This window comes from Talpa europaea, assembly GCF_964194135.1.
Source record: "Talpa europaea genome assembly, chromosome: 11".
Lineage (NCBI taxonomy): Eukaryota > Metazoa > Chordata > Mammalia > Eulipotyphla > Talpidae > Talpa > Talpa europaea.
The window spans coordinates 75397909-75519804 of record NC_140078.1 but is presented as its reverse complement, the minus strand read 5'-3'; the positions used below and the strand labels follow the sequence as shown (position 1 = coordinate 75519804).

General features: G+C 47.4%; 1 protein-coding gene across 6 annotated transcripts; it reads left to right on the top strand.

Moving 5' to 3' along the window:
* Positions 1 to 8753: 8753 nt before the first annotated feature.
* On the top strand, positions 8754 to 113752 carry TRAK1 (trafficking kinesin protein 1; the record flags this gene model as incomplete). 6 transcript variants are annotated; one of them, XM_084248392.1, is made up of 16 exons in its annotated part: positions 8754 to 8844; positions 35929 to 36123; positions 76675 to 76751; positions 81687 to 81803; positions 83929 to 84029; positions 84814 to 84922; positions 86597 to 86675; positions 87888 to 88018; positions 88775 to 88849; positions 89427 to 89564; positions 93227 to 93303; positions 93686 to 93922; positions 95978 to 96291; positions 103098 to 103253; positions 109971 to 110073; positions 112954 to 113752. In XM_084248392.1, the coding sequence occupies 16 exons, from the start codon at positions 8754 to 8756 to the stop codon at positions 113750 to 113752; spliced, it is 2799 nt and encodes a 932-aa protein (XP_084104518.1). The 6 variants fall into 6 exon arrangements, with proteins under 6 accessions (XP_084104518.1, XP_084104517.1, XP_084104516.1 ...); XM_084248391.1 differs by having other exon boundaries at positions 103098 to 103316; XM_084248390.1 differs by having other exon boundaries at positions 103098 to 103445.
* Positions 113753 to 121896: the final 8144 nt, after the last annotated feature.

The following is a 121896-nucleotide window of genomic DNA, read 5'->3' as shown; positions in this document are numbered from 1 at the left end:
GAGAGATTCCAAGGGTGAAAATTTAACATGCTGTTGCTGGGTTTGTGATATGGGAGCCACGGGCTATGACCAGAGAGAAATTCTAGGAGCTCATGGAAAGAATAAACAGGGGCCACCTTTAGAACAAAGACCTCCTTCCAATCACAGCCATCAGGAAAATGGAGCTCTCAATCCAATAACCATTAGGAACTGAATTGGACCAACAACCTGAAAAGCTTGGCTACAGGTGCTCGTCCCCAGAGCCTGGGACACCCCATCGCATTGTTAACCCTGGGACTGTGAATTGAGTTATTTCAAGCCACTAAATTCATGACACATTCAGCCTCGCAGCAGTAGAGCACGGATAGAATCCTGGTGGACAATTTGTTCCTTCTTGAGAACTTCTGCTGTACTTAAACCTGTTGTTTAGAATTACTCAACTGTGACAAGTCACAAATCCCAGATACGTTGGACGCCTCTGGTCAGAAAAGGAAATCTCGAAAGCTTAGGTGCCTGGCTGGCCAGGGAGGGCTTCACCCAGGTCTGTCTTCTTCTTATCACCTGTCTGACCTCAAACCTGGAGCTCTGTTCTGGCTTCTGCCTGACCACCTCTGTGAGCCCCTAGGAGAGAGTTACATGTGTTCTCAAAGGGCAGCTCTGCCAGTTCTCCTGCCAGTAGTCACCCACAGGTGGGAGGGAAAGGTTCATGCTAATATTCTGGGGGCGTCAAGGAGGGACTGATGAGGACCCAGAAGCCCACCTGCCTGATTTTGCCCTTTCTGGTGCAACCTCACTGAAAGGTGACTTGTTGATGCTCACTCAGTCCCTTCTTTGTTCAGAGGAGACGGCTGAGACTCCGAGGTCTCCGAGGTACCAAGCCACAAAAACCACCTGCTAGTCTGGGAGAAAGGCTTAGGAATAGGACACATGTGCTTTGTCAGCAAAGTTGAATTCAGCAACAAACTGGAGTAAGGGGGAGCCGCCTGTCACACAGTCTTTTGACAACTTGGGGGCTGGAGTGGGTGACCACAGGGCTGAGAAGAGAGAGGCAGGGGATCTGGGCCAAGTGCCTCAGGCACCAGCAGAAGTAATAATCTCTCAGCTCAAATGCAAAGCCCGCCCCCGTGTGTACTTTCTCCCTCTTCTTTTCCTGGCAACTCTTTCACTGAAAATTTGACCAGGTTGCAGAATTTCTCACTCCTCTGCTAAGAAAAATCCCTCCGTCTTCCTGCAGGCTCCCCAAGCAGAATCCAGTAAAGGAAACAGAGGCGCTTTCATCTCTCGGGCCATCCGCTCTCACTTTGCTTAGGCCTCATTTCTTTCTTCTGCCTGAAAGAAGCCTTTTGCTTGGTGTGCCCGGGTTTGCTGGAGCCAGAGAGCATCCAGGCTACAGTGGCTTTGCTCCTGAACCCCGTGTGAAGCTTCCCCAATGCCTGTGTACATGAGAGTGAAGGGCAGACAAGACACAGGGCAAGCAACCAGGGGCCAAGAACTGTTCTTGCTGCCACTTCACCTCTCAGTTCGCTCTTTTGTTACCTCTGTGACCTTTGGAAAGTTACCCAGCCTCTCTGAACCTCCTGTCCTCAACTGTTTTATGGGATTTGTAATATTACCCAGTTTAGAGGGAAGTCGTGGCAGCGGGTGGTATTAAGTGGAATTTCCAAAGTGCTGGGCACAGTGTTTGAACACGCACAGTTCCCAAAGGTAGTAGTATGGTTAGGGTTGTGCGTTACACAGTAGTGTTCACATTATGCAAACTTAAGGACATTTAGGGGTTACTTCTCCTAGCTTAATGAACAAAGCCAGAAACTTGAGAAATAGTCTTTAGTACTACAGTTCTCACAGTTTGGTCTGAGGACCCCTGGGGTTCCCTGAGACTGGTTTAAAGGGTCCACGAGGTCAAAACTATTGATATTTTCAAAGACACTTTTGCTCTCTTTCTCCAATGGGTGATGATGCTCTTGCTCTAAGGCTGGTTAATGGAATGCATGCTGCTGTATCCTTGTGGTTTATTTTTTTCTGTTTTGATTCCTAATATAATATATATGAATAAATATAAGTCATAAGAACAAAAGCTCCTTGTGGTCCTCAGTAACTTAAATGGGTTCTGGGAACCAGAAAGTTTGAGAACTACTGCTCTAGAAAATGATACTTTACAGTTCATTAAAAAAAAAAAAAAAAAAAGAAAGAAAGATAGAAAACCAAAGCAAGGAAAATTTAACAGACATTTTCCCTAACATGGGACAAATAGTTGATTCTGAAAGAAAACTTTAGCTGGGAGTCTATGACATTTTTCTCAACAAGAGTTCATTCGCATTATGAATAAACTCAGCCTGGGTGATAAAATTTCTGCTCTCATTAAAACAGACAAATAAATATATACTGGCTATGGGGAAGGGGAACCTATCTATGCCTGGTGAAATGAAAGGTACCCAGAGATTAAACTGGATGTAACATCTAGTCAGTGATTCAAATACAGACGAATGAATATGGCCTAACAAGAACAAGCCTGGAACCCTCAGGCAGAATTCCCAAAACACACTGAATAGCAGGGACCTGAGGGGTTGAAGACCTCCAGAGGTGACCCAGTTAAGCTACTCTTATGCAAAGACGTTGTCAGGTATTTAAAAATTTAAAGACCCCCATTGCCTAGAACACCCCTCAGGCACCACTGATGAACAGCCGTATAAAGAACTCAAAGGTGAGGAAGACAAGCCGAAGCAAAAATGGCAATGAAATCAATAATGTCTCAACAGTGCACATGATTTCCAAACCTAAAGTAATCAGTTCAAAAGAAAAATGGAAAGGATATAAAAACTTCCTTCCCTTCCCAAAAAAGAATTCTATAAACACACACCAAAATTTTCAAGGAACCTTAATAGTGAGCCAAACATTTTCTTACCAGAGAAAGACTTAAAAATTCTCACCGTGCTCAATTTGGCAAGAGTTCTAGGAAACAGGATCTTATGCATTACATGGGTGGGAGATAAGGAGGATCAATTATCTTCAGGACAGCCTGACCAGATGTGTGTGCCCTGTGGCCAGAGGTTACAAGGGCCAGGGAGGTTTATCACAGTGAAATGCTAAGAACAGTCTAACTGCAACAGTTAAGGTGAGGTCATCAGTGCAGCTGTGAGAAGGAAGTTGCAGAGCAGGTATGAAGATGTCAACATGGAGAGATTCCCTAGACAGATAGTAGGTGACACATATTGATGGTAAAAGGTCTTAACATCCAAGACCAGGTTGAGCCCTCACTCAGACCTCCTTTAATGTGTATAGGTGCATTCTATTTGATCCTCTCACAGAAATTTGCAATGATTTCCCCCCTCTCACATTGTCATTGTTGTTCTAAACGCGTAAGAAAATTCCATTCAAGTCAATATGTCAAACAAAAGGCCTGAAACAAGCGATTCTCAGGGAGGACTTTGAGCTTGCATCACACGGCTTCTGCTTCAGTGCCCATAAAATGAGGGAGTTGCCTAAATCACTGCTTCTGTCTCTCCTTTGCTCCAGTCTAGAGTGCCCATGCACTCGGTCCAGAAATATACTGCTATAAAACAGACAATTCAAGCAAGCATGAGATCTTTTCTAAAAAACCACATTTTGGAGACGATCACAAAGGCTCTCACAAGCCTCAACAGGACACACGCTCAGCAGCTTTTTGAAGTCCACAGTACACTTTTTACATGCAGCAACTGGCAAAGTTTTCCTAAGCAGAGCAGAACTACTCCAACTTATTCTCTCATCTCCAACCCCAGTTCAAACAACGACGTAGAGCCGTGTGCATTCATACCCATAATCCTCATGTCTCATGATGTGTGAAGTCTAATTCTCATTACATGACTTTTTTTTTTTTTTTTTTTTGGTCACAGTAGTAATTTTTTTTTTTTTTTCAAATTGGGAAGAAAAACACAACACGAAAATTGACCATCTTAACCATTTTTAAGTGTCTACCTCATCATGTTAAATACACTCACTCGGTTGCACCGGCCCCTTTGCAGCTACAGGACTGGGAGGAAACAACTCCCATCCCATCAGCCCCTGGCAACCACCCTTCTGCTTTCTGTCTCTCTGCATTCACTGTCCTAACTGCTTCATATAAGTAGCATCATAAAGCATTCGCCTTTCGGTTGACTGGCTCACTCCATTTAGCATACTGGGCTTGACCTGCTGCCTGAGGATGGGCAGAGTCTCCTGATACTGGGCATATGACTTTTAGAATGAGGTCTGTAGTTTCCACCCTATTCTTCAAGGAGTCCCCTAACTTCTTCCTGCTGTCTTAGGTAGGGGCATGTCTTAAAATTTCCAAAGAGTTAAGAATGTGACCACATGTTGAAGGGGTTTAATAGAAAACATCACATCTTGCATAATTTGGTATACAAATGAAATGCATGTAAATCCCGTAGAAGTGCTCGGCCGGGGGTCTTCCGCAGCCTGCACAAGTAGCTCTTCTTGCACGTGGTGTGGCAGGTAGGGGCCCAGATAGCCCTGTGTCAGGTCAGGTGTCATCATTTCACAATACTGTGGTCCAGTTTCTTCATGTGCTTCTGGCTGCAGTAAGCAGATAGAACCACACACTCCATATTGGTCTGTGTTGATACCTGATGATTGAATGAACCTCACTGCCTCTCTTTTATTGAGGAGTTTGGAAAGACTGTGGCCTGAAGGAAACACTTGGCAGACTTGCAGTCTGAATTCACATCCTCTTCGCACCCTTGTTTTCTCAGGATTTCGTCCACTTGATTCACACACTCTGAGTAACTGCTCCTCTCTCTGGATTGCCCTGTAGATTCCCTCTAAGGAGCCCCTGCTGGTGTGCCAGACCTAACGGGGACCGTCTGCCCGACTGCCCCAAACTCCGGCAGCGGGGCCCCCGATGGCAGTGGGCACCTCCCCGTGAAACCTGCCAAGCTGGACGCCACAGCTCTGCACGACGACACTTCGGCCAACTCCGTGCCCCCTTCGGAGGCGAGCAACCATGCAGTCCTAGCCTGCAGCCGGGGCCTCCCTGAGGAGCTCTACATAAGCGAGGCTGTGGAAGATGCTCCCAGCTACAGAGGGTACCGGGATGCCTGCACCATCACCGGTACGTGGACCTTCCGCTGCCAGGGACGGGAATGGTGGGAGGGAAGGGACCTAAGTCAGAAGGACTGGAGACTGGTGTGGCCACAGGAGTGGGCCTCAGAGAGCAGCTCTCCAGGGGTGGCCTGGGAGTTTAACAGCAAAATGCCAAGAGTCTGAGCTTTGGGATAGTGAGACCTGCCACCCAGAAATGGCTCTGCCAGTGAAAAATTCTGTGACATGTGTCACTCACTGACCTGTCTGAGATGAAGACAGCACCTCAAAGAACTGTGGAGGTTGAAGAGGTTGAACCCCCGGGCAGCACGCCTGACCCGTAGCAGTGGCGACGCTCCGTGTGGTTTAGCCCCCTGCCCCTCTACTGAGGCTTTCTTCACGCGTCAGGCAGGTATAATGACAGTAACACACAGTGGCGCTGTGGGAAGCTGCATGTAGGCCCCCCACCCTCCGAGCTGTCACAGTTTGCAGACATCACTTCTTACAGATGCCTGAGTCAGACGTACCTTCCCAATGTCCCAGGGCGATGGCCTCCGGTCCTCCCAAGATACCCACTGCTCAGGAACGCCTGCTCCGGCTCCTGTTGTTTCCCAAGGGAACACTGAGACAAGGGCTTGGAGGGCTCTGAGTGGAGGTGGTGTCAGGTGGTGTGTGTAATAGCAACGAAGAGCATAATTATAGTTAAATCCAGCTCATTCGGGCCGAAGTTTGCCCTAGTTCTCACTTAGTCTGCATTGTTTGCCTCTTTGAAATAATGCCCAGTGACATTTTAAAATATGCAAATTTGCATCCAGTAGCTTTTCATCATTCTGTCTCCCATGGAAGCATTCAGGACCTCTGGTGTGTTAGAGGTTTCCTGAGTACGATGGGGCACAGAGGGGCCTGTCCCCAGTGTGGGTGTCCAGGCCCTAGGCTGAGCCCCCAGCTACCGGCCCCCACCCCCCAGCCCAGTGACCGTCTCTCCTCTTGTGCAATATCCACCCTGCTTGTGTGCTCCTGGAGGACACACTTCCCACATCCTTCCTCCCTGCTACATTGTCTGTCCCTCCTTTGCTCCTGGATCTTTCCTGTCAGCACAAAAGCATGCTACAGTCTCTCCCTTCTTAAAAGGAACCCTTCTGGGCTCTGCTTTCTGCACAGGCAGTGCCCTGTGTCTCTGCTCCATGGTTTGCTGACTTTACTTTCCCTTCTCCTGCACCCAACAGGTGTGGGCTTTGACCCCCATGTCCCCCAGTGCTGAAGGCCCTGTTCAATCCAGGGGTGCGGCCTCAGCCTTGGTCTGGCTTGCCTTTTCAGCAGGCATTGACCCTGCTGTCCTCCCTTCCCCTGGAGGTTCTCTGCCCCTTGGCTTTGGTGCTGGCTCTCCTGGTGCTCCTGCCTTGCTGGCTGCTCCTCCGTGCCTCCCAGGTCTGGGGGTATTGAGGGACCCTGGGGCTCAGCCCTTTGCTCTTCATGCACACTCACATCCTAAGTGACCTCAACCCAGCCCTGGGATTTAAAATCTGCTTCAGTGCTGACCACTGTCCACCTCCTGTCTGCAGACTTGCTTCCCCTAAGGCAGGCTGTGTCAGCCTAGCTCCACATACGTTTGCACTTGGTGCCTCCCAGGCACCTCAGACTCAGGTGGCCAAAAACGAGCTCCTGTCTTCCAACTGCACTGCATCCCTGTGGTCCTCCCAATCTTTGTAAATAGAACTTCTGAACTTCCCATTGCCCAGATCAAAAGCCTAGCAGCCTCCCTGACCTCTATGTTTCTTTCACACCCTAGTTTGCTTAGAAGTCTGGTGGCTTTCTCTTCAGAGTTTGTCCAGAACTCAGCTGCAACTCAGCTCTGCAGCCCTCCCCCTCGCCCCCATCCTAGAGCCTTCATGTCAGGTCTGGAATGTTGCAGCGGCCCTCGCATCAGGCCTCCTGCTTCCACACTTAGCCCTGTGCAGTCCAGCCCTCAGCCAGCCATGAGAGCGGATTTTAAATACCAAGTCAGTGGTTTCACTACTGCTCCAACCCTCTGGTGGGCTCCCATCCAGCTGACCTATGAAGGGCCTAAGTGGCTTCCTATACCTGCCTTCAACCTGTCCCCTCTCCATCCACACTGCTGCAGGCAACCTGGCCTCCCCGCTAATCCTGGACAGAACAGGAACATCTCTCCTCACGGCGTTCTGCTGCCTCCATCGTGGCTCGCCTTAACCCCAGATGTTCTCCTGATTCTCTCCTCACTTTCTCCAAGTAGCATTTCATTAGAGTCCTCTGTGGCCGCCCTACATAAGAGTGACCCATCTCCCCACCTATCTTTGCCATCTCGCTTTCCTGCTTTATCTCTCTCCCCAGACAGAACTCCTCCCCAGCCATGAATTACTATGCATTTGTATTTTGTCTGCCAATCTCGGGATAGAAGATATACTCCCCCGGAATGAGGACTTAGCACACCCAGTGACTGAAATGGCACCTGCATGTGGCCAGTGTTCAGCAGACATTAGCTGGGAGAATAAATTGTGTTGTTTAGTTATTACTGCACCCCATGAAGTGGGTGTTGCTTATCACCTTTTACAAGTAAAGAAACTAAATCACAAAAGCTTCAGCATCCTACCTAGGGTCCTTAGCTCTGATTGGCAGGACTTGCATCTAATCCTGACCCCAGGGCACATGTTCTCTGTCACCCAGGAATGCAATCCAGTTGGGAGATGGATGAGCAAGTAGAAATTGGCTGTGCACGGTAGTTAATCAGGGGCATGCGGGGGCACACCAGGGAGAGTGCCTTGCTGAGCCTTGGAGGGGAAAAGACAGGGAGGACCAGGAGGCTTTCATGGAAGAGGCATCATCCCAGATGCCTCTTCACTTGTCCATACATGTGAATTAGCTCCTGGGATATAGTGTGGTGTCTGTGCCAGCAAGTCCAGGAAACATCCAGCTCGTTAAAATAGTTCCACTTTCTCTGAACGTGACAACCAGGGGCAAAGAAATGGCAGAATGCAGTGCTGAATCATCAAACCCTATAGGACGGGGTGACTGGAGGTTCTTTGCCAGGATATCTGTAGCAGACACTGATGCAGCAGACAGCTGAGAAGCAGAGCTTGGTACTGTCCTTGGCAGTGACTTGGTAAACAGGGCTGTAAAGATAGGCTCTGTTACATGTGTAAGGTGCTGGGCCACCAAGTCATTCAGAGCACCAACTGGTGAACGTCACATCAGGTGGTCACTGAGAGGAAGGCATTGAATGAAAACATTCTTGCAGAGATCCGGAGTATCCCCAAGATTGTGTGTGTGTGGGTCCCAAGGGCTTAGCCAGTTGCAGTCCTGGGAGACCACCTGTCCTCCAGCTTCTGATCAGTTCTCCATCCCCAGCTCCCCTTGAGCCCAAGATGAACAGACTTCTTGTTCCTCTTTAATTTTATGGCCAAGCCAAGTGCCCATCACAAAGGCCTGCTCCCCCAGTCTAGGGATATCACATTTTTGGGAGTGTCATTTTCTGTTTGGGGCAGTTTAACACGATGAGCTGATAGGGTGCCCGGGCTGCCTGGAGTTACGTAACCCATTGTGCTCCCAGGGCAGCTCGCAGCCTTAGGATTTGCCCCAACAAGCAAGCTCAGAAAACTGCTGAGGAGGGCGCGGGCGGGCGGCGGAGCCTAGCTGCTTCCTGGGCTGCGCTCCATGGACAATCCCTTTTCTCTCTGAACTGCCTTTGGAGTTGGTTTCTGCATATGGCAGTGGCATTTCAGTTCGGGCAGCCTGTGAGGGCCCAGCCTCTGCCAGGACTCTGCCGAGACAAACTCATGGGAACAGACTCCTGCGGTGAGTGTCTCGCTGTGCATCTCCGTTCGTTTCCTTCGTGGTACAGCCAGAAAGGAGAAAAGACCCAGGAGAAGGGGGTTCTCTCTGGCTGGGCTCCGCTTTGCGTGGCTGGAGGTCCTTGGTCATGTGGTGGGGACGAGGCAGAGACCTCAGAGGCTGCTTGCGCTTGTCCCGTCCCCACATCCAGGCTCAGGAGGCAGCTGGGGGGCCGGGAGCAGCAGCTCTGCGCTGGGACCAGGCCTGCCGGCGCCCACCTCTCCCGTGACCATTCCTTGCCACAGCTGACCAGGCCCTCTCGGTTCTCCTTGGCCTCTCCAGGGCTGCGATTTTCCTCACACTGACTTTATCCTGGTTTCTTAGAACTTTGGCTGGTGTCTCGGGTCAGCAATGAATTTCTGAAAAGGTGAAGAACAGACACAATGTCTCCCTCCCCCATCCCACTTTTGCTGTCCTTCCTTCCTTCTTTTTCTTGACTAAATGTTAGTGGCCCTGTCCCTTCCCTCCACACCCCGGTGATGGAGAGCTTGCTAATCAGCCCTGCTCCAGCTCATCTCCGTTGCTGTGGGCAGACGTCCCTCCTCAGTGCTCCTCACTTCCTCCCAGCTGATCAGACTCTGACACTCGGTGACCCGTCTGGTTTCTGGCCTGCTGTTTTCCAAGGGCCGTCTGGGCCACAGACCATTAAATTCCTAAGAGATGTGAGCTTCTCTTGTCCCCTTCAAGTCAGTTTTAGGTTTCAAGACTCTGGAGGTGAGAGGTGATGGAGCTGCGTGCATACGTGCGTTTGTGTGTGTGGCTCAGGCATCTTCAGGCTTTTTCCATATTTGTTTTGAACCAGCATCTATTGGAGGACAGCATTTTGGGGGGTCTTTGAGGAGAGCTTGCCCTAGAGCCCTGGAGGTGTGAATGACTGCTTAAAGGAACAGTCCTGCCTGTGGGCTCACCTGTGGGGCTGCCACTTGGGATTCATTCCTTTTTCTATCCCTCATTTCAGTCATCAAACTCAATGATTTATCCTCTGAAATCTTGCTGAGTTAAACCCCTATGAACTTCTTTTATTAAATAAATTTAAGGTCTCGCTGATTAATAGCTATCCAGTATAAAAATTTGTAATCTACTTCCCATCAAAATTGATCATCTAAATTATTCTTAGTTGGCTAAATGAAACAGAAAAGAATGGACAGCCCCCATTTTTACAGGGTGAGAAAGCATGAATTAGAACCTAGAGCATTGGTTTTTTGTTTGTTTGTTTGTTTTTAAAGATTTATTTATTTATTCATACAAGCACTGGGTACGGTCAGAAGCGCGGGAGGGTGAGAGAATTCACCAGAGCCAGAGCAGGGAACAGAATACGCAGAGTGACGCAATACACTGTTGAGGGGAGCAGCGGGCGCGGCAGGAGAAGTCCGTCGCGCAGCGCCGTGTGGGACCCTCACCTGCGGCCGGGGATCGAACCCCCGCTGCAGAGGCTGCAGGCAGCCCCGCAACCCAGCGCTCAACCGCTGCGCCACCAGGTGAGGCCTTGTTTGTTTGTTTGTTTGTTTGTTTAATCTAAGCTTGGAATTTGGAAATGTTTCCTTCTCCTTCTCTGAGTGGGGCCTCCTAGGTTTAGCAGTTGACTTCTTTTTGCAATGGGGCTGCCTATTATACTGATTCTAGAGCTAGCATTTAGTGTTTAGCAAAAACACAAAATCATTCACCTTGGTCTTTTAAACATGAATGATTTGGGGGCCTTGCCAATTGATCTTTTCTTCCTCTCAGTTCCTCCTCATTAGGTAAGTGGGTAGGATATTTATCACACAAGGTTTTTGACATAAATCATTTTAACTAAAATGAATTAGTAAGATTCTTAACATGCAAGCTGGGATGTAGAGTTCCAGGTGCTGGATATATTTTTATCTTCCACCTAATTAGATTTTGTTCTGAATTAGAAACAAATGTTTGATGGATCTAATGTATCACATGTTCTTCTTTGCCACTTAGCACCATGTTAGGATGCTGGCAAATAATAAATCATAATCAGAAAAAAATTAAAGAGTAATCTAATTAAGGAGTGACTCAGAGGTGCTTTGGAGGGACTTGAAAACATTGATCCTCATCGTGGAGAGCATTCCCCATGTCCTTCCTTCAGCTGCTCGGTTTTCACAGTGGATTTACATTAATCTGACCTGCAGGTGTGGGGGTGAGTGGGTGAGCATCACTTCAGTTCTCATTTCACTGTGTCCAGACCAGGGGACCAGGGTTTGGGGCAGTTGCTGACCAAGGGGCCAGGCATGGGCCTCTGCCCTAGGCCCAGGTGTGCTGTGGGGGCCCATCCTGGGATTCACTGAGGGAGGTGCCAGGATCGGGCCTGGAAGGCGGGCCTGGGTGTCCCCTGGCCGCACAGCTCACTGGCAACTCAGACTCACGCCCCAGGAGAAATGCTGAGCCAGAAACCTGTCTGTGTCCTTTCACTGCCGCTCTCATTGACAAATGTGAGCAAATCAAGCTGAAATTATCAGGAATGGAAACTTTATAACTGTGAATAGGCCTGGAATAAATCAGCTTTCATACATCCTGATTAGCCAGGCCTGTCCAGAGAAACAGAAACAATAGGATAGAGAGAAGGGTAGATAGAGATTCTGTTTCTGTCTATCTATCTATGCTGATTTCTAGAGCTAACATTTAATTTTAAGCAAAAAAGCACAGAAACATTCATCTCTGCCTTTTGATCATGCTATAAGTGATTTTAGGGGCCACTAGCTCATTTTGCTTCCCCTCAGTCCGTATGCATATGATGTGAGTGTATATGTATATATATATGAATTCAGTGGTTTATTATAAGAATTGGCTTAGATGATTATGGAGGCTGACAGGTCCCAGGATCTGCAGCCAGCTAGCTGGAAACCCAGGAGAATCAGTGCTCTATTTCCAGTCCAAAGACCAGCAAGTTTGCAACCAAGGAAGAGCCTGTGCTTCAGTTCAAGTCCAAAGGCAGGGAAAAGCTGCTATCAGCTGAGGGCAGTCAGGCAGGGGGAATCCTTTCTTTTTCATGGGAGAATCTGCCTTTTTCTTCTCCTCAGACTCAACACAGATTGGATAAGACCCCTCACTTTAGGGAGGACAGTCTGCTTTACTCTCTCTACCAATTTAAATATTAATCTCATCCAAAAACACCCTCACTGAAACACTCAGAATAATGTTGGCCCAAACGTGTACCCCATGGCCTAGGAAGCAGACACCTAAAATTAACAGCCACAAAACCTCACAAGGCTGAGCAGTTGCCCTGTCTGGCAGGCTTCCAGGCCCTGCTCCGGGAACTCAGCACAGCCCTGCCAGGCCTGGGCACCTTCGTGGGGGCGCAGAGTCCAGCGACTTGTCCTCTCTCGTAACACGGGTCCGTGGGCTTAAACCCAGCAGTGTTGTTTTCTGACCTGATTGCAGTTTAATGCCTTCATTGTGGATTTTCCTCTTTTAAGTAATTTCAACGAGGGTATTCAATTTGTGAAAATAATATGTGTAAGTGGTAAAACTTGAAATTGTACCAAAACAAACCAATGCAGAGTAACACTGTTCATTTTGCATAGTTCTCTAAAAATTAATCAAGAAATAAAAAAGAAGCCACCAATGGGGACATACTATGTACTCTGATCCTGATTTAAAAAAGAATGTTACTTAGGAATATTTCTTCATAGTACATATAATATTGCCTTATTCGTTAGCTATGTAGTCTCTCCTTGGTTTAATGGCATCATTATCATCATTCATTTAAGCCAGAAGGTCTCAGATGAATCTTCTTTCTTTAAAAATATATTTTTTTTAATTAAGGTGATGTTGGTTTGCAAGACTGTATGTGATTCAGAAATGCAGGCTCCCATTTCTTTGGGTGTAGTTAGCACCCTCCCCCACAGCAAGGCACCCAGAGTCCTCTTCCATAATCCATTGTGCCTTTTTCTCTCTAACCTTCCCCTGCCTCTCTGGTAGCCTCAGTTTTAGGCAGATTTCTAAGGTTTGTTTTTGGTTTGGTGTTGTCTAGATTCTTTGTTTTATTTCTCTATATTCTACATATGAGCAAAACCATCTGGTATTTGTCCTCCTTCTGGCTTATTTTTTTCAGCATAATCCCCTTAAGTTCCATTCATCTTGTTGAAAATGGCACAAGAGTTCATCTTTTTTATAGCTGAGTGGTAGTTCATTGTTTATGTATATTTCACATCTTCTCAATCTTCTCAATCCACTTCTCTGCCCTTGGACACTTAGCTTGCTTCCCTGACTGTGGCCATTGTAAGTGCTGCTGCAGTGAACGTAGGAGTGCATATATCCTTTCAAATTTGTGTTTTTACATTCTTCAGGTCGATACTGGAGACTGGAATTGCAGGGTCCTGTGGCAGATCTATTTTTAATATTTTGAGAAGCCTTCATACTGTTATGACAGAACCTGGACCAGTGTATAGTCCCACCAAGAAAGTGAGAAGTTTCCTTTTTCTCCACAAATCCTCTCCAGCATTTGTTTCTGGATCTTTTAATATGGGAGTGAGGTGGTATCTCTTTGTGGCTTTGATTTGCATTTCTCTGATAATAAGTGAGCATTTTTTCATGTGCCTATTGGCCATTTATATGTCTTCTTTGGACAGTGTCTAGCTCTTCTGCCCATTTCTTGATTGAGTTCTTTGTTTTCTTTCTGTTGAGTTGAGTTCTTTATTGATCTTGGATATCAGCCCCTTGTCTAATGTATGATATGCAAGTATTTTCTTCCATTCAGCAGGGCACACAGGGCACACAGTTTAAAATCTCAGCCTGGAGGTTTTCCATGTTTATCAGATTTCCAGACCTGTACTTTTCCCATGCAAGGAGGCACTGTTTCTTGTGTGTCTTACTGAAAATGACCTGTGTCTGATTGTATGTATGTCCCTTTCCCCCTTAACATTTTTTTCTGTAAATGAGAACACACATTAAACATTGTATTCTGTGCCTCTTTCTACTCAGTTGTATGTATTGGAGACCTTTTTTTAGTGGTCATGCATCTATCACATTCTTTTTCTTGGTTGCGTAATATTCATTGTATATAAGACTCACAATTTATTAAATTAATTTCCTTTTAATAGACATGTAGGTTTTCAGTAGTTTGCAAATACAACATGGCCTTAGGATGTACCTGTGCTCCCATGTATTTTACCAAATAGGTGGCGAATGTACTTGTGAGAGTTCCTAGAAAGAAAAGAGACTTAATTTTTTAAAAAAGATTTATTTATTTATGCATACAAGAACTGGGATGTAGGCCAAAGGTGTGGAGGGTAAGAGGATTCACTAGAGACAGAGTGGGGAGCAGAACAGGCAGACTGACTGAAATACACTGCTGAGGGGAGCAGAGGGTGAGTCAGGAGAGGTCTGCTGCGCCATGTGGGTCTCCTCCCTGGCCGGGGATCAAACTCCTGCTGCAGTGACTGCGGATAGCTTCACAGGTTGTGTCTTAACCCCTTGCGCCACCAGGGAGGGCTGAGACTTCACTTTTGATGTTGCCAAGAGGTTCGATTTTTTGGATTGTTCAGATCATGTGGGTGCACACCTCTGCACCCAGGCACTAGGAAACATTTTGCTCTTTGCCAGCTGAGGTGTAGAAAGCAGCAGTGCATGTGGTCTGGGTCTTTGCTCCTCTCTGTGGAGTTTGAGCATCTTTTGGTATTTGTTAAAGGCATTGTAATTTAATTTATTTTTTTTAAATATTTATTTATGCATACAAGAAGTGGGGTGTAGGCCAGAGGTCCGGGGGGTGAGAGGATTCACCAGAGAGAGAGTGGGGAGCAGAACAGGTGGATTGACTGAAATACATTGCTGAGGGGAGCAGCAAGTGAGTCAGGAGAGGTCTGCTGCACCATGTGGGTCATCTCCCTGGCCAGGGATCGAACTCCTGCTGCAGTGGCTGCAGTTAGCTTTGTAGAGCTGCTTCTTAACCCCTTGCATACCCAGGGATGCACTTGGTTGAGGGCTACAAAGGCCTTTATTGTCCTCCTTGATCAGAGGTTGGCTGCTCTCTGCTTCCTCCCCTGGAGGCAGACCTGCTGAGGATTCTGCTCCCTGTCCACTGGGAGGCAATGGGTATCTAATGGGAATAATGGAGTTAGTGTGAAATGTTTGTGAGGATGATAGTGTGTGCATTGAGGGAGGGATACGGACCACTGTAAGCACACAGATGAAGACTCACACTCGGGTCACCCCATTTTCCCTTAGGCTGCCCTGTAACAAAAATACTTAGAAAACACTGAAGCTCTTTAGGAAGTTTGGTGGAACTTGCTGCATCCATCAAAAGGTCTCAATTAGAAAAAAAAAATGAGGAAGAAAAATAATAAAATGTCTTTTCAGACTTTCAGCATAGTGACCTCTGCTTAAAAAAAAAAAAAAAAAAAACAGGGCCTCCCCGGTGGTGCAGCGGTTGAGCGCTGGCTTGCGAAGCTGCCCGCGGCCTCTGCGGCGCCGGTTCGATCCCCAGCTGCTCCCCGGCCACCAGAGGAGGGTCCCACATGGTGCGCAGACCTCTCCTGCCGCCCGCTGCTCCCCTCAGCAGTGTACTTCGGTCCTTCTGCCTGCTCTGCTCCCCGCTCTGGCTCTGGTGAATTCTCTCACCCTCCCGCGCTTCTGACTGTATCCAGTACTTGTATAAATAAATAAATAAATATTTAAAAAAAAAAAAAAAAACAGCTACTAATTGATTATAGAAGTAACTGACTCTTGGACCTCCCTGGTGGTGCAAGGGGTTAAGCACCGCACTATGGGCCAGTCCACAGCCTCTGCAGCACGAGTTCGATCCCCGGCCGGCCAGGGAGCAACCCACATGGCACAGCAGACCTCGCCTGTGTCGCCCGCTGCTCCCCTCAGCAGTGTATTTCAGTCAGTCTGCCTGTTCTGTTCCCACTCTATCTCTGGCGAATCCTCTCACCCCCCACATCTCTGGCCTGTACCGAAGCTCTTGTATGCATAAATAAATCAATCTTTAAAAGGAAAAAAAAAGAAGTAACTGACTCTTCTGTGTCATTCACAAAAAATGAGTTTAAAGACATTTTCCATTCAGTATTTGTCTCAAGTATTTGTCTCAATTTCTTGATGGTTGTTGAGTTTCATGCTATAACTGGTTTTTTCTTCTTTTTTGGGCATATATATATATATATATATATACTGCTTTTCCTTAGATAATGAGGATTTTTGTAGCGTGGGTGTGGTTTTGCCTCGGCGTCCAGGAATCTGTTGCCTTGGGTCTTCATTGAGTAGCTATTCTGGTAAAACTGTTCTTTGCCCACCCCTTCCCTCCCTCCCTCCCTTTAATAAAGTATGGTTTGCTTGTCTCTTAGGCTCATCCTAGTGCCTGTTGAAATCTTATTGGACAGTCGTGGGATTTAAGAGGAAATAAGTGAACATTGGCTCATTGCACTGTCTCAAGGTGCCGGGGGTGGCCCACCCCAGCCCGGCCTTGAGTGGTCTGTCAGTATTGCCAAGGGAGAGGACGCAGCTTCCCGGGGCTGGGCCAGAAGCACTTGGCTTGAGCCGAGAGGTTTGGGCGTGACCTCCAGGAAGCCCTGTAGTCCCAGAACTGGTTTCTTTATCCCTAAATGGGCATGACCAGGAGAACCTCAGGCTTGTCGTAAGTCCCCTGTGTGGTCTTTTCTGCTCGGTGCCTCTGGCGGTGGTGCCTGGATGGTGGTCAATAAGCAGTGATTCCTTTTACTTATGGCTCAGCTGAATTCGGGATTTTGTAAAACTGCCTCCAGCTGCCCGCCTCACCCTGCCTTGGAGAGGCCGCAGCCGTCTGCCTGTGTATGGTCTCGGGGGCCAGCAGACATTCTGGGTGCAGAGGACTATCTCAGAGCACTTTCGTTTTCAGCTTCCTGTCCCTCCTTTCCTTCCTTCCTGTCTTCCGATTTCCTCTCCTCACTTGGTCCCTCCTTCCACCTCTTCTCCTCCTCCCTCTTCCAGTCTCTTTATCTCCCCTGTGTCCCTTCTTTCACCCTCTTCCTTGCCCCTGTACACCCACTTTCCTCCCCCCCCATTCTGCCTCTTCTTTCTTATTCCTCCCCCTACCCCATAAAAACAATGAGAAAAGATTTACAACCAAGTTAGGCCTAGGCTGGTGTGGACAGTAAAGCTTTGCGACATTTCTTTGGAACTTCTTAGGTAAAGACAAGAGGTTACAGCTCTCAGGGCACAAAGGAAACTGTCCTGTACCCCTCTTGGTTCTTCTAGGCTGACGAATAACCAAACAAACATCAGACAGATTGATAACAGAAAACAGCCAAGATGTTTAATAGTAACATGTCTACCTCCTGTATACATGGGAGAGACCCAGAAGACGTTATTTTTTTTTTTATAATTTTTAGTGATTTTTAAAAAAGATTTATTTATTTATGCATACAAGAGCTGGGGCACAGGCCAGAGGTGTGGGGTGTGAGAGGATTCACCAGAGACAGAGTGGGGAGCAGAGCAGGCGGATCCACTGAAATCCACTGCTGAGGGGAGAGCGGGGAGACAGGAGAGGTCTGCCGCGCCGGATGGGTAGCTCCCTAGCCAGCTGGGGATCGAACTCATGCTGCAGAGGCTGGGGATTGCTTCACAGTGTGGTGCTTAACCCCTTGCACCACCAGGGAGGCCCCAAGAGACCCAGCAAGACTTTAGATGTCCTCTTAAATGGCTTAGCTGAGACCAAGGGGGTTGGGGGAAAAAGGGTATGCAGGTGGGGAGCTTATTGGCAAAGTCTGCGGACTTAAGTTCTGCCTTCTCCCATTGGAAAGATATAAAAAGATAAGGTCTTAGTGGGAGAGATCCCAACACAGACAGTTTCTAGATAAATATGAAAAGCAACATTTGGTGAGCTTCAGCATCCCTCCTGGGGGAAAAAACCTTTTGCCAAAAAGAAATTTAGAGGTGCAGAATTTTGTTTCCCATGGTTTCTGGGTTACCAGCCCCTCTTAAGTTGCCTGGTGTATATCTTGTGATCAGGAAGGGGCTTCCTGGTGCTCGCCAGGATACTCTGGGTGTAGCAGGAGGGTCAGTAGAGGTGAACCTGTGGGTGCACGAACGCGAGGGGCGTAGCTGTGGCCGGCTCTCACTGTGTGCAGTGCGATGGGTGAGTCTTCCAAAGTTTTAGGTTGAGTTAGATGGGAAGGGATGAGGCCTGGGGCAAAGCGAAGGCTGTGAGTCCTGTACATCTTCAGGCAGTAACCTGACCGCTGGGGAGAGAGGGAGCAAAGGAGGGACAACACACAGGACCTGTCTCCTCCCCTAGCAGGCAGTTCAGATTGTCTTCACTGCCGGTTTGCACTCCATTGCTTCACTTTATTTCTGCTCGGTTTCACCTTACTTCCCCCCCCCCCCCCCGCCCCGGGCTTGGTAAAAGTGACTAGAAATGGACAAGATCTGCAAGTCTGTGCTGCCTGCTCCTCTGCCTTTGCGGGCGCGGAGGGAGTGAGCCCATCCAGGTGCGGATGCAGCACCCCCTAGTGGGCCAGGGAAGCACTTGCCACTGGCGTGGCCTCTGCCCTAGATTAGAGTTCATTCATGTCTAGAGAGCTTGGCAGGTAAGGCAGCCATGGTAGTCGTGCCCAACAGTAGAAATCTCCCCCATCCCTTCTCCTGCCTCGACCCATCCAGCTTTATTTTGTTCTGTCCTCATCTGCTCCTTGCTGGCGCTCATGCCACAACCTGTCTTTGTAAGGGAGGGTGTTACAGCAGCCGTGTGCCGCTTGCTTAGACAGTAGGGGATCGTGGCAGTGTTGCAATTTCATTCCCACATAGTGAGTTTTATTCCCCTATCAGTGGTTGTACTTTACGTGGTTTTAAATTGGGTGTGTATGAGGTTTTGCCGTAGAAAGGCAGGGCAAGCCACAGTGGCTCCTTGAACATTTATTCCTCACTGGTGGGGAGAGGTCACCTAGGATCGCCTGGCTTCAGTTCAGCTCGGCTCCACCTGTCTCTCATTTGGGAATTTGAACCGAAGGAGCAGAGACTATCTAGGGCCTCTTGGCAGAGGGTGGGAGCTCAAGAGGACAGACACAGCCACACAGGCGTGCTCTGCTTGGACATGCGATAAGTTATGGCCACTCACCTGCCACTGACCGAAGCAAGTTCCAGGGTGTTGGCAGAATGTCAGGATGCAAAATGATAGATTGTGAAGCACAGGGAGGGCTGGGAGAGAAGGAAGGATTGTGAGCAAAATGAACATCCTGGATTTAAGAAGATTCTCGGGTGCCCGGTGCGCCTTACATGGCTGAGGCTTATGGTGACCTCTGCTGATTCTCGAAGCCTCCCTGGGGGTGGGGGAGGCTTCTGGCTCTTACAGCCCAGGACTGGCATTGGCGCACTTTCCCTCTAAGGGCTGGAGAGAAAGTACTTTAGGTTTGCCTAAACCACCCAACTCTGCTGTTGTAGCCAAAAGCAGTCGTGGGCAGTACCTAAGGGAATGGGTGTGGCTGTGTTCCAATAAAATGCTTACTTATTAAAAAAACAAAACAAAATGGGGGTGAGGGGCTAGACTTCCCTGTGGACTGTAGTTGACCTAGAGTGTCAAGGCCTGATCTGTATCAGGACATCAAATTAACAATAAGAGAGAAATAACCCTTTTTAGTTGGGAAACCAAAAACAATTCAAAGGGTGATTGGTGAGCCCAGTAATACCGCACCCTGTCAGCATTGTTCAACCATAAATAGTTGCTTCATGTCTTTGAATTCTTACGACAGACAAAGCTTATTGTTTCTAGACAGGGAAGGTCATTTTGCTGAACACACTTTCAGTAGAAATGTTTGTAAAGGGTGTTAGAAACTCCTGGAGCTTCCCAAAGTTGATATGGAAAGCAATTTACCCTTTCTTATAGGTTCAGGTTTATTGTCCATAAAGTGTTTCTCTTATCCAGAGATTTCGCAATGTACCTAGGAGCAGAAGGTACACTCAGTGACCCTGCTTGCACCTGGCCATGTTGTTTTTCTTTTCTTTTTTTTTTTTTTTTACTTATAACTAGGGCGTAGGTCAGAGGTGCAGGGATGAGAGGATCCACCAGTGGGGAGCAGAACAGGCAGATCCACTGAAATATACTGCTGAGGGGAGGTGGGCGAGACAGGAGAGGTCTGCTGCGCCATATGGGTCAGCAACCTGGCCGGGGATTGAACTCAGGCTGAGGCTTGTCACCTCACCACCTAGGCCACCAGGGAGGCCTCACATGGCCATGTTTTGTGCGGGTGGGTGTGACTGCTTCCTCCAGATATAGATCATACATCATATAGTTCATGCATAGAAGCTGTATAATCTGATAGGGTTTTTTTTTTTTGTACTTTCATAGGGTTGTGCAGTCATCACCATAATCAATTTTAGAACACTTGTCACCCCCCAAGAAAACTCTATTCTCTTTATCTGTGATCCCCTACCTCCTGCAGTCTGCTCCCATCTCCCTATTAGGGCTGAAATAAGCTTCCAGAGTGACTGCTTGGTTTCTGCTGCCTCTGACAGCTCCAACCCCAGCATGGAGAGCAGAGCCAGGGGTCTTCTTGAGTGGTCAGGGCACTGTTGAAGTGCATGCCTCACACGCACTTCAGGTTTGTGTGTTGTGACGGTGTCACCTGATGAGATATTTTCACATTTTCCCTTTGTGTTAGCTTTATGTAGCTTCATTTATGTTGTTTTGTTAGGAGGTTGTCCTCTGTAATTTTCTGCATTTCAGATTGAGATCTGTGTTGGTTTGAAGCCGGGCACAAGCATGAAGTCATTTCATTCTCAGGCTTTGTCTCGTCTCTGTTGTTTAACTGTCTATTGTAGACCATGGCAATATTTTTAGGATGAGTATGGAATCTTTTAATATACAGATGACCTCATTTGATGTTTTGAAAAAGTAACCATTGTTCGTTTATAGACAGAATTTCCTGTTCAGGAAATAATGTAGATTAACAATAAAACAGTTGGGAACTCTGAATGGTAGAGGTGCAGGCGTAATGGTTTTCACAACATTTTTGTTCTAATAATAAAGTTTTCCTGATTTGGTACTTAACTTTATGTCAGGTTTACGCTTTAATGCTGGTGGATGTCTACTGTTCACTAGGGAGAGCTGACTACTGGGAGGGCAGGTGCAAGGACATGGGATTGAACCCTGCCAGCTGCTCAGGCTGCCCCAAAAGCAGCAGAGAGTCTAACTATAAATATTGGGTAGAAATGTTTCTGGAAAATAGAAAGTGCATATAAAGTGTATAGAGTTAATGATATGAAAATGGAAACTGCACCCCCCGTTTCAAATAATGAACCCAAGAACTGGGAACAAATAGAATACATGTTACCCTGTTGTTTTTTGGGTTTTTTTTTTTTTGCTATAGATAATTACAGAAGTATATAGACTTACTTCCTCTTACTTTAAAGGTAACTACACTTGTCAGTAAGGATTAGGCTTAGCTGCATGGAACAATGCCTTTACAAGATAGGATGTATTTTTTTTCTCTTGCGTAAGGGAAATTCAGAGAGAGACTCTGCAGTGCTGGTGCAGCCCTACTGTCTTTGGCAGCTGAGACTCCACCTGTCCTTTAGTTCCATCGTACTAGTTGTGGTTTCCATCCTTAAGGTTACCTCATCAAGGTTGCTGAAGCTTCAGCCATTATGTCCACACTCCAGACTGTAGAAAGGCAGCCCTTGGGAATTCCTCTTATATCTCATTATCTAGAACTTACCTGGTTGGTCACACCTTGCTGCAGGGGAGGCTGAGAAATGTGGTCTTCCCAAGGGACTCAGGGTTTTGATACTACAAAAAATAGGAGAGTGTGGATAGTGGGAAGCCACCAGAGGTGCATACTGTGCCTTCTGGAGCAGAATTGAAATTGTGACATGAACCTTTAAAAGCAGTGTTCCTTCACCTTTCACATCATGAACCACACAGGGAATTGGTGTTTTCGTAGTGCGAGGGGTGAATGGTGATGGTCACTCACAGCTGGAGCCACCCTCCACACCGCCTAACATCCTTCATTCCCAGCTCCGTTGGAGGAAGCGGTCCTAATGTCTAAATTCTGGAGTCTGGTGGTACATATTCTACAAAACAAAAGACAGTCAAGTCACAAAACCTCAAGAAAGTGGAACCAGAAGGAGGCAGCACAGCATAAGATCAGTCACATCTCATACGGTGTCATGATGACAGAGTCTCAGAAATGGCTCGAAAAGTCAAGCTTTGACCATGCACATATAGAGTCTCAAAGTGCTCAAGAGAGTGGAAGCTGGGAAGAGGAGGAAAATGCAGAGGAAGCAGAGTTAGGAGGAGGAGTTATTTAATCGGTCAGATGAGGATTTTTAGGGCACCTTGGGTGGTGGCCAGGGCTTTGGCCTCTGCAGCCATGTCTGTGCTTGGCCAGCTCTGTGCTATGAGTCCAGTTCCTCGACCGCTCCCTGCCTTGTCTTCTCCTTCTGTGTAGCAGTAATGGCCATTGTCTACTCTGAGGGCTGTGGGGAGGATTAAGTGAGTTAGGGTGTTTAATTGCTGATGGTAGTACTCTGTAAGTGCTAGCATGGCTGCTGTTGTCTTTATAAGAAGTACAGCTGCATCCCTGCATAACTCCTGCAAGCTCCATAGAACCCAGTGGTTCAGATATAAATTTAAGAACAAGCCACTAAAGTGCTGGAGGTAAGCATTATTCTAGTACTTTCCAGGTAGGGAAGGTCATCCAAAGCATGACAAGAAGGCCAAGCTATAGAGAGGATGATGGACCCATTTGACTTGACAGTGCAAAATTAAACTTCATCCAGGCATTCTTGCTGTAACATGATATATTTGCTCTTGAGAAATTTTGTGTGTTCTGCCTGATAGCAGGTTATGTGACTTTGTAACCAGCACAGTAGCAAAAAGTGGACATGGGGCCTGGGCCCTTGGTGGGACTTGGAGGCAACTCTGCAGAGGAAAGGGACCCTGAGGCCCTGAGGCTCTAGGAGGGTGGACACAGGAGGATGTGCAGCACCCTATGAGCTGAGAGCCATGCCAGGCTGGGTGTGTTGCCTACATGGGGAGGCCTGGTGTAGTTTCTCCTGAATTCCTTTTCACAAGGGCTGAGAGGGCTCCCGCCTGTGCAGCACCGAGCTCAGGGCTTTCCGCCCCCCGGTGATGGTTGTACTCATTCTCACCGTTGGGCTCCCCTTGCCCAGGAAAATCCATATGTGAATTATCAGTGCCCCTGCCCCATGGGCACAGCCTCCCCTCTTAACCAGGCGTATGAACTCCTGATAGGAGCATGAGTGGGTTATGAGTGAGGCGGGAGAAATATGAAAAATGAGCAAGGGTGCAAGGTAAGTGACAAGCTGTGGAAAATAATCACAACATATTTGACAAAGAATCACTATAAAGTTTCTCTCTACGACAGTAATAAACTCCCTCAGGGAATAAAAATAAAGAAGGACATGTATGAGCAACCAGTCATAGCACTACAAATGGCCACTATGTGTGTGAAAAGATGTTGAATATATCAAGAAATAAATACAGATAGCACAATACAAATGTTATTGGTAATAAAAATAAACCTATACCAGACACCAATGACTATCAGATTTGTGACAACCAGTGTCCCCAGATGTAGTCAGATGCCCCCTAGAGGGCACTGTGAGAATTATCGCTTTATGACAAAAAACATCTCCGTCAAGAGCCAGTCCAGGCCAGACCATGTGATGCTGTCTTTTGTTGTCCTGGCTCAGCCCCTTGCCTGAGGGGCTGCAGGCGCTTTTGAATGTCCTTATCACTGCTGGCATGGTTCTGTGACTCAGCTTACTTTATATGCTTACCCAACACTAAAAAGTAACCCAAACAAATCACACCGGCTAGTCACATTTAATTTTTTTTTAAAAAGTATTTGACCTCAAATGGCCCTGGATTTTAAAGCCCCTTTTTATGCCACTGTATCCCCAATGGTACCAACTCCCCTCCCTATGGGGTGTGCCAAAACTCCAGAAAAGTTTGGGGAGACAAATTTGTAGGAGGCCAGACTCACTTCCTCCTCCCAGCCCTGACTTTGAAGGATACATTTTTTTGAATGAGGAAGCTCGAGTGTATTTATTTCTCTTATCATCATTCAAGCAAATAATGATGGAGTTTTAAGAAAAGTGTTATATAGTGTTGTAATGCTCCCCCAAAGCTCTTCTTAGCAATACATAATTTGAAAAAGTTTCATGATTGGAAAAATGATACAGTTGTTAAAAGCCTACCTAACACCATCACGTGGAGCAATTTTAATAGATTGATGTAATAGTTTGGATTCCACAGAATGGATCCTACTTACAAAAGACACAATGCATGCATACTTTTTGCATAATTGTAGTCAATCCAAAATTTCTCTCCCCCACTAACTTTATAAGTGTTTATCCCTCCACTATGTTTAATTCCATCCAGTGTATCTGTAAGTACTATTGTTTCTTTTGTCCAGTATTTCCTGAATCCAACCTCTTCTCCCACCGCCTTCACTCTACTGAACCATCTCACCACCCCCCACCCTAGCCCTTACAGCCTGACCACATGCTAGTGGGACTAGCCTGTATAGTCCCTGGGTCAGATGTGGTGTTCTAGTGGAGGAGTGGTTTTCCACTGCAGATACCTAAGTGAGTTCAGAACCCGCCTGCCATGGTCCCTATGTCTGGGTGCTGTGGCATCTCTTCCTTCATCTCTATTTCTTTCCCCCTCACCATAGCCTCACCTGCTGCCTCAGATCTGTCTTTGCATTTACTGTTCCCTCAGCTTGGAACACTGTTCCATCAGACCCTCATTCTAGTTTTCTGCAAAAATAACCCTTACCCAGAAATGAACAAATAATTGATTTGTCTGGCTTTATACTCCTTATTTAAGTTGATGAGTTACTTAGAAACTGCCTTTTTGCTAAAGGTAAAGATTGTGTTTGGTGATGCAATGAACATCTTTGAAAAAAATTCTCGAAGATAGAGCTGTTACCATATGGAAATGTACAGAAAGAATTTATAGCTATTTATGTACTCCCATTTATATTTAATTACCTTTGTTGTTTTGATTTCAGATCGCCCAAATAATTGAGCATGGGTGTGATCATTGTTCAAGCAAGGACACTTAAACAAAATCTTTACGGAGGTATAATTTACATACCATGAAATCCACCTATTGTATGTGAGCCATTCAGTGATTGTTTTAGCATATTTCCAGAATTGTGCTGCTGTCAGCGTGTCTGTGCCATTTTTCATTCCCATCAGCAGTGTATAGTGGTCCTGGTTTCTTCACGTCCTCTCTGACCCATGGTGTTGTCTCTTTTTATTATAGCCATTCTAGTGAGTGTAGTGCTATCTCATTGCGGGCTTCAGCAGGGAGGCTTGTTTTTTTAGATTTCAAAAAATTCTGTTAAGATCCATTCTTCATCTACCATTTAAAATGTATGATTTTTAAAAAAATGTATAATTTTTAAAATGTATGATTCAGTGGCATTTAGTATATTCACATGTACAAGCATCACCATTATATAGTTCCAGAACATTTTCATATTCCCCAAAATAAAATCCAGTACAATAAACAATCACTCCTCATCTGCTACCACCAACCTGCTTTTCATCTCTATGGATTTGCCAGTTCTGGACATTTCATGTAAATGAATATAACGTGGTTTTTTGCAACTGGTTTCTTTCACTTTGCGTACTATTTCCAATGTTCCTCCATGTCATAGCATGTATCAGTACTTTATTGCCTTTTATGGGTGTGTAATATTCCACTGTGTAGAATATTATAGTTTCACCCTGTGAAACCCCAGGGACCCCAAACTGTTAAGGGAAATAACCTATTTTGTCTGTCTTAAAAGATTTAGGCCATTTGTGGGCACAAAGGCAAAGAAAGCAGACTCCTAGTATGCTCAAAGATATCTTTAATTGGTGTGAAAATTTAAAGGACAAAGAAAGAGAAAAGAATGGATTTTAAATTACAAATCCCCCCCCCCCAATCAATCTCTGAAAATTACCCATTCCCTCATAGGGAAATGCCAAGCTAAATAGGTTCAACCTAAAATGGGATGGCTGAGGCCTGAAGCACCAGAACAAGTTCAAGGCATATATCAGCAGGAACCACAAGAAAGGGGCTAGGCAGAGGTCCCAGAGATCTGGGACAGAAGGAGAAACCCAAAATTCAAAATGTGCCATGTAATCCATTCTTAGGTCAAGATAACAGTTGCCATTATTTCTGTCAAAAGCACTAAAGCGCCCAGGACCAAGGACCAGGAGCAGCATTCCCAAGCGTGTCTCACCCGTGTGTCTCTCTTCCACATGTCTCTCCTTACTCCTTGGTTCAATGTCAGTGTGTATATCCACCTCATACTTCCTTCTTCCCAGATGGTCCCCCATTCAGAAAGTCCAGTTCACCGCATGCTGGGAATGGTAGTCCAAGGCAACTGATATAAGTGTGGGCAGGGTAAGTGGTGCCCTGTCACCGTGCTGCATCTCCGCAGAGATGCATTCTGTGTTGGATAGATGGATGGAAATTTGTTTATTCATTAATCAGTTCTTGGACATTGGGTTGTTTCCAGCCTTGGCTACTGTGCATGGGTGACCTTGCTCAGCCTCCATGTCCTCTCACTTTCCTCCTGGTGATAGCCACTGTCCTTACTATCCTTATAGTGAGTTCTTTGAATATTCTTAAACTTTCACTCCATATATTTTTCCTTTTCTTGTCCCAGAGATGCCCAATTTCCCCAGTCTGAGAGATGAAAGAAATACCAAACACAGCGACTCTCTCCCTATCTATTTATATAAAATAATGGTAAACTATACATAATATAAAGACAACCATTTTAGCCATTTTTAGGTATGCAAGTTCTGTGGCATTAATACATTCATGTTGTTGTGTATATGTCACCTCCATCCATTTCCAGAACTTTTTCATCTTCCCCAGTTGAAACTCTGTACATCTTAAACACCAACTTTCCATCCCCGCAAGTGGTGCTAGTCTTGAGGAATTGGACTATTCTAGGATCTTCACAGGAGAGGAATCATACAGTGTGTGTCCTTTTGTATTTGGCTTAGTTCCTTAGCATAATGTGTTCAGATTCATCCATGTTATACCATATGTCAGAAGTTCCTTTCTTTTCAAGACTAGTATTCCACTGCTGGTAATGTATACATGTTATTTGTTGATAGACACTTGGGTTGCTTCTACTTTTATGTGTTGTGAATTTTACTATGAACATGGGTGTACAAATGCTATGCTGAAGTCCCTGCTTTTACTTCCTTTGGATATATACTCAGAAGTGGAATTGCTGGATCATATGATAATTCTATTTTTAAGTATATGAGGAATCTGATTATGCATGTTTTTAACTTTACTAGACCCACTATAAACATTTTATGTATTTTGCACTTTAAATTTTTTGGATTCCTTTCTTCAATTTAATCTCACACGGAAGATTACTGCTTTGAAGGTTGTGACAAATTTTTGGTTCTCTAAACATGCTGTCAAACTGTTTTCTGCAAGTGTTGTTCCAATTTACACCAGCTCCATCTGTCCAAACACTAATTCAGCTGTGAGCACTTTAATTACAATCATACTGACACTGGTTGTTTTCATGTAAAAAAAATCCCGCTGGTAATTTAATAATTATAAGATACAGCATACACACTTTTAAGAGAAATTATCAACAAAACTGAAAACCATAGCATTTTTTCCTGTTTATCCCCTGGTAACATCAAGTCAAATAAGCAGTGACACTCCCCATTTCTAGAACATTTTCCTGGAGGTTTAACTCTGGACTAGACTTTCACACACTAGTTTTTCTGTTACTTATGAAAGAGATTTCTGTATAGTTCTAGCTTCTGTGTTAGTATTAGAATCAGTCTAGTCTGTAATATAGTATCATCTGCACCTGCAGATTTCTATACAAGGTCCCCGGGAGTTATGCTGAATTTGTTTGTGACATTTTGGTGCTTCTGTGGCTGGATTCTTCCTTCTTTGCTTTGTCCTGCCTCTTTTTGCCCTTTTATTGCACAACACACTGGTGTGTCCGGATGGACTTGCCTCGTTCAGTTGCGTAAGATTGCACTTTGGCCTCAGTCAGAGACCCTGCTTCTGGACAGACAGGTGGATCAGCGTTCCCACCACGGTGCTCCAGTTGGGGTATGTATTTTTGGGGCTGATCTTCATGTGCAGTTAAGTGATGGCTGCATACCTGACACCCAGTCTTTGTGAGATTGAACCAGTGCAGTTTGTCTTTTTTCTTAGAGTTGCTTCTGGTGGAATAGGGCACAGGCAGTCCGGAGAACTCCCTGGTGCCACATTTGTTTCTCTCCCAACAGTAATGTGATTGGCCTTTTCTGTCTGTCTTCCTTCTGGTGCAGAAACCGCTTTCTGCTCATAGCAAGTGCTCTGCCCCTCAGTGGGGTGTGGCAGAAAAGGAAGAGAAAGGGAGAGTTGTACCTGTTCCTTTGGGGTGGGATGTCACCTGGGTGGTGATCCAGGAAGAGGGGAAGTGGGACTATCAGTAGTAAGAACAGGTTCTCGTGACCAGTCCCACCCTACTTAGCCCAGATCTCACTCAAATCCTTGAACCTCACAGGGCCTCAGTTTCCCCTTCTGTAAGAAGAAGGGTGAAAGAAGACTGGTTCAAGGAACTCCCACCAGCTCTTGGAAGGAGTCTGAGAAGTCTATTGTGGAAGTGGTGGGAGGACAGAGCTGGCCGGGAGATGTCCTGTCCTTACTTACTGTTTGAATGTTGAGTCACAGGCCTTATTGATTGATTGATTGATTTTTTTTGAGATAGCAAATTTAGTTAATTAAAAATCACAAGGGACTATTGTTAACTCCCGAATGTGTAAGAACCCCTCAGAGGACTTGATATAAAAATCTGTCCCTGGACCCTACCCACATAGATCTTGGCTCGGTTGGAGCATCTGGTGATGTAAAGACCCCTCTTGGAGAAGCTGAAGGTCTTCAGTGAGCGGGTGCCTGCCCTGCTCCCTGAGCCCCAAGTGCAGGTCTCGGGAGGGTCCCTCAGCTCTGCCAAAATGCCCACAAGTCAGTGAAGGCAAGAGAAAGGCTACCTCTCAGGCTGTTCCCTGGAGGATCCTCGCAAGGGGTCTCTGAGAATGAATCACGTCTGAAATAGGGTCAGAAGTCCTGGGCTGTGGGGTCTGGCTCAGCCACTTCCTAGTGAGGTGACTTGGGCTTCCCACACCATCTTTGGGACCTGAGTCTCCTGGATTGTATAGTGTGCTCCTAATGCTCACCCTGCACTGCCTGCTGGTCTATGCGAGTAAGTGAAATGCCGGCACGGCACTTGACATCAGTCTGCGGATGCTTTTTGTGCACTGACAGGCTGCCAGTAGGCAGAGGGCTGCGTGAGCAGCGGGGCTGTGTCAGGGCCGGGGGACTCTGCCATTTCCCGGGCCCCCAGTAAATGATGTGGTGGAGGCCTTATTTTTTTGCTCTCATGATCCCCTTGTAGTTTGTGATCCCAGCTTCTGTGGTGTAGAGAGTAACTGCTGATACTGAGTTGTCTGAAGCTGCTTTCCCGAGGCACTTAATTATATGGCCCTATGATGGAGAGGACTTTTCTAGAATGGTGTCTGTTAGATACCAATAACAAAGTGTCATATGTCTCTGGTACCACTATGGCATGTGTATGAGTCTTTGCCCTTTAAGCCTAGTAATTAAAAAAGAAAGAAAGAAATTATTTCCAAATGTGTAGAGAATGAGTTGCACGTGGCCGAGTAGGTGAGGCGTCCTGTCTTGTGAAGCTTGAGGCCATTGCTGGGGGTGCAGTCACTGCCAGAGGTAATGGGCGGTGAGAGGATTTTGCTGCCCCCAGCCAGAAATTCCCCAGGCACAGACTGGACACACTCCTTGCCCATGGCTGGTGGCCAAGGAGAAGCTTGGTGGGTAAAGAAATGGAGTGGGGTTGGCATAAGGAGGGAAAAAGTTACAGAAGAGATGAATTTTCGTAATTTGACCAGTTTTGACGAGCTTTCCTTTTGTCATTCTTTGATAAATTCTACCTTAAGTGTAGACTTACCTACATTTAAATGTTCTACCTTAAATGTAGCCTGGAACTCCTCCCAAGGCCCAGAGGGAGACACCAGGCTGCAAACTCCCCAGGTGCAAACTGGAGGCATGAGTTTAATTTGGCCCCTGGGTGTTTACAAAATTTTAAGTTAGTAGACAGTATTTATAAAAAAATAATAATCAGGGAATCTCATGTAAAAAAGCAGGTTGCTGGCCTCTTGGAAGAAGTGAGCATAGGAGGGCAGCATAGCTGCCAGTGAGCCCACTTGGGCTCTGCCCTAGGTGTCTCCGCTATGCGATATGTAGGGCAGGACAAGAGCTTTCCTGCAACCTGATGCCTTTGTTCTACAGATGAAGAAACAGAGTCCCAGACACAGGATGACCTGACTTGCTGAGGTGACTGGGCAATGCTGGAGGCAGGGCCTAGGCCGGCCGGGTTCCCTTGCTCCAAGAGCCTGGAGCCAAGCTCTTGCTCACCCAGGGCCTCTTGTACCTTCCAGCAGGTGGCAGTGGTGGCGCTGACAAGTCTCACGGTTGCGCTACTCACTGTGCCTTTCTGTTTCACCCTTCTGATTTTGCCAATTTTCTCTTGCTAAGCTTTCCTTTTTGTCCAGCTCTGTACTCTCTTGCCTCTTATCCCCCCACTTCTCTACCCTGTTTCCCCAGCATCTCCTGGAACCTGAGTAAATATTTGCAATACTTTGCTCCAAGACATCTCTGCTTCCCTCTTCTTCCCTGCAGCTTCACATATCTCTGTTCTCCTGTTCCAATATGTGGACAGGAAGAGGACCAGAAACCCCCATAGAACTACCCTTACCCTATCTGCAGGTGGCCCACATGCAGGGCATGTAACTGCATGACCCTAGATAAGCCGGCTTCTTCGAAGAGTCCAGGGATCTATATTTTACTTGAAGTTCTCTGGTTTTCTAAATGGTGGACACTTAATTTAGAGCTGTCGTTTCTGCTGTGAAATGTTAACATGGTCTTGGGAGCCTGGCAGGTTCCATGAAATGGCCATGTCACCTGTGCATCCTTGCAGAGCTGTAGATGGAGCGGCCTCCTCCTAGCCTACATGGGGAGGATTTGGCCACATGCGGCATAGAGTGGCTGTCGCTCACCAACAGCCCCAGACCTTCCCAGGCAGCCCAGATGAAGCCCTCATCCTTAGGCAGGAGAGTCCATTCTAAAACTTATGCCTTGGAGAAAACCTAGAACTTTGAAGAAGTGAGAGACCATTTTTGTTCCCTGGCCAAAGTGATACCTGGGACATTCGTCCTTGAAGACCCAGTCTTGATACTGATAGGGGCCTGAAGAGACCTCAACATACTCAATGGCTCCTTCTCCCTGATGCTGAAGGCTTGGACCTTTGTCCACCTAGGGAGGCAGAGGACCCACATATTAGAGCTGCCACCCATTGCTGGCTCTTCCTTCCCTTGGCTCTGCTGTTCATTCAGCACTTACTGAGCACTTGTTTGTCTGACATGGTGCTGAGGGATGGTTCAGGTGTAAAGGAGAGTGATTCAGAGCTCCTTCTCCTTAAAGATCTTACAAGCTGTAGAGAGGAGACTGTGAAACACTTAGAACACTTCAGTGAAAGAATCTGTGCACCAAATACATAGCCAGAGGGGAGAGGTCAAGGGAAGCTTAAGATACAGGGTGACATTTGAGTGATATTTTGAGATGGAGTTTGCTGGGCAGTGAAGAACATTCTAGGCAGTTAGACAGCTGGTGTAAAAACCAAGATTTGTGCAAAAAATGGGTTCAGAGAATGGTGAGAAGTTGGACTGCCTTAACTGAAAGGGTATTGGAGAAAATAGCAGCATCTCAGCTTGTTTAGAAGGGCTGTCTGGCTATTCATTTGACTGTTTTAACAGAAACCAAGATAACAGTTGCTTCAGTAAGGTAGACAGACATTTCTTTCTTCTTAAAAGTGCAAGTGGAAGGTGGCCCAGGCATGTTGTGCTCCACCAGGTTGTCTGGGCACTTGAGGTTGCTCTGGTAGTGCCCTCGGCATCACCTTGTCTATTCGGAAGAGCACCCCAGGACCAGCCCCATCTCTGCAGTTTAGCAGGTGGCAAGGGCCGGACTTGGAAGTTCTGTACATTCTGTTAGCCAGGCAAGTGGACATACCTTAGTGCAAGGAGAACTGGGAGAGGTAGTTTTTAGTAGGGTGGCTGTGTGTCCAGAAACATCTGGGGCTTTGCCACAAAAGGGAAGCAACAGAAATTGGATGTTGGGAAAGACCAGTAACCTCTGTTTCTGGAAGGTGTGTGTGACTGATGAAGCACTTTATAGGGAGCTGGGAAGTTTATAAATGAGGCCAATACTGTGATTTAAAAGGCATCTCTTCATAGACAGGGGTACAGAGCAACTGCCCTGGGCCTGTGCAGTAATCACAGGACGGGGAGATGCTGAGGGGCAAGTCCACCCTGACTGTCTGGCTTGACATACCGGGGTTTTGTGGGGGGTTCTTGGTTGTTGCTTGTAGATATGCCAGAAACCATTGACTTGGTGGGTTCAATACTGAGGTTGATTTGAGACTCATCTGAGCACATATTTTCATAGCTTGTTACTGATAGAAGCTGGCACTGTGGAGAAGTGACGGCCATGGAGAATGTAAAAGCGCTTGCCTCCAGGCTGACATCTGTTTTACAACAGGAGCTTGAACAAGCTCCAAGAGGGCAATGGGCCTGTCCTCAGGCTACTGACCCTTCATGGTTCTGCAGACACGTTACTTCAGTTCTCGGCTCTACTTCCTGTGCTCCAGAAGGAAAGTCACCCTCACACCACCCTGATCTGTCAGTGTGGTTGGTTAACTGAACATCCCGTCACATTTACAAAGGCTTCCACTGCTTTAGAACAAATACTTCCTTCCTGAGGCTGTCCTGGGGACTCCCCTATATTTCTAGCGTGCCCACCTGGGAGGTGGGCGCAGCCTTCAGCAGGGCAGCTGAGTCTTGTCACACTGGCTCTGCCACGTATTTTGCCATGAACCTGGACCAACAGGCTCTTCCATCGCCTCTGAATCTCACCTTCCTTGTCTATAAAACAAAAACAAATATCACCTATGCTCCAGGTGCTGGGAAGGTTGGAGAATGGTCTGAATGTTTGCCAATCTGTGCTTGGCAGGCTGAAAACATTCCGGCAATTCTCAAAGACTTCGTGTCTACTAGTCTCAGACCTGGGATGTGTGTTGTCTGTGAGATAAATACGGTGTCCCCTCTCCATGGGAGGTCCCCTGCAGAGTCCATGGGCCCTGTAGCCAAGGTCAGGGAGAGTTCCCTGAACAGTTTCCATGATCTTCTCTTAGGCCTTCATTCCAGACATCTGACAACTCGCTGATGTTCGATGTTTGGTCATGTTATGGAAAAATTAAACACAAAGTTTTTAGCAAAACATTTTGCCACAGTCTCAGCTTTTGGTATTTTATCTCAGTAGTCATCAGAGCTATTAAGGAAAACGGTATCTCTTGGCCACAAGGACCTGCACTGTAAATAGTTTGACCTTCGCCCTGGAAATGTGTAAGGACAGGTCACTCAGCATTTGAGCAGCTGCCGGCATGCTCCCCAGTGACACATTATCCTTAGAAGGGATTTTTTGGGTGTCTCTGTGTTCTCTTCCACCAAGTAGCAGTGACACCAGAAGAGTCTAACCTGCTGTGTGGTGTGTCATGCAGGAATGTGTTGGTCCCCTATTGTTTTGGGGACAGGTTGGCACTGCCTTTTGTGGAGCAGATGTGTTTTAGCCAAAGATGCTGCCAGTTGGGCATTAGTTCTCCTGTCCCCGTGTGTGGCTCAGTCAGATGGAGGCTATCCTATAGCTGAGAGGAACTGTGTGGGAACTTACTTTCCTCTTGATTGTGAGAGGGGAAGATACTGTCTTCGCTGAGCCCATCTTGATGTTGTTTTCCTACTAGTGGGAGATGAGAAATGTGTGGCATCTCCTGTCTGAGGCTGGGCTGTTGGCTCTGGTAAGGGAAGGACACAACTCGTGTTCACCACAGACCTTTGCAAAGTGGCGGAGCAGCTCTGCTCTGGTTTTCTGGTGGCTGAAATGCCAGGCACACGTGCTGAGACATTTCCCACAATTAGGTGGAGAATCCCAGGCTTTCAGGTGTTGTCCTGCCTCTGGTCCCCAAAGCTACCAGTGAACACCTTCAGTTTCTACTGATAATTTTCCTTAGGGCTCAAAAAATCACGCTGACTTCCCGAATGAAAATGCTCTACATCTTGAATCCAGTGAGAAGTACTGTGTGGTGGTGGTGGCCACAGGTGCTTTCACTGGGCTCCAGCTGGTCACTGAATGCTCTCTTTACCTATTAGATACTTTTGGGGGGCCTGTTCTGAGGTCTTCTTATTAATTAGAAAGGAGACAGGATTTTGGTAAATCTTTAGCATAGCTCTACAGGCACAGGGGTCTCCTGTGTGAATGGCTCTGTGGTTTCTCTTGGTTCAGGCAGAGAGAGCAAAGGGACTGGTCCTTCCTGCCGTGCCTGTTCTGGTTCTCCAAGGAATCCCTGCCCCGGGCTCTTCCTGGTCTCTCCTCAGCTAGCTTCCAGCTTCAGGGGTCTGTCTCCTCCCAACATTTGTACCCCTCATTTCCTCCTTGTTGTAGAAAGGAACCAGTTGCTCAAATTTATGCTGGGCCTTCCTCCTTCAAATCGAGGCCACCTTCCACATTTTAGGACTGCCTCATAATTTAGACCTCTTCCTTATTTCCCCTGCTATTGTGTGGTTTTATTTATCCCCTGTGTTTTTTACCTTGCCCTTTCTTAGACTTTGAAGAGGAGCAGGTGAATCACACACAGAATCACAAGGAAGCATGAATCACACTCTGTGTTCTCCACCTTGATCCAGGCTCGCCACCTTTGCTTCCTACCTTTAGGCAGGAACTGGTGCAACAACCTTCTTAGAAATTGACCCCATTGCGTCCTCATCTAGCTAATAGTTTTTCTTCATTGAAGGCTCGTTCCTAGAATGAAAACTGAGTTAGCTCTCTTCTCTTTCGGCGGTGGGCATCATGGACACCTCAGCTTATTGTAGGGTTGACAAAGACCACTTCTACTCATACCACAGTCTATTGTCATCGTTTGGAATACTTTCTGTGAATTGGGTGGATATCATGACCAATGTCAGAATTAGTCAATGATTGATCTATGCTTACCCATTAATATTTATTTCTTCTCCCTTGGGTAGAGGAATGTAAGACTGGGCCTCATCTTGGGTACGTACATTTTCCCTATAGTCATGTTTACAATCTAAGTAAAAGGCCTGCTTTGATGTGCTTTGTATGGATTGCTTTACATTCATTGGCATTTTGTATACCCCTGGCCACTGCCTGGGCCAGAAACTGTGGAGGGGTGTGGGTGGAGGATCAAGGATGACACCTGGGGAGATGACCCAGAACCTAAAATACCCAGAATATAGAACATACTAAGTAGTAATAGAAGCTCAGACACAGTGCTCTGTGAGTGTAGAAGTGAGAAGGCAGATCGATTCTGTTTGGAGTGTTCAGAATATCAGTCTGTCAGGGGAGAGGTGGTATTCAAGTCTTGCAGTGGTTAGAAGCCCCATAAGAATACAAGGGTTGCAAGGTCAGGACCATGACGTCTGTGTTTACCATGTCTCTGGTGCTCAGGACCTGTTTGTGTGGATGGATAGAAGGAATTGTAGATGAATGAACAGATGAATCAATTAAATGAAGGCAAAATCCTGTGTGGAGGAGACACTTGAGTGACAGAGTGGCAGGAAGAAGCTAAGCATATCGGTGCGGTTATCACTGGTTTGGCTCAAGTATAGAGTGGTTGACAAAGAATGGCCGGAGAAAGGGCTGAACAGAGAATTAGCCCAGAAGGTAAAGGAGAATTTTGGCTTTACTTCTCAGAAAGTGGGCAGCTAAACAGCAGGGACTATTTCAGGCAGACCTTGGCAGTAAGCATGCCTAATTCTAAGATTCCAGACTAGAATTGAAATAGGTTAGAAAGATCCTTGATGGGGCCGCGCTGGCCTTGCCACACTGTGGTAAGTAATTACGTCACCTACTCCCATAGCCCACGAGGCCAGTTAACAGCAGCAACAAGGACATAACCAGTTCCGGGCTCTGATTTCTCTGTCTCCTCTCCCCAGACGTGTGCAACAGCACCGACCTGCCGGAAGTCGAGATCATTAGCCTGCTGGAGGAGCAGCTGCCCCATTACAAGTTAAGAGCTGATACCATCTACGGTTATGACCACGATGACTGGCTCCACACACCCCTCATTTCTCCAGATGCCAACATTGACCTCACCACCGAGCAAATTGAAGAAACACTGAAATACTTCCGTAAGTCGTGCCCCCTTCTCCCGGTGACAGCGCGGAGCTGCCTGTCACGGCCTCAGCTGAGATCTGGCACGTGGCCTATTTTCCATGCATGAAAAGGCGGTCAAAGAGATGTGGCTGTAGGGGTACGCCACAAAAACACCTCGGTCTTAAGTGCTCTGAATAGAAAATATAGAATTCTGGGGATAAGCATGCCTTTTGTTTGGACTGCCTTTCTCTTACTCAGACGGAGGAACTGGAAAATACTCCCACTTTGCCTCTTACCCAAAGTGGATGCAAGGCCTTAGAAACCCGTACTGAGAAGAGTTGTCATCACTTAAGACAAAGTTGTAGGTTATCTGGGCCCGGGTCTGTGTGCACGGCGAGGCACGTGGACAGGGCTGATGGTGTCTGTGGGAAAGCCTGGCCTGGCCGTGTGTGGGAGAGTTGGGATGTTGCCGAGCAGCCCCAGCCCTCGAGGCCCGCAGAGGTGAGCAGCTTACGAGACAGCTTCTGCCCGGTGCATGCTGACGACAAGGCACGAAACCTGGTTTTGCAGACTCAGAAAGATGTGATAATTAAAACAATTCCTAGTAATGATGTTTTTGGTGTTCATTCCAGAGGTGCCTTTTTAGGAGTAATTTTTCTCTCTAGAAATTCTTGCTGGTCTGATGAGATGGGTAGGACAGACCAGTTCTCCTTTGTTTTGACACCTCTGACTTAAAATTCAAGTTTACTTGACCCTAATCTAAATTAGTTATGCCACTTTCAAAGTGACATCGTTTATGTATCAGTGTGTCATTGTCACCTTTAGAAACAAGTGTGACTTCTGCTTGGAGATAGCTTGGTGCAAAACTGGCTTCTAAAACATTTATAAAATTTTCTGTAATTATTTTCACTTGAACTTGTGAAATCATTTACAATAAACAATAGGAATGAAAAGCTTCTTCTTTGGAGTTTAAAGTTTCTTCTGGCTGTTTTCAGGGTTTCTCTATTAAGTATTAATAAGAAAGGAATTTTGCTTGAATTGACCTATATTTTTATGCCTGATACTAACTCTGCAGTCTTTATGAACATCGCAGATAATCAGTTTTGTTGGGAGTAAAAATAGAATAACCTACACGAGGATAGATATGAAGCATGTTGGACTTGCACTGATGTTCGGGTTGAAGCTTCAGAACTCCTGCTGTGTTCTTGTCACGTATAGGAAAGTCTTTGCAAGTCATTTTCGTTTGTTTTCAGTCTCTGTACAAGCAGAGAGGTGGTCTTGGGTGGAGCACGGTGCAGTATGTGTGAAATAACCTCCTTAGTGGCGGCTTCACAGAATTCACAGATGAATTACTTTCTGGGGACCCCTGTGTGTGACTTATTCATCCTTGAGCAAAGCCCCTGCCATTATTCTACTGATTGCCTCATAGTCTTTTCTGCCACAGGAGGCTCCTGGACCCCTTCTCATAGACACTCATGTTGGCTTTCACAGTGTGCTTGGAACCCCATCCATGGACAAGACTTGGCTATTTTCAGACAACTTAATATGTGTTGTCTCATTTCATCCCTGTAAAATGTCTGCAGCTGGGGAGGGCTGGTTTTATTTTTGATGAAATGGGAGTGTGGAGGACTCACAATGTTTATTCCATAACACCCATCTACAGTCTCTAAAATCCAAACAGTAAGACTTGAGCAGACATGGTGGCTTGCTTTTGTTCATTTGCTTTGCTTTTACTTAGATATTTAAGAGGGGATTTGGCATAGATAACACAAACTCTAATAAAATTGGAAGAACCAATATAAGCAGTGAACAGAGACTGTGAAAGTTCTTAGAGTGTGGCTATATCCAAGGCTGGCCTTAGTTCTGTGGTACCTGTGCTTAGAGCAAACTGATGTTTGCTGGCTGTGGATTAAATGATTGATCAGGTGTTAACTCTTACATACAGTACCTCCTAGAACAGGGCTCTCACACTGAGGTGCTGGGTCCCCTAAAGGACCCACAAAGAGAAATTTAGGGTCCTGTAACCTTACAAAGGGATAAAAGACGACATCTTTCTTGTCACAAACTTCTCCCTGAATTCCAGTATTTCTTTCAGTGCAATCATACAACACAAAGCAAGTGGTGTCAGCAGATCCTGTGACTTTGTCACCAGAAGAAATCATAAATATTTTCATGTCATGCTTCACTGTAAACAGATAGTTTGAAATACCACCTTTACATATCACTGCTTTGAAATCATACTCATTAGATGTGCTGGTACTTCATGTTATTTATGCATTAATAAGGAAGCACTTATATCATGGTCTATTTCTTGTTCTAATAACCTCATTATTAAGATAGTCGGTCTTCTTTGTAGTGCTCAGGGAAGTTATGAGGTTTGCCCAGAGTCACATAACTAGGAAGCGGGGAGGGTGCCGAGTTTCAGATGTAGGCTGTCTGGTCTCCTTCTTTTCACCAGTCTCTTAAAACAGGTAAATAAGAAAACAATTCTAGTTTAAGAATAAAACTGGTTTGGTAAATGTGAAAAAAGGAAAACACCCTTGATTACAGAATTGTCAGTAACAATAGCTTACTTATTTATAAAGTGTATGTCCAACATTTTCAAAACGTCCTTTTTTTCTCACATGCATGCTTAGCCTGATTTAGATTCATTTCACCATGGGATTGCCTTCTTTCCCATGAGTTTTGCCTCTGTCCTATTGTTGGTGTGTGACTGAAGGGTATCCAGGGACCACAAACTACTAAGGGGTGCCTACTATAAAAAGGGATTCAGCCATCCACAAACACAAAGGCAGAGAAAGCAGACTCTTAGTGTGAAATATTTTAATAGAATAGGTGTGTGGGGGAGAGAGAGAGAGGATTTCAAAGAATAGTTTGTCCCATGGGCCTCCCCGGTGGCGCAGCGGTTGAGCGCTGGGTTGCGAAACTGCGCGCGGCCTCTGCGGCGCCGGTTCGATCCCCGGCTGCTCCCCGGCCACCAGAGGAGGGTCCCACATGGCGCGCAGACCTCTCCTGCCGCCCGCTGCTCCCCTCAGCAGTGTACTTCGGTCCTTCTGCCTGCTCTGCTCCCCGCTCTGGCTCTGGTGAATTCTCTCACCCTCCCTCCCGCACTTCTGACTGTACCCAGTGCATGTATAAACAAAAAACAAACAAACAAACCAGCAAACAAATAAAAAAAATAAAGCATGCCTCTATAAAAAAAAAAAAAAAAAAAAAAAAAAAAAAGAATAGTTTGTCCCAATAAAACTCCAAAAAACTACCCATCTCCTCATGGGCAAATGCCCAACCAAACAAATTTGTTCCAAAGTGGGGCCACTGAGGCCTGAAAACGTGCCACAAACCTAAAGTACCTTCTGGTAGGGAACTACAAGAAAAGGGTTATGCGGGTCCCAGAGAGCTGTTGGTGCCTATAGCCTCCAACTTCAAAATATACCTCATCACGATAAAGACTGCCATTGTCCCTGGCAAGGACCAGGAGCAGCTTCCCCATGGGTCTTTTCCAAATATCTCTTCCAAGAAGTGTCTCTACATGTCTCTCCTCATGTGTCTCCTTCCAGCAGTTCCAGGGTGCAAGTGGAAGCCAGAAAAGCCAGAGAGTTGATTCAGTTACATGGCCGCTTAGCTCCACCCCTGGCTCCCAGTGATACCCTGTGCAGGAAGCCAGGTTCATGACATGTTGGGAGTTGTAGTCCTTGGCTCCTGAGACCTCATCAACATGGAGATGGAGTGTGTGTGTGTGTGTGTGTGTGTGTGTGTGTGTGTGTGTAGTTTGCAGCATCATCAGGGGAGGAATTCATTCACTGGCCCAGAGTTTACTCTTCTTACTGTTCCTCTACCACGCTGTTCTCTAGTTTTCTCTTCCCTGTGTGCTGCAGACATTCATCATCACTTAACATTCAGCCATGAAGCTTGCTGTGTTGGTGCCTATAGCTCCTTCTGATTCCTCATTTCCAGGAATTGCTCTGTGTAATCTTTTAGGGAGGAACATTGGTTGAGAAAAATAACTCAACCAATGTCTCAACTGCATGTGATCCACTGACTACTTTCTGTCTGAGTTTACCTGGAACAGTCTTTTTCCTAAGGAGAAGAGATTATGAAGCCAGTAAGAGTTTCAAGTCATCATGGCATTGTTTGCTTTTACTGAACAATTAATATTAATGAATCAGCCAGTGCATATCTATAGAGGGCCTGGCATTCACCTGTGACCTTTCATGAGTATGACTTCTTTGAGTTCTCACTGGGGCTTTCTGCCTAAGGAAGTGAAAACATCTCCTGAGCTATTGATTTTCTTCATGACCCAACCAGTGACTTTGCCCTGGGCTGGGCTGGGGTAGGAGGCTTTCGAGCCTTTGCTGGCATCCCGTACAGACTTGCCAGCCTTGCATGTGTGGGAGGAGCAAGTGGGGCCTGGGACCCTGCATGTGTAGCCATCTCCCTGTGCCATTTTAATTTTTTTTTTGAAATTTAATATAAATGAGAAAAAAAAATTAAAGACCATTCATCTAGTCCAACCATAATCACATGCCTGGGATCCCTGAGGCCTGAAGGGAAGTGACTCACCAAGCTCGTAAGGCTGGCATGGACAAGGGTTAGGGCTAGATCCTCAGTAGTTGTGCCCATGAAGTGGAACCTAGATGCCACACCCCACTTCTGTCTTTGTTCTTTTACTTACACCCACACAGTCACAGGCTGAGCGTGCATCGTACAGGCCGATGTGTCACAGTTTACTCAGGTGGAACTTGCGCCAGGAAAGTAGGAATCTGCAGAGCAAACTTGGGGACCCAGAGCATCTGGCCTGGGGTCTGACTGGTGGGAGTGGGCTCCACCCTGCACAGCACACCTGGAGGTTCCTTCTTGTTCTCCATGTGCTCTGGAGCACACTGACCCAGTGGCCACACTCCCTTCTGGACACTCACTTCACTTCACTGCCTCTCTCTCTGGCCAGTCCTTCTGATCACTTTCATCAGAGTTCCCTCTTCTTCTGAACTTATAAATCAGTGCCTCTCAGCCCTGATGTTCCTATAAAAACAGTCCCATCCTCAGAAATAGTCATCTAAAGCCTGTAATTCCCTGTCCCCAGGGTACCCTAATGTGCCACTCTGAAGATTGGAAGGTCCAGCCTGCTTCTCTAGGTAGACTATCAGCCACCTGCTGGTGACTCCTAAATTTATCTGCCCCTGGTCTCTCCTTCCTCCTGCCTCTCCTGCTCCAGGCTCAGCATCCAGTCATTAGCTTAACATGCCCACCCCCCAAAGTGGAGACTTTCCCTCCACATATGTCTTGCTAAATGTGCCATGGTTTATTCCATTCCCATGACCTCCTGGCCACTAGCCAGCCCTGCAATGCTTCCTCCGAGTATATCTCACACTCGCCCCTCACCCTGCTGCCATCACCCTGGGCAGAGCCACTGCCACCTTGTCCTGGGCTGCCATACTGCTCTCCACTTTTGCTTCTCTGCTAAACTCTTTTGATTCACTAACCTGGCTGATCTTTTGATCTTTTTTTGAGATCCGGTTGGGTTATGCTGCTCTTAGGCTTCCCATTGCTCTTTGGATAAAATGCAGGGTCTTTAAAGACCCTGCTCTCGGCTCTCTCTGTGTTCACTCTCATTCTACCCCATACCTCTCCACTTTCTTTCCTAGTCCTGATTCTTAATACAAATGTCCCCTCCTCAACAAAGGCTTTCTAGACCACCTGATCTGCAGCAGCCCATGCCCATTACCCGCCCCCCACCCCCCGCTTTTTTTTTTTTTGGCGTCATAGCTCTCATCCCTCTTATTTGCGAAGAGGGCTTATTGGTGGTTGTCCAAAATATTAATAAAGATTCACCTCTGATGAGGGCTTCCTGTTTGCCAGGGTTATACTGAGTGCTTCCCCTTCATGCACAGACCCTAGATTTGAAGGACGTGACCATCTTTTTGTTAAATGGATTTTTAAATATATTCATCCACATCTCATTGACCACTGAATACTTGATTGCATCTGTCAAGGTATTAGACTTAACTGTCATCGAAACAGTTTTTTCTTTTTGTACTGTTCATAATTGTATAATTCATTAACAAGGAAAGCAGACACGAGCAGATTCGGGAACAGACACTGGTGGTAGGGAAAGAGCTCAGTTCCTAGGAGCCCATGTGCCCATGCACACATGACAGTGGTCTGCTGGCCGGAGTGTCAGCAGGCGGTGGGCACTGGGCAGTGGCCTATCCAGGACTGTGGCCTTTTGGTTAGCGGTCACCTAGGAGTATCTGGAGATAGAGATGACAGTAGCACGTACCTTCATTCCAACCCCAACGAGGAGCCTCCTTATCAACAAATGTGATCCTCTGAGATCTCTTACTGGAGGTAAGAGGGTGATGATTCAACATGAAAACTCTTTTTCAAAGTTTTTCCCACTGGCATTTTTACTTAATGAATACAAGTGAATCGTGTAAAGCACTGTCCTTGTTCTCCTCCTCTGACCAGTCAGTCTTCTGTCTGGGGGTCTCCATGCTCTCAAACCTCCATTGTTGCCAGAATTTCATACAAGCTGAACACGTGCTTGTCCTCTGCCTCTCGGGTTTACTTAGCGCCCACCCAGCCTCCACGGAGCCCCAGGTCCGCTGCGAGGGCCAAACCCCCGTCCCATCCCCTCCTTCCTCAGCGCCATCCTCTCCCCCTTCGTAAGCCCACCACACTCCCCTGGCATCACAGGTGCCCGGTGAGAAACCCATCACCATGAGGAGGGCATGGAACCTCTCTGTACTCAGTTTTATTTTTAGTGGATTTAAAAAAAAGTCTGTGATGATGTGACCCTGGGATGTGGCATGGATCTCTGATTCTGAGTGGGAAAAGCATGGATGTTTCTTGCTATTTTACAGATTAGTGGAGCCTCCCCCATTTGTTAGCGCAGCACCCAGTCTTTTAATGAACATAAATTATCTTTTAAAGGAGATCTTAAAAATAATATTCCGTCTGGTCTTGAAAGCATGCTGATTTTAGATAACTTGGAAAATAAACAAAGTCAAAAAATGACTAACTTAGCAACCACTAGTCATTTTTGGTGAGATATTTCTAGTTTTTTCCGCCAACAAATGTTTTACATATTTGGGGACATAATGCTTTTTTAATTTAATGGTATATCTGGACTACTTCCCCATAGCATTAAAATTCTTGAAAAACAATAGTTTTCACCATTGCTTAAAATGCCATCCTTTGTCTCTTACCACTGATCTATGATTAGAAATTTACGGTATTTCTAATTTGTCCTCAGGAGGTTGGCCGCCTCCTACAGAAGAATTTGTCCACCCAACTCTTGATTTTCTTAAAGTGTATTTCTAGATACTGATTTACTGACCTTAAAGATGTGATTTTTTTTAAAAAAATTTATTTATACAAGAACTGGGGTACAGGCCAGATGCATGGGAGGGTGAGAGGATTCACCAGGGACAGAGTGGGGAGCAGAACAGGCAGGTAGATGAAACACACTGCTGAGGGAAGCAGCAGGCGAGACAAGAGAGGTCTGTCGCGCCATGTGTGATTCTTGCCTGCTGGCTGGGATCGAACCTGTGCTGCAGAGGCTGCAGACAGCTTCACAGCACAGTGCCAACCACCTGCGCCACCAGGGAGGCCCAGATGTGATTTTTTTAAAAGTCTCTTTGAACTATGTTTTTCTTAGATTATGCATTTCTTTAAATTAGTGCAGTAAAGATGGCTTGCTTTTGGTCAGTTTATATTGTGTCATGGGATTAATAGGGAACCTGATATTGAGTGAATGAATCAATAGGGCATCATTCCATGATGTGGTAGGAGGTAATAAACTCTGTGGTGTTTTCCTCCCCCAAGAATGTTCAGTGGATATTAGCAGATTGTTGGGTACCTCCTCCTTTGGACTCAGAATTATTTTTGGGTTTCATCTCTAATTTCTGCTGGGTGGTTTATAGGTAATGATGGTGACTAAGGAAAGGAAAGGACTTCCAATGAGTGTGTATTACATTCAGGCACTTTTATTCTTCCCAGCAGTCCTGGGAGCTGTAGACCGTTCTTTCCCACATTTTAAAAATGAGGAGGCAGGGAGTCCTGGGACACTGGGACTCTCCACTGCCTGCCCAGGGTCTCACAGGAAGGTGTGCAGCAGCAGAGTGTGAGCCCTGCTGGGCTCTTCTCAGCTCCTTCTCTTCCTCAGTAGGATGTTCTCAACACCGCGGGCCTTTCTTTCTGATCTAGTGGTTTGAAAAGTCCCCATCTTGGGGGACTGAGATGGACAGAATTTCACCTCTCCTGACCTCTGAGTGTGATCTTCTCAGCTCTAACCAAATCCTGTTACTCCCAAGACAGCAGACTGAGCAGTGCTTAGCAGCAGTTTGCCTTGAAAACACCAAATTTGGTCTGTAAGACGTCTGAATACATCCTAGATGCTTTCTTACAAGATAACGAAGGAGAAGAGTGCGTTACCTTTTTCTTTATCATGTAAGTTGTTATCCAGTAGTGAATGTTTGGAAAATGATAACAATAAGTAATGGTCATGAAGGAGAGGACTAAAGTTTATGTATCATAAATCTATCTATCTATCTATCTATCTATCTATCTATCTATCTATCTATCTATCTATCTATCTGGGCCTCCCACACTATGAAGCAATCCGCAACCTCTGCAGCACGAATTGGATCCCCAGCCAGCCAGGGAACAACCCACATGGCGCAGCAGACCTCTCCTGTCTCGCCCGCTGCTCCCCTCAGCAGTGTATTTTGGTCAGTCTGCCTGTTCTGTTCCCCACTCTGTCTCTGCTGAATCCTCTCTCCCCCCTGCATCTCTGGCCTGTACCCCAGCTCTTGTATGCAAAAATAAATAAATCTTTTTAAAAAAGGAACATCTATCTATGTACTTACACACACACACACATTCTTTACATTCAAAATGTTATTAAAGGATCAGTTTGAACTAAGAACGGGCCCCCCCTAGGAGAGAACAGTAATGCATGTTACCTGTAGAAGTTTCCCTGGAATTGAGAGGTACAGCTAATCCATGTCTGCTTGAGGTTGAGGTAGCATCTCTCTGTAGTGAAGGTTCTTAGTTAGGGAAGGTAAGTAGACCCGGCCACCACAGGCAGTCCTGCGTTAGAGACTCAGTGTCGCCTCCTACGGGCTAACTGTGTGATCTCGGGCAAATCACACAACCGCTTCCGGGCAGTTTTATTATCTGGATATTAGCATTAAACATTCTGTGATGCTCTGAACTATGCCTGATAGCTTTTCACTCTCGTCAAAAAAATGAAGTTTTTTGTTTTTGTTCTTGTTTTTAAACGGCAGTTTCCTTTTTATTTTTTTCTGTCTTGTTTATTTAAGAGACTTGGAGCTTTGTTGGTGTTAAAAATTTATAGTGTTTGCTTTTTCACATGAAAGTACTGTCCAATTGCTTTCAGGTGTTTAGGGAAAATTTTAAAAAGCTCTCAAAGGGAACACTGGAAATAATCACCTAGCATAGAACTTTTCTCATTAAGATTTAGATAGGTATAAACCTTATCTTCTAAAGGATTACAAGTTGTTAAAAATAATTTCCATATTCACATGAGGGTGGGAAGCTCATGTCTGCCTCATGTTCAGATGAAGTGAAATCTCAGCCCAGTGCCTTGCATTAATAGGTGCTTAATAAATGCTTCTTAAATAAAGGAAAATTTAAAGACTTTGTTTTTAAATCAAAAGACAAATTTTCTCCTTTCATATCTTCTTTTTTGTAAAAAAAAAAATCCAAAATTAAAAACCCACATATAGAATACAGAGATCACTTTGTCAGCACCTGCAGAGACTACCTTCATCTAATTATCATCCAATGCACCCTCCATCCAGGGTGCATCCACTGAAAACAAAAACAGAGGCCCCCAGTAGTGCTGAGCCTGTGCCAGTTAAACGGATAAATACCACAGGACCGGCCTTCTGAAGAGGAGGAGGTCAGTAGTTTATGAGATGGTGACCTCAGAAAGCATAGGATTTGTGTGTGTGTGTGTACAGGAGGGGTGCCATGTGGAGTACTGAGGCATCTGTTCTCACCCAGGCGTTGTGTGTGGTGGGTGGGATTGAATGAAGGAAGGAATAAAAAATGATGGGAATGGGGTGGAGGTGCCAGGATAGAAAAGGGGTCCAGTGGCGAGGGGAAATGTTTCATTATCATTTTATAATAATAATCCTGAAATGTGTGCATTATCAGATAAATAACTGCCATGAGTTTCTCTCATGTAAACATCCATGTTCCTGCTATGTCCTTTTGCCATTCCCAAGACCCAGGGCCATTTTGTTGTCAGGTGAGGACCCCAGTGAGCCCCGGAACTGTGCCCTCTCTAGCTTCCTCCTCAGTGAAAAGACTCTTCCGTGAGCCAAGTTTCACTGCTTTTAGACACACAAATACCTGTGGGGTCAAAGGTGGAAGCAGAGACACCCTGATTTCAGGGTTACTCACACCTGTTGGCCACTGGAGGTTGTGGGGCCTCCATCCGGGTGCAGGCCTGGGTGCCAGGAGCTGGGGGGATTGAAGGGGCCTGTCTCTAGAAGGTGGTTAAAAGCAGCCACATGCAAGAGCTGACAGCTCCTCAAGCTCTGGGTGCAGTGTCTGGTGAGTAGGACAGCCAGGTGCTCATTCCAGATCTACTCACAGAGCCCCTGGAGTTACTCTGTCACCACTCACCTTTTATTCTTGCTCATCAAACCAGACTCCAGCATTGAATCGTCTTTCCTTTTCTTTTAAGAATGAAAATGCCTGGCAAGCAATTCTGTACAAATTGACCATTTTGCTTTTCATGTTAATCCAGCATGTCTAAGACAAAGCTGGAATGGACACAGGTGGGAAATTGATGTGATTGCTCAGCTTGCACCCCATCCACTCCTCCTGGGTGGATGGACTTAGGCCACAGTGGTCCAGAGTGATGGCAGGAGCGGAATCGGAGCCTGTTTGAGCTTCTGGTTTGTATTTTGAAGACTGACATCTGTAGGAGACCAGTGGTCCCAGGGGTGAAACGTGCCATGCAACCCTCCCCGGCTGCACACTGGGCACTGTGCAAGCTGTGTGTGGATGAACTCTGTTTCTTCTCTGTATCCTTCTCATGTGTACCAGTGATTTCAGCTGGGACACTGGGGTACATTTCCCTCTGCCACGCTCTACTGACTGCCTCTCCCTGCTTTGGGATGTTTCTCTAAAATCCAGGCTTTGCTCTGCCCCCTCCTTCCCCCTGGAGGTGGGATGGGTGCCTGCTTTTCCTGTGCCTGAAATGAGGTGGAGATGGTTTGGAAGGGGGTAGTTGACAGCAAGCTGTTCGTTAGCAGCCTGCCTTCTGCCACGAGAGCTCAGTGACTGGCAGTGGCAATGTTTTTTAAAATAATATAGATCAGAAAGAGAACTCTGCAGAAGCATCTAGCTAGTTAATTTTCTGTAGCAAGCAGCAGAAGGAGATTTTTTTTTGCAATCCCCATGGGACTCCTCAAGTGTTCCTAACCCTCAAGGGGTTAGGAAGCCCCTTTTGGGCCTCCCCCTCTTCTGTCGTAAGCTCCTGGCTACATTGGGGTGCAGGTTGCAGGCCAGCAGTACTGCCTGAAGAGAGAAAAGCTGGAGACTGCTAGCATGTTCCAGAGGGGCCTTGGAACCACTGAGTGGTTCTGCTTCCAAGCAGGAGGGAGGAACGCAGGGAATCTTCCTTAATACCAACCAGATTGTGCTGATGCCTGGGGGTTGGGGGGCACAAGGAAGCCGATATATGACAACACCTGTTAATGCCTGAGACACTCTGGGGCAAATGTATAACTTCATCATTAATAATTTAATCCAGAGTTGTTAGTGTTTGTGCATCTTTTAAATGCATTCGTTAATCATTTAAAATTGTCATATATCCATATAAATATATACCAGTACAGGTATAGAATTTTATATATATATATATATATATATATATATATCAGTACTTAGTTCATTTGCTCACACAACTAATACTTAGAAACTCAAAAGTGTTATTAAATTCTTTTAAACATTTACCTTTGATTACTAATGTATTTAATTAGATTCTCCTTAACATTGCAGAACAGATCTATTAGATCCTCTTAAATGCTTAATGAAAGAGAACAGGGATCTGACCTCGAGGACCAGGCTCCACCCCTCTGGTGCCTGGGTGTGGCCAGTGAGCACGCCCCCCCCCTCCCCCGCAGGCCACTGCTGGTGGCCGGTTTCCTCATCTGCCTCCTCGCTCCTCACACCAGCAACCTGATCCTCCCCACTACACTTAGAGAAATGTTCATATGATGATTTTTAAGAGCTACAAGTGGCAGAAACAGAAGAGTCATACACACCCACCCTCCCCTACTTCTTAAAGTGGGTTAAAAATACCTTCCCATTATATCCTCTCTTCCTTTATGTATCAGTTGCCTTGTTCACTTGATTGCCTTTCCCATTTTCATAGTCATTGATATTCATGGCTTTCCAGGCTGCGGCCTGTTCCTTTTATCTGTTATTAACTGGAGTTTCTTTCTCAGTGTTCAGATTGTCAGGGCTTAACCCTGACAGTGCTTTTGAGCTGACTCCTCTGCCTTATTCTACCCCAGGCTTTTTGGAGCGCCCTTTGCTTTCTTGCAGCCCCTTGTTGCAGCCCATCTTGATTTTTCCTGCCCCAAGGCAGGCAACAAGGACCCCTCGCAAGGGCTTTGTTAGTGGAACCCAGATCTGGGCACCAGAGGGTTGACGAGCTGGTGATGGGTGACGTGGTGTCCTTATTGCGCCACTTTCCTGACAGACTTGGAAAATAGCGTTTCTTTTGAGTATCACGGTCACATCGATATTTTCAATTTTGCCCTTACTTTCCTGATTTTATTTTGCTCTTAAAAATTATTTTCAGTTTTTCTCTGCAAAATGCAACCTGAGTTTTGAGCTTCTTCACTTCTTTACCTCTTTCTTTCCCTGTCATTTCCTTTGATCCTCAGATGTTTTCTCAATTATTGATGCAATAGAAATGGTTTCAAGGGGGGGGCCTTGCCTCGTTTACCCAGATGCTCTGGGGTTTTGCTGAGTGATTCTGGCCAAGGGTCTTAAACCTGCGGAGCCCCTGTCCTCACCTGCATGGTGTGCGTGGAGGTAATTGGGTCGGGAAGTCTGAGGAGTAAGTGAGCTGTGCCGCCCTGAACGCCTGACGCGCAGCCAGCACTTCCTGACTGGTGAAAGGTAGCTGACCGCGGCAGGGAGACTTCTCTGAGACTTCTCTGTTCCTGGGGCCTGTCCCCATTCCTGCCCCTCCTGGGGTAGAGCAGTGGGAGCCAGGACCATGGGGGGAGGTTGCTTTTTCAGCTGCAGTGAGCCCGAGTGGAAAGGGGACTGTCATCCTCAGGAGTGGTGGACTTTTGGAGGAAACTATGAATTTGAAGGTAGATCAATCTAGATCTTAATCTCAGGACCATCTCTGTGGAGCTATGCATGGATTACTGTGTCCATTATAAGCCTCTAAAATGGGAGTTTTGGTGCAGATGTTCCTTGAAACTGCTTGACGTATAAAGTTCACTCACAAATGCTGCTATTCCTCTGTGCTTTTTGATATACTCTGTTGTCTTTCCCATTTTCTTAAAAGTAAATTGGATATGTTCAGTTCTTGAAGTGAATGTCAGTTGTGTTCAGTGATGCATCACTGCTTAAAAATGGGTCTCCCTGCCCTGACTTCACACCTGCCCATTACCATGAACTCACCGCCTCTGAATGAATGATGCTGGGGAAAAGCTAGTAAGTGACCTTTCTACTTCATTTCCCTAATTATAACTTCAAAAAATGAACTCTTTTTAATTGCTTGTACTAGTTTATTGCCTTGTTTTAAAGAATTAGATGATGAAAGTGGTCACAACTAACCTTTATTGCTAAGTCACTGTCAGGCACTGTATTAGGTGCTCTACCATGCACTGATTAATTACAGCTCCCTCCATCTATGTGACAGGTATTGTAATCACCCCACTTAACAGGTAAGACTCAGGTTTTGAAGGTCACAGAAATGGCGAATGAGGAGCCTGGACCAAAGGCCTGTCGAAACGATTCTAAGAGCCCGTGCTCTTAATTGGGAAGTGAAACTGCCTCTGTCTGTTGTGTGTCTGTCTTCTTTCCATCTACCCTATTTTTCTGCTGTTATGGTGATGTGGTATGAGTAAAATATTTAAATAAATATATGGTACTGTAGGGTGCATGTGCCAAGCCTTTATTTGAGGGGCTTCTGACCTCATCTGACATTCTGACTTTGCAGTTTGCATTTCTTGTTCTTTTATTACGTCTTCATCTTGCAAATTCATTTTGGACCCTCAGACATATTGGATTGAACCTGCTGTTTCAACATGCATGTTGAACATGCTGGTTTGTGAGGAGTCTGTTAACTGTTGATTGGCCAATTTATGAGACCCATGATTATCTTTTTTAGAAACACCTTAAGGAACTTTAAACAAGCTAACCCTTGAAAACCTGGGGACTCCAGCCTCGGCTGTCGGGAGGAATGACATCTGAGAGTGGTTTGCTGTGGGGCTGTTGAGAGCTGCATCCTTACCCGAGAGATGATCACTGGCCACGGGGAAAGATGAAAGGTGTTCAGATAACAGGATGGTCATAGCCAGAATGAGAGTATTTTGTCTGCTGACTTTAAATAGGCAAATATCCTAGGAAATTTACAATGTCTATCTGAGTTGGCCAGGGCCAGGGAGAGAGACGAACAAGGACTAAAGTAAGTGAGCAGGCACTGGGGTCTGATTTTTTCTTTGACACCGAAGACTTTGGAGTTGGGTTGGGAAAAGAAAGGAGGCCAGAGGGACAAGGTAGGTGACAAGCAGGGACAGTGGGGCCAAGGGCGCTGCCATTCCCATGCCCCACACATTTTCTCAACTTTCCCAAAAGCCTGCTTACCACTTGAGCCAAAATTCATCACAGGCTGTTTTTAACTTGAGCCAAAATTCATCACCAACTGCCATTAACTTTCTTCTTCTGTGACGTGAGGAGGTTCTGCTGTTTGGTGATGTTAAAGGGGCAGGAACTCGACATTCCACAAGGGCACAGGACCTGCTCTCGAAGCATGAAATCAGTGGGTCCAGTCAGCCACCTGGCAAGTGGAATGGTCTGCTTGTCATACCCTGTAACTGGCGTGCAGGCCCGGCCTGGTGAAGAGAGCCACACCAGGGCCCTAACGTGAACAGGAGAGGCTTCTGGAACACAGGTGGGGATAGGAAACCAGCTTTGGGGGTCTCACAACACAGCCTTAATGACGCTTTGGCTTCCAGTGATTTAGGAGGGTTGAGATAGAGTTCTCAGAGAATAGATTCTGCCCAAGAGTCAGCAGCTATGGTGTGGGCACACATATATAGTTCTCTTAATTTTCTGCTACTCATCCTCGCAGAGACAGATGAACACAGCACACACACACACACACACACACACAGTGTATAATATATACATATATGTGTGTGTGTGTGTACATCTCTATACATAAATACAGTCCTGTCTCTCTTCCCCTCCATCTCTCTATCCATCCAGATGAAGAACTTTGCCATAGGACGTGTGCTCTGGGGACCAGCGGTATTGCCAGGATGTGGGAGCTTGTTAGAAATGCAGAGTCTTGGGCCTCCACTGGTGGCGCAGCGGTTGAGCGCTGGGTTGCGAAGCTGCCCGCAGCCACTGTGGCGCCGGTTCGATCCCCGGCTGCTCCCCGGCCACCGGAGGAGGGTCCGACATGGCGCGCAGACCTCTCCTGCCGCCCGCCGCCCCCCCCAGCAGTGTACTTCGGTCCCTCTGCCTGCTCTGCTCCCCGCTCTGGCTCTGGTGAATTCTCTCACCCTCCCGCACTTCTGACTGTACCCAGTGCTTGTATAAATAAATAAATAAATCTTAAAAAAAAAAAAAAAAAAAGAAATGCAGAGTCTTGGGCCCAGCCTCAGACCTGCTGCATCAGAATCTGCATTTTAGCAAGGGCTCCAGATGACTCACGTGCACAGTCAAGCCTGGGAAGCCTTACTCTAGAGGCCTCTTAACAGAGGCATCTCGTGCCATTGGGAGGACAAAGAGAGTGTCCCTGTGTGGTCACCCTGGAAGGAAAAAAACTTGTTGTCCCAGTAGCCATGGAGAGACTCTGCACTGTTAGTCATTTGCAAATTATACAATCCTGAGGAGAAAATGAAGGGGAAATCAGAACCAAGTCCACACTGCTGCTGTTGACACAACAGACTGTTCCAGGCCCTGCCCAGCAGGCCAGTGAGGTCCCACAAGTAGTTTTGATTTAGGGCAGCAGTTTTAAACTCGGGTTTTACCTCATGTATGTGTCTGATTTTTAGTTATTACTTCTTTGGGGAGTGAGGACGGTGCTTCTGGCATCTAAGTAGAGGAAGCCAGGATAAATATCCAGCTAAAGATCCTGCAGTGGTCCAGGACAGCTCACACCACAGAACTGTCTGACCCTAAAAGTAAATTGTACTGAAGTTGAGAAACCTGGCTTTAGGGGATGAAGTTTAACCTATAGTGACTCTAAAATCTTTCTATCCAGGACCTCATTTTAATGAAATATTTCAAATGTGGGAAACCCTTAGAATGAATAAATTTTTTTTTTAAAGATTTATTTATGCACACAAGAGCTGGGGTCCAGGCCAGAGTTGTGTTGGTGGGGGGGGGGCAGGGGGGAATGAGAGGATCCATCAGAGACAGAGTGGGGAGCAGAACTGGCAGATCTACTGAAATACACTGCTGAGGGGAGCAGGGACTCCACAGGAGACATCTGCTGTGCCATGTGGGTAGCTCCCTGGCTGGGGCTCGAACTCGTGCTGCAGTGGCTGCAGATAGCTTCATAGTGCTGCATCTCAACCCTTTCGCCACCAGGGAGGCCCTAGAATGAATAAAGGTTAACTCCATTTTTAAAAAAGGAAATAAACATTTTATATATATCTATATCTATATCTATATCTATCTATCTATCTATCTATATATATATATACACATATATACACACATATTGTCTCTGTAAGGGCAGTTTCAAAGCCCCATTCAGAGCCCCATTTACTTCCACCCCAGCGATACCAACCTTTGCTTCGAAGGTGGGCAGTTTGCTCCTGGTGTGTGTTTTGTTCTTTGGGCACACAGGGAAGTACATGGAAGTACAGGGAGCAGCATATGGGGCACATGAGTCCTTGGGAAGGGTGTTCTGCATTTGCACATTGCAGCCTGCTTTTCCAGAAGTCGAAGCAAAGACAGGGAGAAAGGACAGTACTGTGTCTAAATGAAAATACTTTCGTTTTCCAAGCAATTTACATTTCTTTTAACTGGTGTCCAAAATTTTAAGAAGAGATGTTTAATATTTCGTATCAGGTCGGGGAAAGAAAACCACAGGTAACGGCTGCAGATCTTAAAATTGACAATTTTCAAAGTGCAGACTCCGTGGGGACCCGGAATACAACAAATAAACCTGACCTGACATTTGTTGGAGGTGCAGGGAGTGACAAGGCCCCCCTGGTCCCCTGCACCTCCTCTCTCCCTGTGTGGCACCTCTTAGCCCCACATCTCCTCCATCTCCGCATCATTTTTCAGAGCCAGCCAGTTTCTATGGCAACTGTTAGATTGAAAGATGAGCGGGGAGCGGGAGGCGAGGCTCCAGCGAGACCTCCGGGTGGTGGTGTGTGTCCCTGACGTCAGCCTCCTCGCTTCTGGATAGGAGGATTCTGGCTACTCCCATTCGGGGCTGCTGTCCGGAGCCGCTTTATTAGCAGGGCTGCCAGGGTCCCTGATCTCTCTGCCAGTTGCCTCCCCTTTCACGCCTCTCTTACCCCCCTTAGACTTCTGTTTTCCCCTTTGCTCCCCCTTTCCTCTTTTTTCTTGGGACTGCCTTCAAGGATGCACCGCTTAATTCGGGTGTGCCTCGGGATGCTCTCCTGCCTGGCGGTGTGGAAGGGCAGGGAGGCATGGCAGCGTTTTACTTGATGTCGATGGCGCCGTGAAGTCGTTCGCTCCTCTGCAAGAATCCTGACTATGCAGAAATTTATTGAAGCGGATTATTACGAGCTGGACTGGTATTATGAGGAATGCTCGGATGGTAATTATGGCCCCTGCAAAATAGAGTGAGGATGGGTGGGGACATTGTCTCCCCGAGGGAGGGAGGGTGTCCTGAAACCTTCCCAGGAGAAGGGCGGGAGGAGGGGGCACTGGAAGCAGCGCTGCCCGCAGCCCCGCCTGGCCCTGCAGGTTCGGAAGGCGCAGACAGAGATGGCAAGTGGGCAGGGCTCCTGCCCGGGGCAGACTCCTTTGAGGTCTGTCCTGCTGTGTGCGCGTAAGAGGAGATAGTGTTAGCTGCCCAGCTGGCAGGCATCACACTTCCTTGGGGTTGACTTCTCTCTGGGGTGAGGCGTGAGTGTGGTGCTGATGCGATGCGTGTGTGAGTGTGTGTGCAAGCGAGACGTGTTCACCGACCTCTGTGCGGTCACCGTGGATTCGGGAGGTGGCTCTCTGGGCGGTCAGCTGCAGGCCCGAGAGAATCCGCCCTTTTCCTGAGCCCAGACCTTGTGCCATCGGGGAGGATGGAGAATGTGCCGAAGCAGCTTCCCACCTCCCAGGCAGTTCAAATGAATCCTGCTTGTGGGATCCCACAGAGGGTGGGGGTGGGGAGGTGTTGGGAAAGGCTGGGAGACCAACCGTTCTGTCACCTGCTCAGTTTGTGCAGGGAGGGTGTGGCACATTCCAGGGGACACTGGTGGCGCGCGTGTGGCTGGACAGGTCTCGGGAGGTTGGGGCACATGGGAAATAGCAGCGGGAGGTGCTTTCTCACTGGGGAGGGCCTCAGGCTGCTGAGTGTTGGGCTTCAAAATCGTGTTTGACAGTCTGTTTTCTTTCATCTTTAATTTCTTCTTTAAAATAACCCTCTACTCACAATCTCTCTCTCTCTCTCTCTCTCTCTCTCTCTCTCTCTCTCTCTCTCTCTCTCACACACACACACACACACACACACACAAACACACACCACACAATGGATACACAATAAATACACTTTGAGGGTCTGTTCCCTGGTGATAACGTTCCCAGCCCCACATGAGCCGTTTATAGGTATGAGAACTGCTTTTTAATTGAATTTGGAGTTTTGGGTTGCTCTCACCATGACTACATTTGATTAACCTGAGGGATGAAACAGGCTGGAGCTGTCCTCATTAGTAAACCGAAGAACTACTTCATTATCTCTGATCTGTTGATTTCTGCTTTGACCTGGACTACAGGAGAGGGGCCAGGAGGCTTTCTTGGTCGGGTGATGGTGGTAATTAAATGCGCTGAGAAACTTCCTCAGTTGAGCCCCACTTTCCCTAGCGTTAGGTAAGATGGTGTCAGTTAGAGGCCCTGAGTAGTGATGATGGCAGGCAGTTCCCAGGGTCTTGAAGGAAAAATGTCACTGAATTGTTCTTGTCTTTTGAATACATTATTTTTGAAGCTAATTCACATCCTGTTACCTGGTTCCAAGAGGCAATTATAGGGAGCCTTCTAGTTTCCTTGGTGATTTGTGACTCACTGAACACTCTATAACTCCTAATTGATACGTAACATTATATTAGTTTCAGGTGTACAACATAATGATTGGCTATTTGTAGCCTCCATAACTTTTTTTTTTAAATATAGTGTCTTTTTTTTTTAAAAGATTTATTTATTTATACAAGCACTGGGTACAGTCAGAGGCACGGGAGGATGAGAGAATTCACCAGAGCCAGAGCGGAGAGTAGAACAGGCAGAGTGATGAGGTACACTGCTGAGGGGAGCAGTGGGCGTGGCAGGAGAGGTCTGCACGCCATGTGCGGTGCAGAGGCTGCAGGCAGCTTCGCAACCCAACATTCAACCGCTGTGCCACCGGGGAGGCCCTCCATAACTTTTTGAAGTAATCCTTAAGTCCATCCTCCATGGACCTCTGGGTTGGGGAGCATGGCTGCAGCAACCTCCCTGTTACAAGACTGAGGATGAGCTGGGTGTGGCTGTGGTTCCCAGGGAGCTAACCTAGGGCTGGAGGAGGAAGGTTCCCCATGTCTTGCCCAGTGAGCAACCAGCTCTTTTTATACCCTTGTGCTCAGAAGTAAAGCCAGTCATTCCAAGTGGCCAAGTCGAAGGGCTCTAAACTGGGTATCTCTCCAAGGGATTTTCTTACTCAAACATTTCTCAGTTGAATCTTTCGGCCCTTGATGTCTCTTCCCATAGAAAAGGAAAAGGCAGGAAGTCATAACTCCTTTCTCTGCCCAAAGGTAAATAAATAATGGCTTGTGATTACCATCTGAAGGCATGTTGAGCAGAGATCTTTTCTTTGCGCTCCATTCCCATTTGAAGAAGGAGAGAAGGTCATTGGGACAACTGGCATTTTCATAATCTTATTTTAAAGGTAGTTAGGTATCCCAAGACTTGGGATAAAAGGACCACAAACCCAGAAATAATCTGGTTTAGGAAATCAACAAAGGGAAAGCCGGGTATCCAGAAATGCTAATGTGTCCTTAACTTATTTACACATTTCCAGCTTGTTGGGGTTCTTTCCTAGCCTCAGGCTGAAATGCAATTTGCCTCTGTTAATATGCATCTTTAAGATCACAAATCAGTCTGTAAATAGTCATTTCTTCTGGTCCTGTCCTGACCTTCCTTCTTTGGTTGGCCAAGTAGGAATAACCTGGTTATGCGTTGTCTCTCTCTCTCTCTCTTTTTTTTTAGATTTTATTTATTTATTTATACAAGCACTGGGTACAGTCAGAAGCGCGGGAGGGTGAGAGAATTCACCAGAGTCAGAGCAGGGAGCAGAACAGGCGGAAGGACTGAAGTACACTGCTGAGGGGAGCAGTGGGTGCAGCAGGAGAGGTCTGCACGCCATGTGGGACCCTCACCCGGTGGCCGGGGATTGAACCGGCACTGCAGAGGCTGCCAGCAGCTTCACAGCCCAGCGCTCAACCGCTGGGCCACCAGGGGAGGCCCTGCTTTGTCTCTCTTATTTGAATCTTTAATGAGGGAAACTTCTAGGGAACTTTCCAGACTAATAAAAAAGATGTCAAATATTTTGAAAAAGATGCAATATCATTATTTATGTCAGGGTTATTGACTTGCACCTACATTGCAGGGTTATTAGTGCTGGATTATATACATGGGTGAGAATGTAGATTTCAGGACCATTAAGACTCCTCTTTTAGAGTTGGAGTAAAGAAAGGGCTTCTGTTCTTTACTACCTTTGAGGTTCAGGAGAGTTTTATTCAATCTTGAGTACCTGTCTTGCTCCCTCCTTGCCCCTTTACCAGTTTTAGTCATAGAACCTTAAACTCCATTCCCCACCCCCACCCCAAACACACACAGTAAAGACTGTCCCAGAAGGTACAGGGAGAGACTTGGGGCAGGGACTTAGAATAATAAGAAATTGGAGGGGTTGATTGCCCAATACCTGAACATAATTTTTAGAGATTTGAAATAGCCAGTGATCAACACAGCGAAGCAATAGCCTTTGTAGAATTTGCACAATTCTCAGTAAATATACTCAGAGTTTACAGTTTAAACTTCTGTGTCAAACAGGGCCATGGTCACCCACCTCGGATGTGTCCCAGCTCTAATTGCTAAACCTCTAAAACGTGGCACCTCTTGAAAACCAGCCACTTGTCAAAAAATTGAGTCCTTAGACTCACTCCAACTGTGAGAGGCCCTGGGAAATGCTTTCGGCGAGTGTTTCCATCAGGTGTGTTTGGAAAACCCAGGCAGTCGTCAGTGGAGAACCGCCTAGACACACGGGGCTGGAAGGCGAGCCCTTCGATCTGTTGTGGAAACCCTGTGTTGTTTCTTGGCTGCTTAGGTGGCTAAGTGGTCACTTAAAAAAGAAAGAAAAGTGTGCTTTACGAAGAGTGGGAGGCCTTTTTTAGGTCTGGGTTCGAGTATATATCCTTAAGTTAAAGAAACAGAGCACATGCTCTAGTCATGTAGTCCTTCTAGAACTAGGACGGCAGGAAGCACGCGGGATGGGCCTCGGCCTCCCAGGCTGGTCTTCCACTGGCTTCTCTGTGGTCCGGGCACCTCCAGGGACCCCTGTGAGCCTCTGCTGGTCCAAGTCCCCATCTGGAAAATGGGAATGCCCACACCGGCCAGAGCTGTGGTGGGGAGCGTAAGGAGTACACGGGAAGTAAAAGTTGTTGCAAGTGATGAGGTACCGAGTCAGTGTTTAATTTCATTTTCACGGAATTAGTACTCATTATTAGATTCTTTTTCAAAATCACTTTGAACAGGGGAGTGGTCTTTTGAGCCAGGCATAGTATCTCGAGCTGTTTCTTGCTGCCGCTTCTTTGGTAATTACTCACCCTCATCTCCCCCTTGGACGAGGCAGGAGGTCTGAGTCATGTGATCCTGTGCTGGGGAAACCTGGCAGCTCTCCTGCCCACCTGTGGCCATGCACGTGCCTCTTTCTCTTACTGCTTTTCCCAATAAGCCTTTCCTTAAAAAAAAAAAGAAAGAAAAAAAAAGTGGGGGATGCCTAGGTGGGTTCCGTGGAAGTTGTCCTTTGGGTTCCTTTCCCCCTAGTGAAACTCAGATAGTAGCCAGCCCCAGCATGTGTGCTCTGTTACGCTCTCCATTGCCACCACTTCCAGCCACCACCCCCGGGTCACCCCAAGGTGGGGGCAGCCATTTGTGAGTGGAGGTTTGGTAGAGGTGTTTTAAACATGAATTGAAAAGCTTTTACTACTTTTCTGAGATGTTTTCCCCCCACTTTGCTTCCCTAAGTGTCAATGTAAACAGCCCTTCACTTTTTCATCTTGTGCTTATTTGTGGGGTGCACCTGAGGAGGTTGAGATTGACTTCACCACCCCCTGCACAGCACTCCTCTGAATGAATAAAGTGATTAAGAAAAAGGAAATGGGGCTTCCCCTGGTGGCGCAGCGGTTGAGCGCTGGGCTGCGAAACTGACTGCAGCCTCTGCAGCACCGGTTCAATCCCCCACCGCCTGCGAGGGTCCCACATGGCGCGCAGACCTCTCCTGCCGCCTGCTGCTCCCCTCAGCAGTGTACTTCGGTCCTTCTGCCTGCTCTGCTCCCCGCTCTGGCTCTGGTGAATTCTCTCACCCTCCCATGCTTCTGACTGTACCCAATGCTTGTATAAATAAATAAATAAATCTTTTTAAAAAAATAGTTAAAAAAAGAAAAAGGAAATGAAATGTATATGTCTGACTTGCCCTTTTGACAAGGACTGTTGGTCCTGAACAACACAGGTTTGAGCCACTTCAGTCCATTTATACTTAGTTCTTGCTGGGTACCTGCGGGTGGTCCTCCGCGCCTACAGGTTCACATTCATCAGCTCAGCCCACTTCCTGCATTGGTTGGTTGAGTTTGTGGATGTGGAACCCAAGGATACCGGGAGGCAAACTATAAGGGACTTGAGCAGTCAGATTTTTCATAGGTATCCACGGGGTGCCTGAAATCAGTCCCCCTCAGATACCAAGGGATGACTACAGTTAAGTTTTTGGGGAGTTGAAAATTACAGGAGGATTTTTAATTGTGGGGGGGATCAGCACCCCCTATCCCTCCCCCATCTACCCCAGGTTGTTCGAGGGTCAAATGTTTTTATTAACAGTGCTGGTAACGTAGATACCAAGTCCTCCTTCAGATGCAGAGGAAGAGAACTGTAGAGCTGACAAGAACAGAGCAAGCCCCGAGCCCAGGCTCTTGGAATTTTTGTTTCTCTGATTTATTATTTTACTGTCATGAAACAAGGGAGTCCTTGAGGGAAGCGACCCTCAGTACTGGGCCTGCTGTGCTGTTTGAGCAGAGAAGTGATATTCAAAGGAGGCGTGTAGGCCAGTGGTGAGAGAGGGGCACAACGGAGGCGGGGGTAAAGCGGAGAAGGAGACGCTCTTGGCAGAAGCTGTGGTGGGAGGTGAAGCAGGGGACAGGCTGCAGGGGAGACCCCCCACCCCCAGCGCCAGTGGAGACCACAAGGGCAAAAGCTGGCATCTGGTAAAGAAGGAGGGGCCTGCCTGGTGGCGCAAGGGGTTAAGCACTGCACTATGAAGGTGTCTGCAGCCTCTGCAGCACGTGTTCAATCCCCAGCCGGCCAGGCAGCAACCCACATGGCGAGCCAGACTTTTCTTGTCTCTCCTGCTGCTCCCCTCAGCAGTGTATTTCTGTTGTCTGCCTGTTCTGCTCCCTACTCTGTCTCTAGTGAATCCTCTCACCCCCCGCACCTCTGGCCTGTACCCCAGTTCTTGTATGCATAAATAAATCAATCTGAAAAAAAAAAAAGAAGGGGCACCTGTAGAGTGGGGCTGTCCTGTGGAACTTGTCATGGAAATGTTTTGTTCTCTGATGTGTAATTTGGTGGCCATTAATCACGATGTCTGTGGCACATTTGAAATGTGGATATTGGATTATATTTCATTTCAATCAGTTTAAATGTAAATGTAACTGGCCCCAATGACTGTGACCACATGGACCGGGCAGGGTGGATTCCGGGAAGATGACTTGTAGATCTGGAGAGGACATTCCCCTGCCCCGTAGGAGACCCATGACACCTTTTTCTTTTGTCCCCCAGTCCATTGTTCCCAGGGGCGGGCACTCCCTGCCTCCCTTGCTTTGGGCCCACCTCAGGGCCAGCACCCACCCAGCTACTTGACTCTTTCCCGGACTGAGCAGCTTCTCAAGGGCAGAGCAGGGAAGCCCCAGATCCGGGCTCCTGTCCAGGTGGGTGGTCTTGAGTCAGCCTCTCCATCTTGCGCCTGGCCCAGGAATTCCTGGGCTTTCTTGCTGGACTTTGGGGGTCATGTTTTGCTTTGGCTTTTGGAAAAACTGCTCCATCAGAGAAGAGGCACTTTGGCCCATTTCTGCCTTTAACCTTGAAGAGAATGCGGGTGCAGATGCGGATCAGCTTTGAGAATTGCCTCATCTGCTCGCAGGGGGAGGGAGAGGGGGAGGAGAGATGTGCGGAATATTCTGAAGCATGACTAACCCCAGAGAAAATGGGGTGACAGGAGCTTCAGCATAAACTATGTACTCAGTGTTTATTATTTAATATATTTAGGCTTGGACATCATTTGCCTAGATTAAAAGATGAGTGTAACTAACTCGGTTATGAGTAAAATCACTTGAGAGTATTCTCGAATATATGAAATTGACTTCTGTTTTCATTTATATACACTGTGGCCTGGCCTCGTATCCTATAGTCTGATCACCAATCTGATAACTTGCTGAATGAATAATCCACAAGGTGGAGAGTCTCCCTCCCTCGCTTTCCCCCTTCCAGGACTTCAGACTCACTGTCATTTGAAATGAACTAACAAGTCCAACCTGATAACATTTGAGATTAAGGAAAGATAATTTTTTCCAAGTGTGTCATGAACGTTGTATTCAAACCTTGTGCATATGTTTCAAATGCGATTTTGAACTGGCCACAATTTCTACTAAACCTTATTTTTAACAGAGAGCACATCTTTAGCATGATAAAAAATAGCAATCATTTTCAGGTTCCAAAAAATTAAGCAGGCCATGCACATGTTCCTAGGTTTTAATTTTTAAATAAAATCTTTATGATGCTCTGTTTTTCTTTTTACAGACACTCACATTTGGTCATATATTAGATTTTACATAGCAATACAGTTCAGCAGACATTTTTTAACTACCTAAGTAGGATCCTCAGCCCTAAGGATTCAAAGATGAATGAGAACTGGCCTCTGGATTTGTATAGCCAACTCTTTATGATGGTCTTGCCTCTGCCAAAAGCCTCCTTCTTGTTACCTAAGGGCTGTGAACAGCAGATTCAGATGTCCTGGTGCAGGGACACCTGCCACTGTGTAGCTGTGAAGCACAGAGACGACAAAATATACTGTGACTCCCTGGGACGCCGGTGCTCAGGGCCACCCCATAAGTGGGTTTGATGGAAGAACCTGCCATTTTCACCCTTACAGGCAAAAATCAAGTAGTACAGAGGAATTGGTATTGAGAGATGCAATTAAAATGGATTCTTTTGCCAGGCAACATGGCAAGCTGTTAGGTTAGAGTTTTGTTCCCCCCTTATCCTAGCAATTGGACATCTTTATACATTTGGCTGTGAATATACAGATTGAGGGTGAGAGTAGGATTTAAAAAACAGTAAATGCAAGGTATTATTAACAAAGAAAGCTTAACGTGGGTAACGGTTACCACATTTTTTTTCCCTTTTGCTAGAAATCACAGTGATCACTTCCTTTCCCATTTAACACTCTGCCAGGCTGTTGTCACAGTCGGACTTGTCTTGGCATCTGAAGCCCGCCCACAGGAAATCTCTCATCCGAAGGTGTTGGGCAATCATTCACCAGGGCAGTTCCTCCTCCAGAGCCCCACCTTTAGACAGGTGTACTGCTTAAGGCTTGGTTGGTTTTGCTCTGTGCAGTTGCTATGAAACTTCCAGGAAGCTACCATTCCTCATTGCTTCTGGGGGGAGGAAAAGCAGGGAGAAGAATCTGGAAGCGGAGAGCTCGCCTGAGTTCCTACACCAGTCTGCCCGCCTCCCCTCTGAATCCACTGCACCTGGCAGGGTTGCCCTGGTGCCCGGCAGGGCATTCCCATTCTGACAGGTGTTTCTCCCTGCCTCACCCCTCCTCCCGGGTCTGGAGAGGGAGCCACCCCTTTCCGGGTCCACCCTGAGTAATGCTGGGCCAATGGCCCCGTGCACACTGTCCACTCTGGCTGAGCCAGGGCAGGTCCACAGCCCTGGCCAGGGCCCAGTGTCTGCCCCAGGGGCCCGGGCCCCAATGGCTCCACCAGGCAGGCAGCCAGCAGTTCCCCCAAGGACAGGCCCTTAGGGTCATGTTTTGGCTTTGGGGTGACTTCAGCAATGTCCCTGAGCGCTGTGGAAGGGAATGAAGAATGTTATGAATATGACTGCCAGGATGAAGAGCAGAAGCCTGCCCGTAGGCATCGTGAATCCCTGGACCTCTTGGAAGAGGGTAAATTCTATACTTTGCTCCTAACGAATCCTTTTCCTATTAGTGTCTAACTAGGCTTGGCTGTTTTGCTGAATTCACAGCACTCTCTTATTTTCTTCTTGAGTTATAACTCGAGCCCTCAGATCTTCTGTGGTGAATGGCTTAATGGCACTGGGGCAAAACCACCACCAGTGCTTCCAGCACCTTCGGAAGTCCCCTACGCACTTTCTAATTCACTCCTCCCTTCTGGGAAACCATTTACCTGACTTCCATCACTTTGGGTTTGTTTTGCCCTATCTTGAGCTGCATAAATGGAGTCAAACAGTGTGTATTACTTTGTGTCTGGTTTCTGTTGCTTAAATTTGGTCTTTGAAACTCAGGCGTGTAGCACGTATGAGTAGTTGTCATCTTTGGTTTCTGCTGCTGCTTTGTGGAATTCCGCCTCTCTGTTTTAAAGTTTCCTTGTTTCCTTGTCACTGAAAGGGTTTTGCTAAGTTAATGGACAAGAGAGAGTGAGTCATTATTAAATATGTTTCTAATTTAGTATTGTTTATTAAAAAGATATTGACCACTGATTTGAAATTAGGATTGTTTTTAACCTAGAAATAGTTCTGATAGAAAAGCACATTGAATTGCCTGGAGCCCACCACCACACTTTCTCAGAGGGATGAGGCTTTGATGAGAGAGGATATTAAAAAAATGATAAAGCCCAAATGCTGGGGCTGAATTTCCTCTTCAGGGGTCGGTGGGGAGGGGATCTTTGGGGTGAAGAAGGCTGTTAAAACAGTGACTACTGCATGGTTGGTCTTGGTCTCAGCACTAACACTCAGAATGTCTTTTCAACATTCTGCTCTGTGATGGTCTATTTTCATGTCTCAATCTAACTTTCATTTTCAGAATTATTTATCATCAAACAGAAATAGGGAAAAAAACAAAAAGAACAGAATTATATATAATCAGTCATTTGCCAAAAGTGGTTTTCTTCGAAATCTTGTTATTTCGAATATTGTTCCAATTTTCTTGGAAATATTGTTAACCCTTCATCGACAGGGCCATTCACTTGGAGAAAGCGGGGAAACAGTGGGAACAGCCAAATGAGAGCAGGGGCTCCCTGCCCAGGCCTGGAGCAGGGCCTGGCCCTTCATGAGGAACCATGGCGCTGCAGGGAGACCCGTGGAGGGGGTGGGGGGTTCCTGGAGGCCATCTCGAGAAAGGCATCTGACTGCTCTTGTAGAACCAGGCCAGACCTGATCTCACTGGATCAGCGGGGCCCCTTAAAGCCAGGCTGTTGCATGTGCTGCCTGGGAGCTAGGTCGGAATGCAGACTCTCAGGCCCCACCTCCGACCCATTGAGTCAGAGGCTGCATTTGAGTAAGAGCTCAGGGGATCCCTATGCACATGGAGTCTAACATGAGCTGCTGCCTTAAAGCACGGTAAGATGACTTGCAACAGTCTGGTCTAAATTCAGGGCCGTACAGGGTTCTGGAGCAGCGTCATGCATCCTAGTCATGAGAAGAAAGACATTTGTGTTGTGTGTATTTTCTGTGTCTACCTATCTATTCTGCCTTAAAGCATTTCTAAAAGCTGAGGGCCAAATGATGATGATGATAGCTAGTATTTATCGTGTTCTTAGCATCATCCTGAGTACTTTGTGTGGATTCTTGTGTTTAATTCTTAAAACAACGATGTGTGGTTAGATAATGTTATAATTGCATCTTTAAGATTTATAAGAGAAAACTTAAATAACTCGTCTTTTTCTACACATCGAGGAAGAGGTCTCAGCTCATGGCTGGCTGGTCCTCCACTCTTCACCACTCACAGTGGGGTCCCACTGCAGCAGCAGCAGCATCACCCCATAGGGTAACATGTGAGAAATGCACAGTCCCGGACCCTGCCCCATATTGCTGAGTCAGGCACTCTGGGGTGGGACCCCAAAACCTGGGTTTTAACATGGCTTCTGGCTGCTTCCAGTGCTGGTGCATGTCTCATAGATACCAGGGTCTTGAGTTTGTGGTCACATTCCATGGGGGTAAGGGAGGAACCCCGAGCTCTATTCGCTGTCTCAGGATAGGCTTACAATTTCTTCCTTCACTCTTGTTTCTTACCATCCAATTTACCTCTTTTCTCCCATAAAATATTTTTTTGCTGTCCTGTAGGTAAAATGTTAAAATCTTTTCAGGACAGTAATCTCAAAAGAAAGGCACCTTAATGCCAATGATCTTAGTTCTCTTTGTAAAGTGAAATTCACAGATTTTTGCACCTAGCCTGAGGAAGTCTGTGAGTAGGAAGCTGGAGATTTGGTCTAGAAGATTTTGTTCCTGTGGCCTGGAAACCTGTCCTGTGCCCCGGAGCAGGCTGTTCCCTGGCCTGACAGCACCCTTGTCTTGAGTTCTTGCGAAGTGAGTCCCGTGGGTAGAAAGCAGTGCTTTGTGACTCGTGAAAATATGTGCAGGGTGTGGGCGTAACCCAGGAGTCTGAGGTTGTTTTAGGTGCTTTTTGTTGTTGCTTTTACTGTAAATTTACCTACAAGAAGTGCTTTTGGTCAGAAACTGAAGGTGAGAATTACTTTGGGGATTGCTCTGGTAGCTACGGATAGAGGAGATATTTGTTCTCTCCTGGTCACCTTGTTGACTTTCTAAGGTCACCCACTTTATCTTTAGGACAATCTTTGAAATATACACTATTCTCAGATTTGATGTCAAAACAACATAACCTTGGAGATTGTCCATGTCCTGAGTCCCACAGCTGTAAGTGTAGAGCAGGTCCTGCCCCAGTCTTGGCAGCTGCCTTCTACCACCCCTGGGCCGTGTAGACCCTCCTGGCATTGCCTCATTGAGTCCTTAGAGCCCACAAGGTGGGTGCTTGTGGGGAGACCAGGCACCCAGGAGAAGCCACTGGCTCAGGACTCACATCTGGAAAAGGCAGTTTTGCTCTTGCTGGCTTTGGGGAGAGAAGATCGCAGGCCCTGTGCCTTCTGGTTCCAGGGGGTGTGCTGTGCGGTGCAAGCAAAAGCGACCTCAAGTGCGTTCATGCTGCATGGCACTGGGGAGAAGGGCTTTGCTGGTTCTCCCCAGTCCCTTCTCCTCAGGGGGAGTGGTTGTGGCCAGAGAACAGTAGGACCTGCTGGTAAGAGTGCTTGCTGGAGAGTGGAGTTCTGCCTCCCCTTCCTATGGTGTTGCGAGGCCAACTCCCTCCCACTGCTTTCCCCGGATGCCTAAAGAAGCCTGTCTGGGTCATTTCTCCTTTCCCAGGCACTTCTGAGGCTGTTGCCCAGTTGTGATTTAGTCCCTGAGTTCCGGCAAGAGCATTCTCAGGCGGCAGGATTGAAAAGACAGGGCGGGAGGGTCTGGAGTCTACTGAGTGCACTTCCTGCGGGTTTAGGTTCTCTGAGCCCATCCTCAGAGATGGCCGTTGATTTCCCTGTGGGCTTCAGTATGTGGGTGGCGACATCAGTCTTGCACAAACGGCAGTTTTCAAGTGTTGAGTGCTAACAAAAACTTATCTGAAGATGCAGAGATTAAAAAAAAGCCAGTGGGCAGTGGGAACCTGGAGCCCGACAGAGTCCCTCAGGCCAGTGTGAGGTCTGTCTGCAGCTCGGCCCTGCTGGGCCAGCCAGATTCTCCTTGGGGTCCAAGGAGAAGCCGAGTTGCATAGAGAGAGCACAGGAGGGAAACCCTAGGCGGCTGGAAGAGGGCTAAGCTGGTGGAGAATGACTGGATCCAGATATGCTGAACCCTGAAGGTGGTAGCCAAGCCTCAGGCCACTGTGGGGTGGACCGGCAGCCTCGGAGGAGGAGCCATCGCCCTGGGCCTAACGTTGGTGTTGACACAGTGTGGCCAGCAGTATGGAACCTTGCTATGCAGGACTCTCCTTCAGGGTTATAGACAAGGGAGGAGCAGACATGCTTATCAGTACCAACCTCAGCACTGTTACAAAGGTCCCTTTGCTCATGGTTTTCAAATAACCTTGGTCTCCTGCTTGGGGTTTGGTGTCAACATTCATGGCTACCCCATACAGACCTTGGCGAAGTCAGCTGCTCACGGCAGTTCTACCGGGGTAGGGTGCCAGAGAACCCCCAGAGCCTGCCATAGGCAAAACTCACTCACACTGTATTTTGGGGTCCCCTTGCTGCCCTGCCCACACGGGGGCTTATTCCCTGACCCTGGGCCACTCCCAGCCTTCTAGCATCTGAACTCCCCAGAAGCATCTTCACCTGGAACTTCCTGCTTGCTCCTGGGTATCATGCTAATTTATGCCAGTGTCTTACCTTCTCCATTAGACCAAGGAATTCCTGGAGAGTAAGATTCACTAATTTACTCCCCAGCAGCCTGCGGTTTAGAGCACCAAGTTGTGAGTCAAGTAGACCAGGCTCTCCCATAAACACTCTGTGATCCTGGGCAGTTTCTTCACATCTGAAATGTGGACAGTCGTAATTCTTTCCTCCCAGGGTGAGTGTCAGCACGAGAGGTGACAACAGACACGCAGCCCTCAGCAGTGTGCCGGGGCCGCTGAGCAGCCATCAGCCATATGATTCACGACCCTCATTCTATGCCCCGGTGGTAAATGGCCACCATAAATCAGCACTGGGTGTTTCAGTCCCGTCCCGGGCGGGGTGGGTGGTGACAGGTGACAGCACCAACAGACCAGGTTCAAGTTCATGTTATGACCTATCTGACCTTGGAATAGCCACTTGGCCTTTCTCTTTGTCTGCTGTATTAAATGGGAATCACATCTATGTTGTGGGGGTGGTCTGGGTTTATATGAAATAATTCCTGTAAAATGGGCCACGCTAGCAGTTGGCACAGTGTCGATACCCAGCCATCACTTCATTTCTCCTTCCTCTCACTTGCTTCGGTGCCCTTCTTTCAGCCACCTGGCAAGGGAAAGTGAGCCAGTAAAATGGTCACGCTATTTTAGTTTCAGTTAATAGTGCTGATGAGCAGGGGATAGAACCAGAGCTGTGCTGTCAGGTCTCTGCTCTTGGCGTGCGATGCTGCGCTCTCACCACCAGCACAGACCTGGCACCTGGCAGACGCCCTTTGTCGAGGGCTGGGCTCTGGGCTGGGCTCTGCCCCCGCTGCTGTGCCAGAGGCCATTGGCGTGGCTTTACTTGAAACCCTGGCTGCCAGAGGCTGCGTGATAAGCCAGCACCTTTCACCCGAGAGAGCGCGGAGGTGGCCGGCAGCCTGCCCACTGGCTTCTGGCTGCACACCACAGTTGTTCACCTTCAGTTTGATCGCCCTGATCAAACTGATGGCTCCCCACTCCAGCCCCAGGGTGGGGTGTGATATGCGGTCATCTTGGAACATTGAGATACCCACCAGGGTTTATGTTTTCCCTTCTCTCTAGGGTACTGGTTACAAATAAGTCTATCTTTGAAATGACTGGTTTGGGCGTAAAACACAGTCGGCCAGGGTTTGTTTGTTTTGGTTTGTTTTGTTTTGTTTTGAGGATCAACTGTGTATTGACCCAAAATGGTGACTCAGCTGCTTTCGTGTGGCTTACACAGCCTAGGTGGGAAGGGACGTGCAGCATTTGTGAGAAATAGGATCGCTGTGACTATAGCACATTGTGACTAGAATAAAGAGAATCTGTTGTGCTGTGATTTATTTTGTTTTAATTACTGTAAAATGAGTGTGTGTTTTTATTACCAAGTATGGTGTGAGCCCTCACCCCATCAAGGGCTGCATCAAAATCATCATTTTTTGTTTTTGTTTTTTTAAAAACCAATTGTGGGCCTCCCCTGGTGGCGCAGCGGTTGGTTGAGTGCTGGGCTGCGAGGCTGCCCGCAGTCTCTGTAGCGCTTGTTTGTTCCCCGGCTGCCGGCGGCGAGGGTCCCACAAAAAAAACAACAAAAAAAACCCCAAATAATTGTCTCTTACCAGTCATATTAGTTAAAACACTCGGAGTATTGGACCAAATCTAAATGTTTTGAAGACAGAGGCAACAGTCGAGCAAGGGACTTCGTTTTTGTTTGTTTGTTTTTGGTTAGAAGAACTGGGGTATAGGCCAGAGATGCAGGGGGTGAGAGGGTTCACCAGAGACAGAGTGGGGAGCAGAACAGGCAGATTGACTGAGATACACTGCTGAGGGGAGCAGCCAGCGAGACAGGAGAGGTCTGCCGCGCCATGTGGGTAGCTCCGTGGCCGGGAATTGAGCTCAGGTCATCTTGGTAGTAGCGCTGAGACTTAACCCCTAGGCCACCAGAAAAGCCCCTACATCGTCCCATTTTAAATGGACAATTTTGATTTTTAGTATATTTACAGAGTTGTGCAGTTTTAGCACATTTGCACCCCCCAAAGTAAGACCCCTCATGCCTTAATAATCCCCATTTCCACCCCCAATCCCAGGCAACCACTGATCTGTTTCTGTCTCTATAATTAGCCTGTGTGGGATGCTTTACAGGACTAGAATTATACAATATACTCTGTCTTTTATGTCTCCCTGCTGCTGCTACCGAGTATAAGGTTTTTGAGGTTCATCTGTGTTGTAGACTTTTTCGATACTTCATCCCTTTTTATGGTTGACTATCACTCCCTTGTATGGCTACATGCCACATTTTGTTTATTCATTCACCAACCAAATTATTCGGGTTGTTTGCCCTCCTTACCCTGTGATCACCTTACCCTATGAACACCTTACCCTGTGAACAGGACAAGTATTTGTTAGGTGTACTTCCTGGAGGATCGTGACCAAGTGCAGGCATGCTTTTTCAACTGAAAACTGCCACTACTGACTGACTGTTCTTTTCTCCGACACCTAAGCACCAGCTACCCTCTCATCCGGGCACATCAGAATTTCCAGAAGGGTACATATCTATTTTGAGAGTTTATTTGACATGCCCATAGTTCTTATAATCAAAATTACAGAAAATAAAATTTACTTTTAAAAAGCTAAGACTGGGCTTCCCCGGTGGCGCAGCGGTTGAGCGCTGGTTTGCGAAGCTGCCTCCGGCCTCTGCCGCGCCGGTTCGATCCCCGGCTGCTCCCCGGCCACCGGAGGAGGGTCCCACATGGAGCGCAGACCTCTCCTGCCGCCCGCTGCTCCCCTCAGCAGTGTACTTCGGTCCTTCTGCCTGCTCTGCTCCCCGCTCTGGCTCTGGTGGATTCTCTCACCCTCCCGCGCTTCTGACTGTACCCAGTGCATGTATAAACAAACAAACAAACAAACAAATAAATAAATAAAACATGCCTCTGTTTAAAAAAAAAAAAATTAAAAAAAAAATTTAAAAAGCTAAGACTGAGCTACAGGTGATAGGAGAAGAAATTATTGGGGTATAGGGACAGAATTTGATTCTAAAAAAGGTTGAAAATCAGTGTTCTAAATAAGTAAATTAATTAAAGACCTTTAACTTAGAACAAAAACCAAGCAACCCAGAACACAGATCTGATGGGCTCACTGTCCGTGGGCATTGCCTGCTTGGTCTTTGAGTTCTAAGGAAACAGTGTCTTCTGAAGAGTTATACACACACACACACACACACACACACAGAGGCACATTTACATATACAACTTGTACATGTATACATATATGTGTGCATTAGATATCCATTTATTTTCATGCCAGAGAAACATAAAACTTGCATTGATGGGAGGAATGATATCAAAATTAGGTTAGGAAGTGATGAGAGGTAATTGTTCTAATAGCTGCATGAGAATTTTTCTTCTAAAATGCAGAACATGAATGAGAAATGTAGTCTGCTCACCGTGGTTACTCAGAGAAGGCAGAGAAGGCTAGAATGTTTGGGGGCCTTCTCAGGCCTCTTAGTAGGAGGAGAAACCTGAATTCCTTAGGGGGAGCAGGTAGCAGGCTGGCACCTCCTTGCTGCCCTCCCCATCCAGTCTGGCCTCCTGGGTCCTCCTCAGATTTTCCTGCTCCAGGTAGGCAGTGTCCCGACCTCTGCAGCAGCCCCTGCGAGGTCTGACAGACATGCCCACCTGCCCCAGACCTCTTTTGGATGCCCATATCTGACCTGACCCTCTCAAATCCCCTGTACCTTCCTCCCCATTGTTTTCTTCCCTTTGGGGATTTCTCCCATACCTCAATTCCAGTTGCCCTTGAGCTTTCCACTGATTTGATCTCCTTGGCAATAGGTAGGGACTCCTTTCTATTTGGGGCCTCTCTGGGATGTCTTGGCTGGCATCTAATGTCCATGACTAGGAGATACAGATGGGTGCCAGCCAGCGTTTATTCTCCAGATTGTTTTGAGCAGTTTAACTCCCACCAAAATGCATTACTGATTTACAGACACCAGCCCCCCACTGAATCCAAATTCTGTCCCTATACCCACATAGCTCCCCCTACGCTGTCACCCCACTAAGCTGTGAAAGTTCAGTCACACATGGCCTCTCTGGTATGCTAGCCTGGGACTACTTACTCAAGTTTGGCTTCACGATTCTACCTACCTCAAGAATAAGCACTCGATTCTCTTCTCATCTCAAAGAGGGTGGTCTCCACCGCGATCTAGCGCCTCCCGCCTCAGGGAGGGTGTCCCTGGCGCTGTGGATTGGAGGTATCTTCCCTGGGCACCTTCGTCCACCGCCACTGCAGTGGCTGTCCTGATGGCAGCCCCGTGCTGGGGCACCCCTCTTGCACCCAGCCTTCTGTCCCCCTGAATGGCATGCTCTTGTCCTTTGGTCCCAGTGAGAAGCCCAGGCCCTGTATTTGTTGATTCCTCTCCCACCCAGTCTTTTCTCTTAAACCTCTCAGGAAAAGAGACCACTTCTCTTTATCTCCCCTGCCATTTGGGTTAATGACCCGCCTTGGCACAGATCACTCTAAATGGCCTTGCCGGGCCCCTCACCCCCCTCCCACCCCCTTTTCTCTGAACTGTAGCCAGAATGTCTTCTGAACTACAACTCTCATGTGGACATTCTCCCTTTGAAACCCTCCAGTGGCTTCCCACTGTCCCATGGTAAAGTTCAGTCTCCTTCAAGGAGCCCGCACACCCTGACCCGCTGCCCAGGGTTCCCCCGCCCCCCACCAGGGTGTTTCCTGTGGTCTCCTAGTGCCTGATAACAAATGCTGCTTCGTGTCAGCCTGCGCTCGGCAAGGGGCAGAGTGGCCTGTGGACCAGCTTTGTAAGAGCAGCAGCTGTGCTGCCTTTGCTGGGGCTTGGAGCAGAGTTCTCTCGCATTAAGCTTAATTATAGAGGCTTATGGCAGCTCATTCACGTTTTATTTTTTCTTAATGCATTTTTGGGTGGAAGTGGATTTATTTGGTAGCGCTCCCTGGGTCAGAACTGGGCCCCCCTTTGGGGCGCTGTTCTCATGGACAGAGAAACCTGACCCCAGTTACTATAGATTGAGTGTCTAGAGTGTTGATGCTTCCAAAGTGCAGCCTGTACTTGTGTTACTGTTTAAAGGCATGGTTTGTGATTTTCCCACCCTCATTGGTATCACCCTTACCCCCTCATTTCTTGGAAGTGGAAACCCAAGACACAGCAATTATGGGGTTTGCCCAGGGCCTCCAGGCCTTGGTCGAGTCTCCTCTGCAAACCTGTCTCTCAGCCTGGGGTAAGGATCGCTCTTTCCCCAATGTGCAGATACTTCCTGCTGGGTTTATGCTTCCTCACCATAGTCGATTTGGGCCAGCCCAGCCCTGCCCTGCCTCCTTTCTGACCCTAGTCTAGTAGAGGGGCCAGACTGGTCTACGTCCAGTCCCTGCCACCAGCCTCAGTTGGGTCCTTAGCTTCTGGGAACCTCAGTTTTCTCTTCTTTCAAGGAGAGTAGTCATCCCAACAGAGCCTCACCTGCAGGGCTGTGAGGAGGATTAAAGGAGAAAGCACATTAAATCCCCCGACACAGCAGGGACACTGTATATGTTAACTGCTGCCCCTGCTGGGAGTCTCTTCTTATTCTGAAATTCAGCTGCTCCCTGTGTGACTTTGGGCCAGTTGGTTGGAGACTGAGCCTCAGTTTCCCATTTGTAAAGTGGGGTGTGCTTACTGGCAGTGTTGCTCTGGGGAGTGACATATCCACGTGCAGGTGTGGCACTGCCTGGCCACAGCTCCTGGGAAAGGGCTGCTGCTGTTACTCATTTCCCCTAAAAGTCACCTTGCGGGAGGGTCCTGGGGCTCTGTATTGTAGACAGCTGTCTATTTTCTATTTTCTAGAAAGATATTTTAAGTAATATTTTCTTTTCAGTGTATGGTTACTACCAAAAAAAATTTTATAAAGCGTGGAAATAATTGTAATACCATCCAACTGTCAATATTTTTGCAGCCTTCCTGATTTTTTCATTGTAAATCTGTAAATTTTGTAATTTATAATTTTATTATCAATACGTGCCTTTCTCCAGTTCCTCCTCCCCATTTGGGATTACATGTACTTTGAAAACATAACTGGAATAATAATTCACAGAAGTCGTGTCAACAGTAGTCTTTTATTTTTGCCTGTGATGTCTGCAGTCAGGCTCTAAGCCCTGGGACTTTTGAGAGGTTCTCTGCACCCCTAACTGAAGGTGAAAGGTATAAGGGCACACCTAGCCTCTTGTCCCTGTGAGAGTGGTGACATTATGTGCCTGATAGGTGTTAATGCTGGAGAAACCACGGGTGTCCATTTTATTGGGTTCAATTTTAAAGCATTTAAAAATAACTTACAACAGGGGCCTCTCTGGTGGCGCAGCCGTTGAGCACTGGGCTGCAAAGCTGTCCGCAGCCTCTGCAGCACCGGTTCGATCCCCGGCCACTGGCTAGGGTCCCACATGGCGCACAAACCTCTCCTGCCACACCCGCTGCTCCCCTCAGCAGTGTACTTCTCAGTCTGCCTATTCTGCAGACTTCCCACTCTGACTCTGGTGAAATCTCTCACCCTCCCGTGCTTCTGATTGTACCCAGTGCTTGTATCAATAAATAAATAAACCTTAAAAAAAATAACTTACAACAGGAGGGATCCTTCTGGTACAGAATCACGGTGCAGTTGTGTAGACCTTAATATGTGCATGTACACACACACACACACACAAACACACATGAGTGCAGATATATTGGGGCAAGTCTTAGTAAGATCCATCGATTGTGTCAATGATGGTACCCTGGTTGTGACATAATTTTACAAAATGTTACCAATGGGGGAAATTGGGCAACACTTGTAAACTGGGATCTCTCTGTTATTCTTATATTTGCAAGGATTATCTGCACATGATTAACCAACCACACTGATTGCAATTTAAAAAAGTGATTTAAAAGCTGTAAGTGTAATTTCTGATTATTAATACAAATCCTAGTGGAAAAGCAACTCCAGATTTTGTTCTTGTAGGTTTTAGGGTGACAGACTTAGATAGAGCCAGATCAGTTTAAAATGTGACCAGGTTTTCTTTTTGCTCCAACACAGCAGAGGACTTGGTCCTCCGGGGAGCAAGCAGGGGAGCATGAGCTGGCCCCACCCCATCCTCTTGAGGTTTCTACACAGAGGCCATTTGTAACTGCAGTGGGCCATTTCTGGTTGATGGAATGGACATGTCAGTGCCTCCAATGTCAGCCTGGCTGCAGGGCTCCTCTGTCTGTGTCTGTAGGACAGGGTACAGCTTTAAGACTAACCCCTGACCTCAATGTGTATCTTAAGTTTGTCTCCTGACCTAGAGCTGATGAACTATTTAGAGCAATTTTAACTGGACTCCATTTACATTCAATTAAATTCTGGTATAAAGCAACCCTTATAAATCTTTTTTGCCTTTCCCTGGCCTGGCAGCTCTATGGGAGGGGCAGGGAAGGAAGGTGCAGGGTAGCATGCACTCTCCTCCAGCAGGCAGGGTTCCTGCAGTGAAGTGTTGGGTGGAGGAAGGGGAAGAGGAACCCCCTCTCTCCTGGTTCTTTTTTTTTTTTTAAGATTTTTTTATTTATGCATGCAAGATCTGGGGTGTAGGCCAGAGGTGCAAGGGGTGAGAGAATTCATCAAAGACAGAGTGGAGGGCAGAACAGGCAGATCTACTGAAATGCACTGCTGAGGGGAGCAGCGGGCGAGACAGGAGAGGTCTGCTGTTCCCTGTGGGTAACTCCTTGGCCGGGATCGAACTCATGCTGCAGTGGCTGCAGATAGCTTCATAGCGCTGCAACTTAACCCCTTGCACCACCAGGGAGGCCCCCTCCTGGTTCTTGAGAGCTCTGTGTTCTTTGGGTTTCCAATTTGGAACCAGATTTCAGGTCTTCTCCTTAAGTGAGAAAATCATTCTAACAGATCAGATTTCTCTGAGCTCATTCCCTAGGATGATCTCTACTTGCATTTAATAAAATATTTAGAGACCTATTGCATTCCAGTTGCAGTGTGTCTTTAGTAATGCTACCGAGCTGGCTTAGTAATACACTTCAGTTCCCAAATGCCTTGCATGGGCTGTTACTAAATATGGGTCAGTGCGAAGCTGAACCAAGTCTGCAACTCTTAAAGAATTATTCTTGAGAGTCTAGGTTAAGAAGAATTACTGAGAAGTTAAAATTTAGCCAACAGTGGCAGGTCTCAAAAAATTGTACATTTTGACCTTAAATCTATTTGCAGTCACTCCTTCCTCCATGGAATTAAGCCCCTGCCACCACCTTCTTGGTGTTTGTTGAACTGCAAATCTATTCCTTGCCGCTGATTTAGAATAAAACCACCCTGAGATTTTTCAGCAGACTAAAGCCTTCTTTCACCGCACAACTGGAGATAGTGGAAGGAGAACAAAGGCGTACAGTCCTAAAGTGGCTGCACGCAGCCTTTCATGACCACAGTCATTTATCTAGTAATGAAATATCTGTGTGTGTGTGTGTGTGTGTGTGTGTGTAGAGCAGTATTAATAATAGTGTTTTTGGCATGGATTTAAAAAAATCAAATGGAAGGAGAACAAAGATGCTCAGTTTTCATGATAGGAAACTGGTTGCACAGCGTTGGATTTGAGACCATTTGGGGAGTTGGGGGCTGTGCCTTTAGAAATTAGACAGTTCCACGGATCATGCTCAGCGAAATAAGCCAGAAAGAAAAAGAAAAATACCGGATGGTCTCACTCATAGCAGGAATCTAGAAAACTTAAATAAGGGACCAGGAAAATGAATAACTATAAGAAAGTGAAAATCAAAATCAACAAACAACTATGAACCAGAGACACTCTATGGGGGGTGGGGGGCGGGAAAGGGAGGGATTGGGGTCAAAATAAGGGGGTTGCAATTGTATGGGGAATATAAAAATAAAATGTATTACAAAAGTAAAAAAAAAAAAAAAAAAAGAAATTAGCCAGTTCCAGCACCTTGCCTCAACACCACCTCTAAATATGCATATGCGCGCACACACACACACACACACACACACACCCTGTCAAGGCTTTGTAGACATTAGAAATCAACTCCTTCTCCCCTTGCCCCTGTAAAGCTTGGGGCTCTTCTCTGAAACCCTGCCAGTGAGTTGAACTTGGCAAAGCCAACGACTCTTTGTTCCTAATAGATAGACACAACTTTCGGCCCCCACCCCCTTTCAGTGGTGCTATAGTGAACATGTAACATTAGGTTAGTTTCAGGTGTGCAGCGTGAGTGGGATTTGCATAGACTGGGAAAGGATTGCCACTCTGTTTGTGAGCATGTCACCACACAGAACCACAAATTTCCTTATGACAAGAACTTTCAAAGTCCTTTCTTAGCAACTTTCAAATATACAACAGTGTTACTAGAGCCTCTACTTTCTATGAGTCATTTGTTTGGCAGGTTGTTGTCATCAGTGATTTCATTGTCATTTTTTGTTTCTTGCAGTTTTATGTGCCGAAAGAGTTGGCCAGATGACTAAGACATATAATGACATAGACGCTGTCACTCGGCTTCTTGAGGAGGTAAGAGTTTTGGGGAAGGCAACGAATCATTTGTAATTGACTTATATTAGTTAAATATAACTTGTAAATATGACTTATTTTGTAATATAACTTATACCCCCTCTGGGGGTGTAACTTAGCGGCTCAGTAACTGTAACTTTGTAAAAGGTATTTTAAGAAGGACTGCATTAATCACACAAAAGAGGCAGCATTTAAATACCTTAAGGTTTAGGGCCTCCCCAGTGGCGGTGGCGCAGCAAGTTGAGCACCGCGCTATGAAGCTGCCCACAGCCTCTGCAGCACGGGTTCGATTCCCGGCCGGCCAGGGAGATTCCTACATGGTGCAGCAGACCTCTCCTGTCTGCTTCGCCCGCTGCTCCCCTTAGTAGTGTCTAGGGTCCATCTGCCCGTTCTGCTCTGTGCTCTCTCTCTGGTGAATTCTCTCACCCTCCCGTGCCTCTGACTGTACCCCAGTTCCTGTATAAATAAATAAATCTAAATAAATAAATACCTTAAGGTTTAAACGAAATCCTTAAAACATGTACTGCAATATATTTTTAAGTGTATCCACAAAAATGTCTGAAAAAAATGCTTCATTATCTATACCTTTATAATGTGGTTTGTTTATTTGTTTTTTTAATTTACGTCGGGTTAAGGGAATGTTATGCAGTGTCAACATGGAAATGACCAAAATAAGCCAGGCAAGAAAAACTTAGGGAACTTGCTCAGGATTAGTTGAGCAGCTGGTATTTTAGAGGCTGTAATTTTCTGAATTTCTTCTCAGCAGCGTGTTGGCAGTTGAGAATTAAGGTGCAATAAAGTACTGTAGAAATGGGGGTTTTGGGGCCTCCCCGGTGGCGTAGTGGTTGAGTGCTGGGTTGCGAAGCTGCCCGCAGCCTCTGCAGCGCTTGTTCCATCCCCGGCTGCTCCCCGGCCACTGGAGGAGGGTCCCTCATGGCGCATAGACCTCTTCTGCTGCCCGCTGCTCCCCTCAGCAGTGTATTTCGTCAGTCTGCCTGTTCTGTTCCCCGCTCTGGCTCTGGTGAATTCTCTCACCCTCCCGCGCTTGTGACTTTACCCAGTGCTTGTATAAATAAATAAATAAATCTTAAAAAAAAAAAAAAATAGAAATAGGGGTTTCATGTGTGTGTCCCGTGCCTGGAACAGACCAGGGTATGTAGGTTCTTAATAAGTATGGATCGAATTCTTTAGACTGACGCCACCCCTGATCCCCACCAACCCTTCAATGCACAGATGCAAACTGTTAGCCTCTTGTCTGTACTCCAGAATAGAGACTATTCATTAGCCCTTCCAGGAAGAAAGGGGAATAAGGAGGGAGCCAGAAACCATTGTTAGCATTTTCAGGCAGTGGTAGGACAAGGTTGAAACATAGACAGAGGGCCAAGCAGGGGTGGGGAGACACAGGTTTAAGGAGGACATCTTTCACCTTGTTTCCTTGTCTCCTTCCCTGTTTTTCTCCCTTCTGCTTGTCCTACATTCTCACACCAGCTTTCAGTTCCCTCTGAGATCCTGAGGACTCACCTGCCCACCCCCCACCCCCCACGCCCCAAGGCCAGCCACTCCCCAGTAGGCCCAGCTGAGTGGAGTGGGGTCAGGAGCTGAGACCCTTGACCACCCACACATCAGATACATCACAAACTCCTCAGCCCCAGATAAAGTGGTCCTGGTTTCTGGCTGTGCCGGGAGGCATTGGCTCGGCCTAGTAGGCCAGGCCTTGGGGGGCTCTCCAGCTGCAGCCATCTGGACGGCTGGCATTCACCATGTGGGAGGTTGGCTTGGTTGGCACCACTCACTTGAAATGGTTCACCACTGCCCTCTCTCCAGATCTTCCAGAGTTCCCAGCATCCGCTCCTCACTCCATAGCCAATCAGTCATCCACGCTCCTGAGAGGGGACCCACGTCTGTACCTTTATTTTTGTCCCAGGGCCACCCCTCAATCTCCAGGAGCCTCAGCAGTGAGACTGGAGTTTCTCTCTTTTCTGTTCATTCTCGCAGCGTCCATGTTCCAAGCCCTCTGTATCACCGTCCCCGAAACACACACCCAGTCCCCTTCCTGAGCTGCTGGACACTTGTGGGGCGTTTCTCCAGGTGGCTCTTATTGTGCCTTCTTGGTTTTATTTTCAGCAGCTCATCCTGGCAGGGTGCGTGCCTGTCTTTGTTTCGATTGTAACACCATTCTTGTCCTGAGAAGAATCACGTCTGCCTTAAGGCCCTTCTTTGGAACCAGGCGGGCTTCCTGGTTCAAGTCTGGTGCCCAGCCGTGGGATGGTTGTGTCGTGCTTCTCTTGGCCTCCCTGCCATCCGTCCCATCGTGGCTTGGGCTTGCACGCCTGTCCCACCCGGGCTGGGCGCTCAGGCCGGGGACCTGCACACGATAACCAAAACCCGGCCCTTGGCCAGGGAGGAGAGTTTGTGTCTGGATTTAAGAGGAAGAGGATTCCGAGGCTTGCCCTGACTCACTGCTGCTGGGAATTTACCTTTGGGCAAAGCATGCCTCCTCCCCCGTTTTCTTGGAGAGGGTTATTCCAGGGCCCCTTAGTCATGCTTTTAGCCTGAATTGGTGAATGAGATGAGTCAGCTGCTGAGTGTGGGAGGCAGGCTGCTCTCCATCTCCAGGGGCGTGTCGGGCAGCACAGCGTTTGCTGGCAGAGGGGCTGACGTGCCTGTACAGTCTCTGTAAGCAAAGCCACGTTGGGGGGGACAGAGCAGAGCTCTCCGAGCTACCACAAGCTCCACCTGGCCATGTTTTCTGGGGAGTAAAAAAGCCAATTCTTCAAATAGCTTATCTCCATTGGCCTAAATTATTGCTTGGCAGTCTCTCAGTCTCACTGTAGTTGAGTCTGTCATTTCCTCGCCTTTTTCTTGTTTTTGGAAGTAAACATTGGTCATAAATTAGCTGATTATGAGAAGTGGGGAGTTCTTTTCGTTCCTGTTCTCAAGGAGAAACACCACCAGCCTGTGCCCTTAGGTAAAAGTAGGGAGAAAAAACAGAGACTCTGCAATAGAAAGATTTCTTTCTATTGAAGATTGAATTTTCCATGGTGATAGGGGAGAGCTCCCCTGGGGGGCAAGGAGCTGAGGAGGCCCTGGGACCTGAGATATTGGGGTGTAATGGGAAGGGATGAGGACCGTGGGTGTTGTGCTCAGTGCCAAGCGTGTTCTGCCCACCTGGCGCCCATCCCTCTTAGGACCTGGCTGTGGGTGCCAACAAGAGCCCCGAACATCCTTCAAGTATTAGCAAGGCCTGACCCAGCTGGTCTTCACTATTACTGTTTTTACTTGATTTGTTTGCAGTGGAATCGGCCTACAGAGTGTCTGAGCTTGTTGGAACTCAGCAGCTTGAATACCTGATGGCAACACAGACGAGCGAGGCTGCAGCCTGATGAGCAGGAAGCCCCGCTGGGTACTGGTCTGAGAACTTTAAAGATCTGAGTTAGGGTCACACTGCTGTCAAGTGGGACAGCAGTTACGGGTTTTGGGACTGTGGAGACTTCGGGGGAGAGTCAGGTCATCGTGGAATCCAGAGTCTTCCTGAACTCTGCATGGGCCTCAAGTGCTCTGCTCATAATTCACTAAAACTCCTGTGATAAGAAGGGTCTGCTGTAACTGCATTGAATAATTTGGTGGATGTGTAAGAAATTAGAAATAAAAGCTGCCTTTTTTTTTTTTAATTATGCAACTCAATCAAAAAGCTGGAATGCTCTTTCATTCTAAGAGTGTCTCAGCTAGCCTGTTCCTCCACCCTCCCCCATCCAACAGATGAGGGAACTGGGTCCCCCGGGGTGTTCAGTTAGAACCCCACCTTTCACCATTTCTGAGAAGAATGTCAGTTGCTATTACTCAACTAATTCTCAACCTATCAATAAGTTCTAACCTGTGTTTTGAGAAACTAGAATGTACCTAGTCCTTGTTAAGCTGAAGCTAACAAGGTTAGTGGATAGCTGATCAGGTAGGCCTTCTCCCCAGCTTCTCTTCTGCTCTAAACTACCTGTTCCCATTCAGCCACGCTTTATACCAAGTGAGAGAATAATTAGTATAAGCTTCTGAAATAATTTACTTGTCCATAGTCCTTCTCCTCTAGCCATCGTGAGGTAGTCGAACTGACCACAGTGGCTAATATTCCCTCCAGCAGGGTGGGTCAGTCTGCTTCGGTGATGATGTCTACCCACCGCCCCCACTGTTGAGGACGTCTCGTGAAGCAGCTGTGTCTTCATGTGCCCCTGAAGATTTTCTTCCATTGTGCTTTGCCATCAGCTGAGCCAACAGAAAATTCTAATGGGGGCACCTTAACACAGTCTGTCTCTGAAGTCTGCCAGCTTTGTGCAGTGCCTCTCTATTTTGAAAGCTTTTTTTTTTTTTTTTAATATAAGCCTGTGTAACCTCCATTAGGAAAAGAAACCTGTGGTTATAGTTCAGAGCCAACAAGCATTTTTGTTCCTGCAAGGCAAATAGAAGGAACTCAGTAAATTCCAGCTTCACGTGTGCTGAAGAGGCTGCGTGTCGGGGTCAGCACTTGACTTTATTGTGAGAGCGCTGTGGAATGTGTGTGTTCATTCCTCCAGCACATAGTTACGTTTCCTGGTGCTGGGTCCCCTGATGCAATAGCCAGGCCCCAGGTGGAGAGGTGGCACCACGCCATGACCCAGGACTCAGCAGTGGCAGAAAACTGTGTTCAGAGGCATGTTTTTCCTGCCGAAAGCTATTGTTCCATTAGCTTTGCAGGTTCCCTCTCCTGCTTGAGGTGCGTGTCATTCCCGGCCATTCCGCTGGCTTCGCGTCTTTCTCTTTATCAGGGTATTGAATGCTGACACGGATGATGAATTATTAATTCCTTTGTTATTTCTAAACACCCTTGTCCTCATCGGTGAACACTGAGCACCGCTGGCTCCTTCAAGACACACAGGGTTTTTGAATCTCTGCTCTCGCCTTTTATAGAAAGAGCGGGATTTAGAATTGGCTGCTCGGATTGGCCAGTCGTTGTTGAAGAAGAACAAGACACTAACCGAGAGAAACGAGCTGCTGGAAGAGCAAGTGGAACACATCAGAGAGGAGGTAAGGTGTGGCGGGGCTGGGGAGCTGCAGGGCTAGGGAGCCACAGGTGCACTGGGAGGAAGCGATGGGTGGGGACCCAGTCAGAAGGACCCTCACGAGGCCCGGAGCCCAGTGCTAAGAGCAGCCTTCCACCACTGCCCTGCTCACTGTGTCTCCCTTCGACAGTGTGGGCCGATGGTGGGGCTGGGAACAGCCCCACGCAGTCAGGAGGCCCATAGTGCCCAGTCCCAGGCAGGGCCTGCCCTCCAAGAGTCCAGACTGTCGCATAGGCTTGGAGACACACAGCACTTGGCAAATGCTCATGCAGACTGATACAATGAGCAGGGAATCCCGCATGGGGTGCGTGTGGGCGGGCCAGAAAAGGAGCCTGTCAGGAGGCAGCCTAGGCTGCAGAGTAAAGCAGCGACTGCACATTCATCCTTACAATATAATTTTGTGTCTGTAAAACAAAACAAAAAGTAGTGTATTGTTTTCATGATAGAAACCCTATTATTTCCATGCGACAGATCTTGGCTGATGGGCATCAGTGGTGAGAGGGGTGGGGATGTGAAAGCTTTAGGCTTATTTAAGGGATCGGGTTTTGGAGGAGCAGCACGGGTTTTCTGGAAGGGGTGTGGTGTGGGCAGGAGGAGGATGCCTGCAGGGCCAGACGGGGCTGGGAGGGCAGGGGTTACATGCTCAGCGCCAGCCCCCGCTTTTTAGCTTCTTCCTTATCATCCTAGCTGCTCTTTCAAAGTGGATTTTAACTGTGAGGATCTTGCTTTCCTCCTGCTTGTTTCTCCTCCCTTATTTTCTTCCAGAAACTCTTGGGAGGGATGCCTCAGCATGTCCTGAGATGTATTCAAATGTTTTCCTTGCGAAGGCTATCACCAGCTCTTTTTCTCTGAGTTTAATTATAGTTTTAATGTGATGCAATAGAGTTGCCACTCTATAAGAAAGGCTTTAATCCCGGACTTTCTGTAAAAGATGATCAGGAGGAACGAAGTTGACCGTACCTTCCCTGCCCCCAGCTTCGTGACCTGAATCCCCTTCTCTCAGGTCAGCCTGGCCGCTTTCTTGGCCCCTTCTGAGCAGAGGGACTTGCCACCCCAGAGCCAGTAAGTCGTCATCCTTGTCCCCTGTGCTGCTGCCCTTACTTGGCGTTTCCTCCATTCACACCAATTGCATCCTATAATTTTGGGAGTGGAGATACTTTTTTTTTTTCCCATTGGAAAAGCATCGAATCTGAAATATGTTCCCTTTGGCACATCATTCAATTATCAGTCTAGGTGTTGAAGCAAAAGCCATCTATCTCTCTGGAAGACATAATATGTTCACTATGTTGTGTAGAAAAGTTGGGATAAAGCAGACACCTCCCCAACTCAAATTAGAGATAAGAACATGAAAATAGCTGCAGTTCTCACCTCCAGTATTGGTTCCTGTTCATCGGGGCTGACTGGTGATAAGGCAAGGGCTAATGTTTATGACATGGGTTTATTTATTTCAGTGTGATTTGCACAGCCGACCTAGCTGGGGCTGGTATGGCCCATGTCTGGTGGCCGCCTCTTTTCTTCCAGTATCTGAAATTCCTATCTCATGACCCTTGATTGCAGAGCAAGGTCTGCTCAGTCTGGCCACGGGGACGGGAAATAGGGTAGCCTAGGAGGGTGCAGCAGTCACAGGGTGGGGCCGAGAGCTTCTCCAAGTGTTGAAGCCAGGAGGGTTGACAAGCTGCTTGTCGCTACCCACCCAGGGCTGGCAGTGCCAGGGTGCTGGTCCCAGGGGGCATTTGGTTTCTTCTTTCATTTGTTAACATGATCTGTTTCTCTGGTTGGTCATCTGGTTACTTACAAAACCCATAAACTGCCTGTTCCCCAATCATCATTCCAGAGCCTTGTCATCTTAGCTCTGTACCCAAGGAAAAATTATAAATTTTGACAGGGTTTTCTTCCAAGCAGTAATTGATAGTATTTTTCTTAAACAGGCTCAAACTGAACCCTTAGTTTTCTTTGAAAAGCACAATTAAATGCTTCACTTTTAATGATGAATTTTTAAGATCTTGGCATTAAGCGGCAAGTGTTTGAGCAGGAGTTGGGGCATGGTCATGTTTGGGAAGCGAGTAAGGCACCCCTCTGTCTGTGTGCAGGTGTCTCAGCTCCAGCATGAGCTGTCCATGAAGGATGAGCTGCTTCAGTTCTACACCAGAGCCGCGGAGGAGAGCGAGCCCGAGTCCGTTTGCTCCACACCGTAAGTCCCAGGGAGCCAGCACTGTGGGCAGTGGCCTTGGGTTGCCTGGGCAAGGTCACCTTTGCCAGCAGTGCAGGTCAGCTCCTCCCAGCCTTCTCCAAGCCAGGCATCTCCAAGTGCCTGAACAGATTGATTATAATATTTTAGTGGGCCTTGGAAAGACAGGGTTTACTTTTCCTCTTACTGGGTCTTCGCTTTTATTTGCCAGTTTAGGTTGATTTGGCCTGGCATGTTCATGGGTGGCAGGGTGGGCGGTGCTGTTGGAGGATAATACGAGATTCTTTAGTCAGAGGAGCTGACGGACTATGAGAAGATAAGCTTCTGAGAGAGTCGGGCAAGCCCCCTGTAAGGAATATAGACCCTAGAAGCCCAGTGATCTGCGCTTGGAGGAGAGTGGCTCACTAGCTGTGTGCTCTTGGCTGAGTTGCTTAACCTCTCTGTGCTTGTGTCCTCACTTGTAAAGTGGGAATAATAATAATACTTTCAGTTCCTAGGGTCATGAGCATTAATTGAGTTATATGCAAAGTGCTTAAAACAGTTCTTTGCATGTGGGAGTGTTAAATGTCAAACTCCCAGGCTCTCCTGAGTTATGCAGGCTTCAGATAAGTTGATTCACCTGAATCTGAAGGTTATGCAGCAACTGCAAATTGTACAAAAGGTCTGATGTGGTGGCACCGGTGCGTCAGTGGGCGCTGGCTTCCCTGGAGCGGGGCAGTCCCCATGACCTCTGGGGGGGTGGGAGGAAATGTTTCCCCCTGGAAAGTGAAGGCACTTTCTCCCCCAGATTAAAGAGAAATGAGTCCTCATCCTCAGTCCAGAATTACTTTCACTTGGATTCACTTCAAAAGAAGCTTAAGGACCTTGAGGAGGAGAACGTTGTACTTCGGTCTGAGGTGAAGTATACTCCCTGCTCTTGCCCCTTCTAGAAGGGTAGTGGCCCGTCTGCCTTATTTGGCCAGAAGAACCATGGTTACAAAGCCCACAGTCCTTGGAACAGCCGCCTCACCTTAGCTCACAGCTACACCCAGTGCCCAGCAGGGGAACCTCAAGTACCCAGAGGTCTGGCTTCTCAAGTCAGCACACACTGGCCAGGCTGGAGCAGAGCGCCCGTGAATTATGCAGCTTGTGATGGCTGCATAATTGTGGCCAGAGTGGCAAACCCTCCCCCCTCACAATCAGCACCCAAGCTCCCGCAGTCAGGTCTATCCATGAGTTCTCAGCGCCGCAGACATGACTTGCAGGCTCTTGTGTGGAAGCCTCATTTTCTTGTTGCTGCGTCAAGTTCTAAGGGAATAGTACATGGGATCTTGAAGACAACACTCCTTAGACAGTCAAGAAGGCTAAGCTGGCACAGCTTGCAGACTCATGCTTTGGAGTGTCTGTCTCATGGGCTGGTCACTGGTAGGCACTTTGCCTGCATCCTTTTTTGAAAATCTTTGCAAGGCTGAAAGCTGGTGACTCTGATTCTCATTTACAATGAGGAAACTAGGACCCAGCTGCTTGGTATTTTCATTTCCTTAGGTTGTGCCAGATAGTGAAGGAAGCCAAGATTGGCAAGTCACTGAGACTCCAGGCCCCATGTTACTTCCCTCACTGTCCCTCTCTGGAAACGCAGGCTCGTGCCAATTGAGTGCTTGTTGACTTATAATCAGTGAGCTTATGCTCTCTAGCCAGCGTTTAAATTTGGGCTGCCCACATATTGGAAAAACCCTCACATCTAGGCCTAACAGGATGCTCTTATGTTCTAATGGGGGGCAGGACTACAGCCCATGGCTTCCCATTCCACTTTGGGGCTTCCCCTCCCAGCGTCTGCCGCAGGCAGGTATTCTAGCTCTGCACAGGGCAATGAGCCCCTCTGTCAGTCTTCATCTACAGCAGGTGGAGGGAGCCTGCCCCAGCCACAGATTCCGGCCACCGCAGCTAGCCTTCGGAGTGCAGTATCACTGTGGGGCCAGGGTCTAACTGGGTCGTTTTCTTCAGGCCTCAGATCTCTATCTTCCTGCCTTTTCAGCTGGGACAAATTATCCAGAGTCATGTGATAGCTCTTGGGTCTTTGAATATTAATGCTTTCATACTGTACCTAGTTTTTATTCAGCTGAATACAGTGGGTTTAACGCCACCCAGAGCCTTATAGGACAAAGCCTGGCACAAAGTAGGTTCATGGGAAGCATTGCCCATTGTTGTCATCTCCAGAACGCCTGTGGCAGGCAGAGCTGCACCCGAGGTGCTGTTAAGATTGCATGTCCCCAGGGTCCTAGAGCTCCATGTCTAGGAGCTGGGACCCACACAAATGAATAGACAGACCCATGCAGGTCTGTGGTTTCCCAGAGCAGAGAGCACGTTGCTTTCTGTGGCGCCCTCTAGTGGTGCACCTTTCCCAGCTTTGAAAAGCCCAGATTCATTCATTTAAGCAGGGAAGGAATTCCGGTTGGTTTTCTGTATTTGAGGGTACCGCAGGTAACTGGTGAGGAGATGACAAAGGACGACCTCCTAGACCTTGCTCTATGGCCCAGCCTTGCCTGCCCCACCAATCCATGCCGGGCCCCTGACCTGAGTCTCATCCACAGGCTTGCCAGCTGAAGACAGAGACCATCACCTACGAAGAGAAAGAGCAGCAGCTGGTGAACGACTGTGTAAAGGAGCTGAGTATGTCCATGGCTCTCTGCCCACTACTGCCTCCTTTTACTCTGTCCATCTGCTGTCTTTGTCACTAGGCAGATTTGCACCGCTGTTGATGAAGAGTAGTCTTTCCGCCAGCCTGGGGATCAGTCACATTTCTCTTAAAACCAGAACCTTCCTGTTCTTGTGTGGCCACCCTCACCCTGATTTATGACAAATTTTGTGCTTAGGCTGTCAGAATCACGTTGTCTTAATTTCTCATGAGATGGATATTTCATTTTAATTTTCGCTTTCTAATGGAATGTTGGAATTATTGAATGACCATGTTAGGCCCAGCTACAGTCTCAGCTTTGCAAATACAGTTGAACCTTGAACAACACAGATTGGGGCACCGCCCCTCCTGCAGGGCACAGACCCTTGTATAACTTTTGACTTCCCCAAAACTTAGCCTTACTGATAACAGAAACAGTTAACACATATTTTGTGTTATATACTGTATTCTTACAGTAAAGTAAGCTAGAGAAAAGAAAATGTTAAGAAAATACATTTATAGTGCTGTACTGGATGTATCGCTATCAGTCTGTTTATAAGAAAAACCATGTTAAGTGGACCTACCCAGTTCACACCCAGGCTGTTCAAACCCTGCAAGTACTTCCCCCACCCTCTCTGTTATATGTTTGCGATTTAAGACCAAAGGACAGGTTATTTTGAGTTCAGCAAGATACTAAATAAATAAATCACACCCTGTGTTGAAATCTAATAGAATGAGCTCTGGGTCTGCATATGGGTTGAAGACACCTAAGAGCACTGGGCGCGGCAGTAGTTCCTTTCTAGAACAGGGTGCAGCAGGGCTTCCTGTTAATAACACGAGCTGCTTATGTGTGGAACATGGTGATTTGGCTAGGGACACCTTTGTTGGGGAACCACCTCCCGCTGACTCCTGAAGCCTGCCTGATCTCTTCTGGGGACACCACCTGGGTCAGTGGGGTCAGACACTGGGCCTGGGGGCTATCGCGGGGAGGTTGGGTTCTTTCTCATGACAGATTGAGCCAGAGGAACAAGGGTATTCTCGTAAGGTCCCTTCCATAGTTACCCTCTCCACTCTGCCCCTCGAGGACCCCCCCCCACCCCATATTGTCATAAGGAGGTTCTTTCTTGTACAAACGACAGAGAAACCATTCCCTCTGATTCTGCAGATGGGGTTTTCTGACTAACTCTTGTGGTATTTCTTGGTCAAAGGGGATGCCAACGTGCAGATTGCCAACATCTCGGAAGAATTGGCCAAGAAAACTGAAGATGCCGCCCGCCAGCAAGAGGAGATCACACACCTGCTGTCACAAATAGTTGATTTGCAGAAGAAGGCAAAAGCTGTAAGGTTCCCATTTCTCTGGTGGATACCCGAAAGGGGCACTTACCCCAGTGACAGGCCCCTTTAGCTCTATATTTAGGTGTTTGTGCTGCCCCTGTGGGGAAAAACCTTGGTGAATTCAAGAGTATAAAACTGGTTGTCCTCTATAAGGAGATCATATTTTCACCACTTATAATCTGAGAATAATCTGTAGGTGAATATAATTCACTAAGAAAAATGCTGTAGAGACCGAGTTTCACAAATTAACTGATAAAAAAGCTAGCCAAGTATTTGCTCTTATGCAGGGCACCCGGCATGTTCTGGTGGGAAGACTTTGCCTTCAAAGTAAAATAAAAATATAAAAGACAAAATTCTCATTGTAGATGTGATAAGATCACAATGAATCTTGTAATAAGAGGATAAAAGTTGGATTCTTCTAAGTCTCTTTAAAGAGGTACTGATTCGGGCCTCCCCGGTGGCGCAGCGGTTGAGCGCTGGGTTGCGAAGCTGCCCGCAGCCTCTGCAACACCGGTTCGATCCCCGGCCGCAGGCGAGGGTCCCACATGGCGCACAGACCTCTCCTTCCGCACCCGCTGCTCCCCTCAGCAGTGTATTTCTCCATTAGCCTGCCTGTTCTGTTCCCTGCTCTGACTCTGGTGAATTCTCTCACCCTCCCACGCTTCTGACTGTACCCAGTGCTTGTATAAATAAATAAATAAATCCTTAAAAAATAAATAAATAAATAAGAGGTACTGATTCGCCTCTGCAATGTTTTCAGTGTGCCGTGGAAAATGAAGAACTCGTCCAGCACCTGGGGGCTGCCAAGGATGCCCAGCGGCAGCTCACGGCCGAGGTAGGAGTCTCCCCTCATTTCATCAGGCCCCAGTCCCTATGAGGGCACACCAGCCTCCCTCTCACAGGTCATGTCCACCTTAACATCTGTTTTCACTTTGAATTAAATGTCATCCTCAATCCTCAGGCAGTTCCCAGCTCCCTCTATTATCATTACCAGTTGTGGCGCCTGGGAGGCTGGGCTGTACCCCAGCCCGGATCCCGGAGTGTCCAGGTTCCCAATGAACACGCCAATAGTTGTGAAGTGACCCCGCACACCACATAAATGAAGCTTTGTTCAAAGATGTGACTTGAAAGGATGACAGAGTTGACTGTCCCATCTCCCATTACTTTAGGTTGTTTTTTTTAAATCTCACTTACCCATTTGTTAGTATTTTTGGAGATGGCTAATCTGCCAGCTTTTCCCAAGTGAAATACCAACTGAATCTTGGGGACTCCTTGGTGTTTGGCCCCAGTCCCACCCCAGGCCAGGGCTTTTGTTAGCTGTCTGTGACTTTCTGCCCTGGGGGGGGGGGGGGGCTGCTGGCACCCGGTGCTCCGGGGATCCTGACGCCCTGCACTGTCTTGGTCTTCTGCAGCTTCGGGAGCTGGAGGACAAGTACGCAGAGTGCATGGAGATGCTTCACGAGGCGCAGGAGGAGCTCAAAAATCTCCGGAACAAGACCATGCCCAATGCCACCTCGCGGCGCTACCACTCGCTAGGCCTGTTCCCCATGGTGAGCTGCCTGCCCTCTTCCATATTCCCCGTCCCACCAGGGGCGCTCGCAGTAGGAAGGCAGGTCTGGAGATGAGTTCTGTAGGCCATTTTGCACCTTGGATCTGGAGCTGAGGACTTGTGTGCTCAGGGCACTTGATGCTACTTGCCTCTGTTTTCCATGGCTTTGAATCTGTCATCTTTATCACTCTTGTCCTTAAAAGATACATTTAGTAGGGGCTAGATTTAGGAGGAACCTCCGATATTTGGGAGATGCTATTTAAACATAGTGGTTGCACCTCACAGGTACAAGTCAGTGGTTCTGCTGGTTCTTTGTTGGCTTATTACAGTTTCTCTGGATATTTCAGTATCCACATTCTGAAAAAAAAATAGTTGTCTCTACCACTGGGTGTGGCATTTTTACATTTTTATGTTATTTCCCCACCATCTTCTTTGGTTATCCCAGGCCTGCTTTGTTTCATGTTTGGGCTTTAGGGGAGCATGGCTGAGGAGGGGCCTCTCTCTCTCTGCGGGACTCGGGCTACTCAGGACTGTCCCCTTTGCCTGTCATTTCCCTGTGACATGTGGTGAACTTACTCAGACTCAAGCCCCTGGGGGCTGGGACCATGTCTTCTTTGCTCTTTCCTCTCTCCCCACGCTTTACTACCCTGTCCCCAGCACAGCGCCTGGTATGTCATGGAATTGGCATACGCTTAATAGACTTAGATGCCCCGACAGACTGGCTGAAGAACAAGCTACCCAGAACTTTTATACTCAGGCTCTATTTCCTTGAAAAACCAAATTGTCTCTGAGGAAGAACTTTTTGAGAGAAACTCCCCCAAATGATGACTGTATAAACATTTGTGCAACTCTGTTCCTTCCAAATCTGGCCTTTCCCGGGGCGCTTTTCCTTCAGTCACCCACCCCTGCCTCCGTCTTCAGATTTACTTTTCCTCATGATCTCTTTGTTATTTGCTTTCATACATCAACATCAGGCTAGCTCTGTCTCTATTCTGTCTCTCCACCATCGCTGATTGGAATCTAAAGGGAACCAAACCCAAACACATGGTCCTTAAGCAGCTCTCTGGGGGGCAGATTGGTGAACCGGTGATTCCAGGACTCCCAGTAAGGGAGCAAAGAACATTCTGTCCCTGAGCAAACACTCCCACCCCTACGCCCTGCTCTGGAGCTGATAACTCAGCTCCAGGCTGACCCTGTGGTTTGCACCCCCAGCCTTGGTTTCCCTTAGCCCAGGGTCATCACGGAACAGAGGTCTCCCAGCCGTCTTGTTGCCTGGGCACTGAGACTCCTGTTCTCACAGGCAGCCTGTACCCTAAAACTCAACCATTACACAAGAAGAACTAAATATCTGCATTGGGATTTCTTCTAGAAAGCCTCTGCTTTCATATTTGCTCAGGTGAAGCCTTTTTGTTTGCCTTTTCTGTAGCTGTTGGCACAGCTCAGTCTTGGAAGATGGCTATTTTTTTAATTTTTTTTTTACCAATTAAATATTTATTCACGTTAATTTTATGGTTTTGGTACCTTGGAACCAATTTTTTTTAATTTAAATTTTATTTTTATATTCCCCATACAATTACAACCCCCTTATTTTGACCCCAAGCCCTCCTTTCCCTGCCCCTTTACCCCCCATAGAGTATCTCTGGTTCATAGTTGTTTGTTGATTTTGATATTTTCTTTCTTATAGTTATTCTTTTTCCTGGTCCCTTCTTTAAGTTTTCTAGATTCCTGCTATGAGTGAGACCATCCGGTATTTTTCTTTTTCTTTCTGGCTTATTTCGCTGAGCATGATCCCTTCCAGCTCCATCCGAAGATGGCTATTTTTAAAGTGCATTCTGCATGAAAGGCATTTCAAGCAACCTGAAGCTTATACTGTGCCCATGTTTGGGGAGCAGAGCACCCAGATCTGCTTCCCCTTTTGCTCCTGGTCTTTCTGATTGCTGAATAAAGCAGTGTGTAGCAACTTGGCCCAGAATCGCCCTCAGTGCCCTTGCCTTGTGGTAGGAGTCCTTAATCTGGGATCACAGGGGATTCAGAGGGACCATGAATTTAGTGAAGGCTGGCAATACACCACAGTGATGTCAGCACCCCTGTGACATCACTATTCAAAGTCACAGCCAGCTCCATAGAGCATTTCAATTGTGCGTTGCTCAAAATACCTTTTATGCTAATCTTCCCTTCAAGGTGACAGTGATCACCAGTCCCGGGGCCTGATCCAGCGTGTTACTTTATCATAAATGTCATTAATACTCCAGTACCTGGTTCAACACATCCGTCTTCCTTTTTAGTCCTGATTATTTTATTCATTTTAAAATACTGTTCTGCAAAATGGGTCCTTAGGCTTCCCCAGACTGCCAGAGGAGGTCATGGCCAAAGCAAGTGTCAGGTTCTGCTTTGGTTCTGTCTCTGCATGACTTTGTAATTAGGAGTTTAATTTCTTGTTTCTCTTAAGTTGTATCAGGTCCCTTCCTCATGCAAAACTCTCAGTGTAGCTTATATGCTGAATAGCAGTATTATGAAAAATAAAACACCTTACCAAAATGTCAAGCAGACCTAGGGAAGCCCTTACCATGGGATTGTATTTAAGGGCAATCTGTGGGCTATAATTGCTAAATAAAATTGCATATTCATAACCAGAAGTTAAAAGGAAGGTCATTAACCCTTTATTGATCACGCTTCCCACTGACTGCTGTCAAGTCTCCCCACTTGGTTCCAGCTTCCAGACTGGCATAACCCCTGGTGGCCTGTGGCAATGGATGCTCTGGACAGTCCCCCTGCACTATCTGCTAGGCCTCCAGGGGTTATGCACATTTAAATCAGTTGTGATTGGTACAATAAGAATTCAGTTCCTGGGTCTCACCAGCCACATTTTCAGTTCTCAGTAGCCACCTGTGACCAGTGGCCCCCACACTAGACAGGCAGAAACAGAACATTACCGCCATCTCTGGGCTTTTCATGGATCTAGGCCTTCACTTCCAGTTGTCCTGCATGGGTGTCACCCTCTGAGGCCTCAGTGTGCACTTTCCTGCATGCACCTGGTCTGCTGGCATCTCCCTGCGCTAGTGCGAGGGGTCACTTGCCAGGCTCTCTCAGCCATGAGGAGTGGCTGGCAGTGCAGGCAGCAGTTGTTGAGTTTTAGTTCTGGGCCTGGCCCGTCAGGGTGATGAGAAGGCTATAGTAACTGGCTTCCCTGACCCACAAAATGTAGTCTTGCTAGAGAAAGACATAAATCAGGGTGCTAACTGTTCAGAGATGTCACAAGAACTTAACGTACTGGATGTCCCCTTGGGGAGGAGTGGAGGCTTACTGGTGATGAAGTGTGAGCTGATTAGTAAAGGTGAATGAGCCATGCATGGATTACTGGTAGGGAGAGGAGTTTCTTTTGCAGGGGAGGCACGATTAGAGTGGGGGGACAGGGTGGGGAGTGCACAGGAGCAGAGTGCCCTCCATAAGACCTTGTCTGGTAGCCATAGTGACAGCTCTGTGCTATGGCTAAGGAGACGTAGGGTCTGTTTTCAGACTCTTGAGCTAAATGGGCGCAAAGGGCCTTACGTAGGGGCTGCAGTTTATACAGGGACATCCTGCCCCTGTAACTGGCCTGGCCATGAGCCTGTTTAGAGACCCCGCCTGAACTGTGACTCATTTGTGTCTTCTGGCCTTTCCCAGGACTCCTTGGCAGCAGAGATCGAGGGAACGATGCGCAAGGAGCTGCAGTTGGAAGAACCCGAGTCTCCAGACATTGCGTAAGGCCTTAGGTTTTAGCTTCCCAGAGCCCTGTGACCCACGGTGATCCAGACAGGTGATGGTTGGGCTTTGGCACCACCTGTGACCACAGCAGTCCTTCCACAGCTTAAGGTCCACATGCAGGGAAATATATCACTCCTGCTAACTTCACCTTCAGGACACAACCACAGTCCTGAATTCAGTGGGTGCTAAGTCTGTCTACTTCTACCCTATACCTTAAGATCCACGTGAAAGGTACAGGAGGGCAGGATGTTGAGGGCTCACTGTGGGTCAGCTGTTTTTTGGCTCCTTAGTTGATAGTTTCCTTTGAGGGAGTAAGAGGGTTAAACTCAAGGTCATTCCTGCATTTGCTTATTTATGGATGACATGCGTTCTCTCTAGTCACCAGAAGCGAGTCTTTGAAACGGTGAGAAACATCAACCAGGTCGTCAAGCAGAGGTCTCTGACACCCTCCCCCATGAACATCCCTGGCTCCAACCAGTCCTCAGCCATGAACTCCCTCCTGTCCAGCTGCGTCAGCACCCCCCGGTCCAGCTTCTACGGCAGTGACGTTGGCAATGTCATCCTGGACAACAAGACCAACAGCATTATCCTGGAAGCAGAGTCAACTGACCAGGGGTGAGCCCGCAGGGATTTTTAATTCTTCTATCTTGGGGGGAGAGGTAGTGTAGACTGAATGCAGATTCCAGTAATTAGAAGAGGGAGGCTGATGTGCATCACCTGGAAAATAAACACCTCTCAGTTCTCACATCTGTTCTACCAACCCCACAGGCTTGCATTTATCTTTGATAGTTGATATGTTAACCCATGTAAAGAGATAGGACAAGATGCAGCCAGGGTATCTTGCTTGTTAAATCCTAACTGTTGGGCTGCAGGACAGGCATTGTTTCATGACCTCATCTGTAACCTGGATATCTGGAAGGCTGAGGAGGTTGAATACTCATTCTTGTGACCACAATCTGATGGGGTACAGGGTACCCTGCCAGTGCCAGGCACATAGGGTGTCCCTGGGGTGGGCCTTTCTGGGTAGTGGTCGTCCCCCTTCATCCTGAAGCCCTACATTATCTACCCCGTGTCCCCCCCATGACAACATTGGCCATCCAATGTTGTGTGCACCCTTTTTCTCTGACTTAAATTGATTCTCAGGAGCAGTTGGGTCAGCTGGGAAACTGCTTCACCAGAACTGTTTGTGAACTCGCAGCTCTTTTAATTCAAGAGGAAAGAAAGGCACCCCTTGAACCAGCTACCCTTCTGGTTACCAGGAACTTTGTGAGGCTTAAGGAGTTCTTCCTCAGGGTTCATAAAGGTGTTTATAGGACTAAGGTTTCCTAGTATGTGCACATTTTCATTAAACCTTAGTGTTCCACGCCATCCCCTCCTTCCCACCTAAGTGAAACCTTCGGAGGCGATTCATCCCTCTGGGCAGGCAGTTTCTCTCGATTTCAACTTCTTTTTTTTTTTTTTTAGGGCATGAACTATTTATTAGTATAAATATAAACTCCATGCAACATCATATTGGAAAGTGGAGTTAGTAGAATAAAAAATATATTAGTGTTTAATATTGATAAGACTGAATTGTAGTGCGACTTCAAAAAATAACTGAAAACAAAACCACGGTGCTTTTGAAGTCATAATATTCAATGGTAGCTACCATTCTGGACTCCATGATAATAACTCCCACCTATTTTACCTATGCTTGCATTTTATATTAATAATCTCTAAGATTAAAAAAAGAGAAGAGGAATTTGAAGGTGAGAGGCTTAAAATAAGAACATTTTGCATTTAGTTCCAAGCGATTTCAACTTTTTTTTTGTTGTTGTTTCTGCAGTTTTTATTACATATGAGGCACTGTGCTGAACATCGCACACGGGAACTTTCTAGGAAATAATTATGCAGTCATTTCTAAACTACCAGAAAATAGTAAAGTGGTATTAGTTTATTAATGTGTGTTACAGTCAGTGACATTCAGTCCCCCGTTGCCTGGGGCTTTGAAGTTAGGTTTCGTATACTTGCTCTTAAGCGAAGTTCTTATCTATGGCAGCCCTTCCTTGGTGGCAGTATCTTCTGTATAACAAAATCTCTAAGATTCATATACCTTCAATGTATTATAACTTAGATATTCTTTTTTATATTCTTTTTTTTAAAGATTTATTTATTTATGCATATAAGAACTGGGGTACAGGCCAGAGGTGGGGGGGTCGTGTGAGAGGATTCATTAGCGACAGAGTGGGGAACAGAACAGCCAGATTGACCGAAGCACACTGCTGAGGGGAGCAGCGGGCAACTTAGGAGAGGTCTGCCGTGCCATGTGGGTAGCTCCCTGGCCAGCCAGGAATCGAACTCAAACTGCAGTGGCTGTGGATTGCTTCATAGGTTGCGTCTTACCCCTTGTGCCACCAGGGAGGCCCCTTTTTTTAAAAAATTTTTTACATCATTGCTCATTTTTAAACATTGGTGAAGGAAACTCTATGGGACTACACCTGAGGGGGTGGGGAGAAGCAAATATTGTTTAAAAATGAACAAGGATTTCAACTTCTTGCCTTGGTGTCCTCAGAAAATCCTGCCGCCTCTGGCAAATGTCCCCAGAGCACGCCTGGCGGCAAGGCCTTCCTTGCACACAGCACAGCACCCCCGGCTGGGTGTTCCTCACTCACCCTGTTTCCCGCCTTCTAGAAACGACGACCGCAAGAAGCCAGGGACACCGGGCACCCCGGGCTCCCACGACCTGGAGACAGCGCTGAGGCGACTGTCCCTCCGCCGCGAGAATTACCTCTCCGAGAGGAGGTTCTTCGAGGAGGAGCAGGAGAGGAAGCTCAGGGAGCTGGCGGAGAAGGGCGAGCTGCTCAGCGGCTCCCTGACGCCCACGGAGAGCATCATGTCCCTGGGCACGCACTCGCGCTTCTCGGAGTTCACCGGCTTCTCCGGCATGTCCTTCAGCAGCCGCTCCTACCTGCCCGAGAAGCTCCAGATCGTGAAGCCGCTGGAAGGTGATCACAAGGGGCCTCGGCCTCTCTCTGTCCTCCTCAGCGACTCCCTGTGGGCCCTGATCCACCACCGCAAGGCGGGAAACCTGTGTAACACCTACTCCTTTTTCTTCAGAGATAGCCACCCGCGCTGCTGGTTTGAGTTCCTCTAGGGCGCTCGCCCCCGGCCTGCTGGCCCGGGCAGCGTGGCCAGCACACACGCGGGCAGCCGGCCTCGCCTCGTCCAGCCAAGCCAAAGAGAACGTGGTTCTTCCCTTTGCCTTTAGAACCTTAGGAGTGCACATCTTTCCAAGGGGCAAAGGCACTGCCAACTACTCAGAAATTATTTAGATCATGCCAGGGGGGGGCCTTGATTCCTCAGACGTGTTGGGGTGGAGGGCAGGACAAAGTTTTTTTTTTTTTTTTTTCCCCAATGCCCATGAAAAAGCAGTTTGCCATTTGTGGGGTCATGTGTTTTGTTTGATCATAAAAGAAAGAGGGGGTGACTGCTGATGCAGAAAAGGGGTGACTGTGGAGATCAGTTTTATTCCTCCTTAAGCCTGTCTTTTCCAAAGGCAGTTGCCTTTTTGGTACCACAGACATCCCCATATGATTTTGCTCTTTTTCGTTCTTTTCGTTTACTTTAGGCTTATGAAACTTCTCCCCCTTGCCTACTGCTACCCTGCCAAAAGCCACCAAGTTTTGTATCTTTCATTTTTTTATTCCTTTAATTTAGAAACCCATGTGAGCTTGAGAACGTATTTTAAAATTCTGTATTATGCTTCTGATGCAAAGGTAAAGCAGAATTTCTGTAAGGCTGTACTTCTCAACATTTTGGGGGTGGCCAGCTTTTAGGAGCATTTGATCTTACTTCTTCCCCTCCCCCCTGAACACTTAATACCATAGATACACTGTCTATGTGCTGTGTATACAGCAGGTCCTCAGATAACATTGTTTTCTTCGATGTCATTTTGTTAAATCATTGATGAGGGGGAAAAATGGATTCCCACTCAGGGCCACTGTATGTGGAGTTTGCATGTTTTCTCCATGTCTCTGTGGGTTTTCTCTGGCTCCTTGGGTTACCCCCTACATCCCAAAGATGTGCATGTTAGATTAATCACCCTAGTCAGAGTGAATATAGGGGTGTGTAGGAAATGTGCCCAATGATGGAAGGGTATCCTGCCTGGTTCCCACCTTGAGCCCTGAGCTGCCAGGGTAGGCTCTGGCCCCTGGTGACTGTGAACTGGAATAATTGGGTTGGGGAATGAATGAGTTGAAAGAATACAAATTATTGTTTCATGTTAGAAGTTGCTTCAGGTCTTATTTAGAAGTATGGTGGTATTTTTTATGACCAGAAATATGACATAGGAACTTAACACTTGTTTATGTCAATTAGCCTATGATAAAATTGGTTTCACTATATGCTGTTTCAATTTAAGTTGCAGTTACCAAGAATCTATTCACAATGTAAAGTGAGGACTTATTGTATCTCTGTACTCTGTACCTAAAAAGAGTACAATTCTCATCCCTCAAGAATGCATTTTCAACTCTTTGGGGATAATTATCATCCTTGCTGAGAATGTATTAAAGATCTAAGACATAGCAAGTCCCAAATTCTCCAAAGGAAGGAAGGGGGTGGGGGCTAATGTTTTCTTTTCATGATTATTTTTTAATTGTATAATTTAGGTCCTCCTATGATTTCAGGAAAGGGATGACTCATTCTTTTTTTAAATTGTTTATTCAGTTGTAAGCTTGGTGATTGTTTTCTGATCCACAATTATGTCTATTTTTCTTTCAATAAAATCTTCCATTTCTGCAATTTTACTTTCTGCCTTTTTTTTTCTTTTTTTTTCTTCTTTGTCTAAGATCATCGAAATTTATCATCTCTATCTTGTCTGTTTTCTATATTTGATTTTGTGTTCCATTAGATCATCTAAGAATGTTTTTGATTTATTTTCTAAGCTTATCACAGGAAGAGATTTTTATAAAGTTTATTCTGACCAATTCAACTTTTTTAACCTTGTCACTTAGATGACAGTATTTTTATGATAAGTTTATAGAGTAAGCGGAAAACCCATTAGACGTGCAAGGTAAACTTAATCTGTAGGACCCTCACCACCAGAGAGGTAATCACTTCCACTAAGTCACATCTAATCACTATGGCTAGTAACACGTCCTCATGGTAGAGATCCCTCTAGCTCCATTTTGTAATCCACTGACTTCTTAGCTATTTAAAATACAACCATATTTTCTTCCTCCCCTCCACATTATTTTCTGTTATGTAAGTTAGTAAGGTGATGTGCCAAAAGGGAAGCCTAGTGATGAGTGGTTACTGCAGCTCTACTGTGGATTTGCTTAAGTTACTTACCTCACGTTTTGAGCCGCATCTCCCTTGTTTGTGAACTAGAGCTCATGTCTGCCACACAAGGTTGTGGTGAGGAGTAAATGTGGTGTGTTTTGTGTACTATGGCTGGCACCTAACAGGTACTTAATGAAACTTACACTCCCTGAACTTACCCCTATTCCAGCAGCTCGGGTCTAAATACTGGCCTTACCAATTTTGAGACCTGGAGAGGCCTAGTGCTGGGGCCATGTTCTTAGATCACCCTTTTCCATTGGCCCACTAGGAAGCTGATAAGATTCCTGTGCTCTCCAGTGGCCCAGGTAAATGGACCAGGAGTGAGTCCTCTGGAGAGTGTTGGCTGGGATCAGAACAGATAGCCAATCTGTGTCTTCATCTTTGTCTCCCTTACCTATTTAATTAATCTTGCTATCTGCTTATTAGTGTGAGCCAGAATAGAGGGCTAGGTGTTTAAGTATGCTAGCACCCTTGTCTCTTGATCTTACCTTACTTGTTTTAAGCAGCTGAAGAACAAACAGTATCTAAGAGGAAAGAGATATATCTCTTTTGAAAAGCTGAGCCTGGCAGTAACTTTTACCCTGTATTTTGCTCCTGCTTTCTGATTAATTGTAACCAAGTTTTCCATATAAACAAGTTAATGTATAATTAAGCAAAAGCATACATTTCTAAGCTGTACGTTATCTACCAGGTTTAGTTCTGACTTTTAAGCCTTGGGTGTTCTCTCATATAAATGAATTGGCTTTCCTTTGATGACATGAAAACTTTTTAGTTAGAACAGTGGGGTGTAGAAGGAAAGCAAACAGAGGGAGAGGAGCAGGGACTGTAATTACATTTTCCCCACTGTCCACACCCTTGTTCCAGAAAACTTTACTTTGGTGCCAGTTAAGAACACGATGGTTGTTCTTTACCTGCCCAATTGCCTGACCCCAACCTCATTCTCATGGGGAAAGGAGGAGGTAATGGGAGGTAACTAATAGTATAGTGATTCTTCTGCTCTGCGCTTAACAAATAAAAGAAGCCAGACAGGAATGTGCTGAGAAAGAGTAGGCAAGAGGCAACACAGGCTCCGAACAAGATGTGATCATATTTGCTTTTAAATGTGTGCCTTCTTGTGTCAAAGGAAGGACTCAGGCAGTCGTAGATCAGAAGAATTCCTACATGGTGGTCCAGGCGCTGGCCATGGAAAGGAGGTGGGGTGTGAGGTGTTCCACCCAGCTGCTGGGCTCAGCAAACCCCCTTGCAGTGGAGATGGTCCATGAGCCCCACAGAACAACATAGCTCATATGACGTCAAGGTCAAGGTGAGGTGGCTTTCACCAGTATTCACCTTTGCAAAATAGAAAACACTTGTATGAGGGTTAGGGAAGCCCCATTAGCAAGACCAGTGTTCTGAAACTCAATTCTATGAGGCCTCCTCACTGCTGGTGGAGAGGCATTCTCTATGGTTAGGAGGAGGGACACTGGAGCCAGGCTGGATTTAGCCACTTGCCAACTGTGCAACCTCCCATGCCACCCTGTTCCCAGTTTCCTCATCTGTAAAATTGGGACGGCAGGGTTATCATGAAGATGAAGGAAGTTAGTACATGTAGACATCTTAGAAATGCTCAATAAAAGTTGGCTTCTTACGTGAGTATGGGGTGCCCAAGGCCTGCGGTATGATGCGCCTTTCAGCATAACCTTTTTGTTGTAATCTCACTAAATTTCCCTAGCTATGCATTTTCAGGGAATGCAAATAATAACCCCATGCAGGTTATTGAGGCTTTTAAACTCTAGACGGTACAACTTTGTAGTCTCATTTCTCACTGGTGCCTGTGCATGATGGGTGGGGGGTGGGGTGGGGAGAAAAGGGGTGGTCTGCTGAACAGTAGAGGATTGAAGTCCAGCCCCCCCAACTCCGCTGAGTTCTTTCCCAGTACCTCATAAACATCTTAAGCCCCCTTCAGAAGCACGAGGAGATTTGATACTTCCTTGGCACAGTTCTTTACTTTCCAGTGTTCCCCTTCTGAAAGTAGAGGTGCCGTGGCCATGTGATACCAGAGATTTCTCATCATCTTTCTGAGACCCTTAAGTGCCTTCCAAGCTGGGTGCCATATACCATTTTTAAGATCCTCCCTCCCCCCCTGCAGTTTTCTTGCTAGGAATGTGCCAGTACTTCCAGTGAACACATGAACTGGGGGGTATTCGCTATTATGAGAGTGGTTCTCCAGGGGTGGCATGAGACATCCCATCAACCCGAGTGTGCATCTCTGGTGACCTTGGGGACACAATGCAAGGTTTACTACCCACTATTTATGGGGCTAAGTAGCCACTGCTTTGCACTTAGCTGGGTTCCGGAGCTGGAACGCAGATGTCATATTTTCAGACCTGCGAATGTTGGGGGCATGCACTGTGAAATTACTGAAAGCATCTGGGCTTTAGCAGTGAGCCCTGGCTGTACCATCACTATTACAGTGACTTTGAAAAGTTACCTAACCTCTCATCACATGGTTTTGAGGAGTGAGTAGATGTAATATGTGTAAAACACGCTGCCATCTCGGCATGTCTCAATAGAGGGGAGCTTTAAAGAAAAGATGCTGCTATGGCCCCTGGGACCCGGGTCCCGTGACCGACTTCACATTGTCTGCAGAGCCTGCTTACCTGCCACATACTTCCATGTGCTGTCCCTTTGGCAAGAGAGTCCACAGTGTTCTACAAATTCTCCATGGATCTGAGAAAGAAGCACCACAGCTCCAGCTAGGGTTTCTCATCCCTTTGCTATAGGGGGTTGGCCTGGGCATTGTAGGATGTTCAGGAGCACCCCTGGTACTCCCCAGTGTCAGTAGCAACCCCCTCTCCTTCTACAGTGGTGGGAACCAAAAATGTCTCTAGACAACCCCAAATATCCCCTGGGGGACAAAATCGCTCTCACGACCTATGAGAGAACAGGTGTGTGTACCTCTTCGCCAGCTCATTTTTCTGTTTTGCATTTAGAATATTTTCTGTTGATAGTAGATTCAGATTAAGAAGGCTGCATTTGTTCTTGTGCACACTTGAATCTGGGATCAACTGAAAGTGGGTATCCAAGAGCTCTTGAAAACAAGCATTGGCAGCATGTACAAGTCTTTACCTTTTAGGTGGATTTACCATTTTCCAAATCCAAAATCCCTTCAAGACTGGTGGGTGGAGATTGTCCCCTAAGAAGTTACTCTGTGGTGAGGTTTCGGGGGGTGGTGTCTGCACTTGGTGCGCCCGAGGGCCGGGAGCTCCTGAGGAGATCTGCGTTTGCTCCACTACCCTGGACCACCCCCTGGCCCCACCTCTGGCTGTCCTTCCCCTTGTGTTTTGTCCTGACACCTACGCCCCTGGGTTCGCTCTCATGTTCCTGGTAGCCTGGAGGGATTCTTGCCCACCCAACAGAGGGCCCCATTGCTCTGCCAGCAGTGCTGACTGTGCGGGAAGGTTCTTGCTCTCCCGTGCTGACAGTCTCTCCCAAAGCCTCTCTCCTGAGTGCAGAGTATTTGCCTGAGTAACTCCTCCAATGTATAAGGGGGCTAGAGGACCTAACCTCATGCGGCTCACACCTGGTACAATCTGCCCCGAGGAGCAGAGGCATCTCTGTAGCATCTGGGGGGCTAGAACTCCAGCCCTGAAGGCTCTGAGATGTCCCCCAGCACACACTCATGTTAGTCCAGCTCCCCAAAGCACAATGGCCTTGGAACACTTCTCTTTGCAGAGCCCCAAGCACCCACGAGGTCCTCAGGGACATGTTGCGGTGTTATTACAGACCTTGCACGGTGTCATCTGAGTGCTGGGGTCTGGTGTCACCAGGGAGATCGGCTCTTCTGCTTCAGACATCTGTGTGCTTAGCCATCTTCTTCAGTCACGTCCCTTTCGGCCAACTCCCTCACGCCGAACCTGCAGCCTCAGTTGCTGGCAGAATACAGCCCAAGCCAAGGAGGCAGTGGTCATGCCCATGCTCTATGTGCTACTTTAACTTCTTTCTGCTTTTCTCGTTTTGGGCACTGGGTTCATTTGACATTGTCTTATTCTGCCTGCATCTCCCCTGAAGTGTGTACTTGACATAGAATTGGTACACACAGTCCCCTCCCCTGCCCTTTGTGCTTACCTCATTTTTATCTCTTCAGTTTTTAAAGTGATTCTGTAATGGATTTGTGGGTTGACTTCAACTGATTAAAATAGTCTGTCACCAAACATCCATGGTACACAGTATGACATTAATTTTACTCTTAATTTTTTTTTGAAAAACTGAAATTGGTGCTCCTTCTGGACATGGTAGGGTACTCACTCCTGTTTCACAGTGGGAAGAGCAAAGGCAGCTGCCCCGGTGTCCCCTTACCAGAGTCCACTGTGGAGCCCAGGGTCATGGGGCTCATGTTCTACACTTTGAGGGTGGTGGCGGTGTCAGCTTCAACTGCCATCCCAGCCCTCTGCCCTGCCTCACCACCCTTCTCTGCTCTTTCTCCTGCAAGGTTCTGCCACCCTTCACCACTGGCAGCAGCTGGCCCAGCCTCACCTCGGGGGCATCCTGGACCCTCGGCCCGGTGTGGTCACCAAGGGCTTCCGGACACTGGACGTTGACCTGGACGAAGTGTACTGCCTTAACGACTTTGAAGAAGACGACACAGGTGACCACATTTCCCTCCCGGGCCTAGCTACCTCCACACCAGTTCAGCACCCAGAGACCTCAGGTGAGAGGTCCCGAGCACGCGTGACTGTCTCAGGCAGCAGAAGTTACCCCAGCCGGCCTCAGGCTTGCCCAGAGGAGATGCAGGAGCCGCCAGCGGCCACGGAGGAGGAGGAGGAGGAGGAGGGGTCTGGTGAGGGCACCGCGATAAGTCCTGTAAACCTGGCACCTTTACCAGAGGCAGAGTTCTGGGCCATTCTCACCTCTGTTCCGAGCGCCATCCGTAGTGCCTCTCTGTCTGTAGCTTCTGCTCGTCTGTGTGGGTGACAATCAAAGCATTCCATTGTGCGGTTCTGTTTTTTAATAGAGTCTGATGCCTCCTTTTTGTAACAAATGGGTGCCACTCCCTGCCCACCTTGGAGGTGCATGGCCCAGTGGGCTCTTGAAGCGGGAGCAGAGAAGGCTGCTAAAAAGAAGTGAATCGCCCCACATGTCCTCCCCCAACACCAGCTCCCGCTTCCTCTTGTGGGTCTTTCCCATGTCTGAAGGGCAAACTCTTTTTGAGTGCCTTGGTGATTTCCAAGCTGAGCTGAGCAGAGTTGGGCAGTTGTAGGAGAAATTATGAGTGCTAGGACTGGTCAGACAGTGAGCGTGAGAATCTGTTATATTGAAATAGAAAGAAGCCTAGAAAATATTCAGACAACACTGGATAAATCAGCCTTTTCACCCTTTTAACTCGATGAAAGTACATATTTTATCTCCAGCTTACACATGTGTTCAGAGTGGATTTTTAAAGAGTTAGTTTTTAGCAATCTCCTTAAACAAACCCTAAGAGAATGTCAGTAATGTCTCTTCCGCTAGATGCATCTGGAAAGATCTTTGATCTCCTACCCGCTGCCCCCTAGAAGCATTAAAGATGTGACTGTGAGTTTGTAGAAGTAGCCACCTCCTAGGTATCGATGGCATGAAAAACTGGGGTCTCAGGTTGTTTGGTTCTGATTTGCCCCAAATTTCTTGGCTCTCTTGCTGTTTGTGCTGAGAACAAGGAAGCTCTTCTGGGCTAAGGGGGGAGACCCAGGAAAGGAGGAGCCTTTTGGTGACAACCCAGTGTTGTCATCCTCGTGACATTCCCAAGGTGCCAGATTTGAGGAAGACATTCATCTTTGTGATCACTTTCTTTCGGCAACAGCCCCCATAAAACATGAGACAGCAGCTGAGCCAAGTGTCTGGGTGGCGTCGTCTGTGACTCAGACACCTGTGGCCAAGGGACTTTATTTGGGAGCAACTTTACTTAAGCTTCAGAAGTGTTATCAAGTAAAATGGATCTGTCTAGCACCTAGGTTTATTTATGGTTTAATGTATTTTGTAAGCAATTACATTGAATGAAAATGTTTATTATTTGTAGCTTCACACACAGGCAAGGGACCCCAGTGTTGCCTCCTTCTGTTACCAGCACCAGTGCCCATCTTGGGGGGCAGACATATCTTACCTGCTCTCCTGACACTGTGTCTGCAGAATTTGGGGTAGGGGGTGAGAGGTATCACATTGAGTATGACAGCCCCTCTCCGAAGCCCTGCAGGAGCAATAGAAGGAGAATCCTGTAAATTTAGAGAACCATTACATGAATCTTTGAGAAGTTGTACAGAAGGAATAAAGCACATCAAGCCAGCTAAAATTCCCTTAGACAGCAAAGGGAGAGCAGTGACCTATGTCCAGCCCACTTGCCTTGCAGTGAGCAAAGTTGTTTATTGCTTCTCCCCTCCTTATTCAAAGCTGCAGCAGGTTCACCCCAGTGGCAACTATGTTTGAGGAGAAACCCATGCATTCTCAGCTGAAACTGCAGAGGGGTCAGGTTGAAAGCATATGATCAAGAAGAATTAGGAAAGGTCTGATCACTTAGATGAGTGTCTTTTTGAACTTATTTTTTGGGTAAGACTCATCTTTAAAAGCTTGATGCAGAAGAGAAAGTTGCCAACACTTACTAGGCTTTGTTCTCTATTGGGAAGGACAGGACCATTTTTGATTCTTGGGGTGTAAGAAACGCATCTCTAAATAAATTATCCTGGAGGTCCCAAGCAGAGTCACAGGTGGACAGATCAGTTACAGGAAGACAGCTGAGACAGACAGGGCAGCTGGGTACATCCTCTGTCTTGGGGTTTGTATCCAGGCTGTCCTGGGCTCTGCCTTGTTCCAGACTTGCGCTCGCCCAGTGCTTGAATTTTTTTGTTGCCAAACAGCACAATCCGAGACAGGCTTCGTAGGAGAAAACGTTGAAGAGAGAAGGTGATTAACTTTTTTTCTTACTAGCATTCTGCTAGGAGGAAATTGGGAACACTGCCATAATGGGTATTTGGTCTAAAGACTGTTGTCGCATGGAGAAAGGGTTTTGCATACTGAAATAATATGATTACTATGTTTTGATGTATTATTGTATCATCATTTGCTGATTGATTTTTATAATCCCATGTCTTATAAAGGATGATTCCATGTTAATATATTGTAAATAACCTAGGTGATTAAAATGGACTGTTTAAAAAAATTTTTAGATTATAGTTCTACCTTATTCCAGTGACATACTTTGTGTTACTTTATGTAGAAAGCTCACTCTGTCAGAACTAGTCATTACCTTGTCCTGTCTATGTTCTGAATTTTAGCTCTCTAAGGAAGAGTCTGTTTGTGTAAAAGATGACGAGCAGAGTTCTAAAGTCACAGTTAGGTCAGTAGATGATTGGTTGGATGGACAACACAATTGAATTATCCTGGATCCTTAAAGGGGAGAAATTGATGGGTTTAAAGCACTGTAGGCAAAAGTGAGGCCAGTCTATTTTAATATTCATACACATAGAAACCATTTCAAGTGGGGAAAATGCCCTAAAATAGGCCCGTATAAGTCATGGCATCCTGCCTGGCTGTGGCCCTGCAGTGGATCTGTGTCATCACAGGAACTGAGATCCTAAAGGAATTACAGGAGGCAACATCACATTTGGCTAAAACAGCCCCTGAAAATCCCCTAAAGCTGCACCTGAGCCCCCAAGGGTAAAAGGCTGAACTTGTTTCTTTGGTGAGTTCCCTGTTGTCCAGGCTCTGTTCAGGAGCTGGGGAGCAAGGCAAGGAGGGAAGGGCATGGCTCTTGGGCGAAGTGGGAAGAGGGTGAGTTAATGCATTTATGGAACCTGCAAGCTGATCCAGGTCCACATGTTCAGTTAAGGGAAGAAAAGGAAGGTCAGGGCATTTTATTTTACACAAGTAACCACTTTTCATGAAGAGTGGGAAAAGACTATGGAAGCCTTTCAGTGCTTTGTGAAAATGGAGTTCCCATCTCCAAGATTTTCAGATGCATTGTAATTTTGAAAAAAAATATATTTTAAGAAGATATTGATATGAGCAAAAATAAAAAGCTTCGGGTGTGGAATGGCCAGCATTTCTCCGACATCAGAGGTCCCCTCTGAAGCATCCTTTATGTCTGTATGTTGCAGCTCACCATAGAACTTGTTGGGGGCATGTGCTTGGGCATCTGTGTGAGCTCAGGTTTCTCTTCAGTACTGGGTTCTGCAATGACATTTAGAGAGTAAAGCATCTGTTCTCCCCAGCGAGTAGACAGCCTGCCTTTCCCTGTGGATAGGAGAAGAGAACACAGTTCAGGTTGAATGAAATGCGTGAGCTGTGTAGACCGAGCAACCCTCACCCTGGTCCATGAAGCACACAGATAATCCCCAGTGCAGACGGCAGGGGTGCCCAGGGAGGAAGCTCCCACTTGGGACTGGGGGGCTGAGCCAGGGCAACCCCATGACTGGCTGCAGCAGCAGAATCTCAAATATCCCAGTTTCCAGACAATACCAGGCCCCATGGACCTCAGAGAAACACAGCTGTTCAGAACTATTTACCAAGTCTGTCCTCCCCAGCCTGAAAACCAGCAGGGTCTGCGAGCCAGTGAGCAGGGCAACTCTTATCCATATAAAACCCTCAGACACCCCCACGCGTGTGCTTGCATGTGGTGTGTTTCAGTATAGAGTCCACATGCCAGCACCCAGGATTGTAGTTTACCAATATAAAGGATCTTGATTAATCAAGGATAGTGAAACTTAAAAGCTATCTTTTGGATTTTGACCAGTATCAGAATCTGGGGGAAAAAGAGCATTTAAAAACAATAAAGGTTTAGGGTTTTGTTCCCCTATAAATTCAATCCTAAATAAAACACTTGATAAAAGCACTTGTGTCCATACCCAACTACCCTTCTCACAACACGCTGAGGCCTCCAGTTAGACTGAGACAAAGAGTTAGAATGAAGTAGAGGGGTGGAGTATTAAATCCAAGAAACCCTGCTCTTGGAGGCCTCAAAGTGAGCAACCTGAGGGGATGCTCAATTCCCAAGATGGAGCTTCTGGGATGTGGTGGGGCTGGGAACTTCCAGGGTGAGCCCTCAGCCCCAGCACCCACTTCCTGTGAGAGGAATGTGTTACCTGGGGCTCTTTCTTTGAGAAATCCCCTCCCTGCAGCAGAGACTATACAGTCCTCTGGCTCTGCTCTGAGAGTGTCAGGAGCCTGAGGCAGGCGCTCACTGTCTCTGTTGTGTCCCAAGGAAGGGAAGTGTTGCAGCGGCCTGGCAGTCAGTGGTGACCGAGGAGAGCTGGCGGGTCCAGGCGTCGCAGTGGTATTTTGGAGGGGACCAACCTCTGGCTTTGGCACTCTTGACACTTGTTGATTTTCTTTGGTCTTCTTAAAGCTATCTATTTCTTCTGGGGAATGATGACTTCTGAATTTTTAGCAGCCTTTTCCTATCCCCAAAACCCATTTCTATAAAATGGGTTTTGCTTCTGCTAATGTAACTGTCTCTAAAATGTGCATCTTATAATACCCGTTGCAATCGAAGACCTAATATATAATAGGGTGGAGGAGTAAGTGGACATTTGTGATTTGTTTGATGTTCTGGCCATGTGTTCAAATGGGGTGCGCTTCTCATTGTAAATCCAGCCTTGCTTTGTTTTTTTGAAAATAACCTCTCTCTTTAAACTGTTCTGCCCTGACTTTTGTATTTGCTACATTTTTCTTTTCTCTCTCCCACCCAAATAATCGCTCATGCCCATTATTGGGGTGCTTTTCTCAGCCTTTTTCTTGCTTTGCTTCTAGACTGTATTGCAGCAAGAGATTCGTGATTGTTTGGTTGCCTTTTCTTCATAGCTTATTTCTTTTGTTTGTTTGCAGCACTTTCTCAGTTATCTGAGTTGCTAAGCTGTTACCATTATTGGTTGAGAAACAAAGATTCATAAAGGCTCTTTCCATATGTGTTGTTTTTCCCCTTTGCTCTGCCTGGAGCCTCCCTGGGCAGTGCCCAGTGCCAGCTGCCAGGGGCCACAGGAGGCCCCGCACAGAGATGGGTCGGGCCACAATCAGGGAGCAAAGCAGTGCTGCACTGCCCCTCCCATCACCACCCCATGTCTGTGCTCTGGCTTTGTCCCGCCTGCCTCCTGTTGATGTGTCTCCAGCATTTTTTTCATTCCATCTGATTGTTTTTGTTTTGTTTTTTAAAAAAAAAAAATGCCTGCGTGTGAATCTTTAGGTTTGGGGCACCGGTCTCTTCTGTTTTGTTTTTCTTTTTGTCAAATTTAAGAGAAAGCTTGCCATAAAGAACTACAAGACTCCAGTTGACAGCCTTTTGGATCTTCAGAGTGCTCATGGCCTCTGATAACCCAGTCTGTTTTCTCCCAGGAGGTCTCTGGGGCTGAGCTGCTGCAGGGGCGGGGGCGGGCACGGTCACAGTACTCCATTGCGCTTGCTGTTTGGAGCAGCTTTTTTTTTCTTTTCCACTTTTTTCTTCTTTTTTTAACATTTGAGTTATGAATGAGGATGACTCTACAATCATGATGTCTCCTGTCGACTCTTCTTACTCACCAGCTTCCTGATGCTTGGTCCTAATGCTTCCGTGATTGACTTTGCTCCAGATCATGGTCTTCAGCTGCCTTAACACAGCTTTAGAACTCTAAAAAGGAAATGAGTGGAGGACAAATTGCTTCCCTCTCATTTTCATTAGAAATCAGATGTCCTAGAGAGGGGAGGAAGCAGCCGGAGGGCTGGTCCTATTTTACTGCTGCCGTTTGTCAGACCAGACCCGATCCTGGAGCCTTAGCGGCACAGAAAGCCTCAGGCTCTGGGTTTCTTGCCATGTTGTTGCTGAGGCAGCTGAGGTCTCATTTCCTACCCTGCTGACCGCAGATGGACAGTAGTGGAGCCAGCTCCCCAAGCCCCATTTGTGTAAATAAAAAAGGGAGGTGGAAGCCTTACCCGTTTCCAATGCTGAGCATTTCTCCACGCTCTGAACAGGGCATGGCTCCTGTTTGCCAATGAAATGTAAAGTAACAAAAGAAGGAAGCCAATTATGACCTCTGACGAGGGCAACCAAATTTACCCCCAAGGGCCCATTACAGGCCTCCCCCCAAGCTGGAGCCACTACTAGCCAAGTAATGCTGATGCGGAAGCCTGTCTGGATTGGGTTGGAAGCTGAAGTCCTATGCTCTGCAGAACGGTGCTCAGAGTGTGGTCCTTTCTGAGGAACCATCTTCAATGCAGAACATTTGCATTTCGCCTTCCTTGTCCAGATCCAGCCAACGAGGTTGCTTATCGCTTTTTGCATCTGTTAAGGGCCATGCTGGATTTTTACTTTTCTCGTGTGTATACTTGGATGCAAGGAATATGTTTTGTCTCCTCCAACCCCCCAATTTAGCACACCACCCTGGGAAGTGCATGTCACAGACCAACTCCACCTTCACCTTCACCACCTGCCGCATCCTGCATCCTTCAGATGAGCTCACAAGGGTCACGCCAAGGTAAGGGGCCTCGGCCCTGGGGGGTAGGGGTAGGGGGAGTTTGAGGTGCTCTCCACAGGAGTTAACATCAAGAAAGGCCGAAGTAGAGATGACTTCAAAAAGTAACTCTAACTCTAGCCAACGTGAGCATCTCATGGGGGTTTGCACTCACGAATTCTGGGCCCCATCTTTCCTTTTGAATCAGGACTGCCATTAATTCAAAGCCGATTGAGCGAGATAGGTCCAGACCCGCCTCACATGGCCTTTTCTTTGGCCACTGAATAGATTCTTAGGCTCCTCCTGAGCCAATTGAAGCAGATACTGCCCTAGGCCCAAGGCCCAGTCCTGTTTTTTTTTTTTGCCCCAAGGTCTGCAGTAGAGCTTGGGGTGCTTTCACAGATGGGGTTATTGAGCCCATGGAAACCCTTAGGCCTCTGAAATAGACCTCAGGAATCATGCATGAAGGCCACACGCTAACAACTAAAGTGACAGGATTTGAAGACTGTACCATGTGCCCAGCATGGTCTGTTTGCCTCTGGTGCCTCAAGAAGCAACTGATAAAGATTGACACCATGTGGCAGGAGGACTTGTATGGCATGGGGGGTGCCTGCTTGACTTGACTCCAGGCCTTCCACAGCTTCCAGTGAAAGGGAAGGTCGTCCTAGCATGGACGAGTGGCTCCCTCCGTCATTTTCTCCCTGGCAAGATGCCAGAGTTAACAGAAGGTAAAGTAGAAAGGGAGGGAGACAAGATGGGCCCACGCAGCGGGAGCAGTGCCCCAAGGAGCACCTTAAACTCTGAATAACTCTCCGCAGGTCATGTGAGAAGGACGCCGAAGCAGCCCTATGCCCTGTTGAGCTGAGAGGAGATGTAGGGCAGAGTGTGAGCCCACGGGCGAGGCAGGGGGTGAGCACACCGCCAGCAGGGCCTGCCTGGAGGGCCACGTGGAAGGAGCTGTGTGTGCGCACATGGCCTGCACTAACCAGGACTTAGGCGTGGATGTGTCTCTGTGGTTGTGCCTGCCTAACGTGGCCTTGGTGGTGGAAACCCCTAACCCATCTAAACACCTGGCCAACCCAATCGTGAACACTAATCCAGGCCTAACTGAAGCTCTCACCAGAAGGGATCTCTAGATTTGAGCTTGTCTCTCCATCTCCCTTCCTGGAGAATCTGGCTTTCCCATCCCATGGCTTTTTGTTTGGAAGAGATCATTTTGAAGCCACGGCCAGTGCTTCCCCATGGGTGAAGCTGGTGCCCTGGCACTCCTCTGACTGGCTGCAGGCTCAGGAGTGCGCAGGTCTGCATTTGTGAGTCCATGATGCCTTGTCAGAGATGGAGAACGCCTGCAAAGTTAGCAGCAAGAGGTGGCTTTTTACCTGGATTTGAAAAAAATGACACCTTGGAACCAAATCGAAAATCTTTCTAGGACTGGCCCTGTAATCAGATGTCACATCCAAAACTTTTTTCCCCTGTAACTCATAGATCAGTGTCCAGTAGAATCCCACCTCCACCTTCTGAAAGTCCACCTTTTAACCTTAGGGATCTGCTGCCATTTCTAATCCCATGTTTGTGAGTGTTCCTGACCTACCATCATCCCCACGCCCAAGCTTGTGTGATGGGCCTGCTCTGTGTTCCTAGTCCTGGCAGCCAGCTGTGAGGCCCCCTGAGTGGGGAGATAGATGATGCCCCAGCTTGTACTTGCTTTTGAACTGTCCTTCCCATGGCGGGTGGGGTGGAATAAGGCTCTCTCCTGTCATTCCAAGGGGCTGCTCTAGAACAGATCTGATCCCTTTTGCCCAAGCTAACTGGCCCTCCCCCTACCACACTGGGGAGAGAGGGCTCTGTCCCCCAGCTCCTGGGGACCACACTGCTCCAAGGGGCAGCTGCAGCCCCAGGTACACTTAGGCAGGCACTGGAGCAGATCTCACAAGACTGTTTAGAGGGATGTCCTGCCTTGACCTGAGGTTGCTCATCCAGGAACAGTGTGGGGCTTCCTGCCTGTGTGACCTCACCTCATCCTGTAGCAGCTGTTAAAAGGGACCCTTTCCTGTCTAAGGAGACATCAGTGCTTCCCCCGCCACCTCCTGTTATACTTTTCTGTCCTAACTTCCTTCATTGCTAGGTCCCAGATTCCAGAACATAGATCCTCAGTCAGCATGCCTTGAGTGGGCAAAGAGCTGCAGGGGCCCCTTCTGTAGTGGCTCCATCGATATGATCTGATAATGGGTGACATGGCTTTGTTGAACCCCAAACTCCACTCATCACAGAGGATTTGGACACCCATGGAAGGAGCACAGTTCTGGGAGTGTGGGTCCCGGGCCTGCTGCTGTCTCCCCTGCACCCAAGAACTTTCCACCTGGGCTTGTCCCACCTTGTTTGGCCATTGGTAGGATACACTCTCACATCCCATAGTCCTCTTAGTCCCTGGTTAACTTCTTGCCTCAGGGAAGTAGATACTAGGTAGGAACACTGGATTTTGAGTAAATTTGGTAGGGGAAGAAAGTTGATTTGCAGAAGGGTCTCCTCCCATATCTCTGACTACCTTGGGGTTCAAATCCAGAGTCTTCCACTTCATAGCCAGGAGTGACAGTGAGTGAGTTCCTAATCTCTGAGACTCAGTTCTCTCATCTGCAAAGGGGATAGTTTAGGCCCCCCACCAGGGCTGAGAAAAGGGTCTCCTGCTGACTTCAACCAACCCATGTCCCTTTTAAGGGCACACAAGGCCTCTTTAAGTGAGCGAGAGGATGGACACAAAAAGAGGCATGGGGAAGCCTAGGCTGAGGGAGTCCTCACATCTTGTCCCAGGCCTGCTCTGCACCCCTGCAGGAGAATGGCCATGGACCCTTTGCATGGTGCTCATGGGCATTTTCTGATGAGTGACCTGTTGTCTTTTCCTGTCAGCCTTAACTCGGCCCCGACTCCAGCTTGTGGTAGCTCCAGCCACTTGAAGTCCACGCCGGTAGCGACGCCATGCACCCCACGGAGACTGAGCCTGGCTGAATCCTTCACCAACACCCGTGAGTCCACCACCACCATGAGCACGTCTCTGGGGCTGGTGTGGCTGCTGAAGGAACGGGGCATTTCCGCGGCCGTGTACGACCCCCAGAGCTGGGACAGGGCCGGCCGGGGCTCCCTCCTGCACTCCTACACCCCCAGGATGGCTGTGATCCCCTCCACCCCGCCCAACTCACCTATGCAGACACCCACTTCCTCACCGCCCTCCTTCGAGTTCAAGTGCACGAGCCCTCCCTATGACAACTTCCTGGCTTCCAAGCCGGCCAGCTCCATCCTGAGGGAGGTGAGGGAAAAGAAGAACGTCCGGAGCAGCGAGAGCCAGACGGATGTGTCTGTCTCCAACCTCAACCTCGTGGACAAAGTCAGGAGGTTTGGCGTGGCCAAAGTGGTGAACTCAGGGCGAGCCCACATCCCCACGTTGGTGGAGGAACCAGGACCTCTCCTCTGTGGGCCCCCTGGCCCAGCGCAGACCTTCGTCCCTGGAGGCCTGGTACCCGAGGGCCTGCCTCTCGGATGCCCCACCGTCACCAACGCCATCGGCGGGCTGCAGCTCAACAGCGGCATCCGGCGGAATCGCAGCTTCCCCACCATGGTGGGGTCCAGCATGCAGATGAAAGCCCCCGTGACTCTCACCTCGGGCATCTTAATGGGTGCTAAGCTTCCCAAACAGACTAGCTTGCGGTGAGGATGGGAGGGGCCCTTCCTGGAGCAGACTGGTCTTACGCCCGCCTCCCTCTCCAACCCGCACCGCACTGTCCCTCTTCCCTCCTCTGCCCACCCCTCCTGCGCTAGACAAATCAACCTCGTGCCTAGTGGGGGAAGAGTGGAGACTGTGTAAAATGTGTACATAAGACTTGGCGCTCTTGGCCTCGCCCTGCCCGTCCTTGGATCCAACTGGAAACGCCCCAGCACCGTCCTCGCTCTGAGGACTCGCCAGTGCTGGCCTGCGGGCGGGGCGGGCAGGTGTCCTTTTCTCCTTCTTTCCTTTAAGAAGCACTGAAACTCCCAAGTGTGTTCTTATCCCATGGATAGGAACCAGTGAATTCTTGGCTGGCTGCCAGCGCTTCACCTGGGGCGCTGTCCCCTGGCGTGGGCACAGCGCTTCCGGCCCGGGTGCCGCCGCGGCCACCTCGCCCACCTGGTAAGAAGCCTCGGCCCGGCCACACGCAGCCGCTGTAGCTCTCGTGATGGGAGAGCTGCTCGTTTCCTTGATGGGTGGCCCGGCTTCTCCAAGACCTACACTATTCTGCTTCAAGGGACGGTCGCTTCCTTTTCGAGGTGTGACTTTCCTTTCATGCCTTCCCCCTGAAGTCATCCTTCGATGTTTTGTCATCAGCTCTCAGGCCAGACATCTGACCCAAAAGAGAATGTATTTCCACTTGTGCTGCGCCGTTCAGCAGCCCCTGTGTGTTCTGTGTGATTGGGGTCTCCCTTTTTTTTCTATTCAGGGAAGTAATGGTACTAGATGGAAGTCACAGTGTCTGTTTTCCCTCTGGACGACACCGGCATACAGGTTTCCAACACCCCAAACCACCAGTGAGGTAGCAGCCTATTTCTGGAACCCAGTGTCACAACCACGTTGATTAGACAGTGTAAGAACAGGAGATGGGGAAGGGGGTGAGATTTGGCAACAGCGAAAGAGAAAGAGAAGAACCACAACCAGACGTGATACCAAACTGGTTCAAGGAAGGATGGAGGCTTGGCGTCCTGCTGGCGCCAGTCCGTACCCCAAAACCTGACACTGGTCCCCGGGCCATCGCTCATGTGGTCTTCTGTGGCTGCCATTCTGTGCCCACGTTTTGCCTTTTTGTTTCAGAACAGAGTGATCACAGCCAGCCATCTTCCTCCGTGCCCCCTCCCCTAGCCCTTTGTCTCCTTGTGCCACTTTTTATCCTTAGGGAAAGGTAGAGGTGCTTGTGAGGAGAGCCGTGAAGGAACAGGGAGCCTGGTCCTGTTGCTGTCACCTACCAACAAAGTCTTGAATTTTTATTTATTATTTGTGTGTGCTATATTGTAAACAAACATCCTCTCTCCTTTCCAGCTCCGGTCACAGTGTCTCTGTGGCATCCTAATCCAATAACTTATTTATTCTAATCTGAGGACCGCACTGTACATCAAGGTGTGCCATGTCCATTTGGTCCAGACATGGATGGAAGGATCACCTCATATGCAAATGAAACTCACTTTGCATCCCACATGCCCCACCACCCCCCTTAGCAAAAGATGTGACCTTCAGTTGAGTGAGTGTAATCTTACATCCACTGAAGATGCTTTGAGAAAGTCCCCAGGAACAAGCTTTGATCCCATGATTTCAGACTGTTCTCTGAACATGAGGGCATTGGTTAATTATGTTTCCAACTCTCCTTACTGTAGTATGTGTGCACTCACTGCAAGGAACTTATATCTTTTTATTTGAATGTATTTTAAAGCAGTAGGTAGAATAACAAAGGAATGTGAAAACCCTGAACTGAATGGACCACTTTATGTATTCAGAGAGGAGCCACCCTTCATCACAAAGGAAATATCAGTGTAAAAATCAGCAATTTGGAGGTTGCAGTATTTAGTGTAGTAAATAAAAAAACGATCAACCTTGTGCAACCACTACCAAAAAGTGTGTTGTAATGCATCAAAAATCAACAATAAAATTTTATTTGCTCATGAATATCAATAAAATAAGTTCAAATGATGGAAACTACATTGGTATTCTGAATTGTATTTATCTTTTCATGGAGGAGATCTTTTATGTAAGACTTGAAGTTATTCTGCTCTTTGGGGAATTTAAATGAAAGTTATATTTTAAATACGGTACTATCCACCTTTTCTTTTAAGATAACACTATAATAACACTATACCTGAGACAACTTTCCAGTCAACCTGAAGGTCTTTACCTTTCAGGGCTACATACTATTCCACCATGTGCACTCACCCACTGTGAATATATATATACCCCTATGGGCAAGTTCCCTATAGCTGCGTGTTGAGGTAATTCTAATCTTTTTTTATATTACATTGCATATCCACAAATTTTCACATATGCGTGCACATATGTGGGATAAATTCCCAGATGTTGCCTCCGTAGAATTAAGAGAATTTAAAACCAAAGATGGTGGAGGGTCAGTCACCAGATAGAGACCTGTGGGAACAGAAGGATGAAATAAATCTATTTACTATTTAGAATCAGTTAAATTATGTAAGCAAACTTGTTAGTTGGGGGCGGCATCTTGGATTTTTATTTTTTTTTTTAAAGAGGCATGCATTTTTATTTATTTATGATTTATTTATTTGTTTGTTTTGTTTATACAAGCACTGGGTACAGTCAGAAGCGCGGGAGGGTGAGAGAATTCACCAGAGCCAGAGCGGGGAGCAGAGCAGGCAGAAGGACCGAAGTACACTGCTGAGGGGAGCAGCGGGCGGCAGGAGAGGTCTGCGCGCCATGTGGGACCCTCCTCTGGTGGCCGGGGAGCAGCCGGGGATCGAACCGGCACTGCAGAGGCTGCGGGCAGCTTCGCAACCCAGCGCTCAACCGTTGCGCCACCGGGGAGGCCCGGCATCTTGGATTTTTAAATCAAGGCCTACTATTTGGTAATGGTGTGACCTTGGGCAAACCACTTATTTTCTGTGGGGCCTCCATTTATTTTTTAACCGGTAAAATGGGGACAATAATATACCTTCAAGTTCATTTGTCGTGTAAATAAGTTTGCCTATCTACCGTGTGCTTATTCTAGGCAATATTTTAGGTAGTGGGCATAGGGTGCGTGACTTCTCGCGTGGTGTGCATGCACTATCTAATAAGAAGAAAGAAGACAACAGTGAGGGAGTGAGTGGTACTTTGGGCAGTTGGGAGGAGGCTCTGGAGTCAACCATGTGAGGTCTGGCACAAGAGCATTTGGACAGGGAAAGCAGGTAGTGCAGAAGCCCAAAGGTAGGCAAGACTGGTGCCTGAGGAGCAGAGAGACCTGTGTGGCCAGGTAGGATAAGGGGAGAGGGGTATGGCAGAGATACCGTAGTGCTCTCCAAATGACCCATCTTATCCCCATATTCCTCAGCCACTTGGTCACAACAAGGCTCATGACTACTTCTTGCCAATGGGCCATGTGAAGTAGAAAATCCATGCCTGGTCCTCCAGGCGAAAGGCCCAAAGCCATGTGTTGAAATAGTGAAAATTGATGGAGCCTCCAGTCTGTGTCTGAGGAAATGTGTTGTCCAGACTGCCCTGCTCACTCACATTTGACATATGACCTGGGGGGAGAAATAGACCTTTGTTGTCAAGCCAATGAGTTTTGGGGTAGTTCATCAGACACCCACCCCCAGGAGTCTTTCAGCAAGCACCCAGGTGACCTTGGGCCTCGCAGGTTTGAGAGCCACTGTGCTAGGTCAGGTGGTGACAGGTGGGAGTCCTGCCACGAGAAGTGTGTTCCTTTCCTTGTCTGAGGGGCTCTGAAGTTGGACAGCTGCAGCCCTCTTGAAGGAGGGAGGAGGTTGGGTGGGTTTCTGCCCAGCTGGGGTCGGGGTGGCTTTCTGGTGACTGCAGACCTGGCCTTCAAGGATGGCAGAGCTTGCCCGGTGGAGAAGGCCTTCCACGTAGAGGTAAAGGTGTGGAGGAGGGTGGGAAGAGGCTCCTAAATGCAATCTTCAAAGCACTTCCTTCACGTAGAGTAGTAAGGGACCCACAGAGAAGGGCTATAGTTAGCAAGACCATTTTGTAAACACAGAAATAACTCATTCCGACCATCAGGTGCCTCCTGGTAGTGATGTACTAGATGGACCCGTTACTCATGTGTTGTTCTGCCAAAAAGGCATCCTGAGGATGACAATTGACAGACCCAAATTAAGGGGCATTTTATGAAAAGATGTAACTATTTGCTTTTAAAATGTTAACATCATGAAAACAAGACTACGGAGCAGTTCCGGGGTAAAGGAGAATAAAGGGACAAGACAACAGTGCAATTCATTATCCTGAATTGGAAAAGATGCTATAAAAGCATATTGCGGGGGGCAGAAATTTGAAAATTGAGCATATAGTTAAATATATTGTACTAAAATTAAATTTCCCAAATGCAATCATTGTCCTGTGGCTACACAAAAAAAAAGGTGACCTGGTGGTGTCTAGCTAAAGGATCAGATAAAAGTGCCTGACATCTATCAGCAAGACATCTTCAGATGTTTCTACACAAGCAAATAATATTAAAAAAAAAGGAAGACAGGAGGAAAGGAACTCTCAAAATGTGGGCAGCTAATACTCTTTTCAATGTAAACTAAAAATAAATGCATCCTCTGCCTTGGGGCCATGGCAGGAGGCTGCTTGTGGGTGTGGTTTCTCCTTGTTATCCTGAATTTCTTCATGGGTACCCAAGCACTGCACCAGCCCAGAAGCTTCCCCGGAGGGCACCGCAATCCAAGGGGAAGTCCAAGAGGCAGTTAGTGGAACCAGAAAACAAAGATGTCAGATTCGTAATTATGAGGAAAGAAAAAGCTGAGTATATGTTTTAGTATAAGAACAAAAGATGGAGGGCAAGCTGGCGTGTGAAGGAGCGGACTGAAGAGGGTTCCCACCCACCGCGGGTGTGGGAGCCCTTCACTCTTCCCTCAGCCTGGGTCAAGTCCAGGGTCTGGGCTGAAGCCCCAGAGAGCCTGGGTCATCAAGGACACTTGAGCTGGCTTCTCAGCAGGGCCTGAGAAAGGGGTAGTGTTCTAGAACCGCACCCAGGCTTCTCACTGCCCCCTCGCACTCCCTGCCATGGGGCAGTGTGTGGGGTGGGGTGGGGTGGGGTAGAAGGGTCAGCAGGTGGGTCTCAGTGGACAGATCCCCAGGGTCTGTCTCAAGTCTGTGGATTCAGACAGACGTGAGACTCACTTCCAAAACTTCTGGGGGCAGAGGCAGGTATGCCCTGGGGAGCCTTTCCAACAGGGACAATGTCTCCCTCAAGAGTGCTGCATCCAAAACCTAGACGCCACCTGGGAGAAGCTGATGGAAATGAAAGTTAGTCTTAATTACCTGAATTGATTGGGTGCTCTTAACAGGGATTAAGGGAGATTTAGAAAACAATTTTTTGCACATTTGAGCTCATGACGAAAATATCCTCTCCAGAGAGGATTTATTTTCTGTAGCCAGTAGATGGCGCTGGGAGACAAGCCAAGGGAACCGGCCCTGGTCTAATCCTGTTAAAATCAGGTGGGTTTGCTGCCAAGGCAGGTGATTGTGCCCAGCCAGTGGAGACACCTGGGGAACTTCATGAGGCAGGTCCGAGTTCAGAAGGTGAGCTTGAGGGGCCACTCCAGGCCACAGGGACAGCATACATACAGAATGGGGGTAAAAGTGAAGAAATTCAGCAAAGAGCGGGGAGGAAACCACCTCACATACCCTTCACAGCCAGGAGAGAGTGGAAAGCATTTGAAAAATTTGTTTACAAAATATACTCTGTACTAGTGTGTAGCCATATTTTGAAATTCACCCATCCTGTTTTTCTCAAAAAAAAAAAATATATATTCCTATGGTTGAGCTCAAGGGGGAGGAAGTGTTTTTTCAGCAGTACTTGGGCATCCTCATGTCAGACACCTAAGCTTCAGGCTGACCCTGCTTCTCAAGTCCCCCAAAACATAAACCCAGAGAGGGCAGCTAGAGCCCCGAGGCTCAGCAATGCCTGTGAAAGCAGATGTGACAGGTCCAAAGAAGGTAAGCCTGGACCCTCCCACATGCAGGGCAGCTCAGACTTCAGCAGGACTTGGGGGGCAGGCAACAGCAGCATTGGGGGGTAGGCACTGGCAGAAACTCACACATGGCAGGCAGAAGTTTAGGGACAGAAGAGAAAAGGCAGAAAACAGAAAACAGGCCTCCGCAAATCACCCTTGACACCAAGGTCAGAGGAGCCGTGGCAGCCTGTGGTCACTGACTGTGCCCGCTGCCTGAGTTCCAGTCCACAGTGGCCTCTGTCACTCCTGGGTCATTAGCCTGTGGCTGGAGAAGTCACTGTTCTGCGTAGCTGACCGAGTCCTGCAGACACTGTGGAACTGGCCCATCAAGAAAAGTTTTAGGTTGGCACCTCCATCCCCATCTGCTATTTCCATTCTCTGAGGCTAGTCCTGGCCCAGCATGACAACACAGGGCACACTTAGCCAGGTGACAGCAGCCTGCCAACCCCCTGGGACTTCATGTTGGATCAGTGGGTGGTCAGGGGTTGGTCATTGTTTTTTAATTAGTCCATCATGAGCCAATATTTTGTAACACAGTAATGAGGAATGGGGGAAAATAAAAATGAAATACAAGACAGTTGTTTTAAAATTACTAGATTCAATAGACATTAAAACACCTTACAGAAATATAATAAGAATGAACAGAACAACAGGGAAAAATAAAAAGTATGAAAACAGTGCGTGTAATTCATTGAAAGTACATAGAACATGTAATAGAGACTCACTATGATGCCCGACTTTCTGTCAAGCTGTACTTATAGCTGAACAAAGAGTTAGTGAAGTAGTGAGTTTTCGTAGTAAACAAACTCACTTGGAATGAGCACTGTACCCCTGTCAAAACCCTAGTTCTGGATCAGTCAACTTTCTCCTGACCATACCGGAACTACTGGCTGCTGGAGGAGAAAATAAACCATGAGTATGGGTAGGGAGTGAATTAATCAGGCTTTTTGCACCACTAGCCTCTGTGGGTATCACCTGCAGCCTTGATGGTGTTGACGCAGAAGGCCATTGGGAGCGTGAGAGCAGGGCACAGGCGCCTGATTGTGGACACCTGTAGTACGGTGCGGGCATGCATAAGTGGGCACACCTGGGCCTGGAGGCCAGGGATATAAGGGTGGCGTCACAGAAACACAGAAGATGGCTGTGGGAGGCTGCTATGGGAGGGTGACGGCTTTGAGTGATTGCAAAGGGGGCAATGCCACGCTAGGGTGCCAGAGAGAGCCCAGAGAAAAGTGTAGGGATTTGCTGGGGGTGGGGGGGGGGCGGGAGGCACAGGACCTCCCTGCATAGCCCGCACCTTCGGGCTTGCTGCTACGGGTGGGGTGGGGGGTGTCAAATGCAGCCTCCTACCTCAGCTGGGCCTTCAATGTGGGCAGACAATCCCAGGTCTCCCTCGTCTGGAACTGTCTCTCCTTTGGGGGGGTCTTCAAATTCTCAACTTCCTCATAGATAATTTCTCCCTCCATCTCTTCCTCACTCTCAGCAGAACTTCCCTCTTATTTTTTTTTTTTAGGTATTGCTATTTTATTTATTTTATTTTTTTAATTTTAATTTTATTTTTATATTCCCCATACAATTGCAACCCCCTTATTTTGACCCCAATCCCTCCTTTCCCCGCCCCCCACCCCTCATAGAGTGTCTCTGGTTTATAATTATTTGTTGATTTTGATTCTTACTTATAGTTATTCTTTTTCCTGGTCTCTTATTTAAGGTTTCTAGATTCCTGCTATGAGTGAGACCATCCGGTATTTTTCTTTTTCTTTCTGGCTTATTTCGCTGAGCATGATCCCTTCCAGCTCCCTCTTTCATAGAGAAGATGCTTCACACGGGAGCGCTCTCCACTGTGACCAAGCCTGTAAACTCGCTGCAGGCACACTCTGCTCTCCCTCTCCCATCTGTTACAAACAAGGTGGGTTCTTCCTGGCTCTGGCCCATTTCTCCATCAAGTCCTTGAATCTCAGCTCATTTCTCTTCCCCTGGGGCCTGATTTCATCCTTTGCCTTCAGTCACTTGTATTTTTAAACATTCTTTACGAAGAATTTCGAAAGAGTCAGGGAACAACCAGTATGTTCTCACCATCTGTATCAGTAGGACTCGTGGTGACAAACAAGAGGAACCTGCTGGAGGTGGCTGAAGGAC